The sequence below is a fragment of the Orcinus orca genome, chromosome X, assembly GCF_937001465.1.
Source record: "Orcinus orca chromosome X, mOrcOrc1.1, whole genome shotgun sequence".
In the NCBI taxonomy this organism is placed as follows: domain Eukaryota; kingdom Metazoa; phylum Chordata; class Mammalia; order Artiodactyla; family Delphinidae; genus Orcinus; species Orcinus orca.
In genome coordinates this window covers 104,240,742-104,384,920 of record NC_064580.1, presented here as the reverse complement: position 1 = coordinate 104,384,920, position 144,179 = coordinate 104,240,742, and the positions used below count along the sequence as shown (strand labels likewise).

Sequence of the window (144,179 nt, the reverse complement as noted above, 5' to 3'; positions counted from 1 at the left end):
TGCCACATCTTCTTTATCCATTCATCTGTCGATGGACACTTAGGTTGCTTCTATGTCCTGGCTATTGTAAATAGAGCTGCAATGAACATTGTGGTACATGACTCTTTTTGAATTATGGTTTTCTCAGGGTATATGCCCAGTAGAGGGATTGCTGGGTCATATGGTAGTTCTATTTGTAGTTTTTTAAGGAACCTCCATACTGTTCTCCATAGTGGCTGTATCAATTTACATTCCAACCAACAGTGCAAGAGGGGTCCCTTTTCCCCACACCCTCTCCAGCAATTACTGTTTGTAGATTTTTTGATGATGGCCATTCTGACTGGTGTGAGATGATATTTCATTGTACTTTTGACTTGCATTTCTCTAATGATTAATGATGTTGAGCATTCTTTCTTGTGTTTGTTGGCAATCTGTATATCTTCTTTGGAGAAATGTCTACTTAGGTCTTCTGCCCATTTTTGGATTGGGTTATTTGTTCTTTTGATATTGAGCTGCATGAGCTGCTTGTAAATTTTGGAGATTAATCCTTTGTCAGTTGCTTCATTTGCAAATATTTTCTCCCATTCTGAGGGTTGTCTTTTGGTCTTGTTTATGGTTTCCTTTGCTGTGCAAAAGCTTTTAAGTTTCATTAGGTCCCATTTGTTTATTTTTGTTTTTATTTCTATTTCTCTAGGAGGTTAGGATTTTCTATATACAAGATGATATCATCAGCCAGAGGATTGGAGAGGAGGGAAAGGATGTGACCCTCCTCCTGCATCTCATTTGTGAACATGTTTGTTCTGATTCAAGTCAGATACTTTTATGATTCAAGTTAACTGTTTTATGAAGGTTATATCATTCTATTCCGGGAAGAAAATGTTTTATGGAAGCCAGACTCTGAATGCAGATTTAAATTTTGGAATTCTCTTTGGTAAAGACAAAGTAGAACAAATCAAGATGGTTTCTTTCTTTCTCTTTCCACCTTCCTTTTCTTCCAAGCAAAAGGTGTTGACAAAATGCCAGAGTAGAGTGAAAGGACTGTTCTTTGCAGATCTTAATGTTAAAAATTTGAAAAGATTTTAGTCTAAAAGTTCAGATACAACCATAAGTAGGTATAGGATTTGACAGGACACTGACAAAATGTAGTGAACATCTATTCTATCTTCCACTTCCCATCCGTACACCCTTCTTTGGTAACAACACTTCAGTTTTCCTCCGGAGGATCACCTCTCCCTGACTTCCATTCCAGGCAGGTTGAGTGGTATTGATATCACCCCAAGATCCAGGGCTGGGCATGTGACTCAAGCCTGGCCAACTAGAGAAGTTTCCCCCTGTGGCCACAGAGGTTGGTTCAGGGATGGACACAGAGTCCAATTCAAGCCAGTGAGAGACTCAGAATTTTTATTTGAACTATCAGGGAAGAGAAGCTATCTTTTCAAAGGGGAATTAGCCTTTAAGGATGTCGGCCTGGCAATGCTGGCGGCCATCATGCATATCTTGATTTGTGGAGCCTGAGAATGAAGCCAATGCGATGGAAAGCAGAATAGATAGATGGAGAGAGACTGGTTCCTAATGACATCTTAGAGTTCCTGGACTTTTCAGTTATGTGATTCAGTAAATTCCTTTTAGATAGTTCCAGCACTGTATCAGGCTCTGAGGAGTCTGTCCTCAGAATCTCAAAATCTTGGTGGCTGTGCTAGGTATTTCGTTTGCCCCTCCAAATGCACTTTCTACCCTTTTCCACCCTGCTTTCTTCCTTGGGAGGTTGACCTGTATGGACCACATCGGTGGGCTTCCTTGCCCTCTGACTTTTGGTTGATTTTGGGCAATGGGAATGAAACAACTTTTAGTTTCATTCTCCTGTGGCCAAATCCCAGGAATTGGGAAAAAAAAAAGTGGGAGGGAGAAGAAGAAAAAAAGTCTTAAACTAATAGGCTGTCAGTTGTCGAGTTTTCCACCCACATGTCTGCCCAGTATTCCTATGGGGAAATCAGTGGTACAGTTTAGAAAGAGGAAATCATACACTCCTTTTTAATTTTAATTTATTGCTGTCAACAACTCCCCAAGACAGTATTAATGTCTTCTATATGAAGATTCCCAGCAAACAGATGCCTAAGAAAGGTAACTTCAGGATAATAATTTCAGAGGGATAAGAAGTAAAAAATCCTAAGTCTAGCATGGACAAAATCATGAAGGCATTTGAAAGTAGTATTTCTCATTGACAATCAAGTAAAACCAAGTGCACTGCAACAGATGGTATACAAATCAAATCCTGTACAGCACAGTTTGGGGGACTATTTAAATTAATCCATTTGAAGTTTATTGAATTGTTAGAATTCAATTTTAGTGAATATATTATAATATCCAGTTCTGTATAATAAAGCTATTTTTAAATGTCCCAGCTGACATCCCCAACTGCCCTAGTACTATTCATTACTGCTTTGAAACTGTGGACACGATGGATTCCACTGAATGAGAAATACTGTATGACAAAAGATTCATAATTCCTTGTCTGTCTAATAGTCAACGTATTTAACAGGATAATGTATTATGTATAATATATAGCACCAGTTGAATTCCTGTGAAATGTTAACTATTCTAACTCAAATTTGACATATGTTTTAAAATGTTTGGGATATCATTCATTGATTTTTAAAAAGATGGTACTTCCTGGTAAGCAGCAGCTCAGAGTAGAAAGAGCACTGGACCTGGAGTCAGATGCAACGCAGGTTGTTTTCACTAAACGCTCTAATATCCTTTCCAGATCTAATGTTCTATTACCTTTTACTACTAAATCTCGAGAGTTTGGTTATTTGAGGTAATTTTTAGGTGGCTTTAAAGTTGTTATCTTCAAGTTTGTTTCTTTTTAAAGGTTAGCTTTGAAAATGGAATTTGGTAAGGAAAGGCGTTGGGAGGAGACAGTTTCATTGTTTTTTGTATTTTCCACAAATCTGCTGTCGCATGTCTTTTAATCACTTGTTAATAGCAGTCAACCCCCCTTTACTCTGTCACTAAAAGTTGGAAAGGTGTCTGGGAAGGAGATTCCAACGAGCAGCAGCAGTCCTTTCTGCCATAAGCCAAGAGAGAAGCACTACCCGAGAGACTAGATTGCTGTGGTGTCTTTACATAAGTGGCTCAAATTCCCATGATTAAATAGCTTAGACTTTATTAAGAGAGTTCACTTCAGCGAATGCTGCTTTTGTTCTCAGATTTCCTTCTTCCCAACCCCACTTATATTTACATCTCCACATCAATGTCTGACCAATAGAAATCAAAAGCCTAAAATGTCCAGAAGTGATCTCAACATCTTCCTCTCCAATCCTGCTTCACTCGTGTATTTCCAGTCTTAACAATATCATTATCCCACTGGGTGTAGCCAAGCTCAAAACCTTGGCGTCATTCTTGACTCCCTCTTCTCCCTCGTTGCCCATTCCCCAGTCTTGCCCTTCTCCAATCCACCCTTCACACTGTGGCTGCCAAAGTGCTCTTTCTAAAAAGTAAATATGATCACAGAGCTTCCCTGCATAAAATGCTTTCATGACTCCTTTTCACCTACTCGATAAAACTCAAAGTCTTCTTTCAGTACCTGTATACATTTCTAGCCCAATCCACTGCCGCTCCCTGCCATTGCTCTGAGCCCTTTACACTCCAGCTACATGAACTGCTCAGTTACCCAAACACACCATGGTCTTTCGTGATTGTGACTTTGCATGTGAAATTTCCTCTGCTACTTTCTCAGCTTACTTTTCTTCATGTTCCCATAGCATTTCCACATACTAGTATTATAACTCTTGTCACGCTATATTGTAGTTACTTCTTTACTTGTTTTTCTTCACTACCATACTGTCAGTTCCCTGTTTTGGGAGAAGGTAAACATTATAGAGGAGATTCAGATTCTGGATACTTCTAGGTGGCATTTAACCCTGCTTTGGACCCTGAGACACTATACTCTTCTCTGATGCTTTCTTTTTCTCCTTGTCCCAGCCCTCCCCCTGGTGGAGGTGTTAAGGAACAGTGGAATGGTCACATGGCCAAAGATAAGACAAAGCAGCCTGGCTGATCCACAACCTGGATAAACATCTACCTCTTATCATTTTTTAAACAACTGCAAAGCTGGCTAATGGGCCTTGAATTTAGGGTGGCCTGGCAGGAGCTTTCTGTCTTACCACGTATCAGTTGGGAGACCCTGATTTCAATCCCCAGCGCTGTAACGAGGTGTGGGCGGGAACGGTCAACACACCTATCCCTGATGGTCTCAAAGAACATCACACTACTGTCAAACAAAGAGCTCAAGAATTAGTTGGTGGAGATATTCCTTGTTTTCTTCCTGTGTCTGAAGCTGAGACAAACCTTTCTGCAGGAACATTTGCCTTTGGATTACACCATAAAGCAAGGAATCTAATACCAGTCACGTCCACATGGTAGGTGTTCTCCCCAGTTGCAGTGGGCCTCACCTCCCAAAAAAAGTTATAGGGAAGGTCTATGTTCTGGTCTATCCCAGGACAATATCCAGTTATCACTGACTTCTGTCCCAGTTGAAGATAACCTAGTCTGTGAATCAGTATTTAGTTGCCCATGTGAGGCAGCCAGTTTCACAAGCACCCCTGGATGTAGAGTTCCCTAGGTATGGTGGCCCTAGGTGTATTCTGGATTGGTCTGGTTGGTGATTCTCAGGGAAGGACCGTGCCAGGCAGGTTAACAAAAATGGTTAGTTATCAGCCTGGTTGGGAGGAATCTTACCTCTAAAAACAACAAATTTTTAGAAAACATGATGAATTTATAATCATTACGGAAATTCTCCTTCATGGCTATTGTGAATTTTATCAGATACTATGTTACACTACAATGAGACTTCTAGCAGCAAGAATGGGTTTTAGTTTTAAGTGGGAGAAAAGGAAATTAATATAAGCTATTTGTCATCAGGAGAGACTACCTTTAAAAATCAAATAGCTCCCACAATGCCATTTCGAACATATGTTAAAGGCAAGGAAAGATGATCTGCTGTCTCAGGTGTCCACTTGGCTGTGTCCCAATTGAAGAAAAAGAATTCAGGTGCTACCAGGGTAACATGAAATAAAACAGAAACAGAACTAGTGGGAGTGGCCCCCTGAAGTTCTTAGGTTTCTATGTTCAGAGTAAAGATTACCCTACCCACAAAACGATCATTGATGACATCATTTATGATGCCTTTGCCCTTCAGTTGGCACTGCACAGGCACCGCTTGGTTCTTCACTACATCTGTAAAGTGCATTGCCACCAGCGGGGAGGTGTAGTTAACCTGTAAGTGGAAGAACAATGAATTCTAAGTGTGAGGAGGGGAGGGTATGTAGGGGAGGGCAATAGGATGGAAGTGATCAGATAATCAGTGCAGGAGGATGGAACAACCTCCACAAAAGGAACTGAGTAAATCCCATGATGCCAAGTCACAAATGGCTAAAGCAACTGACATGCTCTCTCTGCCCTGGGACAGTGGAGAAATGACATATTTCTCTCATAAGTCAGTGTCAGTTGTCTGATTGTCCTCTGGGGAAAACCAATTCTAGCTCAGCGTGATATGATTTTCTAGATATCAGACCATGAATCAAACCAGAACTAGTATTTATCAAGTCTCCATGCTGGAGATGAAGTTTTCACTGCCCCAAGGCTCTAAGTGGGAGAAACAGGAAAGTGATTATTTGGGCATAATTTAGTGCAATGGCAAGTGATTTGTCTGCTCCTGGCTCTGCCACTAATTAGCTATGTGACCTTGGGCAAGTCACTTCCTCTCTCTGAACCCTAATCTCTCCATCTGTAAACTGAAGGAGTTAGGCCAGACCGTGTCTGAGATTCCTCCAGATTTGGAAAGGAGCGGTTGGGATAGGAATTGGTAGAGGGAACTCCTAGTCTGGGCCAGCAGCTATTCACCCCTTTGCTACTACCTGCTGCTCCCTAATTCTCATAGATCCCAGCCAGCCCTTCCTTTGTCTCTGAGCCCTTTCTGACAGCAAAGACTGAAGGGAATACAGACTTACGTGAGTCAGTTTGCCATAGTAAGGGTAGTAACGGAGGTCAAAAGAAGCCGACTCTGGGTAGTAATTGATGGATCGGATGTCGTTTTCATCACCTCTCTGTAAGTAAAAGCAAGTACATATCAGGTGCTGGGTCACTCAGTGAGTTGGAGCCTGAGCTAAAGGGGCTTGTGTCCCAGGTGAAATCACTGTGTGACCCACAACTGTCGCAGGAAGACCGAAAGCAGAATGGGGCATAGCTCAGCCCAGACTTATCCCCAGAGGAGTGTTTCCAGGGAGAGACTGTGCTTTGGCTTTTCAGTGCAAAGAACACTGAATAGAAGGCCCAGACCACGGAGGCTGAAGGTTCTCAGTATGGCTCTATGCTGGCTCCTAGGGGACCCAGGCAGAAGGGCTCCAAAGGGCTTGCAGTACCCAGTGTTGCTCTGGCAAGAGGGCCTACCATGCCAGCACCTCTCCAAAGAATCACACTGGTCCTGGTACCCAGTCTTGGACTTTGGAGCTGAGGCAGGTGTAAGTTGGAACATGCCTAGTAAATCCCACTCCACAACAACGTGCACACGGTGTGCTCATTTCTGGTTGAGGTCAGACCCAGTGCACAGGGACCTGATACATAGGGACACAGCCTGTAGTTGGCTCACCTAAATGCACGTCTCTGACCACATTCTCTGAGGTGCTTAATTACAGGAGGTGGGGTCAGGAGGATAAGCAAGGGGGGAAATGATTAAATAAACAAGTCTACCCTAATCATATCATGTCGGGTAGGGGACTGCCCATTCTGCCCATGCGTTAGGCTTGCCCTAAATAGCAGAGGTCTAGAGGTTACTGGGGGCAAATAGTGCATCACTACTAGCAAATCACTCACTCGGGTCATGTGATTACTTCTATCGATATAGTATAATGGCTCTTAGTATAAACTGAGCTCTCCTTAATTTATTCTAATAATTACCTCATCATGCTTGATTTCCACAAGTGGGTGTGGATTTGACCAGTGTTGATTATTATACAATGTATAATGACTCAGTGTTTTTTTTTTTTTTTAAAGGACAGTTCTTAGCAAGGTTCGCCGTAAGCTGAAAAATGAATGGCTTTCACTAGGGAACTATAAGCAGGACTCAATCCAATTAATATGCTGGTTTAAGACTGAGTTTGTCTTTATGGTTTATTTATATATTCTTGTAAAAAGTAATGAAATTCATTTTTTTGTGAATGGTGTGTGGAATCAGTTCCACCAGTTTGCAGTCACACCTCACGTGTGTATGTTTATACATGCTCACATATATGTGACCAGAATGAATGTCCTTCCTACCTTGTTCACCTAGCAAGCACTGCCTGACCTTTCAAAGCTCAACTTCAGTGTCACCACCTCTCATGTGGAACTAACCTTTCCCTCTTTAATGTCCTGACTGCACCTTTTTTTTTTTTTTTTTTTTTGCGGTACGCGGGCCTCTCACTGCTGCGGCCTCTCCCGTTGCGGAGCACAGACTCCGGACACGCAGGCTCAGCGGCCATGGCTCACGGGCCCAGCCGCTTTGCGGCACGTGGGATCTTCCCGGACCGGGGCACGAACCTGTGTCCCCTGCATCGGCAGGCGGACTCTCAACCACTGCGCCACTAGGGAAGCCCCACACTGCACCTTTCATAGCACCTGTATTACTTGATGGCCCTGATTTCAGAGACGGAATCATATTTATCTTGGCACCCCCAACACCTAGCAAAGTACCTGGTACTTAATAAGTGATCCATAAATTCTTGCTGAATGTGAATTATTGACTGAATAAATGCTGCCTTTTGCTGCTTTCTGATCTGCCACGATCAAGACTGGAGTTTTGAGCAGCATTTCTGGTACTGAGAATGGGGTTACCCGGCTTCACACATTTGCAAGACAACCGTCCAGGACTGGGGGTGTAGTAGGTGTTACCAAACAGGAGGGAGCTACTGCCAACTTTAAGAAGCAAACCCCAGCAAACCCAAGATCTTTGTAGGCTTTTTCCTACAAAGGAGCTAATTGGCACAGATGAGATAGGAGTTAATGGTCCCTTGAAGGACAGTTAATTAGCATATTAATGGAGTTCTGTTTATACTTCTCTTGTAGTCATTTGTTATTGCAACACCCAGTGCCACTGGTCATTGCTGCAAAAAGTGAAATCAGTTTTATTTATTTATTTATTTTTGTATTGCTATATATGTTATATTGTAAAATATGTCAAAGAGTATGGAGGCTACACACACACACACACACACACACACACACACACACACACACACACACGATTTAAAGAAGAAGAAGAAAATTGACCCCTGAAGACCTCCACCCAAGTTAAGAAACAGATCAGAGCCTGTCTTTCCACAAACAGTACCTCACTTTTGTGATATCATTCCCTTGCTTTTCTTTTGTGAAATCAGTTTTAAAAGCAGGGACTAATGACTCTAATGAAAGCTGCTTGTTTAGTTCAAAGAAACAAGTAATTAGAGCAAAAGTGTAAACAGAATTTCCGTTAATGACTTGGCACATTGTTGTTTCCTGCTGTGGCTCTCAGCTGAGGTTCAGTCTTTGGCTTTCACAGGTATAAATCAGCACACACACACACAAACACTACACACACGAATACACATGAATGGAATGCTTTCTGGAAACAGGGAGGCCTGAAGGTATAAATGGAGGTGTAGTTATGAAAAGATTAACCCTTTCCCTAACCCTTAGGCAACCATCCATGGTAAAGCCCTTGGAAGGGATGACCCACCCTTTTGCATGAAACAGATGTGCTAACAGTACTTACTCAAAAGGGCACTTTACCTGAACTTTGCAGGAAACCTTCACAGGGTCTCCAGGCTCAGGACGAAAGCCAACAATCTAGTAAAAGAAAACCAGCGTTTTTTTAAAAAACAAAAACCAAAACAGATTTGACAGTAAAAATATGGCTTTTCTAAATCCCCCTTGAGTTGTCCTTTCTTTAGGCATAAACATGATCTATTTTGCCCTCTCAGAAATGTTACAGAAAGCAGAAAATGCAAAGTATCTTCTGAGCTGCTCAGCTCAGCTTACTTCTTATTTTATTTGTGCCTGATATTCATACAATGGTAACTGCAGCAGGATTACCCTGAAAATGTAAAGAACGTACTGGGTCAAGAGGAGTGTGCCTGGTAAGGCTCTGCCACACCTGAGGCATGGCAGGAGAGAAGAAAAATGCATTTCTTGTGATATAAGAATTGTCCCAGGCTTCCCTGGTGGCGCAGTGGTTGAGAGTCCGCCTGCCGATGCAGGGGACACGGGTTCGTGCCCTGGTCCGGGAAGATCCCACATGCCGTGGAGCGGCTGGGCCCGTTGGCCATGGCCGCTGAGCCTGCGCGTCCGGAGCCTGTGCTCCGCAACGGGAGAGGCCACAACAGTGAGAGGCCCGCGTACCGCAAAAAAAAAAAATTTTTTAAATAATAAAATAAATAAAAAAATAAGAATTGTCCCCCATGCCACCCCCATGTCAGTCCCCTGTTCCAAACAGCTCAAGATCTCATTCCTGACAGAGCATCAGAGGTTTAGGGGTGCTGGAGAAGAATCAAAATAGAAAGTGTTCAGGGAGAAAAGGAATTATTGCTTGGTAGTTTTGTCTGGTTGTTTGTATTAGTGACGCTCTTGGTAAAAATGGCCAAACTTACAGTGTATGAAGACAGAGCCCAAAGAGAAATGTAGCGGCCAGAGCCTTCCTACCCAACTCATCCACTTATCATAGACAGAGTGACAAGGGCCAATATACCCGGTTCATCTTTAGAAGGATGCAGGGCTGTCCAGTAGAGTAGCCAAAAGTAGGGTCCTCCAGGCCAGAGCAGTTCTTCAGGAAGGAGCGCTTAAATTGGCAGGCCTTCTTGTCCTCATCCTCATCACCATCTTGGATGAAGTATTGGCCCGGGGGGCAATCTACGTTCATTTCCTCTTGAAGACTGTCGTTATAACCTAAAGTGTGGGCGGCAAAGGGTCATGTTAGATAGGTACTACAGAGGAAGGCCATGTTTTCAGTAGTTCTCTTCCCTAGCTTCCTTTCTCCAGGAACTTGCTTGTGCTCCTCTGAAAGCCCACTCAGTTTGTCCTAGGGCCTGTGACCTGGCATCAGGTGCCCAAGGCCCTTCATCAGCAACATCCCTCCAAGAAGCCTTCTGGGCTGGTCCCCTCAGCCCACTTTGATTGCTTGTCCCCTTGCTTTTCATTCCCTTGAACTTCTTCGATATCTGTCTCTGGATTGTATGTTTATCGCTTTATAACTTTTCTCTATTTTTCATTATTTCTTTTCTGATACGGTAAATTGTAAAGTTGGAGGGCTGCCTTTCCTACTTCTGGGAGAGGAATAGGCAAAATAGTAGATGGATTTTGGAAGAAGGATTGAATCATATCGAGGCATGGCATATATAAGGAGGCAAAGCCCCTGGGTTAAATATCTTTAAGTTCAGCCTAGGGAAACATCTCTCTTTGAGGTCAATGAGAGGCACCCGATGCAAGACAGTGAAGAGTGTGTGTTGTGGGACAGGAGGAAGGGGGAGGACAAAGAGGAGGAGATAAACCAGCTCCTCATTCTTTACAGAGGGAAGTTAGCACTGCAAAATAGAAGCTTAGGTTGAAAGACAGAAAACAATGACAACCATAGGGTCTCCACTGAGAGGGTGAGGGGGTGAGATCTTGTCTACTGAGACCTGAGGCACTCAGAGTTAGTGTCCCTTTACACTGGATGGAATTTAACATGTGCCCAAGGTACATATATCAGGGAGAGAGCTGAAAAGGGCTATCTGTGAGCTGACTCTTTGGGCTACTAGGTGCCAGAGAACTGGGCTTTAGAAATTACTGCATTATTTCCAGTTTGGTTCTAAATGATGGAATCCAGTTAGTCCTGTTAGATCCAGCCCCCATGCATTCATGTTCCAAGTAGCTCAGTTTTTTAGAGGAGATTGTGCACCTACAATCCACCAGCGTTGAAACTCCAAACGTAACTGGGAATTTTAAATCTATTCTAATTATGGCTAAGCCTTTATTTGTCCTTTGACAAAGCTACATTCAATTCAAGGTTTTGTTTTAATCTCTCTCTCTCTCTCTTTTTTTAGAGTAAACTATGTTCAAATAACAACTTTCTAAATAGAAGCTCTAATCATGTGCTCCTTGTTTCTCTTGAGGTAGTTCCATTAAAAATACTGTGACATGGACATGACCCTTATTGCAAAATCCCTGTCCTCATGGGAATGAAATTGATACTCTGGGATGTCTATTTCAGAGATGTGTTCCTTTTTAACAGGGCATATTATCTACACTTAGGAAGTAAAAAACCCAATGCTTTTCCTAATGTTCCCCACCTGTGTCATCAGGTCAGCACTGATATTTCTGCATCTACTACCTTCTCAGAGGAATTTCCTCAGCAGAGATTCTGGCAGTACATTTGCAATAGCTCACAAACATTTTGAAAGAAAAGAAGATATTGTGCTGCCTATGATGCCCAAAACATTTTGGGGAGCCAAAAGTGGAACTACATGGATTCAAAAAGAACCCAGCCCCTCTAATTTTACAGGTGAGGAATCTGAAGCTCAGACTTAAGCAAGATGACACTGAGCATTACCAATACAAAGCTGAGTTTCTAACTCCTGGTCATGTGGCAGCAACAAAGAATTATGAAAAGCAGAACTTCTCGAGCTTTAATGGACATACAGATCACCTGCGGATCCCCATTCAGCAGGTCTGGGTGGAGCCTGAGATTCTGCCTTTCCAACAAACTCCCAAGTGATGCTGATGCTGCTGGTACCTGGGTCACACTTTAAGTAGCAAGGGTGTCGAGAACAGAAACAAGGGTTTAAATTTAAACACTACTGCTACTGGGAGACTTTGATCACATTTCTTCTCCTTTCTGAGCCTTAGTTCCCCCAATGGGGACGATAGACTCTGCTATGCAGGGTTAAAGTTCAGTGACAACATTTACACATTTAAATAACACTTCCTATCACATAAGAGAATCCTCTTAATTCAGTGCACATTCTGTTGGCCACCCCCATCACCCCACTTCAGCCAGGCCAGGGAAACCAAACCTGGCTTTTTTTCCACAAATAATAGGTGCAGTAAACCCATGGGGGCTCCTCTTTGATAGCTGGATAAATACAGAGACTGTGTGCTCTGTGTTTAACCTTAACCAAGCTGCTACCTCAGTTTTCACCCTGTGTAAGGGCTTCTCAGAAAGCCATTCATTCACCCCTGAAAATGTATCTGATGACGCTATAGAAAACACTTGCTTTCAAAATGTTGGAGTGAGTGCCACCCAGAAATTCTTCCTCTAACTCCCTTTTGGACTGCTATTTAAACGAAGACATTTTTTCTCCTCCTTTAAGATGGATCCTCTCCAAGAAATGAATTCTCTTACCTTGAGAAAACATAGGAGGCAAGAATCTTCCTGTTCTGGAGAACACTCTTCTTTTCTCACCACTACCTCCCCCGAATTATCTTTTTTTTTTTTTTTTTTGCGGTATGCGGGCTTCTCACTGCTGTGGCCTCTCCCACCGTGGAGCACAGGCTCCAGACGCGCAGGCCCAGTGGCCATGGCCCACGGGCCCAGCAGCTCCGCAGCATGTGGGATCCTCCCGGACCGGGGCATGAACCCCCGTCCCCTGCATCAGCAGGTGGACTCCCAACCACTGCGCCACCAGGGAAGCCCCCGAATTATCTTTTATAATTGATCATTATTGAGCCATCTGGATGTGCCCAGGACATAACTAGGTGCTATAGGGTGTTCAGGAAGAGAAAACAAGTTCTCTGCCCCAATGAACTTATCATCTTACTGGCTTATATGCTTGCAAGGCAACATACAATCACAAACCACAGCAGTTTTGATTGTATCTGCAGGTGCTGAGGGGGATGCATGGTAAGGAAAAACCAGAATGGGTAGTGCTAGTAAGACTGGGATTTCTGAGCCAAGTGAATTTTGAATTTTGAGTTCCCACCCATCACCTTTCCAAAGAGATTCTCACCATTCAGAGGAACTTACCCTGGAGAAAGCCATTTAGACTAATCACATAATGCTGCCAAGTGTCAGGTTCAGAAACGTTGAAGTTGAAGTTAAGGCTATGGGCGAAGGGTCTGATCATAACTCCTGGCAATGAAAACAGGTCTTGGATATATTAACCCATTCTTGGGATAATTTTTTTGTATCGATTCCCATGAAACCATTTCCCCCCAGGCAATCAAAATGAAAAGGACCATAATTTGCTAAGTACCATTTTACTTTTACTCTTAATAATTGAATCCCTAAGTCATTACCGGGAAGAGCCAAAGTTAATTGAAGCTGAACATGCTGTGCAAGCAGATTTCTGTCCAGCAAGTTCTGACAGCACAGGGTATTTGGGCACTCACCAGGAGGCTTCACCCTCTCAGTGAAGGTCGGCATATAAGGACTGATGGTCAGAAATAGCGTGTACATGCAGAGGGTGATCACAGCGGCCAGGGAAGCATAGAAGAAGAAGTAAATGACTAAGATCAGGCCTGCAGAACAATCACAGATGAGGGTGGTCAGTGCTGGCCAACAAGCCCTGCCTCTGCATTTGAACTCATGAACCAGAACCAACCCAAACACGTGACATGGCTTTTTGTTTAATTCCCCAGATTCAGTATGTCCTTGCTTATTCAGGTTTCACCAATTTGAAATTGGTGAGAATTGCGTCAGAGGTCTGATTGCAGTTTACCTTTACAGCATCTCCGATGGAAGGGCTTGCTGAGCAAATGATGACCATGAACGAGATTACAGGGGCGTGGAGTTTAAAGTACTGCAGAGGGCAAATTGCCTGGGCAATGGTTGATGTCCTAAGTACAAATCATTCTTCGCTATTCATTAAAGTAGGTGCCCTAAAGAGTCCTAGCAGCTTGGTTCCAGTGATTATATGTATTTGCAAGTGATGAAAACAGCATTTCTTTTCACATAGCCTATAATTCAAACCTTTGATTCGTTTCGACTGGGTGTGCCTCTAATGAAGGCAAAGTGAGGTTTCACTTTACGTATTTCAAATCTTCTTTATCTTTGGCAAAACTCTAAGTGACTCTGCTTTTCAAAAAGAACACTGACGCAGGATGGGGAAGGGAAGAGGGGCAAACTGTACTTAATTACTGACACCTGCTACCTGTGAACTCAGCCTGTGAGCTATAAGTTATAGAACCTCCTGGCACCCCCGATTCCTCACAGGTAAAATGGGGATAAGTTCAGCACTTACCTCATATTCTGATCAATATCCCTAACACTATTTGAAATTCAGCCTTTCCTTACATCCTGTCCTGACTCTACCACTTCCTAACTGTTTAATCTTAGACATGCTATTTACCTCTCTGGGCCTCAATTTCCTCATCTGTAAGATGAGGATAATAATAGTACTTACTTCTTAACATTGAATAATGCATATAAATAGCACAGCACAGAGCCTGGCATATACTAAGTGCTCTGTAAGGGGCAGTCTTCATCATTGTTATTATTAATATTATTATTGCCATAGGACCAGAAGCACAGTTGTGTGAATTCTTCCTCTGTGGGCTGGATTAGCACTAGGTTTGCCCCAGGATTAGGCAGCACAGAATGAGTGAATGAGCATGAGATTGCTGCTGAGAAGCTCTTTCAAGTCCTCCGGGCTCTCTCAGTAAATAATATCTAGCTCCACTCACAGCAGTGACATGATGTCAGAGCTACAGATTTGAACTGAATTATGAACCAGAAACTGGAACAAACCACATAGCTTTGCTGTACCCCAAACCAAATCCAAATATTAATTTTTTATAAGCAGATATTCATTTTAATTATTATTTATTTATTAAATACTAAATTTTAAGTTGAACCATGAACCAAATAAAATGAACCAAAAAAAAAAAAATAGAAAAAAAGGAGTAGGGAAAAGGAGAAAAAAATTCTTACTAATCTAACTAGAAGTGAACCTTTATGTTTTATAAGATGAACTAAAGCAGAACTGGAATATGAACACATTGATTCAGTTGGAGTCCCTGGAGAAGAAACAGCAGCACCTCGTGTGCTTGTGATACTTGGCTGCTGCCCGCCTGCTGTCCTGATGGGATGTGCCCTGTGACTCCTCCTCCAACCCTCTACCCCCATCCCCATCCTGGGAACCGATCAACAGCTGGAGCCATCCTGGGGGACCAGAAGGCTCAGTTTCATGGATGAGAGGAAAGCAATAGAATACAGGTACATTCCCCTGGAGATATCTTCCTTCTTGCCCAGGATGTGTGGCCAGGAAGCTGTAGATGGGAGAAGGGCACTAGCAAGGAGTCCCCTCAGCTTTGCCCAGGAGTCTGTGCCCTGGAGTCTGTGATAGGCTAACTGTCTCAGCTACACCACCCCCTGCCCCCGGCAAAACCAAGCACTGTACCCACCTGAACCCATTGATCCCTCCAACCCTTTCTGCTCCAAATGTCCAAGTTTTACTTGGGCTGCTCCTCTAGGTAATCCAGGGTTTTCTCCTGAATGTCCCACCCAAGCTTGGATAGACCATTATATCTTGAATAGACTAGGTACCCACGATCCCAACTCTTCAGTCCTTCCACTAAAACACCCCATCAGGTCCTGAGGCCCTATCCATCAGGGCCTTGCTCATTGCTAGAGTTCATGAAGACAGCATGATGTTCTGGCAAGAGAATGAACTCCAGTGTTCATCCAAGCTGGGTTTGAATCCCAGTACTGCCACTTTATTAACTGTGTGACTTTAGATAAGTTACTTACCCTCTCTAAGCCTCAGTTTCTGCATCTGTAAAATGGGGATAATAATATTACTACCTCATACAGTTCTTGTCAGTACCCAATAAAATAACATAAAGCTCCTAAGAATAGAAGTTGCCCAGCTATCAGAGGAAAAGCCCAGAATATAATAATAGGCTGGGTGAATATGTTGGTCATTTTGATGTCCAGGCTGGGACAGTGTTAGTAAGTGCTAAGTGGCACCTAGTTCTCAAGCAGGAGGGCAGCAAGGCATGTGGCGGCCTAGGCATTAGCATCACTATTTGCCCTTTGCCCAGGGGTAGCCCGGGCTCTCCTTAGGCCCACTACCCCGAGGCTTGGATACGGCCTACCGTGCACTGCCATATATTCCCTGGGCACTTGAACCTTCCTCCCTCATCCCCACTTGTTGGCCTATGGATTGTTCTCCGCAGGCGCAGTTGGGATCAGCTCATCTAGTTAAGTTCCAATGGCTGGCTGTTTAAGGGTTAACGTAGGGCTCCCTCTCCCAGAATCACACTTGCATTTCACAAGGCCTGTTTTTCCAGTCCTCTTTAGGCAAGGGAGAAACAGCTGTGCCCCCTTTTGGAGCCCCAGTGAGTGTCCAGCATTTGTCTGCAGCTTCCAGAACGTCGGAATGTTCGTTGAATGGTACATTTGTTCCAGTTGAGAGTTCGAGGGATGGGCAGGGGTGGGGCTGGGAACTGAAGAGGGGTGAAGGGAGGTGGGTGTTGTTCAGAGCCCCACACCTGCTATTGCTAATTCCAGGCAGCAGGGCTGGCTGTTTCACCCTGACTGAGCTGAATTAGAAACATAAACTACAAAGGAGGGAATTCTCAGCCAAAGGGGCCTTTAGAAGGCATGACCATCGACTTTAGCAACCTAGACCCTTGGCACTGGGGGACTCTTATTTTATCCATAGAGTTATCTATTGTTTTCTTCTGTGGGTTAACTGAATTCAAACCAGCGGCTGCTCTTTTCCTGGGATGTTCAGAGACTATGGCAAGTGTGAATTTTACCACAAGCTGAATCTCCTGATAAGGATCAGCATTAATAGTTCAAGAGGTGAGTAGGACCCTGGGAGAGGCGTGCTGGGGAAGCTGTGAAGTAAAGGTGGTGGCAGCATGTGGTACAAAGAGGAAATGCTGGGGACCGCAATTCTGCCATTGATCAAGCAGTATGGGGACTCAGCCTTAAATTGCTAGAAATGATCCCTTTAACCCATTTCTCTCTATACACCATGGGATCGATCGCAAAGCACATGCAAGCTGGGGCCAGGGGCAGCCGTGGCTCTCCTTCACTGATATTACGAGGTGAAATGATGAGGCTGTACAAACCCTTGGTCAGGTTAGCAGGGTCTTGGGTCTCGTATCTTAGGAATAGTCTTCTGCATAGTACTTTGTACTTTACAATTTTAACATCTTATTGGAGCCTCAGGCTGATCCTGTGAGAGAGGTAAGGCAGATACTGTTTCCTTCATTAAGCAGGTGAGGAAACTGAGGCTCAGAGAAGATAAACGATGAGCCCAAAGTTACAGATAGAAAGTGACAGGGCTGGGGCTTCAAAGAAATCTGCACTTTTTCAACTCATTCTTACTGTCTCTCTGCACTGCAAATGCTATTGAGCCCAGTGTATTTCAGCTATACAATCAAGTTTGTTCACCCACTTGGGAGTTTGTTCTGATGAGATCTGCCCATTAATTTCCCTAGGCAGTGATCCTGTTACATGAAGTGCTAGAGAACTTTGCAGACAAGCCCATCCAACGTATGGTAAAGGAGTCCTGGACACCAAGCCAAAAGCAAAGGACACCCGACTGGGGCATTGGGACAACTGGGACTTACTCCAACTCTGACCTGTTCGGGCCAGAGACATCCTTTTCTCCGGATCCCACAGGTACTCGTTCACGATCTGCCATTTCCGCCACCAGGCACTGCCTGTTTCCTGAGCCTGACTCTCTTCCTCTTCCTTTTCCTCTTCTTCTTTCCCCTCCTCTTCTTCCTCCTCCTCCTCCTCCAAATCAGGTACCACCATCACCCGAGCCTCTTCTTCTGCTTCTTCCTCTTCATCTGCTAAGTAGTTCTGATTCACTTCATCCTGATCATCCTGAAACAGTGACAAAACACAATCCCCTTTTTGGAGAAGAAGATTTCCAATGGCACATCCCACCAGCCAAAATAAATGGAAAACGACTCAATATTTGGAGATGCTTCAGATGTCCACTTACCCATAAACATACCTGTTGTTACAAGAGGCAGATTTCTTTCTCTCTGTTCTTTTGCAGGAAATATCCTTTCTATGACCCATTTTGACCCAATATTCTTTCCATAGAGGTGCAAGTTTTATTATCGGCTTCAGGCATTTGGGCTGTTCCCCTAGGACTGCTCATGTCATTACTCTGTCCTGGGGCCTTGGCTTCCCGCTTAACTTTGTCTGGCCTGTCAGGGCAGAGCTGAGCTCAACACTGGAGGATGGAGCAGTTTTAGACACTCGTGTCCGTGATGGCAAATTCTCAGTCCAAGCCAGCTTTGTCCTAACACCCTGTACACTTTCAGCTGCTCAACCTCACCATCCTAACTTGTGGCTAAAAATAGCCTGGGACAGACATCAGGAGGAGAGGCCAGCTGCTGTACCCCTCCTCAAAGCTTAGACTGCCTTCCCAACAGAAAACAAGAGATGGGGGCGTTACTTGCTGCTTCTCTGACTGTTGCCCACACTGGAACCTCCTCCTGCCTTAAGCAGGTTGGACAGACCACCTGAGGGCTGGCACGGCAACTGATACGTCATCTTCCCCCCACCAACCCCATACCCTAGGCAGAAGTCTGGGCACGCAGTAAATGCTCAGCACATATTTGTTGATTGACTGATTGCAGCCATTACTTGAGATCTGAAACTGTAATCTTCTCCGAGTGGTTCTAAGAAAATTAAACAAACAAACAAAAAACAACAACAACAAAAAGAAAGACCCAGACTTCACCAAATGGTATTTCCAATGCCTCCCAGCCACGGGCTGGAGGGTTGGATCTTTGCTTTGTGTGGGTCTGAGGCCACCGTCCCTTCTCTCTGCTGTCCAAATCTGAAGAGTGGCGGGGCCTGTGCACCTGTTGGGGTTGGATGTGTCAAATGATAGAGGCCAGGGGCTCTGTGCTGCACCCTCCCTGCCTGATTCCTCAAAGGCCGTTTAGAGGACACTCAGCTAAAAGGGCTGCCATGGCCGGGGGGGAGGGTCAGAAAACTGGATTGTTCAGAATCAGTAAAAGTGATACAGCGTGACAAGGCTATACTCTCAGCATTCAGTCTGCCCGGCGCTATCTAGCTCTTGATTATAAGCACTCTTGAATCGCTCTCTAGTTTGTTCAAATGTACAGCTTTATGTCACGTGCCATATCAGCACTGACAGGGACCTTGAAGATTCACTTCTCCATGTGAGGCCCAGAGAGGGGACAGGATCTAGCCAAAATCACTCAGCAAGGTAATGATAGAGCTGACAGTCTCAGAACCATGCTTCCTGATACCCTGGACAATGTGATGCTTCTCACACTGAGCACAAGTGCCTAGAGGTGGTTTAGCAGAGGTGGTTTATGGAGCACGACGATGTGTTAGATTCTGTGTTCCCAAGAGACTGGAGGTGCTTATAGTCAAAGATTTCTAACTCTGACAAGGACTCACAGAGTAAGGCTTAGGAAAATAAACCTCATCACTCAATGTTGAATGGATTAATAAATGTTCTTAAATCTCTTTCCCTTGTGTTTGAACATATGTACCCATTTGACCTCCAGAATGACATTCTGAGCACCCGGGGGCAGGGTCCATATTTTCTAACTCCTTGATGGCTCTCCACAGTGTGGAGCCCGCAGCTAGGTAACCAGCAGGTACTGAACAAACGTCAGTGATAACTGCCTGACTGAAAACTCCTGAACCAGAGCTCTGGGGGAATGCTCTCACAGAGCTTGTTGCTCTGGCCTCAGCACTCATTTGGACTGTAGTGGGTAGTCATCATGGCCCCCAGAGAATCTAATGCAGCTGAGAATCTCAGAGAATTTGAAGTATAACATTTCAACGTGGAGACATTTATATTCCCTTTATATTTTCTGGAAAACTTCCTTTTCTCTCCTTGTTGCCTGTTTGCCTGCCCTCCACCAAGGAGGCAGCTGGCTTTGGCCTCAGCCTGATCTTATTTGTAGATATGAGCTCTCACGATAATCCCATTAAAGATGGCTTGTCATTAAAGCTTTACCCTCCCGGGAAGAATTAACCTTCTCAGAGCTAATTTCCCCACGGCTCTCACACTGCCTGAGCTTCAGGAACCGCAAATATCTTTTCCCCTCTCCCCTGCTTCCAGGTATGGGAGAACCTCACGTTGTACAAGAGAGGCACTTTTGTGCAACTAACTATTTAACGGAATCCAGCAGGGAATCCTTTGGTAATGAGAGGGTCTGTTTTTGTCAGTTTCCTAAAGTGGCACTGCCCTCATGTGATAGTGTATGTGAGTGTGCTGGGGCCATCGTGTTGCCCTAAAAGGAAAGAGTCTGAAGGGCAGAAGGTGGCTCCATTTTGAGCACTCTAAATATATAAACATATAAACAAATATATAAACAAACAGTATGACCCGAAAGGTAAATTTGTGCCCTGCATTGAGTAACACCCTGTAAACATTCGAACAGTTGGTTAATTGTCAAAGAGACATTAGCACCCGATTATTCACTGCATCAAATAATTTCTTTTTAAATTTGATCAAGTAGCCCCTATAAAGAGCAAGTTCCCCTGATGCATTTAAAATCCAAACCAGTTGACAAATAATTGAAATTATACACAACGCTTTAGCAGCATTATAGAGAAAAGATGCGAAGTAAGGAATAGTTATGTATGCCCTACAGACTGTGACTGCTCTGAGACCTGGTAGGGACTTTGGGGATGTCAAAAGAGAGATTCTACAAACTGTGGCTGGAAAGTTACGAGAAGCCCTCCGCAGGTTGATACGGGGTTGGAGGAATTCGTGTCTGCCTCTGCTGGCTGTTGACAGTCTCCACTTAGCTCCCTGGTTATATAAGTGGACATTCCCCCCCAAAAATGGATTAAGCTTTGTTTCTTCCTGGGGCCCAGATCACAACCCTCTCTGGGGGAGATTTCAGAATATACCTCCCCGCAAAGAAAACTACTGCATGCGGCATATATTCATGATTTCTAGCAAAGTAAACGCAAAGAAACTTTGGGTTCAAAAAAATTTCTAATGCACCCTGGAGATAAATGGTGACATTGAAGTCGGGGTGCGTGAGTGTTGGGCAGGGCAGGGTGGCAGGCAGGGAGGCAATGGGTGGTGGAGAATCAGAGGGCTAGGGAGTGGCATGCTGCAAATATGATGGAAAGAGCACAGGATCAGAAGTCAGGAAACTTACATTCTCACTTTGGCTCTTCCAGTAACTTGCAAGTCACTCCTGTGCTCTGAGCCCCAGCAGCCTCCTTTACATAATGAGGGGTTCTGGAGAGATGATGTCTAGGACTGCTCCCAACTTCTATCTAGGATTCCATGCTTTTAGCCATCGTTTGGAATTTCTGCTTTAGAAAAGAGCAGCTGGGTTCCTAAGAAGCTACCACCCAAAGCGACTGAGACAGCTGGGTAGGCAGCGCCTTTCATTTCCTCTTCCCCTTCCCTTCTCTCTTGGCTAAATTTCTTGCTCTCGGAATGAAACCTCTATTCCCAGACTCCAAAAGGTCTGTTCAAATTCTAGACTCCCACGAAAAAATTTTAGAAGTCCCCCTTATTCTCTGGCATCTTCCCCTTCCCTTATGTTTGTTGCACAGGAAGAGGGGCTTCCTCTTTCAATCCAGCAATTTAGGGTGCAGTGGGGTACTGGGAGTCACTGCTCGAGCTTGAAACAATGGGCTTCCTTAAACTTCATTGTTCCTGCCCATCTTAAGGAGAAGCAGCCCTAAGCCACCACCTACACATCCCCCAACCCACCCCACTAAAAAGGGACAGCAAAATATTCTGCTCCCTGGGACTCACAAGTCTGTAGCGATAACCGTATGGAAAGGCCGGAGCCCTTCTCGACCGGAGCTGCCTTCTCATGGCTGTTCAGTGGGCAGAGATGCGGCAGAGGCAGGCAAGTGGCTGAGAGCTCTGGAGCTTCTGCTGGTACAGGAGACACTGGTTGCTGGGGATACTTGGCGCCTAGTAAAAGTGAACCCTCCTGGCATGAGCCCTTCCCCAAAATAATCTAACATGCCCCTCTCTCATTGGTTGGCCCCTTCCCTGAATCAAAGGAAAGCCCTTATGGAAAAGCAAGCTCATCATTACAGGGAGGGGGAGATATTCTGGGTCACGAGGATGAGCGACTCACCCCCCCGCCCCGAACTTCATGTCTCTTCTCACTCCCTGCTCTTCTCTAGCGCCTGAGCTACTATGGGCCCAATGGAAATCTTAAGTTGTGTTCTTCTCAACTGAGAGTTGGATATCAGTGTGTGCAGGGGGTGGGGCGTGGGTGGGAGTTGGGCGTGAGGGGAGTTGGCCAAGAATAACTTTCTTTTTTCATAAGGCTGATCTCATGCAAAAGGATCTAGGGTGTCAGGAAAGATTCCCTTTGCTCTCCCCACCTCCCCCTCCACACACACCAAGCCACCTACGATATTCCTTATTTGTGTCAATCCACCAGCCCCTTAAAGGTGGATTATGCGTTCTGATTTTAGAGGCCAGGCTCCTGCTTTGCCCCTCCCTGCCCAAAGAGGATCTTGGACATAAGAAGCCTTTTTCTAGCCTACATGTCAGAATGACCCCATCAGCACTACCCCTCACACACACACACCCCTTGGAATCCTGGCCAAATTTCTGTAGTGGTTGAGCTCTATATTTATCCCTTAGCATCAGGGCAGGGAACAAGCCAGAACTTTGCAGTGTCAGTTTCCCAGACATATATAACTCCTGAAGCCAATGTGGGATCCAACAAAAGAAAAATTAGTAAAAACAGCCAAGAACATTGTATAGCATTTTTGGTTTGTTTGGTTCACCCCACTGGAGCCTGGGTGGCCAAAAGGCCTAGGAGGAATGTGAGATCCTTCACAAATCCCCTCCCCCCCATTACACCCAGGTGACTGAGAATGTTGCAGGTACTGAGATTCTGGGCACATTCATAACCAAGAAAGCCAACCCAACCTCTTAGATAGACAGATTTATTCATAATGCCAAGCCTAGGCTATTCTGATGAAGACAGCTTCAATAGTGGTTAATTTTAAATATAGACTCCATTTATTAGAACGTTATTACTCAGGATTCTTTCTTACGGAGTCTCCCCCGATACCCTCATTTGAAGAGAAAGAGAACACTGACAAAGAAAAGAGAAACTCATTCCTCTTTTTGGATTTTAATAAAAGCAAAATGTATTCCAGGGGATAACCTGGTCTCAGTAGACATTGAGCTTTATCTTTACACTTTCTCCACTTGAGATTTTTGTGTGATTCCTGATGTTAAGTATATGAGAAACCTGAAGCCCTTGGGAGCCTCAAAAACCAAACAGAGGATAGATAAATTGGTCTTGTCTTACTAAGGCAGAAAAGACAGTACAGTCGTGTTAGCAAGATCTAAAAAACTAGGAGTAGGGGGTAACATTATTCACAATAGCCAAGATACGGATACGTGTCCTGTCAACAGATGAGTGGACGAGGAAGGTGTGGTATATATGCATACAACGGAATATTATTCAGCCATGAGAAAGAAGGAAATCCTGCCATTAATGACAACATGGATGGACCTTGAGGGCATTGTGCTAAGTGAAATAAGTCAGACAGAGAAAGACAAATACCATATGATCTCATTTATATGTGGAATCTAAAAAAGCCAAACTCATAGAAATAGAGAGTAGAATGGCGGTTACCAGAGGCTGGGGGGTGGTGGGGGAATTGGGGAGATGTTGGTCAAAGAGTACAAACTTCTAGTTTTGAAATGAATAAGCTCTAGGGAACTAATGTATGGCATGGTAATTGTGGTTAATAATACTGTACTGCATACTTGAAAGTTGCTAAGAGAGTAGATCTTAAGTGTTTTCACCATAAAAAATAAATGGTAATTATGTGACATGCTAGAGGTGTTAGCTAGCACTATGGTGGTAATCATTTTGCAATATATATGTGTATCATATATAGTGCACATATATACACATATATATGTGTATAAAATCACATTGTATACCTTAAACTTATGTAATGTTGTATGTCAATTATATCTCAATAAAACTGGGAGAAAAAACTAAGAGTGGGAGATAAAAGAGGATTTGGAGCAATGTGAACTCAGGTAACAAAATGTTCCATTCTCCAGAATCTCTCATTCCCTAGCATTCTGGGTAATTTGGGGTTTGCCATATCCTTAATATATTTGCAGTGTATTTTGACTATAGCCCAGGCTGGCTTCTGGAATGCCAGCTGTTGGGTGGGGTAAAATAACAAAATCCCATAGGATCTCAAAGACAGAAATCTGTATGAGCTCACACTCAAAAGACTAGAGGAGAAACCATTCCTGCCAATTTTGGAAAAAAGCAATCTGCTTAACAGTGTAGCAGACTGGAGCCAGAAGTGGCCAATGGGGCTGCAAATGAAGCAGTGGCTACAGAGGCAAGAGAGGAGGGAGAAAGGAGAGGCTTTGAACTTGATAGCAAGTTCAAAGGCAAATGATTCAAGTCCCTAAAACTATATGGCCAGTCCTTGTGCACAGATGTTAGCAGCTGCTTCTATAAGCCCCTTTTCCTGGTTGCCTGCCTCAGGAAAACCACATGGTGGCTGACGGGGAACAGAAACAGTCTTATGGACTGGGTTCTCCTGTTCCCAAAGGAAGGAAGAGAAGGTAGCACTTTTGAGAGATTCTTTGCTTCTGAGAGGGGCTAGTTTAAGGTATCTATTCCTGTGGGCTATTTACACAATCGTGTGTGTGTGTGTGTGTGTGTGTGTGTGTGTGTGTGTGTAAGGGGGAGTGTCCTAGAGCCATCAAAGAGCGGTTATGTACTTTCCCTGCCTAGGGATTGGCTAAGTCTTCAGGGAGTCTCTAGGAGGTCATGTGCAGTGGAGCTTAAGAGTTGTTTGCCGTTGGAGTCACCCAAGCATTGCTGAGTGCTCTCTAGAACCCCAGTCCCTTCCAGAAGTAGTGACCTTGAGGACTCTGAAGTCACTGGTGAGGAAACTCCAGGCTGGCCTAGGACCTGAGGCTTCCCATGAATGCTGCCCAGCATAGGGTGTCATCTTCAAAATTTGTGGAGGAGGGGAAACTCATTTGGGACTGCAAAGATCAGGGAAGGCTTCCCAGAATAGGCGGGGTTTGGGCTGGACCTTGAAGGGCAGTCCTTCAAGCTGGAACAGCTACTGCTCGACTTTGATGATGCCAGTATGGTCCCCAGTGCCCAAAGTTCCCCTCCTGAACAGCTAGCCTCTGAGTAGTGGCCAGCAAGCGTGGCCAGCAGGCTCACTGGCTAAGGCCAGAGGGTTTCTTTGACCTGAATGATCCAGATAATGGCCCCAGATCCTTATTTCGCTGAGTTCCAGGAAGAACCCTTAGCACATCACATTCCTGAGCAGAGTTTCCATCTGTCGAGTACAGTTGTACAGTGAGTGATGCTTTCATTTCGAGGGACTGAGGGCTCTAAGTTGGTGACTATATAAGCTTAGACCCCTAGGGAAACAATGAAGGCTTGGGAAATAGTGAGGTCCTTGTGGAGTTTCAAGCCTACTTCCAGTGGCTAAAAGGCACTAATGAGTATAATGCAGGCAAGCGACGTTGGTTCAAACAAACAACTAATTGGAATTAAGAGAAGAAGTGTGCAGAGGCCCCTAATGAATGGATATGCTAATTGGTCTTCTTTGCTAGCCCCTTGGGCTTTGGCTGTGACATAGACTAGCCTATTAGATGTCTGCTCTGTAATAGCTGCTGAATGCTGGGGCCCTTTATTGCCATGGTAACATTGATGTCGAGAGTCTAGCTGAGCCCCGGATCTCTTAATTTACTACTCAGGCGGCTACAATTCTTTGGGTTTTATTATTCTTCATGCCCCGGGTGCCAGAGTGGCAGTGAATCATGCTTATTCATCCTCTGCACCACCCACGGTGTCTTTGAATAAGTCAGGGTGTCTCTTACTGTGTGTGATGAGCAGATTATTAAGTTCGAGCCTGTTTCTGCCTTAGCTAGACTAGTGCCTCTCAGAAACCCAATGTACCTCTCTAACCACTTGCTTACCTGATGCATCAGATGGCTTTTGGCAAGCGGAGCGATGGCACTGCAGTGGGCTGGCAGAGGCCCAGCCTCCCAGGAGCTTTGAGCTTGCTTGGTGGGCAGGGAGAAGCAGAGCAATATAGGTGGGACAGCACCCACCAGGAGCATGAACCTTGGAGACACATGCCATCCAAAGGGAGCAGTCAGAAGGGGAGAAGAGTCACTGCAGAGAAGGTCCTGGCTGGGAACTGTGGTGCTGGAAGTTTCAGTCTCTCTAGGGTCAGGGGGAAGGGCCTGGGTAGAAAAGGTGATCCCTCGTTCTTCGTGACTCCAGAGGAAGGGAGCAGCCACCAAAAGCTAGAAGTTACTGGGAGGATGGATTTCACTTTATTTTCTCAAAGACCCTTGTTTTAAAAAAAAAAAAAAAGCTGGAAGCTGGTCACAGAGACCAGCTGCCTCTGAAACTTAGTAAGTAACTTGTCACATGAGCTGCCCAAGCTTTGGTCTCTCAGTATAGAGATGTTCTAAGATGTTCTAAGCGTGCACAGCCAGGGGGTGAAGAGTAGGACTCTTCCAATTTTGAAATCTTTTGTGTCTATATATGATGTTGTTTAATTTATCAGGACATATGCTAAACTTGGGTGATACTTTATATGCACATGTGCTTGCTTTAACAGCGCAAATGCTAAAATTGATACTCTATATGTGTTTGTCTGTGTCTATCTCCAGCCATAGATGAAACCTTGCAACAGGTGCAGAGGTATTTTCCTGACACTCCTGTTGCTAAGAAATGGGCAACCTGAAGCTTAAAGATAAATCGGTCAATAACCCCGCAAATTACAAATGACTCTTGCTAGCAGGAGAGAGTCTTGGTTTTTGTGGGGTTTTTTTTTCCATTTCGCTGCAGCATTTGACTGGGCATCCTCATGGGAGAACTGGCAGACTAGAGAAAACTGTGGGCTACACAGATTCAGAGCACCTTTACAAGGTTTTTCTTTCTGTTTATTGGGAATGGAGGGTGTAGGTTGAGGGGAAGAGGTTTTCTTGAGCTAACTAGAATCTAAGAGGTAGCATTTTCCCCTGTGACAGGCTGGACAGAGAGGTGTAAACATAAAGACAGTCAATCAAGTGTGCAAAGCACAGAAAGGGGCTGTTAGGCAACGCCGGTCTTTTCCACCAAAGCCTGCAAGCCTGTTTATTATCAAGCAGCAGCATTTCCCCACACAAAGGACAATGATATTAATCCAACCTGAACCCACTCTGGATTCAGCAAGCACCAGTCAGAAATCACAGTGGCTCTCAGCGGCCTCTTAAATCAAAATCAAATTCATAAGCAAGAGCTTAAGGTCTCTCCATCAACATCCCTGCTTGGTTACTCACTTGCTGTAAGACCACAGGAATGCCAATTGATTTCTCTATTAAACCATCTCTCCACCTTTAAAGATAATAAGTCCAGTGTCCCTGCTTCCTCACTCTCAGGAATGCTGTGGGCCTAGAACTCTTCGGAAGAAAATGACAAGAGAATTCTGAAGTTGGGTGGAATTATTGCTCATTAGGGAGTATATAGCTTAGTGTTTAAAAGCATGAGCTTTATAAGTGGTACTGGATTTGAATCCAGTTCCCACTCTTAATAGCTGTGTAACCTTAGAGAAGTTACTTCACTTCTCTGAGCCTCAGTTTTCCCATCTGTAAAATCATCAGATTGGCATAGGATCAAATGATGTAATTTGTGTACAGTGCTTGGCTTAGTTCACTCAATTATTATTATTATTATTATTGATAATAATACAAACCAACCAAACAAAAATACCTTGTCCGTTTCAAGGGCACTTCCTCACAAGGCCAATGACCAGAGTAGGGGAGAAAGCTCCCTCGGGTTGTAGGCAATGACCCCATCTGGCCTACTAATGTCTCTCATGCTAGGGATTTGGGGCCAGGCAAGAGGGAGAGGGTATTTGGAGGTGGAGTGAGAGGTGAAATGTGAAGGCAGACATGCTAAGCCTGAGGTATTTTGGAGGCAGATAAGGCCTTTGAGGACCCTCATTCACACCACACCGTGTAAAACAGCAGGTCAAACTTCAGTGCACTAAAAAGTCACCATAAGAGCTTGTTAAATGTGCTCATTCCCGATTACTCCGCAGATTACTTATTAATTTCAAAGGGAAAATGTACCTTTGCAATGAAGAGTTCTAGAAGACACCACCTTACATAAGTGATCAAATTTAGCATCACCAATAACAGGGCAATTGCATGTGAACCTCCTGATGTGACACAATGGGAAGTAAACAACGTTACTTCTGTAGTATTCTTGCCAAAGATGTTTAATATGAACCTAATCGTAAGGAAACAATCAGACGACTCCAGACTGTAAACAAGACAAAGAACCTGGACTCTTAAAAAATATCAGCATCATTAAGAAAAAAAGCCAAAGGTACTGTTCTAGAATCTAGATTAGAAGAGACTAAAAAGAAAAGACAATCAAATGGAATCCATGATTCTTGACTGAATCCTGTATCAACACAAACAGCTAGGATGTTTTGGAGATAATTTGAGAAATTTTGATATGGACTCAATATTGAATAATATTACTCTATCAATGTTACATGTCTTGGATGTGATATGGTGTTATTATTATGCAAGAGAATGCTTTTGTTTGTAGGAAATACATGCTGAAGTATTTAGGTGCAAAGTGGCATGATACCTGCAAGTTAATTTCAAATGTTGTAGCCAAACACATACATGTTTTTATTACATGTATGTATGGAGAGAGAGCATATGTGCAAATCTAAAATGTTAATTTCCAGGTGAAGGATATGCTGTTATTTATCATAGTTTATTTTCAGATTTTTCCAAATAAAAAGTTGGGAGCAAAACATAAATTCTTTCCTACAGCTCCATCCCACATGTGCCTTCTCATAGCCTCAACAGTCCCTTGCACCCCAGTTCTTAGATGCCTAATATCCCCTGCTGCATAGCATCAGGAAGTAGTTGGAGTTAAGGAGACATGAAATCAGGGAGAGCTCCATGAAGGCAGCTACACCTGAGCTTGGCCTCCAGGGTTGGGGCAGGATTTTGCTAAACAGAGATAGCAGGAGAAGAACTGGAAGAAAGAGGCAACAACTCAAATGAAGCTCGAAGAATATAGAACAGAGGTCCTCAACTTTAGTGGACACAGAGTCATGTGAGGAGCTTGTTAGCTATGCAGATTCTCTGATCCCGGCTCCAAAATTCTGATTCTGTAAGCCTGAAGTTGGGCCCAGAAATCTGAAGGTTTAAAGCACGAAGATGACTCTTCTGCAGGGGTTTGAGGACCATGATTTGGGAAACACTGGCGTGGGCAGCTGCGTATTCCACATACACACAGAACTGGTCCTGTCTCTCTCGTGTTCACCTATGAATCTCTCATAGGTGAATTGTCACCAAGGCTGATGTAAACCTTCAGGGGAAGTCCTCTGTACTAGACCTGTTAGTCACGGTGTCTGCCGTGTCCAATACTCTCCTCACTGCCTCCTGGTCAGGAAAGCAAATCCAGCTAGTTGTGGCATAGGGGTGACCTTGACTGTACCAGGAATGGGCCGCAAGATTTGGTGACAGATAAGGTAGCCAGGCATACAGAGTTCTGTCCAACAGAATTGATGGCATCAAGCTAGGGCAGTCAGACCAGCAACCTGTGGAACTGTTCATATAGACTACGGAGAGAATTTTCTAGTCCCTGGCAAGAGGAGAATAGAGCAGACTTACAGAGGGAAGCAGGGACGTTATACAAGAGGAAGGGAACGTGACGCTGAGGACTAGAGCTGCTTTGGAATCTAGTAGGTCTTCCAGGCTATGTGTATTGTCATCATAATCTTTCTTTACTTGAGGTATCCTAAATGGACCTCTGTTATCTATGATAAAAGGATTAAATTAATGTGCCTTCTATGAGGTTCCCAGTTCTTAGAGAACTGCTAATGCCCACACTGAAAAAGAAAGTGTCTCTGGGGCATGTTGCTGCTCACCTGAGGAGCTGGCAGGACAGAAATAAGCTAATTGTCTCCCTGTCTTTTGCCTCTTCAAACAGACATACAGTTCAAGAAAAGAGACCCCGAGTCTACTTTCTCGAGACCCTCCTTATTTCACACATGCCTGCATCCCAAATGCCTCCCTTTCCTATCCCCAGTCCTCCTTGCTTGGTTCACCATGGTGGAAACTCCAAGTTATGTAGCCCTTTTCTGAACTGTTTGCTTCCCATCAACTCTGGCTCCAACCCAAGTGGAGCCCAGCTTGGTAAATCCATGCCTAGAAGTCAAGAAGTGAAACAATCACCCTCTGTTCAGACAAGAGCAACAGCTGCTAGAGGGGGTCAGGAAGGGGAGAGCCAAAGGCTGTGGGGAGGTTAATTCTGCTGCTCGAAACTGCCAGTGGGCCATTCGGCCAGGAGAACTGGTTATCTGGCTGGACTCCCAGACCCAAAGACACCAGCACATTGTAGATTTTGGATGCAGGGTGGTGAAAGAAAAATTCATGGTCCAGTCAGACTTTAGGACTCCCAGCCCTCAGCTCTTTGCAGTACATCAGTCCTTCCACCACCCTTCCACCCTGCCTTTGTGGAAGGAAGCATGATGTGGCTAGGCGTTGACGTTGTCCTGCCCTTTGCCTCCGGGGATTCTGTCTTATGGCAGGATGACCAGAAGCTGTCAAAAGGAAGATTCCTCATCCTACTCCTCTACCACCTGAAGACTAGGACACTAGCCTCTGAACTCACTAAATATACAAGGTATAGAGAGGAATTCTAGCCTCAGATCTGCTAGGAATGTACAGTATAATGTTGGACTAGTTAGTCACTTAAACTCTTTGGACCTGTTTCCTCAAAGGGCTGTTGTGAGGACAGCATGTGATCACTCTGGTGCAAATGCTAGACAAATCATCAGGCCTTCTGGTAGAGCAGTCCTCTGGGGACATGATAAGGGGGAGTGGCCTCACTCCACCACAACCTCCTGTTTCCCCTCTCCCCAACGCTGTAGCGGCAGCTGTAGCTCCAGCTTTAGTGAACAGAGAGAATGATTGCCTGACATCCCAACATTGTTGAAGCTAAAAAGAGTTTGTAGATAACAAGAGCAAAAGACCTATATGAACAAAAGGGGTATTTGGGACTCCTGAGATTAGAAATGTCTACCGAAACCACTTTATACAATTAATTTGCAGGTTAAAAATATATGGAAAATGTGATCTTGGGATCCCACCATTGTATACCCCCTAGGTGGCCCAACAAGGATATAGAAGGCCCAGTGCTTTTTGATGTAGAGCTTGGCAAGTAACCCCCAAAGAGCTAAAACTAGCCGGTTATTTATGAAGTATCTAAGGTGCTCCAGTTGTTGTGTCCTCTGGGAACTTTTGTTCATCAGCATGAATATGCCTGACAAAAGCCTGACTGTTACAAGAACCATAACCCTGGGCAAATAGCGTGATTAAGCAGATAGGATGATAGATTAAAGACTTCCATTAATCTAGGAGACAGAGGGAAAGACAATTATAATCAGATACTTTAAACCTCTTCTCTGCTTAATGGAACACCCAAATCATCCAACTTGAAAAGTAAAGTCAGGTCTAGTGACACATAGGTACCGGAGAAGGGCAGGGAGGAATGACATCATACGATGCAGCAGCTACTCCTGTGTACGGCTCAGGAAGCAACAGCATCCTGGGAAGAGAGTGTGGGTTCTGGAGCCAAACAGATATGGGTACAGTTCCCATTTCTGACACTTCACCTGTGTAACCATCAAGACTTGTGATGGTTCTGAGATTTTATCTTACTTGCAAGCTAACAAGTTAGACTGCCACATTTTTTTCATGGATGCTGGCAGAAGACATGAGACTCCTGGGTCAGCAATAGTAGTAGCCAGAGTATAAGCTTTTTCTTGTGTCAGTTCCCCTTGCCCCCAAGTCTCATAGGAGCTACTCAGAAAGGGCCAGGTGACACCTGCACATGCAGTGGGTTGTGTTACAGGAGAGCAACACTGAGCTTAATGAGTCTGAATCTTTTATGATGGGCAGTAAGTTTGCCTTTCCATTGCTCCACAGGGAGACACTGTGTCTTCCAAAGCTGTTCACTATACAAGTATCCTTGAAAAAATAGTCCAGAACCATGTCAGTCAGTGTCTCTGTTCACAAGATGTGGAAAAACATGAGAGATCCATGGGAAATTATCTCACAATAATGATCATTAGCAAGTTATTGAACCTCTTTGAACCTCTTTTTTTTTTCACCTGTAAAACATGTATTATAATATTGCCTATCTCATGGAACTGTGAAGATTAAATGAATTTATACATGTTAAAGCACTAGACACCTAGAAGATGCTCAACAAGTGTTAATTTCATTCCTCTCACTCTCACTTTCTCACCACTGTTACTAGAAAGCCCTACTATTCCACACTTCCTGGTTTGTTCCTGCAGTCACTTCATGGCTCCCAACGAAGACTTCAGTTTATTTCTCACCACCTTTTCTCACTCATTTTCTAGTTTCCATCTACATCCCGTCAGGATTTAAGTCCTGCTTAACTAATTAATTAATTATTTATTTAAAAGCTATTTATAGGACACTGACTATGTGTCAGATACTGTGCTGGGTGCTGGTGATACAACCAAGAATGAAAAAGACACGGTCAACAGCCTCATGGAGCATGCCCTTTCATTGGGGAGATCGACATTAAACAGATAAGTCAGAAATTATTGGTCACCAAGAAAGCATGACATATGGAAGAGAGCATTATCCCCATTTCCCTCGTTTGATCCGCACTGCCTCACTGAGAGACACTGTCCACGTAGGATCATATCTCTTACCACTTTTCCTTGATGGAGTCAACGTCACTCCTGGGCCCTAACTAGGTGAAAGGTCAATCTAAACTTGTGGACCAGCTAGGATGTAGAACACTGTCCAAGGAGTGGAGTCCTATTACTTTCCAAGACAGGCAGCAGTACTGGTGATAGAAAGTAGGGTCAGAGAAATAAGACTTCTATAATCGGCAGAGGACTTGAAAGAACAGATCCCAGTTGACATTAAGAGACATTCTTTAAGAGAAAATACAGCTGCCAAAGGTGGTTTTTGTTTCTTTGTTTGTTTGTTTTGGCTGCACTGCGTGGTGTGTGGGATCTTAGTTCCCTGACCAGGGATCCAACCTGGGCCCGGGTTGAAAGCGCTGAGTCCTAACCACTGGACCACCAGGGAATTCCCCAAAGGTGTTTTTGAAAGCAAATCTGTTGGCCTTCACTTTTAAGGAACCTACACAGTGCCCTCATTTTTCACAATTAATTAGCTACACAAACCTTCCTCCCCTTCTTCAAAGGTCAACTTCACCTCTGGCATATAAAGAAATGATCATGCACTCCAAACCAGCGAGATATTTTCTCTTCCTTCTCCTAGCTGAATTTTTTTTTTCTCCAATAGGATCGTAAGAACCTTGAAGGCAAGGCCTGTACCTTACACTTCTCTTGTAACCCACTTCTACTCTTTCCCTTCCCAGCAAAGCCTGCATCTGTTCAGTGACAAAAATCTGTTCTCAAAAAACAAAAACAAAAACAAAAACCTAACTAAAAAAAGGAATGATGCTGTGGAACGGCATGGTGTTTACAAGCACATTCATGGTTATTTTATTTATAAAAATTCCCAGACTTCTCTGGTCAGTCACTCTTATGGTATCAGCAAAAACATTTTTTTTTCCCAAGTATATTTTGTTAGCCCAAACAGATCCGTCTCCCTAGTTTCACAGATAGAAAGTCAGGTGTTAATTTGAACCAATCCCGTGCTAGTACAGTACTGCTAGGAATAGAAGCAAGGAAACATTATCCCTAACTCTCTTTAATCATTAGCTCGGTCTCTTTCTTAGTCTAATCCCCTTGATCATGAGTCAGGGACCTTTCCAAGCGGTATGCCAAGACTTCTGTCACTGTTTCTCCCCAGGGCAGGGGGCAAGCCATGATTAACTTCAGGGGAGGGCATGAGAGAGAAGATTGTTCCCTCTCAGCTATTGTAATTTGGAGGTCAAGGGGAGAATCCAACTCTTTGGAGAGAATGAGATTGGAGGGAACTTTGAAATGCTTGTAAGGAGACCCTCACAAGACGGGAAGAAGAAGCTATGACAACTGCAAAAATTAGCCCAGGCACTAAATCTGGCAGTTCACTTATCAAGATTGAACGTAGGAGACTTTGGAAAGTCAATAATTCCTACTTGGTTCTAGAGAGGAAGACGGTGTAATGGGGAAAGCATAGAATTTTGACTTTGATAGCCCACTGTACTTAATTAAGTCTAAAGTTAATATATTGACATACCTCTTAAAACATGTGAGCAACTTAGAGCACTATAACTGTAATCACTTCTCTCCAGACATTTCCTCCTTTAACAAAAGACTGTGGAATATAATATACATACAGATTTTAAAATAGACTTTGTTTTTTAGAGCAGTTTTAGATTGCTAGCAAAATGGAACAAAGTACAGAGAGTTCCCATATACCCCCTACCCTCCCCCACACACAACCTCCCCCACTATCAGCATCCGCCACAGAGGGGTACATTTGTTACAATCGATGAACTTACACTGACACATCAGAATCAACCAAAGTCCTTAGTTTACAATGGGGTGCCCTCTTGGTGTTGTACATACTATGCATTTTGACAAGTGTATAATGGCATGTATCCACCATTGCAGTATCATACAGAATGGTTTTACTGCCTTAAAAATCCTCTGTCCTCCCATCTATTCATCCCTCCCTCTCCACTAACCCTTAGCAACCACTGACCTTTTCACTGTCGCCTTAGTTTTACCTTTTCCAGAACGCTGTATAATTGGAATCATACAGTAGGTAGCCTTTTCAGATTGGCTTCGCTCACTAAAGTATATACGTTTAAGTTCCTCCATGTCTTTTAATGGCTTGATAGCTCATTTCTTTTTAGTACTGATTACATACAAATGTGACGCATAAAATATTATCGTGTAGCCTAATGAAAAAATTTTAAAAGCTAATGCCATAGGGAAACCACTACCCAGGTCAAGAAATAGAAGATTGACAGCACTCAAGAAGTAACCATCCTCCTGTGTGGACTTCTAAAAGACAACTAGTCTGGACTCTTCAAAATATAAATAAGATGAAAAGAAAAAGTGGAAGGTTTGTTTTAAGTTAAAGAAATCTAGAGAGACAAAGCAACAAAATGCAATATGTGAACCTTGTTTGGTTATTGGTTCCCCACCACACACCACCCAAAAAAAGACCCATAAAAGACATTCTTGGAGAAATTTGAATATGGACTGTTTATTAGATGATGTATAAAATTATGTTAATTTATTCAAGAATGATAATAGTATTATGGTTATATAGGAAAACGTCCTTATTTGGGGGAGATGCATGCTGAAGTATTTAGGGATGTTTCCTGATGTCTGCAACTTATTTTGATATGGCTCAGCAAAAAATATATATGGATATATATGGAAGTTCCACTTCTGGCAGGACAACGTGAGGAGCTCTGTGGACCAGCTCTCCAGTGAAACTGGTGAAAATTATGAAAAAATACGTACAACCATTAAAAAATCTCTGGAAATTATCCTAAGGACATACAGAAAATGAAGAAACATCTACTCAATAAAAAGTCTACTAAAATTTGATAAGAACATGGGGAGTATGTGGTATTGGAACCAAGACCCTTTCCCTTCCTCCCCCTTTTCTAGCTCTGCAAGAAGGAAACTCCTCTCCGGATTGCAAGCAAGAACACAGGGCTCCACCTTTCCCTAGCTCCCAGTTGGAAGGCTATCTTCTTAGAAGGCGCAGGATGTGAGCTTTTCTCATCTTGCCCTTAGCTACCTGTCGCTGAGGCTAAGATCCAGTGACCATGTCCAAGAGGCGCAGGCTTCCTTCTTTTACCCAGCCACCACTTGTGGGATGGAGACTCTACCCTGGGCATGGCACCGCTGAAAATACTGGGGCCCCATTACCCTTGTTCTGGCTTGTAAGGTGGTGGTTCTGTGCTGGGAGAAGCAAGCGTAGAAAACTTGAGGCTACTGCCCTCCATTCCACCGAATACTAACCTCCTAGAAGCAGAAGAGAGGAAGGAGCAGAAAAATTATTTGAAGAAATAATGGCTAAAAACTTCACAGATTTATTGAAAAACATTTGTCTACACATCCAGGAAGCTCCATAAACTGTAAGTAAATACAAAACAAGACAAAAACAGGAAATGCAAGGAAACACGAAACAAGGAATTCATAAAGAACTCTTACAACTTGATAATACCAAGAGAAATAACCCAATTAAAAATTGGGCAAAGGATTTGAATAAACATTTCTGCAAAGAAGAAATGCAAATAGCCCATAAGCACATTAAAAGGATGCTTGACATCATGATTGATCAGAGAAATGCAAAATTAAAAGCACAATGAGATGCCATTCACACCCACTAAGATAACTATAATAAAAGGTCAGATAATAACAAGTGTTGTCAAAGACTTGATAAAATTATAACCCTCATACACTGCTGGTGGGAATGTAAAATGATGCAGCCACTTCAGAAAACAGTCTGGCAGTTCTTCTGATGGTTAAACATAGAGTTACCACATGACCCAGCAATTCAACTCCTAGGTACATACCCAAGAGAAATGAACACACATGTCCACACAAAAACTTATATACAACTGTTTATAATATAGCAGCATTATTCATTATAGGTAAAAGGTAGAAACGACCCAAATGCCCATCAACTGGTGGTGAATGGATAAACAAGATGTAACATATCTATACAATGGAATATTATATGGCCATAAATAAGAGTGAAGTGCTGTTATAGACTGAATTATGCCCCACCCCACCCCCACAAAATTATGTGTTGAAGCCCTAACCCCCAATGTGACTGAATTTGGAACCTTTAAGGAGATAATTAAGGTTAAATGAGGTGCTAAGGGTGGGGTCTTAATCCCATAGGAATGGCATCCTTGTAAGAAGAGGAAGAGATACCAGAGATCTGTCTCTTTGCAGGCACACAGAAGAAAGGCCACGTGAGGACACAGTGAGAATGTGGCCATCTGCAACCCAAGAAGAGGTCTCACCAGAAACCAACCCTGGTGGCACCTTGATCTTGGACTTCCAGTCTCCAGAACTACGAGAAAATAAGTTTGTTGTTTAAACCTCCCAGGTTGTAGTATTCTGTTATAGCAGACCAAACAGACTAATACAATTACTGACACATGCTACAACATGTATGAACCTTTAAGATACTAAATGAAAGAAGCCAATCACAAGAAACCACATATGATTCCATTTATATGAAATGTCCATAATAGGCAAATCTATAGAGCCAGAAATTATATTAGTGCTTGCTGGGAGGATGGGAGGATAGGGAATTGATAGCCAAAAGTATGAAGTTTACATCTGAGGTGATGAAAATGTTCTAAAATTGAATATGCTGATGGTTGCATATATCCATGATTATACTAGAAACCATTGAGTTGTACATTTAAAATGGGTGAATTGTATGAGATATGAATTACATTTCAATAAAGCTGCTAAAAATATATGTAAGTATACATGGAGAGATATAAAGCAAAATGCCAAAATGTTAGCAACTGTTATATCTAACTGGAGGGTACATGAATGTTACTTGTATTATTCTTTCAACTTTTCCTGTATCTGTGAAATTTTCCATAATAGAAAATTGGAAAAAAAATAGAAGTCCTCCAGTGTGTCCCTTCCTGATCACTCCCATTTTTCCTTTTCCAAGAAATAACCAATATCCTGACTTTTGTTAATCATGTCCTTGGTATTCTTTATAGTTCTACCACCTATGTATGAGTTCCTAAACAATGTAGATTAGTTTTCCCTGTTTTTCTGCTTTATATACATGGAGCCATACAGTATGTAATATTTGTTCTTGGCTTGTTTCCATCAGTGTCATGTTTGTAAGGTACATTCATGTTGTTGCATATAGCTGTAGCTCATTAATTTTCACTGCTGAATAGTTTTCCATTGTTTGGAAATATCACAATGTTTTACCCTTTCAACTGTTGGTCAAAATTCAACTGCTTGAATTTTGGCTTATTCAAGTATAAGGGCTATTAAGACAGTGCTGCTAAGAACATTCTTGTACATGTCGTTTGATGAACATATACACAAATTTCTGTTGGGTATATATATAGAAGTGGAATTGCTGGGTCACAGAAAATGCATTCGTTTCAAATCTGCTAGATAATGCCAAACTTTTTCAAAATGGTTAAATCAAATTACATTGCCACTAGCAGTGTGTCAGACTTTCTGTTGTTCCATATCCTTGCCAGCAGTTGGTATTGTAAGGATTAAAAAAAAAAAACACACAAAGCCAGCCGCCATTCTGGTAGATGTGTGGTGGTATCTCATAATGGTTTTAATTTGCATTTCTCTGATAAAGTTAAGGACGTTTTCATATGTTTATTGGCCATTTGGATTTCTACTTTTGTGAAGTAACTGTTTATGACTTTTTGCCCATTAAAAAATTTTTCTTATCATTTTCCAGCAGTTCTGTATATGTCCCAAGTCCTAGAACTTTATTTGCTACATATATATTGCAAATATCTTCTGCTACTGTATGGATCAATTTTAATTTTCTTCATGGTATCTTTTTTTTTTTTTTTTTTGTAGTACGCGGGCCTCTCACTGTTGTGGCCTCTTCCGTTGTGGAGCACAGGTTCCGGACGCGCAGGCTCAGCGGCCATGGCTCACGGGCCCAGCCGCTCCGCGGCACGTGGGATCTTCTCGGACCGGGGCACGAACCCGCGTCCCCTGCATCAGCAGGCGGACTCTCAACCACTGCGCCACCAGGGAAGCCCCTTCATGGTATATTTTAATGAACTGTTTAATTTTAATATAATCAAAGTATCAGTTTTTTCTTTTATGGTTAATAGTTTTGTGTACTGTTTAAGAAGTTCTTAAACTTCCAAAGCTGTGAACATAATCATTTACATTGTAAAAGCATAATTTTGCCCTTCAGATTTAGATGTATAATCTACTTGTACTGATCTTGGGGTATTAATTGAAGTAAGGGTCCAATCTCTTTCCTTTTTTCCATATTGGTACCCAATTGTCCCAGCACCATTTTTGAAAAGAAGCATCTGTGTCTCTTGGCTATTCTTTCAAAAAGAATTTGCCATCCAGCTGCAAGGAGTGCAGTTAGATGTCAGCTTCAAGGTGCAGCACCTTTGAGATCGCTAAAGCATTTAAGCAGAAGCCAAGCTCTTCCCACGCAGCCCCTAGCCAATGAATGAGCATGGGAGGCGTACTAAGGCCTGATCCTTTCTGCCCATTGAGGGATTCCTCTAATGAACTCTTCATCCAGGATGCCAAAACTTTCACGATCTGAGGTCCTCCACGCCCAATTCTGCTTTCCCTTCCTTTCAAACATTACCCTCCAATAAACCTCTTGTACTTTGTGCTCCAATTCAGTGTCTCCTTACCAGAGGACCTAAACTAACACATCTGCTACCAGGAGTGATCCAAGAAACCAGGCAGTAAAATGGTATTTGGGGGATGGGATTACTCACTAGCAGGCTGTCACCATAGACCCCATCCCCAGTGGTATGTGGGGTATGGATTGTCCCAGGCACCAGATGGTGGCGCACTTGCTAAAACTTTCACAAGCAGTGTCTTGGGGAAATGTTCTGTGGAAGGGAATGCCTTGTCAGTGCAGTGATTCAGGCTTTTGGGAAATGGGTTGGTGCGGGGTGGCGGGTGGGAGGGGAGAAGAGGGAATCCTACAAAGACAATGAGATTTGCCAGCTATCATTTAGTTGCATGGATACCTACAGAAGGCTAATGAAAAGGTGAGGGCCGTTAACAAACAAATACTGTGAAATCCAGAGTGTCTCTTTGGTAGCTTACACCGAAGCTCTTATCTTCTGTGGTGGAAGAACAGAAAAAAAATCTCAAGACCAAACTCAGGATTTTAAAGAATCCAGGTTCTTTAATCCAGGTTTAAAACTTCGAATCCAGCTTCAAAGATGACTGTTTGGCGGAGGCAAGTCTATTTTGTTAAAATCAGAGTCTTGGTTGGGAAAACTTGGGACACGTGTTGATGAGTGACCCTGAACATTTTGACGTCTCCCTTAGTCCGTTTGGGCTACTATAACAAAATACCACAGACTGGGTGACTTATAAACAACAGAAATTTATTGTTCACAGTTCTGGAGGCTGGAAGTCTGAGATCGGGGTGCCAGCATGGTTGGATGAGGGCCCTCTTCCCAGGTCTCAGACCTTTCTCTGTGTCCTCACATGGTGGAAGGGGCTAGCGAGCTCTTTGGGGTCTCTTTTATAAGAGCACTAATCCCATTCATGAAGGCTCCACCCTCATGACCTAATCGCCTCCCAAAGGCCCCACCTTCTAATACCATCACATTGGGCATTAGGATTTCAACATACGAATTTAGGGGGGACACAATCATTCAGATCATAGCAGCTCCCCAGACTAGCATTGCCAGATTTAACAAATAAAAATATAACAAAAATTAGAATATTGCATGGGACATACTTATACTAAAATTTTATTTATTTATCTGAAATTCTAATTTAACTGAGCATCCTGTCAATTATCTGACACCACTACCCCAGGCCCCTCTGCACCCTCAGAACCTGCACAGATGGCCCATTCCTTCTTCTTCTTTTTTTTAATACAAATTTTATCCACATTGTTTTTTGTAAATTAATTAATTAATTTATTTTTGGCTGCGTTGGGTCTTCGTTGCTGTGCGTGGGCTTTCTCTAGTTGCGGTGAGCAGGGGCTACTCTTCTTTGAGGTGCACGGGCTTCTCATTGTGGTGGCTTCTCTTGCTGTGGGGCACTGGATCTAGGTGCATGGGCTTCAGTAGTTGTGGCATGCGGGCTCAGTAGTTGTGGCGCATGGGTTTAGTTGCTCCGCGGCATGTGGGATCTTCCTGGACCAGGGCTCAAACCCGTGTCCCATGCATTGGCAGGCGGATTCTTAACCACTGCACCACCAAGGAAGTCCCCCATTCCTTTTTATTAAGAAATAGCACTCCAGCCCACCCCCATGTGGGAAGACACTGCAGAGGCCTCTTTCCCTCAAGGCAACAGGAGACCCTCCTCAGGATCTGCCCCCACCTCTTCTCCTGTTGGGCAGGCATAGCTGCATAGCCCATCTAAGAACGACATGGGCCTGATAGGAGAGGACAGGGCCTATAGCCCAAGGGATCCACACAAATTAGCTAGAATGTGTCAGCAGCAGTCAGAAGGGTATTCATGGGACTTGATTTTGAGGGTGCTCAATCAAGGGGGCCATGTCATAAGACTGGATAAGGGAGAGTTTATTGATATGGGGGTACTCTCTTGGGTTACAAGATCTAATCGTTGTAATAGTTCTTTTTTTTAAACATCTTTATTGGGGTATAATTGCTTTACAATGGTTTGTTAGTTTCTGCTTTATAACAAAGTGCATCAGTTATACATATACATATGTTCCCATATCTCTTCCCTCTTGCGTCTCCCTCCCTCCCACCCTCCCTATCCCACCCCTCCAGGCAGTCACAAAGCACCAAGCCGATATCCCTGTGCCTGTAATAGTTCATTTTATGTGTCAACTTGACTGGGCTAAGGGATGCTCAGATAGCTGATAAAACATGGTTTCTGCGTGTGTCCGTGCGAGTGTTTTTGAAAGAGATTAACATTTAATTCCGTAGACTGACAAAGAGATCCACCCTCACCAATGTGGACAAGCATCATTTTAAAAGGCGAAGGAAGGGCGAATTTCCTTTTTCTCTTCTTGAGCTAGAATGTCCATTTTTCCTGCCCTCAGACATTGGAGCTCCTGGTTCTCAGGCCTTTGGACTCAGAAGAAATTATAGCACCAACTTACCTGGTCTCCGGCTCATAGACAGCAGATCATGGGACTTCTGGCCTCCATAACCATGTAAGTCAATCCCTATAAATTTCCTCTTATATATATCTATATATATATCCTATTGATTATATTTCTCTGGAGAGCCCTTATTAATACAGATTTTGGTACTTGGGGTGGGGTACTGCTGTAACAAATACCTAAAAATGTGAAAGCGGCTTTGGAACTGGGTCATGGGTAGAGGCTGGAAGAGTTTGGAGGTGCGTGCTAGAAAAAGTCGACATTGCCATGAATGGACCATTAAAGGCAATTTGCATAAGGGCGCAGAAGAAGGTAAGAGTGTAGAGAGAGCTTCAATCTTAGAGAATACCTAAGTGGTCATAAACAGCCTGGTCACAGTATGTCACGGCATGGACACTAAAGGTCATTCTGATGAAGTCTTGATGGAAATGAGGAACATCTTACTGGAAACTGGGGGAAAGGCCATTCTTGTTATAAAGTGGCAGAGAGCTTCACTGAAGTGTGTTCATGTCTTAGAGTTTTGTGGAAGACAGAATTTGTGAACGATAAAATTGGATATTTGGCTGAAGCTATTTCAAGCCAAGTGTTGAAGGAGCAGCTTGGCTTCTCTTGAATTCTCATAGTAAAATGAGAGAAGAGAGAAATGGCTTAAAATTGTTAATCAAAAGAAAAACAGAAATTAATATGTATAACTGATTCACTTTGTTATAAAGCAGAAACTAACACACCATTGTAAAGCAATTATACCCCAATAAAGATGTTAAAAAAAAAAGAAAAACAGAAATTAAAAGTTTGGAAAATTCTCAGCCTATCCATATGGCAAAAAATGAGAAAGCATATTCAGATGAGAACACTAATAAGCATGACCAAGGGATGCTTTGATAAGGGGATTAGTAGGGGTGTCAGCCATGGACTTAATCAGCCACCTCAGCAGGAAAACAGCCAATTTGAACTGAAGGAGGAGACAAGAAAGAATGAAAGGAAAGTTGTTATTAGACTTCTTAGATTTTGCAGGACGGGACCATAGAGCTATTCACCTACAAAAGTACAATATTCTTCAAGAAGAAGGACCCAAAGGCAATTCAGAGATTATCAGGGCTGCCTCCTTGGTTTCAAGAGCGGGGGGCCATCTCCAGAGTTTCAACAAGCCAGATGAGTCCCACTCAGAGCTGTGGGTGCTAGACCCCTGCTCAGTGGAGTCATGGGGGGTAGGGTCACCCCCAAGACCCAGACTGATAGAGCCACTAGCATGTGATTTCAGCCCGAGAGAGCTGCCACATGGTTCATCAAAGCCATGAAGGTCGAGTGCCCCAGTGTGTCCTGAAGGCAGGACGCCTACCCCAATGTGTCCAGAAAGCAGGACCTCTGCCCCAGAGGGCAAAGAGTTACGTTAAAGAAGATTATTCTCAAGCCTTAGATTTAATATTGTTTGCCTTGGAGTTTCGACTTGCTTGGAACCTGCCACCCCTTTCTTCTCTCCTGTTTCTCCCTTTTGGAATGGGAACGTCTGCCCTATGCTGGTCCCACCATTGCATTTTGGAAGCACATAACTTGTTTGATTCCACAGGTTCACAGCTGGAAGGGAATTTGCCTCAGAATGAATCATACCTTGAGTCTCATCCATATCTGGTTTTAGATGCTATTTATTTTATTTTAATTTGAATAATGTATTTTATTTAGCCTATGTGGTATTATCATTGTAATCAATATCAAAATATTTATGAGATAGTTTATATTCCTTTTTTTTTTTCTTGGACTAAGTCTTGAAAATCTGGTCTGTTTCACACTCACAGAGCATCTCGATTCGGGATAGCTTCATTTCCAGTCCCCAGTAACCACATGTAGCTTCTGTATTGGGCAGCCTAGGTATAACCCAATCCTGTCATTTAAAAGAGAGAGAAACCAAGGATCTGAGAGATCTCTTAGAGATTCTCCAATAACAAAAGTGTTTACATTTGGAGAAACGGTTGTATACCAGATTTTCGCTCCATCATGCACCTTTGGGAAACAATTAGATGCTATTTAAATGAGACTTTGGACTTTAGACTTAAGTTGATGCTGAAACGAGTTGTCTTTTGGAGCTGTTGGGATGGAATGGATGTATTTGCATGCAAGAAGGACATTAATTTTGGAGGGCTGGGGTGGAATGCTGTAGTCTGAATGTTTGTGTTCCCCTCAAATTCATATGTTGACATCTTAACCCCCAAAGGTGATGGTATTAGTAGGTGGAGCCTTAGGGAGGTACTTGGGTCATGAGGGTGCAGCCCTCATGAATGGGATTAGACCTCACAGAGCTCCCTAGCCCCTTCTGCAAAGTGAGTACGCAGTGGGAAGGTGCTGGCTGTGTGCTAGGAAGAGGGCGCTCACCAGGACACGACCATGTTGGCACCTTGATCTTGGACTTCCCAGCCTCCAGAACTGTGAGTAATAAATTTCTATTGTTTATAAGATACCCAGTCTGTAGTATTTTGTTATAGCAGCCTGAACGGATTGAGGCAATACTCCAGCCAGGACCCTAGGAGAAAGATGCACATTTGCTGCTAGGGTGACTCCTAGGAGCCTGGGCAACGTGGTGACCCACACTGAGTGCGGTAAAAATGCCTGAGTTGCTACGGGAGACAGTGGAGGAAGGGATTAAAAGGCGCAAGGAAGTAGGCATGCTGCAGTGTATATGTTATGTGAGACCAAAAGACCCACTGGAGACTATGTTCCATGCAAGGGCTCAGGGAACACACTGTTCAGCAAGGCCATGAGGAAAGTGCTAGTGAGACAGGCAGTAGCATTACTAGGAAGCTGAGTACTCATTCACATATATATATATCTGCAATGAATGAGCAGCAGTCTGAGAAAACCATGATCCCTTGCCAAGTTCCTGCACCTGACTCAGTTTTCAGACCTAGAACCCACTGGCTGAAAAGGTGGCCAGGTCCCCAGGAGGAAGGACCCTAAATCACTATGGCAATTACAGACCATAATACTAACCCCAGGTCTTTCCCAAAGGGACCTATTGCCGTTTATTTGGGTGACTGTACATTGGGGAAAGGGGAGACATTTAGAGGAATACTGGACATTGATACCCAGAGACTGAAAGTGTCATCATGGCTCCCTTTAGAGAGTGGATTATAGGGAGACCGGATAATAAATAGAGTCCTGGCAAAAAGACACCTTACAGAAGGTCCACTAGGTCTTTACACGTACTAGGTGCTCATTTCCCTGGTCACTGTGTCTTCACTGGGATTGGCATACTCGACAGCTGGAGTAACTTTCACATTGGGTCTTTGTCTTGTGGTGTAAGAGCTACAGTAGTGGAAAGGCCAGGTTGAAGTTTCTAAAGCTGCAGCTGACAGTCAAGATAATAAATAAAAATCAGTATTCCATCCCCTGCCCCAGGATGGGGTATGGCAGAGATTGGTGCTACCTTAAGGATCTCAAGCATGAAGGGATGGTGTTCCCCATTTCACACATACACCAGTATAGACCATGCAGAAATGAGTAGAACTTGAAAGATGACTGGAAATGACCGAAAGTTTAAGCAAGTAGTAGCCAATCTCAGCTTCTATGCCGGTCATGGTATCTTTACTAGAGCATATTAATTTGGCTTGTAGGTACATGATATATGGCCACTGATTTGGCAAATATGTTCTTTGCTATTCCAAACAAGAGAGAGGATCAGAACGAGTTCACATCTGTGTGGAATGTATAACAATATTCATTTAAAGTTTTGTCCAGGGATATGTTACTTCTTCTCCCTTCTGTTATAATATAGTTCAAAGAGATCTGGCCTCTCTGAACAGCCACAAAAACATCACATTTATCCATTACATCGATGACCGCATCATGCTGATTGAGCAGGACAGCAGCAGATGGCTAGTGCTCTGGAGGCCTTGGTAAGACACATGTGCTCCACATTGTAGGAGATAAAACCTATAAAGATTTAATGAAGTTTTTTTAAGGATCCAGTGGTTAGGAGCATGCAGGAAAATCCCTGCCAAAGTAAAAGACAAATTGTGGCATCTTATAATGCCTACTACAAAGAAGAAAAGCACAGTACCAGGAAGAACTGTTTGGGTTTTAGAGCAAACCATTCCATACCTAAGAACACCGATCCACTCATATACCTGGAGACATGGAAATCTACCGCCTTTGAATAAGTCACAGAGCAGGAAAGGGCTCTTTTCAACAGATCCAGGAAGTAAAAGCAGCGCTGCTGCTCAAACCATATGATCCAGCAGACCCTATGGAGTGGGAAGAATAAGGAGTGAGAAAATATGCATTGTAGAGTTTATGCCAAGTCCCAGTGGGCTGCTGTTACAAAATGGGGACAAGATGAAATATGAATGGAGCTTACATAATCCATTTGGACGACTCCTGGTACTCCTTTGCCTTGCTGCATTTTAACTGTGAATGGACAAGTGCAGCAACCCCAAACCGAGGTGTGTATGGTTGCCAAGGGCTCAGATTTCGCAGTAATGAGGGTTTTACTGACAACACCAAGTAAGCCACCAGGACTAGCAGAGGTGGTATCTGAGGGTGAGAGGAATTTAGGATGGATAGTGAAGGAAGGAGACAGCACACATAAAGCAGCTCCAGAATTTTTAACCCATACCACTGCAAAAAACATACCCACTACCTAGAGTACACTATATGTTTACAATTATTTTGCTTTTAAGTCTAGGTTATATAGTCAATATATTGTGTTCAAAAGTTTCTTGGGTTAGTTCTCCCTCCACTCCCAGCCCCTAAAATGGCTGTATTATTTAGCAAAAGTAGAGTAAAGCAAATAACTTTCGTATATTGATTTTGTATCCAGCAACCTTGCTAAACCTCTAATTATTTTCATGCAATTATTGCTTAGTATTTTCATTGTATTATTTTTTAAAATATTACCAATTGTACACTACTGTTTTGCCTTGTTTGTTGTGGATTTACCAACATGATCACCAATTCTTTCTCACTATTTCTTTTTGTGATTTAGACCTTCTTTTTGATATCATTATTTTCTTGATGTACATCCTTTACTAAACTCTCTAAGTTTTTATCTGAAAATGCCTTTATTTCACCATCGCACACAAAAGATCATTTTTCCTGGGTATTAATTCAGAACTGACAGACTTTTGCCAGCCCTGTGGGGATATCATTGCATTATCTTCTTTTTATTATTTATTTATTTATTTATTTATTTACTTTTGGCGGCATTGTGTCTTCGTTGCTGCACATGGGCATTCTCTAGTTGCAGCGAGTGGGGGCTATTCTTTGTTGTGGTGCGTGGGCTTCTCATTGTGGTGGCTTCTCTTGTTGCAGAGCTCAGGCTCTAGGTGCGTGGGCTTCAGTAGTTGTGGCGCACAGGCTTAGTTGCTCCGCAGCATGTGGGATCTTCCCAGACCAGGGATCGAACTGTGTCCCCTGCATTAGCAGGTGGATTCTTAACTACTGTACCACCAGGGAAGTCCCTCATTGCACTATCTTCTGATTTTCATTGCTGCTATTGAGAAGTCTGCTGGCAGTCTGTCTTTCCTTTGTGGGAGATCTGTATTTTCTCTCTGGCTACTTTTTTAAAATTAAAAATTGTATTGATAGAATTTTAGATTTACATACAGTTGTAAATAATAATACAAAGATATACCTTGTATACTTTGCCAAGTTTTCCAGTGGTAACATTTTGCAAAAACAATAGTATGATATCACAACCAGGATATTAATATCCACTGATCTTATTCAGATTTCCCCATTTTTACTCACATTCATTTTTGTGTATATGTCTGTGTGAATGTATATTAAGTTCTATGCAATTTTATCACCCATACAGGTTTGTGTATCCACCACCACGGTCAAGACAATAAACAGTTCCAACACCACAAGAATCCTTCATCTTGCCCCTTTATAACACACCCATCTCCCTCCTACCCCCTTCTCCTGTCTCTAATCTTTGGAAAACACCAATCTGTTCCTCATTTTTATAATGCTGTCATTTCAAGAATGTTATATAAATGTACTCATACAGTATGTAACTTTGGGGGATTGGCTTTTGTCACTCAGCATAATTCCCTGGAAATTCATCCAAGTTGTTGTGGGTACCAATAGTTTGTTCCTCTTTATTGCTGAGTAGTATTCCATGGTATGTACATACAGCACTTTCACCATTATCCCATTGAAAGACATCTAATCAATACCATATTTTGCCCAAAAGTTGCCATGAACATCCAGGAACTGGTTTTTGTGTGAACATAAATTTTCTTTTTTTGTGTGATAAGTGCCTCTGGCTACTTTTCAGATCTATTAATCTCTGGTAGCCTGGTTGAGTAATAGAATAGAGTTTTGATGTAACTCAGAATGTAGCACAGAGAAACAAGGAGATGATAAATATGAAAGAAGTTAAAAGAGAAGATGGTATGAAAGTCCAATATACATCTTATTGGAATTTCAGAAAGAGCAAATTGAAAGAGCTGAGGAGAGATAATACTTAAAGAGACGATGGCTGCAAATTCTCCAAAACTGGTGAAAATATCTGAATCCATAGATATAGGAAACACAATGTATACCAAGCAGAATAACTAAAATGAACCTAGAGTGAAATTAAAAAAAAATGCACCCCAATGTTCATTGCAGCACTATTTACAGTAGCCAGGTCATGGAAGCAACCTAAATGCCCACTGACAGATGAATAGATAAAGAAGATGTGGCACATATATACAATGGAGTATTACTCAGCCATAAAAAGAAATGAAATTGAGTTATTTGTAGTGAGGTGGATGGACCTAGAGACTGTCATACAGAGTGAAGTCAGAAAGAAAAACAAATACCGTATGCTAACACATATATATGGAATCTAAAAAAAAAATGGTTCTGAAGAACCTAGGGGCAGGACAGGAATAAAGACGCAGATGTAGAGAATGGACTTGAGGACATGGGGAGAGGGAAGGGTAAGCTGGGACGAAGTGAGAGAGTGGCATGGAAATATATACACTACCAAATGTAAAATAGATAGCTAGTGGGAAGCAGCTGCATAGCACAGGGAGATCAGCTTCGTCCTTTGTGTCCACCTAGAGGGGTGGGATAGGGAGGGTGGGAGGGAGAAGCAAGAGGGAGGAGATATGGGGATATATGTATACATATAGCTGATTCACTTTGTTATACAGCAGCGACTAACACAGCATTGTAAAACAATTATACTCCAATAAAGATGTTAAAAAAACCAACAAAACAAAACAAAACACCAAAACTCTATTCCAGCATTACCCTGATACCATAATCATAGAAAGACATAAAAAAGCGAAGTGCAGACCATCTTCAGGACCCTAGACCCTTCAGGAACATAGACACAAAAACGTCAAATAAAATTTTAGCAAACGGAGTCCAGCAATATATAAAAAGGATAATAAACCATCACTGAATTATTATTTCTCCCAAGAAGCAAAAGTTGGTTTAACATTTGAAAATCAATCACTTTAATTCCCCACATTAACAGACTAATGCAGAAAAAAAGCTTTGACAAAATCCATCATCCATTCCTGATAAAATCTCTCAGACACTAAGAAGAGAAGAGAACTATGGAGGGCCTATAGTTAACATCATAATTAATCATGAAAAAATGAATTATTTCCTTTTAAGATAACAAAGCAAGTATGTCTGCTCTCACCACTTCTATTCAACATTGTATCAAAGATTCTAAGTCATGTAATAAGGCAAGAAAAAGGGAAAAAAAGGCATACAGGTTGGAGGAAGAGGTACAACTTTTTATTCACAGGCAACATGATGATCTGTGTAGAAAATCTTAAGGAATCTACAAAAAATTGTTATTACAGCTAATAAGTGAGTAACAAGGTTGCAGAATATGAAGTCAATATACGAAAATCAATGGTATTCATAATTCGAAAAGATACATGAACCCCAATGCTCATTGCACCACTATTTACAATACCCAGGACATGGAAGCAACCTAAATGTCCATCAACAGAGGAATGGATAAAGAAGATGTGATACATACATACAATAGAATATTATCAGCTATAAAAAAGAACAAAATGATGCCATTTGCAGCAACATGGATGGACCTAGAGATTATCACACTAAGTAAAGTCAGACAGAGAAAGACAAATATCATATGATATTATGTGGAATATCATATGATATTATATGTGGAACCTTAAAAAATGGTGTAAATGAACCTATTTACAAAACAGAAACAGTCACAGATGTAGAAAACAAATTTATGGTTACCCAGGGGGAAAGTGGGGGAAGGATAAATTGGGAGATTGGGATTGACATATACACACTACTACATATAAAATAGATAACTAATAAGGACCTACTGTATAGCACAGGGAACTCTACTTAATACTCTGTAATAACCTGTATGGGAAAAGAATCTAAAAAAGAGTGGATATATGTATATGTATAACTGAATCACTTTGCTGTACAGCAGAAACTGACAAAACATTGTAAATCAACTATACTCCAATAAAAAATTTAAAAAAATATCAATGGTATTGGGTTTCCCTGGTGGCACAGTGGTTAAGAATCCACCCGCCAATGCAGCGGACACGGGTTCGAGCCCTGGTCCGGGAAGATCCCACATGCCACAGAGCAATTAATCCAGTGTGCCACAACTACTGAGCCTGCGCTCTACAGCCCTCGAGCCACAACCACTGAGCCCATGTGCCACAACTACTGAAGGCCATGCACCTACAGCCTGTGCTCCACAACAAGAGAAGCCACCGCAGTAAGTCCGTGCACTGCAATAAAGAGTAGCCCCTGCTCACTGCAACTAGAGAAAGCCCGTGCACAGCAAAGAAGACCCAACACAGCCAAAAATAAATAAATAAATAAAATAAACTTATTTTTTAAAAAATCAATGGTATTTCTATATACTAGCCTTGAAGATCCTAAAATTGAAATTAAAAACAATGCTACTTACAATAATATCAAATATATGATTTTGATATAATGAGCAGACAAAAGATGTGGAAGATCTGTGCACTTAGAAGTGTAAAACATTACTGAGAGAAATAAAAGAAAACCTAAGTAAATCGTGAGATATAAAGTATTACTGGATTAGAAGACTCAATATTCTTAAAATGTCATTTCTTTCCAACTTGATCTGTAGATTCAGCACAATCCCAATCGAAATCACAGCAGCTTTTTTTTTTCAGAAAGTGATAAGCTGATTCTAAAATTTATATGAAAATGCAAAAGGGACCTAAATGTCCAAAACAACTCTGAAAAAGAACGAATTGGTATAGATATAGACATAGACATAGATATAGATAGTGGTGAAAAAAATTTTTTAAACTTCAGGGAGTCAGCATCAAGGATACACATTGCTTCTTCTTTAATTCATATTGGGCTTCATGGAGGAGACAGAATTTGAGCAGCAGTTCAAAAGACCAGTGAAGGAGACAAACTGAGGGCTGGTAGACCTGATAAATGACCTGAGGTCTATGTCCCTGAGTGGAGGATGGAGCAGTTCTAAGCATCCTGCTGGTCCAAGGCTAGGTGGACACACAGGATAGTCTATGTTGGCAAAAAACAAGATGGGAACTACACTGGATTTCAAACCACAGAGGGCATGGCCAAGGAAAAATGCATTCATAAATCCAAGTTTTTCTGGTTTCTGTTACCTCTCTTGTTGTGCCTTCTCAATCTTCTGGGTCTCAAAATGACCCTTAAATATTGCTGTTCTTTACAGTTCTTTCCTAAAACTTCTATTCTTTATATCATACAAATTCTTCCTGAGTGATTTCACCCCCTCCAGTGTTTTAAACTATTCTGACGATTTCCACATTTTTATCTCTATACCAGACTGACCCTCCCAGTCTTCAGATTTATATACTCAGCTTCCTACTGGTTATCTGTACCTAGATATCCTACAGATATCTCAAACTCATAATGTTCAAAATTGAATTAATTAGAATGATGTCAGCAATAATGATGTGGTAAGGACCACAGAAAATACTCTCTTCCACAGAAGCAATGAGAACACTGGTGATGATGGTCACAATCAACTTTTTTAGGCCTCTGGGAATTAACAAAATGCTTGCAGGAATCAGAGAGCATTTACTGAAGAAAAGCAGCTAAGTTGTGATAAGAACAGCAAGCTTAGTGGCATTGCTCTATGCCCATCCCCTTCTCTCCAGCTCTGCAGTAACCTTTAAAACTGACAACCCACAATCATGTAGAAAACCAAAAGCCTGGCAGCCACTGGGGGAGGCAAAATGAGGTTAGAGCGCCTTCAAAGTGCTATACCCATATACTTATCATCTGACCTGTCTGATATTTCCCTGGAAGATCCCACTCACAAGACTTGTCTTTATTTGACCTGACTCAGAGTTCACCCAGTGTGAACAGCCTTGTCCCGGAGGGTGTTGACTGAAAATAATAAGTGCCAATTATTTAATGTCATTGCTGCTAGATGCAATGGATAATAGTTGGGACACAATAGGCTAACCAAAAAGCTTAAAAGGAAAAGCGGGGAAATGAAAGATCCGTAGGGGTTTTGACAAGCTCGGACAAATTCCTGGGAATCTAGAAGGCCACACACATGTGTTGGGCTATGTGCATGCTTAGGAAAAACCTGAGGAGGCCCAAAGCTCTCACCTCTGGCTGATTTTGAGGTTCTACATAATCAGGAAATGCAGCTAAGACAGAGTTTCAAATTATCTGGCTCAGTGTTGAAAGCCCCAAAGTGAACACAGAGCCCCTCAATAAATACTGGGAGACATTGATTCCAGGCATTTAAGGAAATCTCTGTCTAATCATTAGCTGATCAGTAAGCCAACCAAGTGAAAACTTCAGTGGTCACACATGACAAAGAATACAAACTTTACAGAATTACTTCAGAAAAGTCATTAACCAAACAAACAGCAACAATAACAAAGACAAACAGAAAAACAAAACAAAACATAAAACACCCTGGGCATAAGAGAGCATCTAATTTCAAGAGTTGCCACGTTATATTTTTCAAACAAAACAAAACAAAACAAAACAGTATAAGACATGCAAAGAAACAAGAAAGATAGGCTCATACACAGGGGGAAAAAGAAGTCAATAAGAACTGTTCCTGAGAAAGTCCAGATACTGGAATTACCAGATAAAAACTTTAAATGAGTTGTTTTAAATATGCTGAAATAAAGGAACTCGAGTCTACTGAAACTAAAGCAAAGTATGAAAATGATGTCTCATCAAATAGCAATTATCAACAAAGAGATAGAAATTATAAAATGAATGGAATAGAAATTATGGAGTTGAAAAGTACAATAACTGAAATGAAAAATTCACTAGAGGGACTTGACAACAGAATTAGCAGGCAGAAGAAAGAATTAATGAACTTGAAGATAGGTCAATTGAGATTATTTTTTAATCTGAGGAGCAGAAAGAAGAAAAGAAAAATGAACAGAGCCTCTGAAACCTCTTGGACACAGTGAAGCATACAATGGGTGACCCAGAACGAAAAGAGAGAAAGAATGGGAAAAAAAGTATATTTGAAGAAATAATGTCAGAAAGCTTCCCAAATTTCATTTAAAAAAAAGAAAACATGAATCTACACATCTGAGGAACTAAATGAATCCAAGTAGGATAAATGTAAAAAGATCCACACCTAGACACATCATAATCAAACTGTCAAAAGACAACGCAAAAAGAGATCATCTGGGCTTCCCTGGTGGTGCAGTGGTTGAGAGTCCTCCTACCAGTGCGGGGGACATGGGGTTCAAGCCCTGGTTCAGGAAGATCCCACATGCTGCAGAGCAATTAAGCCAGTGCACCACAACTACTGAAGCCTGCACGCCTGGAGCCCGCGCTCTGCAACAAGAGAAGCCACCACAATGAGAAGCCCATGCACCACAACGAAGAGTAGCCCCCGCTCAGCACAACTAGAGGAAACCCGCGCACAGCAATGAAGACCCAACACAACCAAAAATAAATAAATTTATTAAAAAAAAAGATCATCTTGAAAGCAGCAAGAGAGAAGTGACTCATTAGATACAAGAGTTACTCAATAGATTAACAGCTAATTTCTCATCAGAAACAATGGAGGCCAGAATGCAATAAGATGACACGTTAAAAGTGCTGAAGGAAGAAGACTGTCAACCTAAGAATTCTATATCCAGCAAAACTTTTCTTCAGAAATGAAGGCGAAATTAAGACATCCCCAGATAAACAAAAACTAAGAGGAGTTATTGCTGGCAGATCTGCCCCACAAGAAATACTGAAGTGATATTTTCGGGCTTAAATGAAAGGACACTAGATAGCAACTTGAATTCACATGAAAAAATAAACTGTTAAATTTAATTACATAGGTAAGTATGAGACACTATGAATGTATTTTTTCTTTATAATTCCTTGTTTTGATCACCTCCTCTTCACTCCATTGGTGAAGGATGGATTCCCCATTCTAGGGTTATGGGGATGGCTAGGACAGGTGAGATGGATAGCAGTTTATTAGCCACATATACTCACAGTCCAGGGGAGGAAGACACCACATGCCATGCAGGGCCACAAGGGGGTTGCACTTGGGAACAGGGTGAACAAACAGGGTCTGAAGGAGTCATACTTTATAGTATCAAGAATATAGGTCTTCCCTGGTGGCGCAGTGGTTGAGAGTCCGCCTGCTGATGCAGGGGACACGGATTCGTGCCCTGGTCTGGGAAGATCCCACGTGCCGCGGAGTGGCTGGGCCCGTGAGCCATGGCCGCTGAGCCTGTGCGTCCGGAGCCTGTGCTCCGCAACGGGAGAGGCCACAACAGTGAGAGGCCCGCATACCACAAAAAAAAAAAAAAAAAAAAAAAAAAAAAAAAGAATATGAGGTGACCCTTGGTTTCCACAGAAGGATGTGATTGGCCTGTTTGAATAATTCCATGGGCTGACATGCTACTCAGGGTTAAGTAAGAACTTGCCTGATCCCCATGATAAGGAGAATTTTTGGCTGGGGGACTTTATCATCCATACGAGCAGAGTGAGGAGAGGAACTTGGAGTTAGGCTATTTGAGGCCCTCCTGATTTTACCAGCTGTCAAGGCAGCACTTAATTTTAAGATTTACATTGCAGCTGACCTCTTGAAGGTCTTGATATCACTTTAAATCTTGGTTGTGATTGAGACTTTTAGGGAGTAGAAGTGCCTCCCTAGGAAGTGAAGGAGGAACTTGACCAGGAGAAAGAGGGCCACATGGTGAGGTGATCATCAAAAAATAGTAACTTTAGAGGTGACCCCTTTGTGGCCAATAAACGCTTTGGACGGACCTGTGTGGCATTGGTGCAGGGAGTACCTGTCCCCAGGGGGCATGAATTTAGACTAATCAATGCCTGTGGCAATAGTGACACCCAGTGGGGGGTCCATTTGCCACTCTGTAACTTAAATAAGAATTCTCTGAGGAGTTCAGTTTGCCTTTCAATTAAACCAACTTCCTGGGGCCTATTGGAGAGGTGGAAGTTCTGCTGAATGCCTTCTTTAAGAGCCAGGATTGTGTATTTTGAAAAGTGAAATGAGCACCTTTGTCATGATCAGTTATATCTACAACTCCAAAGGAGATAAGAAGTATCCTGGTAAGAACTTGTATTGTGGCCTTAGTATATGTCAACACATGTGTGACCTTGATTTATATTTTGGGTATCTATGAGGCAAGAGATTCCCAGAGTTTTTACCCCAAAGGGGGCAACTCTTAGGCAATGGCCCGAGTGTTTGTAAAAATGTGCAGATGAGACTAATTTTTGGCTAGGGCATCCACTGTTAAAATGACTACCTGAAGTGTGGCCAATTGTGCTGACTCTTGTGTGCCATCCTTTTCAGAGACATTCTGGTTAAGGGATGAAAAACAGCAACATTCTACTGAACTCCATCAGGTATGACGGTGTGATGCCACCCATAAAGTGTATGAACTCCCATTATTAGTCACTCGGTTGATCCTAAGGGAGTCCCCAGGTAGCCAAGGGAGAGGCTTGACCTCCTCCAGCCTCATGACCTCTGGCAAAGGACTGAGGATAGAGGAGGCCACGCCTCCTGTAGCTGGGATCCACTAGAGGGCCCAGGTTCAGTTCCATCCTGTGTCAAGGAGGCCTCATTAGCTGTGATATGCTTGTGGGGTGCTGCTTCCAAGACCCAAGGCATAATGAGCCGCTAGGTATAAAAGGTCACAGGCTCAGGGACTGTGAGAACCTCAGTTTTCAGGGGATCTCAATATGTGGCCATCAATTGCTGCCCTGATGGTATATAGTGCAGTCCTATGAAGGGCAATTTCTTACATCAGAAGCCTAGGGACAACTAGGTCATTGTAGGTGGCCTAGAGATTCCAGGAGGTATGAAAGGAGGTTGCTGAAGCTACAATGAAGGAGTCTCTGAGGGCAGTAACAGAAGTGCTTGTTGATTTCAATTTGACAGATTCTAGAGCTTTCTGTTGGAGAAGGCCCCATTCAAGATGGGTCAGTTTGCAAGTAGCAGCATCAGTGAGGTAAAATAAAATTTGTAAATGAAGAATATGGTGCCTCCAGAACCCCAAAGGGAGATCAGCTCGGTGCTTTGTGACCGCCTGGAGGGGTGGGATAGGGAGGGTGGGAGGGAGGGAGACGCAAGAGGGAAGAGATATGGGAACATATGTATATGTATAGCTGATTCACTTTGTTATAAAGCAGAAACTAACACACCATTGTAAAGCAAGTATACCCCAATAAAGATGCTAAAAAAAAAGAAATACTCAAAGATATTGGACTTGTATTAACATTGTGGGCACTTAAAGGGTCAATAGCTGTTTCCTGACAGTGTCAGAGATAGAGCAGCTCTCAGTTTACTAAAGAATTTTCAGGATTGTACAGAGGTAGTGGGGCCTTGCACTGTGTGTGGAGCAATAGTCTATCCCCTTTTATGAGCTCCTTTGTGAGTATTTGTATGACCTTAGTAAATGTGTTAAATGAATCTCCTTGGAGGAGGACGTCATCAAGGTAATGTCATATCTGTATTCCTAGAGAAACGTGGTTGCAGTTAGGATCTTTCGTGTGATGGCAAGGCCACTGAGGTACCCCATGAGTAGCCTAGTAAAGGTGTATGTATTCTTTCGGAGGTGAAGCCAAACAACAGTTGAAAAGGTATTGAAGTAGATACTGAACAGAATATATTATCCAAATCTATAATAGCAAAATAGTTGCCAAGTGGATGGAGTCAGTAATTCCAATAATATTGGGTATTGGATATGGGGGCCATAGTGGATGGGGCTGCTGAATTGAGGTTGCACTTACGTACTGTGAGGCACCATTCATTCTTTCCAGGTTGAAGAACAGGCCAAATTGGGATGTCAGATGAAGGAGCAGTGGAGATAATCACCCCTTCACTAGTTCAGTCTTACATATAGTAAGTTCTAATCCTTGAAGGCCCTATTTTAGGTTACATTAGGTCATATTAACTATTTTAACTGGGGAATCCATGGCACCTCACTTAGTCACAGAAATTTGTAAGTGCCAAAACTTTATTTAATTTTAATTTATTACTCATGGGTCAGAATGTCCATGCCCACTACAGGATATTTTAGGATAATGGGTGCAATGACCATGGAGAATTTAGGCAAAATAGTAATTCTGATGGTTAAGGTGAGGCATACCTATTTGTCCTATATTTTACAGTCAGTAATTTCCTTAAGATTATAGAGGGTACCTTGTTTAAATTTAACGGGTCCTCAGGTATAACTGTGATTTGAGTCCCAGTATTAGTCCACGAACGTTTGCCAATTGGTGCATTTCAACTGCAAGTGTTGAAGTGAATTCAGAACCTATGTTGTAAAGGTGTAAAAGTGCCCTTTGTCTTTTTTGCTGTATAAATTATTTTAGTAAATTTTGTATTTCCAGTTGTGTTAAATTGTGGACCTTTGTTTCAATTTAATTTTTTTCCTGCAACCCTGAGAATTGAGCTCTTTGTTGCAGTGGAGGCGTAAGCAGCAGAGTGGTATAACAGAAGATCATTGGGTCCACAATTCTGCTACAGCCCCACTCTTTCCCCTACAGGGACTTCCCTTTCCCCCTCTCTTTTCTTTTTCTAAAAATTCCCTCATAACAATTTAGATTTCTAGCCATGTAAAGCTGCTGCTTTCAGTTTTTGTCTCTACCCAATCACCTGTGATGTGGACCTTCTTGGTGGTTACAGGGAAAGGTTCAGGGCCCTGGGGCCCACTTCATAGGCAGCTGCCTTCTCCTCCAGGGAATTCCAGTCAATCTTCCCTGAGCTGAGTCCACATCCAGTAAGATCATTTTGTCTATGGCCTGGATGGGATTCATCAAGCCCCGTGATTGCAAGATTAGGACTTTTGGCGTGCTTGTAAGCAGCAATGTTAGGTAAAGCCCAGGCACATTGGCTAGGGGTTATGGATTGGGACAGCAATTAAGTATGAAATACTCCTTTCCATTTTCTTTTTATCATCGGTGCCTGGACCATGGGCCACCATGGATATGCACCTCAATACCTTTGGGGGTCAGGAGAGCATACACAACAGTAGCAAGGGAAGCAGCAGTATAGAGAGAAGTGAAAATGCTACCCTTGCCTGAATAACAATGACGATTAGGCAACTAATAGTCAACTTAATTCTCCCCAGGGTGATGGTCTCCTTCCTTTCCACGAACCTCACAAAGAAGTGTCCCTGGGCCCATCCTGGCAGTGCACAATCATGAACAAGGTATGTTATGGCTGCCCAAGCAGCTAGTGACAGTAACCAGGCTAGATACCGTGACCACAGAGCTATAGCCTCACTGCTGGTGACTGTGACTCAAGTGCCAACTGGTCAAGATGCTGTGTGTGCTGCCTTCACAGGCAGGAGTCTCAGAGACCACCTGCCAAACACGGGCCCAAACCAACAGCATACCATGTTGGGATATAGTCAATTAGCAACCATTCTTATCTTGAGGATTAGAGCATTCAGAGTAGGAATAGATGATAATACCCAGCAAAGACAACACATTGCCTTGCAAGCCAAAGTACAAGTCCACTGGCAATTGTCAGTTCTGTCCCAGACAGTATTTGCCATATCACGGAACCAGTTAATTAGCCGTGAACAGTTAATTAAAGCTGACCCAGTGTCCTTGGTCATGGTTGGTCCATCCTGTTCATGACGCCAGTTGTGTTGATCACCGCCTCTTCACCACATTGTTGAGGGAGGGATACTGCCCTAGGGTTATGGGGATGACCAAACACACAACACCCAACACTGGACAGTTGAAATAGACAGCAGTTTATTTGTCACATGTATTTACAGCCTGAAGGAGGAGGACACTGCATGTCACACAGAGCCACAAGCGGTTTGCGCTTGGGAACAGAGTGAACAACCAGGGGTGTGGGAGGCAGGCTTTGTAGTTTCAAGAGGATGGGATATTCCCTGGCGGTCCAGTGGTTAAGACTCGGTGCTTTCACTGCAGAGGGCACAGGTTCAATCCCTGGTCAGGGAACTAAGATCCTGAGTGGCATGGCCAAAAAAAAAGAGGATGGAGTAACCCCTGGTTCCTGTGGGAGGATGTGACTGGTTTGTTTAAATAATTCTCTGGGCTGGCAGGGAACTGGAGCCCACTACTCAGGGATAAGCAGAAACTATGCCTGGTCTCCATAATGAAGATGGTTGTTTGGCTAGAGGACCTTATCTGTGGAAGGAGAATGAGAAGGGGAATTTGCAGTTAGGTCATTTGAGGCATTCTCAATTTTACCATATGTCAAGGCAACGCAGAATATTAATTTTAGGCCATATACCACATTCCTTTTCCTCCCTTTCTGATTTAATATTTATTTATTTATTTGGCTTCGTCAGATCTTAGTCGAGGCACGCGGGGTCTTTACTTGTGGCATGTGGGATCTAGTTCCCTGACCAGGGATTGAACCCGGACACCCTGCATTTGGAGCACGGAGTCTTAGCCACTGGACCACCAGGGAAGTACCCCCCTCCCCGTCCCCCACCTTTCTGATTTAAAAGACAACTGTGTAAAGTAATCAGGACTAATCTGTGTTGATGACATACAATGTATAAAGATGTAATTTGTAAGACAATAACAGCATAAAGGAGTGGGGAGAGAATGGAGCATTCTTGGAGCAAAGTTCTTAAATAATATTGAAATTAATTTGGTATTAATTTAAGTTGGTTTTTATAAACTAATATACTAATTGCAATCCCCAAAAGCCACTAAGAAAATAACTGAAAATATAAGAGAAACAAGGGGGACTTTCCTGGTGGCAGTGGTTAAGAATCCGCCTGCCAATGCAGGGGACACAGGTTCGAGCGTTGGTCTGGGAAGATCCCACATGCCATGGAGCAACTAAGCCAGCATGCCACAACTACTGAGCCTGTGCTCTAGAGCCCGCGAGCCACAACTACTGAAGCCCACGTGCCACAACTACTGAAGCCCACGCGCCTGGAGCCTGTGCTCTGCAACAAGAGAAGCCACCACAATGAGAAGCCTGCGCACCGCAACGAAGAGTAGCCCCTGCTCTCTGCAACTAGAGAAAGCCTGCGTGCAACAACAAAGACCCAAAGCAGCCAAAAATAAATAAATAAACAATAAATTAATTTTTTAAAAAAAGGTAATCAAAATGGTAGGCTAGAAAATAATCCACTTAACCCAAAAGAAAGCAGTAATGGAGGAACTGATGAACAAAAAAGATGTGAAGTATAGAAAACAAATAGCAAAATAGCAGACATAAATCCTACCTTTTTGCTAATTACATTAAATTCAAATAGATTAAACGCTACAATCAAAAGGCAGAGGAGATGGGAAGAATGGATAAAAAAGCATGATCCAATTATATGCTGTCTACCAGAGACATGCTTTGAATTCAAAGACACAATTAAATTGAAATTAAAAGGATGAAAAAAGACATCATGAAAACAGTAACCAAAAGAGAGTTGATATACTAATATCAAAATAAACTTTAAGACAAAAATTATTACTAGAGACAAGGGAGAGCATTTTATAATGATAATAGGGTCACTAATTCACGAAGATATAACAATTGTAAATATATACATACCAAAAAACACCCCCTCCCCCAGATATATGAAGGAAAACCTGACAGAATTACAGGGAGAAATAGACAATTCAGCAGTTATAGTTGGGGACATTACTACTGACCTTAGAGAAATTTCTTTAAAGGCATACTATGAACAATTGTATGCCAAGAAATTAGATAACATAGATGAAATGGACAAATTTCTAGAAAGACACAAGTTATCAAAACGATTCAAGGAGAAATAGAAAGTCTGAATAGACAATACAGGTAAAATGATCGAATCAGCCATCAAAAATTCCCACATATACACACATACACAAAAAGCCCGGACCAGATAGCTTCACTGCCAAATTCTACCACGGAAGAATTAACACCAATCCTTCTGCTCAAGCCAAAAACCTAGAAATCTTCCTTGACTCTTCCCTTTTCAGCACCCCTCCCCCATGTATCCCAAGTGCTTAACACAGCACTTAGCACAGAATAGGCATGTATTCATTTATTCAATGAATATTGTGTTCTTACCATATTCCAGGTACTGTTCTAGGCATTAGACCTACAACAGTGAACAAAACAAGCCCCTGACCTCATGGGACTTACATCTTAGAAAATGAATGAGTGAATGAGTAAATCTTTTAATACTTAAATCAGGCACCACTTCTCCCCTCCCTTCTCAGTCCTCTGTCAGAATCCGGGATAAATCTCCTTTACCATTGCATTTAGTTTTTTGTGTTGAAATTATTATTTTTATTTGTTTATTTTCTTTACAGATCTCTCTCTCCCCCACTTAGCTGTGAACTCCTTGAGGGAATTCCCTGACTGTCCAGTGGTTAGGACTCCATGTTTTCACTGCCAAGAGCCCGGGTTCAGGGTTCAATCCCTGGCGGGGGAACTGAGATCCCACAAGCTGCACCATGTGGCCAAAAAACCCCAAAAACCAAACAAAAAAAATACTGTGAACTCCTTGAGAGTTCCTCCTTGAGGATTTTATCTATTTATTGAATCTTGTTTATTTCTAGGGCCTGGTACATAGCAAGTGCTCAATAATGGTTTGTCCTATACTATTCAAGGTGTTTTCTAACTTTAAAGACAGTCTCTACTCTCTCTGGTTCAATTCCGCCTCTAGCCCCTCCCACACGGCTGCACAACTTGCTGTGGCCAGGAACACTGGTCAGTTCTTTGTTTTTCCTGGCTTTCAGGTTCATTTCATACATAGGACCCTGGGGCGGTGCCTCAGACCAAGCCTGGGAGTCCTGAAGTACTCCCAACTGCCCAGGAAAAGAGCCTGCTCAGCCCTCTGCATTTAGAAAGGGTTCTTACAGCCCAATCCACTTTGATCCTTTTAGTCCTGAAAGGCTACCCTTTCCACTGTAAACTGGGGCCTCAATAATTCCAAACACTTCCCTCATCCTGGGTCAGGTCCCTGTGGTGATTCTGGGGTACACCCTGGAGGAGTTAAGTGGAAGTTTTTCAAACTGGGGAAACAAAGAGCAACAAGAAAGTGTGACTAGCTCATTCAACCTGGCTCTACTACTGGGAAAACATCTCAAACCACAGATCCTGGTGAAGAAGGCCCAGCACAGTCAGCTTGGGTGTAAGGCACATCATGGCATTTGAGTGGCAGGACATGGCAGTCACCTAGGTATCTGCTACATTTCCTACCTGTTAAGGAGTATAGTACTGACTACAGAATTTCTGTGAGTCAGTATAACAACCTCTGTGCTTCTGATGGGAAAATAGGCCAAGAAGGGTTAATTAGACCAAGGGACTCCAGTCATTTTGTGAGGAGAGACCATTTTTCATTTCACTTAAGCCTTGAGAACACCTGTGTGGGGAGGGAAGGGACGTATGCTTGTGTGTCTGCGTGAGTGTGCTGGAGGAAGCTGGAGGGGGGAAGCACTAAGAATGATGGACCTGAGGGGACTCAGGGAATGGATAATAATGATAGGAGGGGGTTAACGGAGCTGACAGGGAAGACCCTGGGGGCAGGAAGGTGGTGGACAGTAAAGGTCCTTGGAGTGGGGAGGAGCTGACAATCCGACAGTGATGACCCTACACAGAGCCATAGAAGGGCTGCTGCTGTTTGCAGCATTTCCTTACTAGTTGATCCAGTGTCCTAGTTGGGCCCCCCTGGGCTGGACTTATAATGTACGTGCCCCACTACAATGCCAACACATCAAACAAGCCACCATTAGAACAGGATCATTTTCCTCCAGGCAGCTGCTTGCTGCAATCATTCTGCTGATTAAATTTCATTCTGGAAAGTACTGCACAGACATTAATCAGGTGTCACAGCCACTCCATCCTATAGAGCCAAAGCCTCTCTGACCTTTAAAAATATACCAAACAGTTGCTAGAACACATCTCCCCGGGGAGAGTAGGTCCTCAGGCCACCCCACAGAAATCTCTGCTGTCCTTGCCCCCTTCCAACCGATCTTCCTCTCCCCCGGAGATAGAAAAGGGAAACAAAGACCTTTCTGACATTTTTGCCTGGGGGACTCTGGTCAGCCTTCCATCTTGGCGGTGCCAGCAGCCCCCTACACACGTGGCTTTGAAGGTCTGGAAGGGTTTCCCCATCTCAAAACAGCTTCCCCACTGGCCTGCTCCACTGCCTGACATTTTCACTGTAATAAGCACTCCTCCCAGTTAAAACACTGTAGTCTCCAGAAATCCCCTGTTTAAACAAAATAAAATCAAACTGGTTTATCTGGAAGAGAGAATCCATAAATAATAACGGCACCTTACAATCACAGAACACTATTCCTTGCTTTCAGTGGACCTTCCCCTATGCTACCTCATTTCCTCTCTACATCAACCCAGGGTTGATGGGGATAGAAGATATTATTACTATCCCCATCTTGCAGATGTCAAAATGGAGGCTCAGAGAGATTAACTGATTTGATCAAAGTCCAAGGGGTAGAAAATGGTCTCCTGATGCCAAACCTTAAGCGCTGTCTGTCATGCTAACACAAATGAATACTGGCAACTGAGAGTTCTAAAAAGAGATGTGTTTTGATGGCGGTGCAGGCAATGGCTGAGGTCACCTCCAAGTAGGGTGACCCTTTCCAGAGAAAGGGCCTGCAAACAGCCAGAAGGTTAGTGGAGACAGTGAGCACCTGGGTGTAGGGGAGGGCGGTGGGGAGGCGAGAGGGGTGGAAAGCAGCCTGGTCTCTTTCATTTCAGATGTTACAATTAGTGCTCCCCTATTTCTTTCCCCCAAGCCAGTAGGTGGCAAATGAAGTACCTTATCTCTAGTTGGATCTTCCTGCCAGAAGTGGTGGAGAGATGCTGGGTGGAAGTGGAGGAGGGAAGATCACGTATTTGTGTCTCCCTGGGTTGGTTGGGCTGCCCCTGCTGATGTGTACCAGCAGTCTCTGGCTGCCCACCCTCTACAGGCAGTACCCATTCAAGTCCAGGGCATTAATATGAAGATAGAGCATTATAACACTGTGTCAGTAATGTAAGACAGTGCCCTGTCCTTAAAGCATAATGTCGTTTAAAATGCAGTATGTAGTAGGCTGCGACTTAATTGGAAAGGATGCCTTGGACCATTCGGGATGCTACAGAACATTTGGCATGGCCATTAAAAACTGTTCTCCAGAGCCCAGGAAACTAATTGCAAATGCTTAGGTAATGCACAGCTGATGGAAAGAAGATTTCCCCTTAAGATGATTCCATGGTATATGTACAGGGATGTTTATTGCACTATTGCTTGTAGCTATGAAAAACTGAAACTAAATTAAATGTCCAACCATGGGGATTTGGCTAAATAAGTCTGAAACATTCCCACGACAGAATGTTATGCAGTTGCTAAAAAAATGAGGTAAACCTATATATACTGATATGGAAACATGCCCATGAAATAATATTGGGTTTTCTAAAAGTAAGTTGAAAAATAATGTTTATAGTTTGGTTCCATTTTTGTTCACTACCTATGTGTGTAGGTCCCTGTGTGTGTATGCATATACTTGTTATATATGCATAGAAAAAGTGGAAAAGTCTAGGAAAATACACACCAGACTTTTAATAGAGTTTACCTCTGAAGAGTGAGATTGGGGAGGGAAAGAATTTCACTTTTTAATTTATACACTTCTGTATTGTTCGAAATTTAGGTGCATATCTCACGCTGGCTGTTTGTTAAAGGAAGGCAGACTTTATTGAGCAGCTGCTTCCTCGTTATAGCAGGATCTGGGTTCCTAGCAGAGCTGAGAGGAAGGCATGGAGTTAGGGGCATTTCACCTTCAACAGAACTTCCTACAGGACCATCTGAGCTGCAGTGCTGTATTTCTTTTAAACAGCAAAACACTAAAATACCACCTTACTAATGGTACCCTAATAAACAAAGCTGCTCATTTGATCCCTCTCTATATTCTATCTTTCCCTCAAGTTACAGCCACCTCACCCTACCCCAGGCAGAGTTCCTTTTATCTTCCCAGGCAGGTCAGTTTCCCAGAAAGCTGTTCCTTTCAGGCAATCCACAGAGTAGACAGCCCCCTACCGGTGTAATTTCAGGGGCATAGAAAGAGCTGGGCCAGAAGAAGTACTTACCACCTGCCAGCATCAACAAGCTTTAATCACACAATGAAAGAGAAGTACAGATTCCCTTTAGAGAGGTGACACCTTGCCTGAAACTTGTACTCAGGCAAGGAAGACTGAAAGCAGAGCCGTGCGTGTGTGTGTGTGTGTGTGTGTGTGTGTGTGTGTGTGTGTGTGTGTGTGTGTGTGAGAGAGAGAGAGAGAGAGAGAGAAGAACCAGAGTAAGTGAGCCCTGAGTGGCCCCAAGCACACACCACAGGGAGAACAGAGTACAATTATGAAACATTCACCTGTTTGTTTAATTTGTTTATAAAATAGAATTTGGAGGGTTTGGGGGGCTAATGTGAATAATAATACATTCTCACTGGATATATTTGAAAGGTACAGAAAAGTATAAAGAAGAAGGTAGTCGCCTATATTTCCACCTCCCAGAGGTAACTACAGTGAATGTTTATGACTTTCCTTCTAGGCATTTTTCTGTGCATGTGTATGCAATTTTAAACAAAATTAGGATCACACTATACATGCAGTTCTTAACCTACATATTTGCTCATTATTATGGATATTTCTATGTCCTTAATATTTGAAAACCCAATTTTAATAGCTATATAATATGTGCATCATATGGCTGTGGTATCATCTGGTTAATCATTCCCCTAAATTTGGGCATTTCAGGGTTTTTTTCCCCAATTTTTCTCTTTATTATAAATAACATTGCCATGGTCATCCTTGCACATAAATCTTAGTCCAGATTTCTCTTTCCTTAGTACAGGTTCCCAGAAGTGGAAATACTGGGTCACAGAGTGTAAACATTTTTAAAGGCTCTGTGGAGCAGTTTGAACTGGGAGCAAATCTATTGCTTCCCAGAAACTACTGAACACAGAAATCCTCTCCAGTCAAACCTGCAAAAAGCAGTTGGACATACACGCCCCTGCCCGCGACAATGCCACATCTAATTAGGTGTTTAATGAATGTTTTTTGATGGGGATAAAGGAAAAGGATGTACTGAGCTCTGTAATTAATTAGAGGAAAGAAACAAGGCAGTTACAGCTTCACTGAATCCTATTCGACGATCCCCACCAACCACCATCTCTGGCAGGTAAACCCGGGCATCCAAACGGTGAAACCCACCAAATGATCTCCCAACCCATTCCTGTGGGTTTGAGGCCACTCAACATCATCTCCTGCCCTTTTTTCCTGATTGTAAAGCAGTACATATGGTGAATTTTTCTGTATGGATTTTTTTCCTTCAATAAATAGTTTACAGTATAAAATATGGTAATTTTGTTTATCACTGATCTCACTCTAACCTTAACATTTTGTGATTATTAACCTGTCACATTTATTCTAAAATTCAAAAAAGCATGATCTAGCCTTTTTGAATATCAAGATTTCACTAGTGTATTATTTCTGCATGCATTATTGTTCTCTGTTTTATGCCTTCAAATTAGGAAAATGTGAAATTCTGTGGGAAAAAAAACACTGATTTTAAAAAGAAACTACCTTCTTTCTGTAGGAAGAAACAGGTTGTTTGTTCTTCAGAACTTTCCTATCAAGAACTTACTAGAAGTATGTATACCTGTATCATTTTTTATGCTTTTGGTAATGTTTCCAAACCACGTACTTTGAAATCACAATCATTTCTTTATATTCATTTTCATATAATTCTCTTGATATTCTTCATCACACATTAGTGAACAGAAGCGAGATGTAATTTCCATTTCCTGCCCATAAGAGCTAAGTAGGTATTGTAATACAAGTTGAAGGGGGTTTTATTGTGCAAGGATGAACTACTGTTGGGTTTGACTGATTGAAGATGAACTTTGATGTGGCATATTGGAACGCTACTAAATGCAACTTACAATGCCTAACAAAAAATATATTATTTTATTATTGAGAAAATTTACTTTTTAAAAGGAGTATTTAACTCTCAAAACAAACAAAAGGAAAAGTATACATGGAGAACAAAACCAGGAAAGATGCACTCCAATCCGTAAATTGTTGTTATCTCTGGGGAGTAGAATTGTGGGGAGAGGGTAATTTGCTGCATCATGCATCTCTGCAGTTTGGAGAATATTTACAGTGTCATGTTTTATTTCAGTAAGCAGAAAAAAGCAATGGATAAAAATTGCCATATATTTAACAAGTATTTAAGTCCCTACTGTGTACCAGGCATAATTAAGTGATCACTATAGAAAGTTTGAAAGCTGCATAAAAAAGAAGACTTTGGGTATGTGCAACAGAGAGAAAGCAACTGAGCAGTTGACAGTTTCTAAGGTACTTGTGGACTGCCCTCCACCTCTGGCTCCTAGATCTGTGGTTCCCACTGGATGCCTAGCGCCCAGCTGAACTCCAAGCTGGCTTCTTGACTGGCCCTTCCGGTCGCTGACTGTAACCAGGTGTGTCTTAAGTGCTAAAACATCTCTTTTGCAAGGTAAAGCCTAGAGGGTGCGAGGCCCCAGGTACTTTCACATGCTGATGGTGGGAATATACTTTGCTACAAATATTTTGGAGGACAATTTGGCAATATCTATTAAAAACCTTAAATATGTTCGGATGATAAAAATCAGAATACTGGTTACGTCTAGGAGGGTTATTGGCTGGGAAGGGGCTCAAGGGAGCCATCTGGGATGTTGGGAAGGTTCAACATCTTGATCTGGGTGATGGTTACCGGAATATAGTTATGTAGAAGCTCATCGATATGTACACGTAAGGCCTGTGCACTTTACTGTATGTTGATTAAAATGTTTTAATTGGGAAATATATTTGAAACGTTTGAACCAACAAGTCCATGGTAACATCGTATCCTATGGAAATAAGGATGCAAATATTTAGTTCATTGTGTTATTTATAATGGTGAAAAATTAGAAACCTCTAAAATATCCCATACCAGGGAATGATAAATAAATGATGTTCCATCTGTTTAAAATCATGTTATCAAAAATTTTGTATTGGTATTGGAAAACACTTATTTATGATATAGTGTTTGGTAACTGAAGCAGGTCACAGAATAGGAAGAAAACAATAACAAGTAAAGACAAGTACCAGCTTTATTCCCTGATGCTGTGGCGATTTTCCTGGTACTCAAAAAAAATGCCCAGCTGACGATGGGAACTAGTCAAGCTTCATGGGCAAAATAACACCACCAACCATGATTCTCCTCTGATTCAGCTGTTTGTGGTGCAGGCACTGGGTACTAGGCATTGACCTAAGGTAACCTGGTGGGCACAACTCCAGTCTCAATTAGGGATGTTTGGACTCTTTCAGGTTCTCCATTATTCTGAAGCTCCTTTCTATACTTGATCAACTCAAGTCTGCAGCTGAGAGGTAGGTGGTGGTAACCACCGTGGAGAGGGAATGGTTAGGATGTAAATAGGTATGTGTGTGTACACGTGTCTGTGCATTTGTGAATACTTGTGCAGCCACTATTTCAAATATGCATGAATGCATGTATGTTTGTGTACACATGTAGACATGATCCCTCTAGTTTGCATCCCCATATTTGGAATCAGGAAGGTACTATGGTATTTTAAGCAGTCAAACTGATCATCAAAATAAGGGCGTGATGAAGTGCTATGACTATTCCCAGGGCGAACGTATTAGAGGCAGAGCGCCATCTGGCATTTTTCTAGTGGTCTGAAGGCTTCTGGGGAGCGCGCTCATCATTGGTTTGAAGAAGACGGAGAGAAGCAGGCTGCAGCCCCATTGGCAAACGTTTCCTCATGCTATAAAACAGTTTGCAACCTAGGGCAACACTGTATGCTTGATTAAGCTTGCAATGAAAAGGATTTATTTTAAGCCATTTTAATAATTTCTTTTTTATCAGAAGCTAACCAAGCAGTTTTATAGTAGCCTTCATTAGCATGAAAGACCCGTTTCTTCATCTAGGTGGCTTGACTATTGGTAAATTTTACTATGAGCTAATTTATGTATAAAACCCACAAGTGTTCTGACATGAAGGAAATCAGAATAGAGCCCATGAAAATTCGCCTCTTGCGTTTTAATTGTCCATCTCATTCAGAGTTAAAATAAACTTTCTTTTGGAGGAAGGGGGGTCTCTGTGCCAGGCTCAGTTGAAATGTGCTGTGGTTTTTTATCCCCAAGTTCCCCTTCTAGTTCCTCCCCTTATCCCAGATCCTCTGACCAAACAAGCACAGCATCTCTTGGGAGAAGACTGCTACTACTCTCTGAGCTGCCGCAGCTGCTGCTATTGCCACTGCTACTGGTCTCAAAGTCATTTTTAACTTGACTGAGAGCCTGCTGTGTTCCAAGTCCCATACGGTACCCCGAGAGACAGTAAGAAGGAAATATACAGTATGCAGTTCTTTGAAATAGCTAGCTCCTCTAGTATTTTTTAAAATAGTGTTTCATTTTCACGCCAGATTCAGGAATATGGATGTTGCAAAAAGCAAGGCTCACCTCCATTAAGGGCACCTCCCCAGTTTACGGCTTTGATTATAAAGGTCAGATTACATACGCTTTCTGTGTCAATTATCCCGTAACGTGCTTCTCTCTAAAGTGAAAAGTCCTCATTCTACGCATCGAAACCAGCATAGTAACAAGTTTCTATTTGGCTTCTTTAGGGATCTCTAGCTGTCTCGTTGCTATTGGGGGGCCCAAATCCCCGAAGAAGGTGTGAAGGTGTCTTTTCCAGCCTGTATAAAAACCTCTTCAAGGCTACTTTCACAGAAACAAAATCAGTTAATTATGAAGTACTCCTGAGAAATCAGTGCTGGTTGCAGGAGTTCTTCGCATTAAATATATGAGATATTTAGACTGGGGGAAGGAAGAGACTAGTAAACAGAACTGGAGACACACATGGCAAGAGTGTACATATGGGGTTTCTCTCTGCCTTTGTGGAGTTTATGGAGACTCTGATACATAAGCCAAACATGCTTAAGACACACACCCCTACAATAGTGGGCATCTTGTCTCTATCTAGGGCATGTATCACAGATTTCTAAACTGCATCTATAGTGTACAGCTGCTAATAATACCTGACATGGCCTTCAGCGTGGCCCCTGGGGTGCCCTGAGTTCTTTACAAAGGGCTTCCTTTTCAACCTTCAGGAAGCTTCTTTTCTTCCTTTGGAAGATGGGAAAGGGCAAGGGCCCTCGGTTCCATTTCCTGGATAAGGAAATGAAGCTTCGCAGTAGATTAGCAAGCCAGAGCTGGAAAGAACCAAGTACTCTCCTTCATCCCATCGACTCTCAGGAGTGTTTTATACTTGATTTGGGGATGTTTTGAGGGTGCACATGGAGAGAGGGTTGCAGCAGTCATCAGGGGGAGGTGGTTGGAAGGAGACCTGGCAAGCAGAACTTGGGACCTCTCACTGGGGCAGAATGAGTGCCTTCAAACAGGTGAATTCCCTGCGATGCCAGGCCCACAGGGTTGAGTTTCCAGAAGGAGCTGGAGCCCACTGCTCTCCCCTTCCTCACCTTCCTCCTCCCTTGGCCACCAGCCAGATATCTTGGGGCACTCCAAGGAGGCCTCATCCTGTTCAGCCCTTTTGGGGACATCAGAACCACCCTCTAGGCCAACAACGTAGTGATTCCAGCCCAATAGCCTAATGGGGTCTGGGAGGATGGGTTGGGGAAGGACTTGGTTGTTCTCCAAGATCAGGAACATTCCTACCACATCCCCAGTTTCCCTTAGCGATGCACAGTGGGTCTGTCAGCCATGACTTTCTCACTCTTTCCAAGGCTACTTGTGTTTTCATCCTATTTCACCTCTTGGGGCTAATGACTTCCTCAGGTTTTCAATATACTAGATAGAGTAGCGTTTCTCTACTAGCTGCCGTAGCAGGAAGAGCGCTGAGCTGGGAGTCCAACAGATCTAGGTTCAAATCCCACCCCTGTCACGTACTAGCTGAGTGAGTACAGGAAATTTTCATCCCTTCTCTGAGACTCAGTTTCTTCAACTGTAAAATGGGGTTATCGATACCTCTTCTTCCTGCCTTGCATGGCTGCTGTGAGGAGAAAATGAGATCCTTAACATAAAAGCACCTGGAACAAAAGCACAAACTCGGGTGCTGACGCAGAGTCATATTTGCTTTAGCTGAATCTCCTTCTAGCTCTTAGGGGGCTATTGGTTCTAGAATTCTCAGATCTGGTGAATAAGGCTGTGTTCCCTTGCTCCATCTCTGCATAATTTTATACACTCTAGTCACATCCCTTCCCAGCCTTCATCTTTCTAGACTAAAGAGTCTGCATTTGTTTAATCTATCTTCATATGGCAGCCCCCTCCACCCTCCCCCATCCTCTTGATTATAGAGTGGCCCTTCTCTGGATCATCTCCAGCTCCATTATGTCATTCTGGAAGCACTAAGACCAAACCTGCACAAATGTGTGTGTGTCTGTGTCTGTGTCTGTGTGTGTGTTCTCAGCTCTGAACCTCTTACTCTGCCCCCTCCCCAATTATAAATCCTAGAACAGGGTGCTTGCCCAAGACCCTCTCTCCAAACTACAGAGAAGACCGGTCGGCCCCAGGTTGTAGCCTCCCCCTCTTTCTCTACGCAGTCCTGGCCCCAAGGGGCTAAAACGGCTCCCTGTCTGGCTTGGGAGGCTGGGAGGTGGATAACTAGGATGGGGGGGCCGAGGGGGAGGGAGGAGGGGGGTCTTGCGCAAGCGCACGTCGCTGCTCGGACCGCCAATGCTGCTGCCTCCCGGAGCAGAGGGAGGCAGGAGAGGAGGGAGGGAGAAGAGGGGAAGGGAGGGGGAGGCGGCACTTGGGCTGCAGCTCGCAACCAGAGGCAGTCTCTCTCAGCTCTCGGGAGGGACGGGGAGCGCAGCCGCGGAGTAGGATGCTCTGCGGGGCGCCCTGAGCCTGGGGCGCGTGAAGCAGCTTCGGGGGCCGGGGCCACAGGGCAGCTTTCACCATGCATCAGTCCCTGACTCAGCAGCGGTCCAGCGACATGTCCCTGCCGGATTCCATGGGTAAGTCTAGCCGCCCTGCCTAGGGGCGGCGGCGGCAAGGGGTGAGTGCGCTGCCCCCTGGACTGCGAGCGCCCCGGCTGCCCCGAGAGCCAGGGAGCGGGAAGCGGGGCGAGGGAGGGGGGTCCGCGCGCCCCAGCGTCAGGGTCCCGGACCCGAGCCCCAGGGGAGCGGCCCGGCGGGGGCGGGGACGACGCGCGGAGATGCGAGCGCCCAGCTTGCGTCGGAGTATCCCTGCCCCGGAGTGCGGGTGTGTGCGTGTTTGTGTGCGTGTGCCGACAGTCTTGCAGCCGGTGGTAAATCCCAGCTGTCTGGGGATCAAAACACTTCCCTGCAACCTGCGCCTTCGCTTTCCGTTAGACGCTCCCTCTTTGCAAAGTCCCCGTCACTTCTAAGAGCTCACGACTAACGAGAATTAGAAGAAGCAGGGTCCTCGCCCCCTCCCAACTCTGTCGAAGCTGCCCTGAAATTCAGAGCTGCGGTGGGGGAGGCCTGACTTGCACCTCGCTGATGGGGGGGTTTGCGCAACCCTGGGGGATGGGCGGCGGGGGGTGGGGAGAAGAAAAGGGGGGCTGGCAGGAGGGGAATTCCTGAGGAATCACTCAAGACCGCCCAGCCCTGCCGTCTGCAGCGGCAGGATCAACATTCCTTGAATTCGATTCCTATTTTGCTCCAAACGCCCGGAATTGTGCGTGAGTGTGAAAAAAGAGGGGGGACGACGAGTGAGAGCGCGAGAAAGAAAGCGAGCGCGAGCCCGCGCGTCTTCTGAAGTCGCGCTTTTCCTCTCAGGGTGGAAGGGAGAGGGAGGGGGGGAACCCACTAGCCTGATTTGGTTCAACACCTTTCCTCATGAAAAGTGGGGGACAGCTGCCTCCAGGCACCAACCTGGCTGCCCCTAGAAGCTGCTTTTTGGTAGTTACAAACAAACAAAAACCCCAGTCCCACTCAGCGGTTAGGCACCTTCCCAAGTACTATGATTTCACTGGGCGGAGAAATTAATTTGGAGCCCAGGAGAGCGGGAGGGGATTGTCAAACCATGATCCCACCTAACCTTAAAATTCGCCTCGGATACACTTTAACCAAATCGAACTCTCTCTTTCCAACATACTTTACATTCTGCAAAATCCCTCCGTCCCGATTTCTTGCCATACAGTCGGCTCAGGTCTTCTCCGAAGAATTTGCGGGAACATCGAGGGGAGGGGGCGGGGAGGGGGCTGAAACCCCTACGTGAGCTCCCTACTGCCTGCAAAAGACCTCGTCTCAACAGAATTCGTTCACCGGAGGGGCCCCAGAAAGTGTTGTCTCCTGGATGGTGGAAAGATCCGTATTTCCAGTGGTTTTGCATATTCAGTATAAGAATTTGCTCTTTTTTTATTTTTAAGGGCGTAGTTATTTGCAACGTGGTACAAATGAGGCCAAGGACTCGGGTCCGAATCCAGAACCCAGCAGTACCAGCCCCCCCAGCTCTCTCTCCCCAACACACGCGCACACACACACACACACACGCACACACGCGCACAAGCACACGCACACAGAATGCACTCCTCACCTTGGCCAGCTGTGGCGCCAACGCAGCCCTGGCTCCCCGACGCCAGGCCAGTGCGCGAGGGAGGGCTGGGTGGAAGAATGCGAGGTTTCGGCCGCGCGCATCCCCGCAGTGGGCCACAACCGCCTGCAAACCCGGCCGCCCGCGCCCGCCCGTCTACCCGTGCGGGAGTGGGCAGGTTAGGGACCCCGGGCGTAGAGCGTTGCTCCTTGGCACCCTGCTCTGTGGGTTGGGGAACGAGATGAAGAGAGCTCTTTCTTGGGCTCCCAGGGGCCCTCAGCCAATCATGCGTTTCCCGAAAGATCTGCGCAACAAGAAGATGAGTGGGTTTCGCCCAGCCCAGACTCGACACTGAGGGGAAAGAATCAGAGATCCCGTATGGACGCGCGAGCCCTCTCCACGCAGCCCGCTTCGTAAAGTGCGCAGACCGAGGGCACTAGCAAATTCCCCAGTCGAGTGGTAACCCTGGGTTTCCAGAGTTTGGACAGGGGAGTCTCCCCGGAGTTCCCTGGCGCTGGTCCCGCACAGCTCGGGCCTGAAACAGCTTCTAGGCTACTTAGGAGCTACGCCCACTTAACTCAGCCCTGGCAACGCCTCCTTCCCTTGCATGGGGGGGAAGGGAAGTGGAGGTGGGTGGGTTTAGTGTTTCAGCCTCCAAGGGCAGCATTTCTGAGGGGATTCCCTCTACTGGCAGGACACAACCGCAGCCAAAACAATAAAATATAAAACACACGGACACACACTGCACCAAGGTGCCTGCACTCTACTCTTGCTGGCTGGCTGGGGCGGAGCAGGCGCGTGGCTGGTAATTTGACTCCGGCGCCCCTTCATCCCCTCCCAGCTACCCCCATCTCCCTTTTGGCAACACCGCCCCCAGGCGCTAAGGCACCTCTACTACAGCGGGGCTCTCCTTCCCTTGCAAATAACATATTTGTGATTCACCGGTGGCCTTGGATGTCTCCGGTCAAAGAATTGCCCAAAGGGGGGATTTCAGCACCTTTAAGGAAATGTTTGGGAGACTGGCAGAGCCTTGAGGCTCTTGTGTGGGCAGCCACCTGTTTCCACCGATGCTCAAGGCTGGGACTTCTGGGAGCCTCCCTGTATGGCAAAGCTGACTCAGGTAAGCAAATCCGAATCGGTTCAAAGATCAGCCTGAAGAATTAGCCAGTCAGCAGCAACATAGTGCACAGGACAGGATACTGGGCCTCCATCCTTGCTGCACTCTGACGGAGATTACACACCCTATAATCAAGGGGTGGAATCAAGAACAGGTACTAGGTGAAAAAACAAGTGAGCAGAGACAATCATCCTACCTTCTGGCAACCCACACCTTGGTTCCTGTCAGATACGTAATCCTGGAACTGGTGGACATCATATGGGTGGTGGACCAGACCCACAATTACAACTGTACTTGTAGCAGTTATAATTAATATACTTACTGAGTGACGTATCTAGGAACTCAGGGACATGAAATAATGAGTGATTAGAGTGAGCTTGATCAAGAAAAACTTCTCGGAGGAGGTGAATTTTGAGAAGGTTTCAGAAGAAGGGAGGGACTCAGATTCAAAGACCGCAGTGCAGATGGGGCTCTGACCAGGGAGGGGACTCGGAGGAGGGAGAAGCTGGCTGTACTGGGAAGGGTGGAGACAGCAAATAATTGGGCCCTTCTAGAGCAGAGCATCCTGGTCGTCACGAATCTGGGGTGGAGGAGGGGCACTGCAGAGAGGGAGGGCTGCAGTAGTTCTGCAGGGAGGCTGCTGGGGGCGGAGGGGGGCAGGCAGTGCCAGTAATGGGATTCAGACTCTCCCACTGCTGTTGGTTGCAGGGCTGGTTGTTTTTGTCTAAACAGAGAGATACTGGGCGCCAAGTAGACAGGCTAGTGAGAGCCACTGGGGTTGCGACACTAGTTGGCCAGAAAGCTTTTAGATCTGGGGAGCCCTTGGGTGTACCCTATTTTAAAAAACCAATTCTATGAGCGTAGCCCATATTTATTCTCACAGTTCCCCCCTACAGCCTTTTTGATTAGAAAGGAAGCTATTCTGAGATGTTGACTTTTGTTTATTCAACAAGTATTGACTGCTCACTAGGTATCAGACACTGTGATGGGCACTGTTTTCACATACCTGCTGCTTTATTGAAGTACCTTATGGTGTCTGAGGGTTTTTTTATATGTTGATTTACTAAACAAAATCGGAATAAGATGTTCCTGTGTTTATGGGAACATCTAAGGCAGGCCCCAAATTGTACCCTAATAAGAACAGAACTCTACTTCTCCCTTCTTAAATAGAACAACAGCCAGGAAAGTGTCCTAAGTAGACACAAAAAGCTGCTTTTTGGGAGCCTGGGCCACACCTTTAGAGGACAGGTGCGTCTTGCTCTAAGTAGATGTGACTTTTCAGTCAAATTGACACTAAAGATAAATGGAAGGGATGATTCTTCACTTTTCAAAGGGTTTTACCCTGGGGTTCCTTAAAATGGTCAACTCCCCAAGTGTAGCTAGAAGTAATTTCATTTTACACAATTTTAGTCCTTATAGTGTAAAATAAGGGGTGACTTGGGGGAGGATGTGAGGGGACAGAGAATAGATATTCAACCTAGTGATGGGAGAGTTTTCTTAGGAATTTTATCCCAAACTAATCCTGCCTGGAGGCAAGGCCCCTGTGGAGCTGCAGGATCTCTGCCTGGGTTTCTCAACTGACTGGATTTTCAATTCAGGTTCCAAAGCAGGAAAAAAAATAGATTTTTCAAATGACACCATGTGGTTTGCTGAGTCACTTTTCTGACCTGGCTCCTGTTCTTTTAAGAGTTAGAGTGATATTTGCAAAGGAGACCCAAGAGCTGTGAATAAGATCAAAAGCCAGTTGGCCGGGAAGGAGCAGGCGAGTGATACTCCGAATTTAGAAAGACTGTATACACACACACACCCACATCTAGTCTCTAAGGTGACATGTTTCCCCTGTGAGGTGTTGAGACACTTTGGTGTGCCACAAAGATACCCTTGTTTCCAGATGTTCCCTCACTCTCTTTGGCCAGTTTGGGGTCGGGGGGGGGGAGGGCTAAGATGGTGTAGAAATGCAGACAGGGGTGGGGGGTGATGTTGGTAAGTTTATGTTATTTAGAGCCCCTCTGTGGAGCCAACTGGCAGATTCACTGAGAACTGGCTATCATCAAATGGACTTAGGGATCCTGGTTTGGAGGCTCATTTAAGGTCCCTCGAAATCTAGAGGAGGGGTAACTAACCTTCAGATAAACAGAAGAAATAAATCCCCGCTCTTCTCCCCCCGCACCCTTCGCAGTCTGTGTCTCCCCGCTCTGCTCCTCTGTTTACCAGCAGTCAGCTCTCCATCTGCATCCCAAATAGCCCTCTCACACAAAGGGCCCTGATGTCACAGGTGTCTCCAGCGGTCCCGTTGTTTTTCCCCCTGGAGGCTGGACTCAGGCCCCCCAGGAGAGGAGCCTCGTTTCCCAACTCACTTTACCTCTCCTCCCAGGGTGCGATATGGCGCTTTAGTCTGTGGGTGCCTCCAAACGCTCAAGCCACTTCTACATTTCGATGTAAAATGGTCTTGGAATAGTACCGTATTAGAAATGACCCTGATGAATCACGGCCCTCACTTTCGAGGCTGACGTCAGGGGAGAGACCGCCAGCCCCTCCCACCTCCCTTGGAGCCTTGGGCAGGGACCGCACTGGGGGAGACGAGACGGATGGTGGGGCTCACCCAGGGTGGCACTTCTGATGCTCTTCTTCCCTCGAGGAGGGGGCATCTGCTGGGGGCTGCAGAGCCAGCCACAATGCCTCCCTCTCAGCACCATCAGGCCTCCTGGGTCTCCCTGGTTTTCTCGCCTCCCTCCCCCTTCCTTCATCCCCTCTCCCCTCCCTCCCAGTGGTGCAGTCTGGGCGGCTTCAAAGGCAGCTGCTTCCTGAGGCTGCAGCGAGGCCTCCCAGAATGGCGGGGTCCTGCGATCAGTCCCAAGTGGCCTCTTTAGGCCCATAAATGACAGCCAAGCCACCTGAGTGGGCAACCCTGTCATAAGGCTCCCCACTAGAGAACTGGACTCTCACAGCAAGTCCCCCAGTTGCTTATTTTTATGAGAACTCCTAGGTGTAACTCATCCCTGGTATTTCCTGTTGAGAACCCCCTCCAGAAAAAACGCACGCAGAGTGTTGAGCAGTGCTTCATTCCTTAGAAAAAAAAATTAAATTCAAAAGCGAGTCTAGATACCATTTTTCTATCTGACTTAATAAGCCTGTTTTCGAAAAAAAATATTGGTTTGCACTATCATGTCCGATAAGCACTGAGTAGAAGAACGGGTTTCTCATCATTTGTATTTATGTCACCCTCACATAAGCCTAAACGGTGTAAGTTATAATCCTCCCCATCTACCTCCCCCGATACATATCTTTGTGGACTAATGGCCTCCAAACACTTACTTTATTACACACATTTGTTATGTGGCAAATCTTGCCAACACACCATTTTTAAAGTTTATACATGAGGTGGCAAATGTCAGAAATAAATGAAAAAAAAATCCCAGTACCTGGCTTGGTTCTGATATTTACACTGAAAATGAAATTTCATATCTCCATCTTATGAAAAAACCCTCCTTAGTTGCATATTGGCCTTAAAATATTTTCATTTAATATCTCCACAGTACACTTTCCATCTATCATGTACCTTATAATTTGGCTTAAAAAAGAAACACTTCACTAAGTGGGTATGATACATCTTTTATCGAATGCGTTTACTTTTTATGTAACTGGTACAATTTCTTCTGTTGTTTATTTTCAAACTGGAAACATATATATATTATTGTAAACGTAACACCTGATGACTGCAAAAAACTAAAGCTCCATCTCTTCCCCATAATCCCACTCCCCAGAGATAACCCCAGTTACCAGTTGAAGTAGGAAAGGAAAACCTTCCTAGTGATTTGTTTCTGGAAGTCCATCCCTTCTCCAGCCGAAATGAGCAATTTCAGTTTCTCTGTGTGCTTTCAGGAGCCTTTAATCGGAGGAAACGAAACTCCATCTATGTCACCGTGACTTTGCTTATCGTGTCCGTATTAATTCTCACGGTGGGCCTCGCCGCAACCACCAGGACCCAGAATGTGACTGTTGGAGGTTACTACCCGGGAGTTATTGTGAGTATCAAAGGCATAGGTAGGTCTCAGTAGCTTGCTGGCTACAGACATTTGGTTCTACTCTGATGGTTTTCAATTCTGTTTGAGTTTCTGTTTGCTCAGATTTCCTCTGGGCTGGTTTAGGAGGGCACTGAACTAAGACTCAGAAGAATCCCAGCGCCATCCCTAATTAGCAGTGTGATCCTGAGCAGGTCATCTCACTCTTTAGGACTTCGGTTTTCTGGTCTAGGACATGTTACTAATGAGCAGTGTTAACCTTAGGCTGAGGTCCTTTCCTCTCTGGGCATCTGCTTTCCTAGATATATAATAGGGGTCACCTGACCTTACCTGAAATCTGAGGACCCTTGCAGCTTGACAGTCTGTGACGCACAGCACTGATCTCCAAAGTCATCCTGCCCTCCTCTCAGGAAAAATATGTGGGATGCTTACTCCTCAAATATGTGTAATTATTCATTTACAAATTATATGCATATTCATAACACATACAAAAATGGAAGTTCAAAAATTAGATGAAAATGAAATACACTTTAATTTTTAATATCTTCATACTAACACTAGCTAAAATTTCAAGGAATGGTATGCACTTCGCATGAAATCTCATTAAAGATAGTGGCTGTAAGTCGTTATTTCAAATAGCTTACTAGATAATTTTGAATATTTTGTGCTTTCTTCTCAGATATGAACAGATTGTCATGAGCATCATTGTTTTTTTCATGTGATCTCACAGTGTGGCTGACAAAGAGCTCACCCTGAGAGTTCCAAGGGTCAGCTCTGTCATTTTCTCGCTGTGTTACATTATTAGGGTCATCTTCAACTCATGGTTTATCAACAGGAGTCTTTCCAAACTCCTTGTCCATTTTCTTGGGACTAGTTTAGTGAAGACTAGATAAGACTATCCGGGCACACGTGGTGGCTGCCCCACCACCAACCCTTTGCTGCTTGGAACCTGCCCTCCTCCAGAACGATAGCTCTCGCCTTGTCACCTGACATTCACACCGAGGGAGGGCGCCAGTGACAGTCTGTTCACTGAATATTTGTAACGCGTAATTTCTTTCTTATTCTTTTAGATAAACAAAAAATAGGAAACAAGAGTTCAAATCGTTTCTTTCCATACTTCAGTGGATTGTTTTACCGATCCCCGGGCTGCATGCAATCCACTCTGGAAAGCGCTGAACTCTTTGCATACAAAACCTCATTTTATATCAAATCATCATGTTGTATATGAAATGAAATGAAATATATACCATTTTATTTGCCAATTATACCTCAATATAATTGAGGAAAAAAGAAAAGAAAAAGAAAACCAAACCAAAACCTCATTTGGATCTACACACACTGCTATTGAACCCTAAAACCTAACTCTAGAGGTTGGATCGTATTTTGAATATCAACTAAATGACTTCCCAATTGTAACTGCTAGAGAGCGGGAAGGAAGGTTAGGGTGGGTTTTTGTTGTTGTTGTTTACATTTTAGGTTATCAGGGAGGGCAGAAGGCTTTGTTGCTGTTGTTTTGTTTCTTTTCTTTTTTACTCTTTTTTTGGAGTGGGGGGTGTTGGAAAGAGAAGCAAAGAAAGGGGAAGGGATTAAAGATGGATGCCTTTGACAAACCAGCGCCGGGAGTGACCAAGCCTGACGCCTGTTGCCTAGGTCACCGATTCCGCAGTCAGCCGTCTCAATAGCCCTAGCGGAGCCGGGGCCTGACACTGGGGCCCAGCTGCTGAAGGCCGCCCGCCCTTCCCGGGAAGTTCCTTCGCAGCTCTTGAGCCGAGCCGAGGGCAGGTGTCCCACAGACACCGTCTGGTGCCCTCTGCTAAGCATGTGATGTGAGAACTCACCCGGTCCACTTCCTGTGGTGAGGCAAGAAAACCAGTCATCAGCAGAATTGGGTTTTATTTTTAAACACAAGAGGGGCGGGGGACAGAGGAAGGGGGGGCTAAGATTGCATTTTGGTGGCTTGGGAAAGCAATTTATAGGGTCTACGTGACTTCGTGGGCTTCAGGTAGCTGCATTTAGTAAAAGGTTTCCGACTGATGAGCAAATGCTCAAGCCAAGATTCAGACTCTCCCTGGGTGAGAGGAAGGTATTTTCCATGTCATTTAAGAGTAGCAACTACTATTCATGAACGGTGCTTCTGAACCTTCTCTGTAGAATATCTGCCTGTGGGTGGCTGGGTTGGAATACATTAACAAAGGAAGGAGGGCGCGTGATTGTTGTTATTGGAGTACCTGACGTTCAGCTAGCACTGGAAGTTGAAGCAGTGGGGGCGTGTGTCTGTGCGTCTGCGTCTGGCTAAGAGCTAATATGGAAATCTTAATAGGAGAGCCAGCCCTAGCAGTGTGCCCTATGGTTTAATCTTAATTTTTTTTGCTTTTATAGTTCCTGTAGATTGTTTCTTTAAAATGGGTTTTAGTTATAGGAAGTGAAGGGGGGAAGACTGCAGATCGAAGAGCAGAAAAATCCATTTGAGTTGATAGGTCAGATCATGTTATAACAAATACAATAAACAACTCATACCTCTGAAACAATAAATGCCTGAGAATCCAGATTTATCCGGGACTGGGGTGCTTTCACTAATTGAATAGTTTGGTTATTAGAGAGGTATTATATAAACTCTAAGCCAGTGGTTTCCCCACCTTGGTGTGTATTTTAATAAACACCCCAGGGGAGTCTAATTCAGGTGGATTGGCAACCACCTGGAGAACTAAAACACAATAAATAGAATGGATAAAGAAGATGTGGCACATATATACAATGGAATATTACTCAGCCATAAAAAGAAACGAAATTGAGTTATTTGTAATGAGGTGGATAGACCTAGAGTCTGTCATACAGAGTGAAGTAAGTCAGAAAGAGAAAGACAAATACCGTATGCAAACACATCTGTATGGAATCTTAAAAAAAAATGTTTCTGAAGAACCTAGGGGCAGGAGAGGAATAAAGACACAGACGTTGAGAATGGACTTGAGGACATGGGGAAGGGGAAGGGTAAGCTGGGACGAAGTGAGAGAGTGGCATGGACATATATACACTACCAAACGTAAAATAGATAGCTAGCGGGAAGCAGCAGCATAGCACAGGGAGATCAGCTCAGTGCTTTGTGACCACCTAGAGGGGTGGGATAGGGAGGGTGGGAGGGAGGGAGATGCGAGAGGGAAGAGAGATGGGAACATATGTATATGTATAACTGATTCACTTTGTTATAAAGCAGAAACTAGCACACCATTGTAAAGCAATTATACTCCAATAAAGATGTAAAAGAAAATACCCACAATAAACAAAGTATGCTTGCAATAAAACCAGAATGAGCAAAATGTGTCATTTTCAGATTCCACACTATCAAATTGGTCAGTTTGAATATAAAGATCATGGTATAGATTTGTGGGAAAATGTCAGGTTATTTGGAACTCTGCTGTTTTAGGACTCTGGTTAAATGTGCACATGAGAATTTAAAATTTTAAAACAAACAAATTAGGGAGCAGTTACTAGATTTAAAGACGACTTAAAGACTACTTACCATACAATTCATTTAAATATTGAGATCTCAGGCATTGAAAAATATAATCGCGTTTGCATAACTCTAAGTCATGCAAAACTTTTCTGAGCCATCTTTATTTTGCCAAACGAGATGCCCTTGTACAGTGAGGTGCATTATGATAGGGTGTTAGCTACTCTACCTGAGCTAGAATGTGGTATCATCATCCTAAGACATGTATGCAACAGGCATCTTTACAGATGTGCTCATCTGTACAGGCTAAAATGTAAAATTAAAAAAAAATTAAAACCAACACAGAAAGACAAACTGGCTTAGGATTTTTACTGTCCTCGAATGTTCAAGACATAGTCCGTTCCAGAAGCGTTCCAGTGAGCTTTCTACTCTGGAGGCCTAAAGAAAACCAAGAGCCTTGGTTGTATGAAGATGGAAAATGCAGGGGAGAGAGCCAGGTCCTTCTCTATAGCTCTCTAACCTTACATCCAGGAGAACAAGGCCTCTACATGTGTTTCCCATGCAACCCGCAAGATGGAGTTGGCCACCTGATCAGTGCTGAAAGCCTTTCACTCTAGAACCTTCTCCACCAGCTGTTATACTGCTAGGGCCCACACCAGCCTGGGTTTTCTTTTAGGAAAGAAACCAGGAGCTTCTGTCCCCTCTCCCAGGCGGGGGAAGGGGGGGGTGTCCAGTTAATTGAAAATTATATCAGAGTTGCCATGGGGTAGTAGGATACAGAGACAACAGGGATCATTCAAAACAGTCAATAGGTCAGAAACCTCTAGGCCAGCGTGGCTTCAGCTTCACATGTGAAGACTCTTGATAAATCCAAGAAAGTTTTGACTAACTTGAATGTTCAGGAAGTAGAAGGAGGTCTGGATAGTGGGATTTTGTGGTTTATTGTGAATTAGGCAGAATTTTTTTCTACCTCTTGTTGAAAATGTTTCTAAAATATAAGATCATTCTAAGATAAAGTTCCTAGCTAGTAAGTACATTTCAGAGATGACACTTGAGCCTTGATTTACTAGATAAGACTAACCTTCATTGGCTTCCTGTTGCCTCCTTAGCATTGTCATTCAAAGCTCTCTGAAGATGCCCTTGGCCTGGTCTCCCATACCTTTCTTTTACCAAAATTTTCAATTCACAGTCCCCTGAACATGACTTGGGCTGGAACGTCCTCCCTGTGCTCTCTCTCTCTGTTTATCCAAATGCTCTGTCCTATTCCAACTTAAAGACACAGCTGGGACATTTCTCAGCTACTGGGATCCACAGTGGTGTCTACCATCTTTGAACTCCCTACTGTAGATTCCTTCCACTCATAGTTCTTGGGAAATAGTCACATTCTGCTTTGTGGGATGTTGGGCTATATTCTCATTTAGCTTTGTTTATACAGGTCCACAATCCCTTATCTGAACCCTTGGGTGAGATGTGTTTGCAACTTTAGACTGTTTTGTTTTGTTTTTAATTTCAGAAAGATAATAGACTGCATATATCATATATTATCTAACATCCCAGTGGGGTCTTGAGATATACCCCATAATCAAGCACCTTCATCTTTCTACAATAAACTGTGAATTTTTACACTAAGTAGATAAACATTATAAAATAACCTCACGTCAGTTCAAGGTCAGGTTTTGCCACCAAATTAGTTACCAAAAACCCTTTTGGTTTTAAGAGCTTTGTTGATTTCAGTATTACAGAAATGGATTGTGGACCCATTATCTAATTACAGCTCCTCCAGGCCGAGTCTTGTTGGTCTTGGTATCATACCCCACCCCGCTTCCTGGCCTCCATATCACAGGTGTAGCACAGTGCCTGCCACAGAGTAGATGTCCAATTAATACTTGTTGAATGATTAATCCATTTGCACCTCAGTCCCAGTGGATGGGAATAGGCATAGATTATAGGGTGCAGCCTAAAAAGAGCTCTTGAAACTGAGTTCTCATGATTTGCCTTTTTTTCTTCTACAAGTGGAGGGCAGCCAAAACAAAGCAAACTGGTTATTTGTTCAGGTAATGGGGAGTCAAGATGGAGTTCCAAAGGTCTGAACATTCCATGATTCCGGGCAGTTCTCGAGCAAGGACCACAGAGCGTACCTTTCGGAGGCCTCAGGAGAGCAAACAGTTGATTAGAAGCAGCTGCCCATTTTCAGGAAATTCTGTTGATTTTTCCTTCTTTACTTTCACCCCCTCAGCTCTTCCTCAAATAGGACTTCTCACTCCATCCTTACAGGGAACTTCTTCCCTGGGGGGCAGAGGTGAAGGTCACTATTCTGCTAACACTGGCCACAAATACAGCAAAGTGTGGCTGGAAGAACACCAGCTGTTAGGGTGTTCTTGAGGGCTCGTCCTGGCCCTGCCGTGAACTTGCTGTAAGAGGGGATGAGCCCATACAATTCTCTAGGCCTCCGTTTTGCTATCTATCAAATGGGAATGATATGAGCTCCACCGAACTCCCTAACATGACTGTGACCAAGGCAAGCGCTTCTTTAAATTCAAATGCTCTTCAAATGTAAGGTAGTTTTAGTGATACTGGTGAGTTAGTTCATAAACCTGTCATCCAGATGAATGAATTCTTCCAGCCAGGACTCAATTGATATTAGTTCCCCACCTGGTGAACTCTACCTGTCTTTGACCCCATTTATCCCCTCTGTGAGATCTGAGAACGACCATGTATATGTATTTAGCAGCCTACCTTATGCAGGTCACGCTACGTACATACCTTATCTCATTTAATCCTCACAGCAGTCCTGTGTGGTCATGACCATTATGATTCCCATTTAATAGATGAGGAAAACGAAGCACAGAGTGGCTAAAGAACTAGCCCAAGGTCACACAGTTTATAAGTAGCAGAGCCAAGGATATAATACAAAATGAATTATTCTCTGCTCCTTCAGCACTTTGTTTCTACCTCGCCTGTGGTCCTTAAGCCACAGTCTGCCTCTCCCTCACTAGACTATGCACTCCTGCAGGGTAGGGGCCATGTCATCTTATTTATCTCCCAAAAGTACTCAGTGAGTGTTAGAAAATGGAATGAGTTGGAGTGGAATAGAAATAGAATGGAAGGAAAGGAGAGGGAACTGGATGAATTAACTGGTTGGCCTGGGATTTCCAGTCCCAGAGCACCTTGTCTTTCCGGCCAATTCCATGAGGCTTCAGGCCACCTCTTCCGGTCACTGCCATCAGAGAGTTATTTGAGAGTGTCAGGAAGAGCGAGTGTCTTTGCTTCCCGTCTTAAGGCAAAGACTGCTGTTGAGGCTCAGAACATTCAGTGAATATCTGTGGAAACTGATGAACTGCTCAGTGAAAGGACTTATTTTCCATGTAAGGAACTGCCCTCTGACTTTCTTTCAGTCTCCACAAATGGCCCAGAGTGTCATAAGCACAGGCTATTCATGGAATTCTTCCTGAAAAATAAAAGCTGTGCAACATATTGGGAGGGGAGATAAGACAGAATACAAAACTCTTATGAAATAGAGCAGATAATGATAGGATTTGCCAGCTCAAATCAGGTTAGAGCTGCCCCAAAGTTAGGTGTCTTTAAAAATAGTAATAATAATCCCTAGAACAATAACTCGTATTTACTGAGAACTTACTGTGTGCCAGGCCCTGTGCAAAGTTCTTTGACTGTATTGTCCTGGATAATCCTTATAAAAATCCTATAAGACAGCTACTACTATGGTCCCCATTTTCCAGATAAGGAAACTGAGGTTTAGAGAGGTCAGTCAGTTTGTTCAAGTCGCACAGCCACAAGTGGAAGAGCTGGGGTTAGAAGCCAGGCTAGTCTGATGACCAGGTTTTAATCACTATACCTCATCACAACACATTTTAATTACATTTCAAATAAGACCAGGCGGGAGACAGGTATAGTTTAACCGTTGAGTGAGGATGTTCTCAGTAGAGTCTTGGACGGCATGGGTTACACCTTTATTCTCTTCAGCTTCTATTTCTCAAGAGGGGTTGCTGGCTGAGTGGCCCTGCAGAATGAGTCCTTGGAAATTTGTATTCATTCCTTCCATTCATTCTCTTCTTTCATGCTTAGGTTTCTGAGGCAAGCACCCAGTCCCCCTACACTGCCCCACCAGGCTCCTGCCCAGCCCTTGGGTCCATTAGATTTCCAAGACTTGGTGTAAGGCTTGGGGGCCTCAGACTGAAAGAGATGTCCCTGTGAGCCAAGGTAAGGCGGCAGATGGAAGGCCAGATCCTTAGTGAGGCTCAAGAGAAGTGTAACTACATTGCTGGACTTGTGTTAAGATTTATTGGTCCATTCCCACCACTTTTTACTTCTTCCACTTTCACCCCTGACAGCAGCCATCGGTTAGTGATCATTTTCAGCTGAGAATGGCAGACTCAATCCACTAATGGCAGAACTGAGAGCAAAGTGGAATCTGCTACCCCGAGCCATCATCCCAGCCGCTTAGGCAGGGAAATTGTTTTTCAGGGTTTTACACCGCCATTTCTATTCACCCTTTAATGAATGCTTTCTGTCCATAAATGAAGCAGAGATGGAAGAAGAGGTGAATAAGTGCTAACATAAATGGCAGTGGGTCAACCACAAATACAGGCTTTCAAAAAATAGTTCTTTTTTTTTTTAAGTCTAGGTTAAGGTGCTTGCTGATTTCTAAAGTACTTCCTGCGTTTGATTAGCGTGTCTGATGCATCAGAAATCGCTATTTCAAACCTTTATTTTGTAATTCGTGCATCAGGATAGAAGGTCTCTTTTCAAAGAAAAGATAAAGATCAGAATATAATGCGTGCTTTTCACCATTATCCATCTCTTACTGACTCACCAGTCACATGCTAGGTAATGGATATTGAAATTGAAATAAGCAGCCTCTGAAAAGCTATGGTTGACTTTTACTTTTAGCTCCTGGGCACACGAGTTTCTTTTTAGGTGTGATTCATATCTACGAGGAAAAATTGGCAAATGGTGGGAGAAATACTTTTCTTACTCATACTGTATTTGTGTAACAGCTGCACGGGTTTAGCATCTGTACCCCGGGTATTTTCTGTTATCCTGAATTGTATCCCAGGGGTGGAACGACCGTGCGGTCAGGCTAACCATCTTCCCACGTGCTATCTGTGCCATGTTGCTTTGCAGCTCGGCTTTGGATCATTCCTTGGAATCATCGGATCAAACCTCGTGGAGAACAAACGGCAGATGGTAAGTTTTCATCGTTATAGAATCAAATTCTTCACCTGAAAAAGCTCAACATTTCTGTGGATAAGTGACACATTTCTTAAGGTTGCCCAAATTGGGCCACAAAAGAAACAGCTACTTTACTTTTCTCCTAAGCCTCCGGGGAACTTGTTTTAAAGTGACCCTGTGGTATGGGACTTGTTCTCACCCTGCCTGATGTTCCCTCAGTGGCCCAGCTAGTCTCCTTAAGTCACAGGGATGGAATAATCTGGATCTTGCCTTTTGCTTTTCTCCTCCTTCGCAAAGGAGTGTGCCAGCCTATCCAGTCAGGCCAGTTGTCCTCGCATCGGATGCCTTTGCGTCTTCGATTCCTGCTGCTGCAGCCCTGGCTCACTGGCGACCCTCACACCTTCCTCTCTGATGCATAATCTTGGAGAGGAGTTTTCGCAGAGGGTTCCTGCCTTTTAGGAGATTCCAATCTAGGGGACTTTAATTAACAGAACAAATATATTTAGGGCGCAAGAAGACGAAATGAAATTACGAAGCCAACCTCAAGTATTCCCATTACCCATACATAGTTCAAAGCTAAGTATGTGTAACGTTGAGAGGAAGGGTACGCATATAACAGGAGGTAAAACTCACAAAGTTCTATGTCCGAATGGGGGCCCGCAAGGGCAGACTGTTGTATTTTCTTGCTTCAGCCTGAGAAGGCTTCCTAGAGGGCAAGAGAAGCCGGTACAGACCGAATTGCAAGCATATTGCAGTTTTATGGGCTTGTAAGTCAAGATGCCTGGTGAGTTGTCAGATGGTGGGCTGATTAGGCTTCCCCACACAAGTCACTGTGGCATCTAGACTGATGCTGGGGTCTATTCAACAGCAAGTTTAAGCAGATAACGTAATAGCTCCAGGGACAGGGAACTCTAACCGTGTGTTCTCCCCCCAGCAATGTAGGGAATCACCCTCAGAGGGGTTCTAATAGTTCTCTTCTTCCATTTCACCTGGGCTCTCCGCTGCCAGTTGTGTTTGCACTTTGGGTTTAAATTATTCAAAATGACAGGGGAGTTCTAATTGTAGAGCTGATCATAGCATAGCTGATAATGCCAATTTCATGACATCTTTCATCCATTATTTACCAACTCTCGGTAGTGCTGTGAAGCGAGATTTATGGGGCGACGTTTCTGAACAACTCCCAAAGGAGATCAGTATTACCTTCTAGCCTGTGAGATGGGAGGACCTTAGGGTGGCCTTGACTGTGATTTCCTCCTTCTCCCTGGGGAGCAGCTTAATGCCATGCTATTTCTCTACTTTAGCCCCCAAACACCTCAAAGAGGGTGTTTTGAGGGTCAACACGGGCAGATGGTGGGCTTAGGCAGTACCTATCCCTGCCCCTGGTTACGCCTTGAAACACCTACCCCCATGTTGGGTTGTGGTATCGCCCTTGTAATGGAAGACAAATTACTAGGAAAATTTCTGTTATCTAACACGATCAGAGAATAGGGCAGTCTGCTTCCAGCAAACATTTCTCTTACTTGAACTTTTTTGTATGTACCACACAGAGTTGATCAATTTCAGAGACTTCAACCCTTGTAAAATGTCTTTGACAACTAAGCCATAATAAGTTGAGTGTTCTCTTTCTTCAGTGATGCAGGGCCATGTAGGGTTGCGCAGGGCCTCAGAATCATCCCTTCTTCATCATTGCCCACCATGAGGGGTTGGGAAGAACACTAGACTAGGAGTTGGTGGGCACAGGCTCTTCCATAGACTGGATAGTGACCTTGGACACACCACTTCCCCTCTCTGAGCCTCCAATTCCACAATAAATAAAATAGGGGGTGGGACTTCATGATGTCAAAGGTCCAACATTTTTCTGAGTCTGAGAATGGAAGAGCCATGCAGTCTAGTTCCTCAGCCTTCTCTTCCTTGGGCACTCACAGACTCCTGGAGTGAATTTCTTAGCTTGCCCTGAAAGTGTAAGAAGTGCTTCAATGGCCCCTTCTCCGCGTCGCCCTCCCCCGCTCCCACTCGTGCTGCGTGACTGAAAAGGGCATTCACTCTTCACACGGGCTGGCAGGCCAGAGTTCTGCTTTGGCTGGCGGTGTCTTGGGGATCGCCTTGTCTCCAGAAGCAGCAATAGTGGAGGGCTAACAGACACTTTTGCTTTGTCCCCCACCCCTACTCCCACAGCTGGTGGCTTCCATCGTCTTTATCAGCTTTGGTGTGATTGCAGCCTTTTGTTGTGCCATAGTCGACGGGGTCTTCGCTGCCAGACACATTGTGAGTATTTTTAGTCCTGGGTTAAAGTAAATGGGCAATACAACAAGGCTTCATCGAGTGTGTGTGTGCTGGGTGTGTGCTAAGGGCTGTGAGAGGTACAGGAGAGGGAGGTGACATCACCGGCCTCAAGGAGGTGACGTCAAAATGAGGACATCCCTGGACACACACGGGCATCTAGAGAAATTGGTCTAAGCTGGGCATATAAACTCTAAGTGCCCAAGTGGTTTACCTTGGATCAGAGCAGGCTTCCCCATGGTGGAGGGGTTGGAGCTAAGCCTTTGTTGACACGTGGGTGACATTTGGAAAAGTCAGAGACAGGGGCCAGGGGACTGGCTTGGAATTGGTGTTGGGAGTGAGCAGGTAGGGAGAGAGCCGCAGGAAGCCACATGACTTCCTGAGAGCCTTGGAGGTGGCAATAGCTGACCTCCCCCACCTCCAACAGTGACAAGAGCAGCCCATGAGGACAGACACCTTTTCTAGGATACCTGAACTTCGCTGTCTTCATGGTTGGAGAGGAGTGATGTGATTGGGATCCGGAGGAAGCCCCAGAGCTGGGAGTCTCCAAAACGAGCCCAGTTCTGGAGTAGAGGCGCCAAATGCTTCCTGTTCTGGAGAAGCTGTGCCTCGAGTAAGGCTACTTTACTCCTGAAACCCAAACCTGTGCTCCTTCTTGGAGAAGCCTGGGATTCGGGTCCTTCCCACAGGGCTCCCTGCAGGAGCCCTCACCCCTCGGTCGGCGCTTTCCATCTCTTACGATTCCAGATATCTGGCCTAGGGCCGCCTTCTCTGTTGGGCTCAGCAGACAACAGTGCCTGTGACCCACGGACTTTCAGGGTCCCAGAAAAATATGATCATTTCTTTTCAAATCAGAAGAAAAATGATGAACTTTTAGGCCAAAAAAAATGTTTTCACACATAATAGAAATTTGTCTTTATACCAATGCAGTCATAAGATATAATCAAAATAAATGAAATATCATTTTCAACAATTTTTAATGGAGGAAGCTGTCCACAAAAGGCAGAAGTCCCAGGGAGGTCATAGTATAGCCCTGATCTGGCCCACAAACCCAAATCGAGAGCAAACCAAGCAGCTTCCTGAGCTCCCACAAAAACCTCAGATACTCATTTTTTCCCCCAAGTGAACCAACATTGAAAATGAAAACATCCTATGAACTAGTTGGAATTATATGTTTTCTAAAACAATTGAATTAGAGAAAAATTGTATTATCAGAATATTGTGTGGATCCATCATATTTTATTCCGTTTCAATCGTTGGCTAATAGTGCAGGTCATCCTGAGGGAGTGTCCTGGGTATGGATGGATCTGGGAAAGGATGATTTGCATTATTAACATAATATTAACATTTGCATATGATTAACATTATTATTTCAATCCCAACTTGCTCTTGGACTCTCCTCCTAGACATAAGAGTCAGTCCCTCATTTGCCAAGATTAGTGGAATTCCTATGGTCAGTGCTGGCATGTCAGGAGATAATTACTGGGCAGGGGGAAAAGTATGGGATGGAAGAGAGAAGCTTTTAGCCCAGTTTTCTTTTGGGGTCAGGAATATGTCAGCCCCTATATCAGACTCATCCCTTTTGAGTTTAGCTGAGAGAGCCATCTTTTTCTTCATCTTTTTCTTTTTGAAAAGGCAAGTGACACAACAGGAACTTGTAACATCCACTATCCTACCACCCTAACATAGCAATTCTATTGCATATGCAATTTTTGCATATTACCCTCTGAGTATATACCTATTTTTGTAGCATGCTTGTAGACAATCATAGTACGTGTGCTATTTTGTTTCAACAGGCGCCATCTTAATAACAATAATTCCTTGTTTTTGTATAGTGAATTTAGTGTTTCAATGTGCCTTAACATCTATTATCTCATTTGAGACCCACAGCAATCCCGTGAGATATGTAGGGCAGGTGTTATTATCCCCATTTGACAAGCGCTCTTCACTCCGAGGCAGTCTCCATGGCAACATAGGCCTAGTGGCCAAGAAGCCTGCAGTAGATTTTCATGGCATCATGAGCTAAAATGGCTTCCTCCTTTTCCCTCCTCCTCCCACTCCTAATGTTTCTTTTTTTAAACATCTTTATTGAGATATAGTTCACGTCCCATATAATTTACCCATCTGAAGTATATAATTCAGTGGCTTTTAGTACATTCACGTGTATGTGCAAACTATCACGTCAATTCTAGAAGATTTTTATCATCCCCCAAACAACCCCATACCCTTTAGCTATCACTTCCCTATTCCCCCTGCTCCCCCAAGTCCTAGGCAACCACTACTCTACTTTCTCTATAGATTTCCCTATATTAATTAACATTTCCTGTTAATGGCATCATATAATATGTAGTCTTTTGTAACCTGACTTTTTTTACTTAGTATAATGTTTTCCAGATTTATCCATATTGTAGCATGTATCATTGCTTCCTTTCTTTTTATGGTCTAATAATATTCCATTGTATTGATATACCACATTTTGGTTATCCATTCACAAGTTGATGGACATTTGGGTTGTTTCCACCTCTTGGCTGTTATCAATAATGCTGCTATAAACATTTGTGTTCAAATTTCTACGTGGACATATGTTTTCATTTCCTTTGAGTATATACCTATGATTGGAAGTACCGGGTCATATGGTAACTACGTTTAACCTTTCGATGAACTGCCAATTTTCCAAAGTGGCTGCACCGTTTTACATTTGCACTGGAAGTATCTGAGTGTGCCAGTCTCTGCACATCCTTGCCAACTCCCGTAATTATCCGACTTTTAAATTCTAGCCATCCTAGTAGGTATGAAGTGGTTTCTCATTGCGGTTTTGATTTGCATTTTCCCGACTCCTAAACTCCTAAAGGTTTTGATCACTGGCCTCAGCCAAAGGCAATGCGAGAAAAATCCAAATTATATTTATTGGAAGTTTCTTCCAGCTTCTGAGTCTAGGCCCTCTGTACCTCCTGCCGTTAGTGGCTTGCAGTAGAGCATTTGATTCGGGAGGTTGGAGTAAGGCTGGAGGAGTCTTTGAGAACAACTTTTTGCCTACATTGTACCTGTCCTAAGACATCTGCCAGTCCTCACTGGTACCCAGACAGTTTTGAGGGAGAAGGCTTTATTAATCTATGGTGATGTCTGTTGGCCAGTTTAAATGAAAGGCACGTTTGGACCCCAGCACCGCTCGGGTGGGTTAGAGCCAGCCTTTCCTGTTGTTGGAGCCCTTTAACCTCCTGGTGCCCTGTCCTTTGGCTTGGGGACATGTGCACTTCCCCTTAAGACCTACTTCCTGACCCCCCTCTAAATGTGTCTCACTCCTTCTCTCTCGTCTGCAGTTTCCTTCCTTTCCCCTCCCCGAATATAGCAATTAACTAGCTGGGAAAATCCCTTTCCCTCCTCATGCCCAGTCTCTCCTCTTCCACGTGGATGTGATAGTAACCTGGTTGCCTCTCAGGGTTAACATGAGGACGGTATGAAATAATGGGTGTGAACGCGCCCTGAGAGGGCCTCGCCCAGAGCACACTGACACTCAGCAAGAAGCAGTCTCGTGGCCAGCCCTCCACTCCGGAGTCGCTAGCCCTTCGGATGGAAAAGGCTGCGCGGCTAAGTGGCCTTTTCTTACTGGCCAGTCACATGGGCTTGTTCCTCCCCTGGGGCCTCAGTGCACAAGAGCACCCAGAGGCAGCATATGGGCGACCATCACACACACACGTCTGTCTTCATTTAGGCAGTTGGTGGCTGAATGCTCTTTGGAGACCCAGGAGGTCAGGAGGGCTCCGACCAGCACATCAAGCCTCCCCTTCGGCAGGATGATGATGACTTCTGCCATTGCCCAAAGTCGGAAAATAAACCCTGCTGTCAGTGACCATGAGAACCCTCATTCCTTTCCAGCCTGACTCCAGGCTGAGCCCACAGGGCAGTGTACTTTCAGAACACGGAGCGGTCAGGACATTCATGTGGAAGCAGCTGATGGAAGGTCCTAGGTCCTTGACGGGGCAGCAGGCAGGGAGGCAAGGAGGCACTTGGGTGTCTGGTGCAGGAGATGCTCAATCACATGTGTGGGGAAAAGCAGCCACCAGGATTATTGAAAACGGTGAGAGAAGTGGGTTTAGGGGGAAGGAGGGGCAATAGATAAACTCCCTCTGCCAAGGTGCTTTTGGCCGAGTTCCAAAGGTCAGTTTGCATAAACTGCTTGTCCTGTGCTAACCTGCTTTTGGTCGAAGCCCCCTACCAGTCAGGGGATGTTTACTGTCCCCCGGAAAGTGGGCAGCATCCCCTGACTGACAGTTTCCAGGTAGCACTGGATTGCATCTATCTGTTCCACCCCAGTCCCTGTGTCTGAGAGCTCCCTCACCAGGAAGCTGCCCAAGCCAGCAGGGTTAGTCAACTGTCCTTGAGCCCCATGTTAGTTTTCTGGGCTTCAGTGGTATTTTTGGAGTTCACTGTCTTTAATCTGTGTAATTGAGTGAAAATGGCTCATCATTCAGTTGAGTTAAAATCTACAGCAGGCTCCATGGCTACCCATCCCCCTGGGGCTTGCTTCCTGAGCTCTTCCTTCTGAAAAAGCTGTGGCAATGACAGCAGAGGGTACGTGTCAGCCAGCCCTGGTCCTGTCCCCAGGTGATAATGAATCCTCATTGTTGGAGCTGGCCTCCCTCCGATTGGGCGTGTGATGTTGCAATAACTTGGAGTTTTGACTTTTGTTCCCTGGGGACTCTTTGCAAAGAGACAAAGACTAGAAATAAAAGAAAACCAGAGTGGAAATTTCAAGAAACCCACTTCTCAGTCAATTTCCTAATTTCTCATTAACCAAGTGGCCCAATAGAAAGCAGTTATTAGAACATTTTTATCTGATCCTCACATTCTCAGGCTCCCTAGATGGGCAGCTTTCAGAAATCAACCCAACCCACTACCTGCTCTGGGGTGTGTGTGTGTGTGTGTGTGTGTGTGTGTGTGTGTGTGTGTATTCAAATCTTTTATTACCAATCAGAGCACTTGCTGCTCTATTTTCCAAAGCCAAAACCCATTTGGTTTGGTGTTTCCGTTTCCAGGATCTGAAACCACTCTATGCTAACCGGTGCCACTATGTGCCCAAGACATCCCAGAAGGAAGCTGAGGAGGTAAGAGCCAGAAGGAGGCTGCACGTCTTACCTTTGGGGAAAGTCTCCTGTTCTGCCTGGAACCCCTTTTCTTTTACTCTTTTTCCCAGGCCTACAGCTTGCTACAAGGTATGTTTAGTTGATTTGTTCAGTGGGTCAGAGCACAGTGCTAATGGGGCCATGGTCATAGGTTAGAGCCTCATGAGGCCTAATCAGATTTACTTTGTTCTGTGGCCACAGGCTGCCCCTCTGACCCCAGCAGGCAGCCTCTCAGTGTGTGGCTTTGATCCCGAGAGGGACAGACGAAGAGTACAGAGGCCACAGGGTAGGTCCCTCCCCCATGTCCGTGGATGATGGTTCAGCTGCCTGGACTTGATGTCCAGCTGGAAGAAAAGTGGGAGCCCCACCAAGGCAGCAGGCCTGGACCGGGGAGGCAGAGTCTGAGTCCCACATATGGGAGGGGTCAGGAAGCCAAATGAGGGTCACTGAGAAGCCTTGTCCACTTTGAGGCTCTGGGGAGGCCTGTCACGACACGCCCGGAGGCCAGTCTGTTGCTGCTTGAGTGGACACGTGAGGGTGTGTCTCTCCTGCCCCGCATGGCTCTCCTTGGGTTCCTTGTTGCCTCACACAAAAGCAGAGGCAGTGGGCGGTGAGGTGAAGCTCGGCTCCAGGTCATTTTTGGAGAGCTTTCACTTCAGCTCACATTCACCTCTCTCCAATCCAGAGAGCCCTTTAATATAAAACTCTACCATGTGCTTCTAGCAACCTCGACCATTTGGTTCTCTATTAACTTCAAATTGAAAGTCAATGCCCCCCCCCGCCCCTGAGAATAGTTAGAAAAATGGTAAACTTGTGACTGTTAGAAAAAGGTGGCAAGTGGATATAAAATGGTGACTGCATTGCATAACTTCAGGGGAAGCTGTTTTCCTTGACATACAGTGTGAACAGTGCCACCCACTTGCCCCATTTTCCTTCCCCAATCACCAGTTTACCATTTTTCTAACTATTCTAGGGTTAGAAAGGAGTAGAAAGATGTATGTGCCAACAGCTTATCAGAAAGGCATGAGCTTTTGGATGAAGGACCCAATATAGAAAAAAGTGCGCGTTTACCACCAACATTCTCTATAACACAGTGAAACAAATTTACAAGCACTTCATTGCATCCATATGGGGCGGGGGAGAGCCTGGAAGATTTCTCACAAATAAGAGATGATAAATGGAAGTTAATTTTTACATTTTTTTTGCAAACACGAGATGTGTAAAATATCATTGCTATTCTCTGGATTTCATCGTGTTCTCATTCTTGTGTTAACTTGGTGACTGTAAAAATGTTAATAATGACTTCCATAGGTTCACTTGTAACCCTGGTCCCCCTAACCCTATTTTTCCTATATAAGGTCATAAGTTCCTCAACCAAAAATTCTCCTTCTGCGAGGGTTATGAGGAACCTTACCCAGGCAGCTCGAGAGGTACTACTGTACTTCAAAGTGCATGTGATGGCCCCTCTGTCTTCCTTCCCATCTGGTCCCCTTTCCCCCATACCCTGATTTCCCGCCCCTTGTATCCTCATTTCCTACCATCCATTTGTTCTTCTGTCCGTCCTTCCATCCGTCCTTCCTCCTCTCCATCTCCACCCTTCAGGGATGGGGCCCTGAGGGCTGTGGACGAGGCTGCACGTGAGCCCAGCTCCACAGTGACTTGCCTCACACACGAGTTCAGCCAGCCACCTGCCCAGCCCCATCCTGCCCGTGCATTGGTGTATTCATTTCACAGCCATCCTTACCGTCTCCATCAGTCACTAACTCACAGTGCCAATCCCAGAGGGTCCCGCCTCCCATCCAGTGCCAGCTCACCTACTCACTGTGGTGTGTCCCCAGGTGAACTGCCCTCACCTCAGCCGTGGATTCTGCACACCTCGCATCCGGGGCAACACCTGCTTCTGCTGTGACCTCTACAACTGCGGCAAGTGAGTGCCGAGCCCCTGATGGTTTGACCACAGTGGGCACGAGCAGGGCTAGGGTGGGGGAAGGGCGCACGGTAGGGATCAGAGAAGTAGAAGACATTGGTCTTCAAAGGATTTCAGCTGACATGCATTACCTGCCTTCTCTGTGCCAGGCATTATGCTAGGTGCTGTCAAGTATCTGATCTCATTTAATTCTTACCTATGATGTATGTAGAATTATTATCCCCATTTTACAGATGATAAGACTGAGGCTCAGAGGAAACAGACAGCTAGTTCAAGGTGACACAGAGTTTGAAAATGGTAGAGGTCGGGTTCACACTCAGTTCTGTCTAAGTCCAAGTTCAACAACATTCAACAAATAGCCTGACTGTGTTCCAGACGCTAGAGATTCAGCAGCAAACAAAACAAAATTCCTTGCCCTCACAGAACTTAGATTTTGGTGCTAGTTCTGTTACAACCACTCTGGCGCTCTGCCCTTCAATTGTTAAAACATCATTTATTCTCTTTCAAGACATATTTAGGTGCCAGGAATACAGAGAGTCCTGTGGAGAAACTCGCAGACTAGCAGGGATGACCGACCTGTGAGCCATTGATTGCAGTCTAGTGTGAGAAGTGCAGTGCGGATCTGGGGGCTGTACTGGAGACCCTCTCTATGCAAATGACTGGAAGTCAGAGTCACTGGGGGCAAAGGGGGGCGTGTCAAGGAGGAGGGTATGTGGGAGCTGAGATTTAAAGGATAAGGAGGGAGTTAGGAAACAAACCCAAGTGGGGTGGAGGTGAGGAGGGTCTTCCCAGAAGTTGTGGGGGAGGTGAGGGCAGAGCGCTGGTCACAGATCAGATCATGGAGGGCTCACTGGCCATAGGAATGCCTCTGGACTTGACCCTGTGAGCAACTGGGAGCCATTGAAGGGTATAGCGTGCAAGATGGATTTGAGTGGTTAGAGACTGGAGGCTACTAGGGGGCCACTGCAAGAGTCCAGGCCAAAGGGAACGGAGTCTAGATTAAGTTGGTTTGGGGATGGTGGAAAGCAAGGAGTACTTTTAAGAGCAATTTAGAAGGTGGAATAGACAGGAATGCGTGAGCAGGTGATGCAGAACATAAGTAAACGGCCCTGTACGTGGGGTGTGTCAGCCAGTGCCTGCCATGCACGTATTTTCTTTCAGCTATCAGTGCAGGGGTGCTGAGGAGGGGGAGGGTGGAAGAGAGGGAGGAGTTGGCAGAAGGGGCCCGGATGGAGCTAGGTCCAAAGAGGTCAGCAGGATGCACCCCTCCTCACTCACACTCCCTACTCATGGTTTTGGGGGGCCAGTGTCTCCGGTTTGAGGATTAAAGACCTGACAGACCAGAGGCAGTGGAGCGATGGGAGGAGAAGGGGGACTCTCGCCAGCCCTTTTACTTTCTTTGCTAGCACCGGTCTCATTTCGGTCTCATTTCATTAAAAGGTTTGGCGGTGGAGGAAGAGAAACTTAAAGACTCAAATGAGGTTTGGGGATTATCTGGGAGATTCAATTATTCATGTTGTAATAATAACTAACACTTGTAAAGGACTTCCCTCCTTAGCGGTGATGGAGAGCTGGCTATAATTGTACTTCCTGAGCCCATCCTTCCAAAAATGATCAAAGGAATGTAAAATAGGTCCTGGGGGAATTGGGGTTAGTTCGCTATCTTTCCTCTTGCCTCCCCTTGTCCATCCCCCTCCCCCTGCTCAGTCCTCCCCTCTGTTTTTACCCCCTCCCTCCTTTTGACACCCCTTCCTCTGGCCAGCTCTCCTCTCCTCTCCTTTCCCTTTCCGTTCTGAGATCCCAGGAGGAGAGAGGAGGCCCGCTGAGAGGGCTGAGAAGTGATTCCTTATGGGCACACCTTTCTCTCCACAATTAGGTGTGTTTCTGAAAAAGGTCTGAATAAACTAAATCCTACCTTAAATTCCATTTAGCTGAGCCCTTAGGTGAATTTTTTTTAAGTGGAGACTCAAGCCCAATTTATCTTCCTGTCAATCTGAACTTCATAATAACTGACTTTCTTATAGCAAGTCGTGCCAGGATCGTCTTCAAGGCCCTAAAGGAATTTTATGAGGAGCTCTGCTAAACTCTGGGCTCCCTAAAGGCAGGGAACACAACTTCATCTTATCTTTATCCTCAGGCCCCGGCACAGGACCAGGCTTGAATGAAAGACCTGATGACAAGGGAGTGACATGTGTTAAAAAGGATCAAAAAGGAACACCCTTTTCCCCAGGAAAATAAACTATTGGACCAGACAACTAAGAGGGTTCATGGGGACACTGCCCCTAACGACCTTTGAGCTGGAAACGCTGTTCACCTACCTGATGCCTGGGGACCAGCCTCAGGCGGCGATCGAGGCCTTGCCCAGGTCTGTAGCGTTGAGATTCCAAGGGCAAAGCCACTAGAAAAGCACTTACTGAGCTTTTCATCAGGACACAGTCCCATGCGGTCAGAAAGCAAGGCGCGAGACTTAAGAGGTGATGATCCTACAATAGAAGGAAAAGATTTTCTTTGACCCGAGACTTTTTCCAGCCAGCTCGAAGGAGACCTAATCTCCAGGCCTAAATATAGCTAGCTGCAAGCATTCTGAGGCTCGGAGACTTTAATTTTGCCGAATGCGTATATTTTTTTCCTCACACGAAGCCTATTTTTAATCAATTACCAGCTCCTCTAGTCCATTTCCTGGAAAGGAGGCCAAGAAAAAAACAAGTGGGAACAAAAACATCAGGCAGTCATTTGTCCAGCGCTACGGAAACAGAGTTTCTGCTGTCCCCTCGAAGCCACAGACCTTCTTTGACGTCAGGGGCAGCGAGGTTTTAATACCAAACATAGACGATTCCATTTCACCCTGTGCAGGAAGGTGGTTTCTCTAGGACGCAGCTCTGCAGCAGCTGCCTTTCAGCCTTCAGTCAGCTTTGGAGAGGTCAAGTCAATATCACTGGTTTTCGGTGTGTAACCTAAAGGACGCGAAAGGAAATGGGCGTGGTTTGTGAACTGCCGCAGCTGACGATGAATAAAATGAAAGATGATAGCTCACTTTCATCCATTCCTCCCTTTGCCAAACTTTTACTGAGCTCCTACTGTGTGCCAGGGACTGTTCTAGAAGGATAGATATCCTTAAAATAACATTTTGCCCTTAAGGAACTCAATTTACCAGGGGGATTATGGGGAGGGGGGTTTAGACTGATACACAGAATACACGCAGTGAGAGAAAGGTGCACAGAGGCTGCCCATAGCTGCTGCCTGTCCACCAACAGTTGGTGAATAGTTCCAGGCCCTTGTGGAAGAGCAGAAGGATGCCCTTTGGCTTTCTCCAAGATCTGTTGCCTCCTACTCTGTTGAATGGGGACTGAAACACAGAGAGGTTATCTGTTTCTCCAGTCACACCCGGCAAGTTGGGAGCAAGGGGGTAAAAGCCCGCACTGGGTAATCAATCTTATGGTCAATGCAATGATCCGTCTTTGAACTCAGTTACTCATTCACCAAGTATCTGTTGATGACCCATAACATTTCTACCACCCAGCTAGGAGGCAGTGAGGGAGACACAAAAGAAGTGTAAGAGATGACCTTGCCCTCCCAGAGGTTAGAATTTAGACGGAGCCGTCGTGTCCACCTTGGCCTTGGTTGTGGTTTTAGCACCCAGCACGGTACTCAGCACTGGGTAGGCTCTCGGTAAATATCAGATGAAATGAATAGCTGAATTATTGACATATGCAACGTGCCAAACTGAGAAGAACAGACTGAGGCTGTGGGAGTCCAGGTACAAAGCTAATGAATAGGTGCTGGAGTCCTTGAAGAATGAGAAGTGTGTGTTGAAGCTTTGCGCAGCGGGAGAGATCAGGACAGGCAGAGAACAGAGGGCAGTACCTCCCACGCAGGGGGAGAAATCTGAGCAAAGGTCTGGAATAAGTACCCAGCATGGCCAGTTTGGTGCTTCTGAGGATTCCAGCCTGGCTGGAATGTGGATTCCATTTTGGAGTTGGATTATGGCAGACTAAGGAATTGGGATACTTTTTCCTGAAGGTAATGGGGAGCCAGGGAAGGCTTTTGATTAAATGAATGACTTAGTTTTACAAATGTGTTAGGAAGCTGAACCAGGCAGTGATGGGGTCCGGCAGGAGGGCGCTGCAGTCACGGAGGCTTGAGGGTGGGAGCAGTGAGAATCCAAATGATGGAATATCAGGCAAAGCTCTGCCCAGAGACTGAACCAAATGGAATCATGAATCTCAAACAGAAACAAACCACATTAATTAGCTAAACCCTGAACCAGATCTAGTATTAATGTTCTTTTGCTTCACGGTTCAGTTAAAAAATCATTTTAGTAGCTGTTGAACCCACTCAAACTGAAACCAAACATATATTCTCTACAATTAGTGAATACTTTTAAATGAACTACTAATCTAGCCCCATGTTGTGGTCTGTGCTTTTAAAGCGTCACTGCCTTTAAGAACACGATTCAAAGGTTTGAATCATTTTGCCAGAGGCTGGCTCTTAAAAGGGAAAAAACACAGCTACATGTTTTGGGGGGGGGGCCCTTACAATGTGCTAGAGTACTGCTTCCGTGCATTCGCTCATGAAATCCCCTGGGCTCAGAGAAGTTAAGAAAGTTGCTCAAGATCAGACAGCAAATAAGTGACAGAGCCAGGGTTCAAATGCAGTCTGATTCCAGAGTCTGCTCTGCTGTACCACCCATCTGTATGTGCTACCAGCCCACCCTCGGTGTTTTAGGACATAAGCAAAGATACCTGGGGAGAAGTCAGAAGCTGATTCTCAAGCCTCCCCTGCACCCCTACAACCCCACACTCGCCCTTATACACAGGCCTGCCTTTTTCAGGGGAGAGTCCTTGTACAGCGGTGCCTTTTTGAGCGGTAAGTAATCTGTGTATCCTCCCTGCCGCATCCCCAGGCTCAAGTACCATGCCGGCTAATAGGAGACACTCAGTGTATGCTTCCAGGTGGTGTCCAGCTATGTTCCCGAAAAACCTGAAATCTAGCTCAAATTCTGATGAATTGAAACACCATTAAAATTTCACTATGGAAGCTTACTATTTAAAACAGCGGGTCTCAAATATCAATGAGCTCATTAACACAGATTCCAGAGCCTCACCCCAAGAGATTCTGCCAGATTTAGTAGGACTGTGGCTGGGCCTCAGAATCTGCATGTTTAACCATCTCTTTCTCAAAGATGCATGCACACACACACACACAGACACACAGAGACTCCCACAGGCACACACAAATAACACGGTGACATAGGCAGGCACATAGACACACAAACACAGATTTTGACGCAGGCTGTCCTGTAACCACACTGATTTCAATTCCTTAAAGAAGCACTGGTTTTAAAGAATTCTAAGATAATTTATCTGTAAAGTTTAAAAGTCTTCTGTGAATAATCTCTCCCTGATTCATTTTGGAGGTTAACGTTTAATTTTTTTTCTTTTTCATTTTCTATATTCTTATAGCAGGGGAGTCACACATAACTATCCTGATGCCAGGGGGTTTGGTTCTAAGTTTAATTGTAAGAATCACAGTGTTTAAGATTCATTATTGATTCCAGTGGCCAAGTTGTAAACTAGTTTGCAACATCCAGGAAGACAGGAGCTTCCATTTAATTAATTTAACCAGTATTTATGTAGCACCAACCATGTGTCCAACACAGCAATGAACAAAACAAACCAAGTCCCTACCCTCATGGAGCTCACATTCAAGTTAGGGAGACAGACAGTAATGAAGCACACACATTAGTAAGGAGTAAGTGCTGCAGAGGATTTAGGGAAGGGAAATTAGCTTGGGCTGCCATAACAAAATACCATGGACTGGTTGGCTTAAACAACAAATCTTTATTTTCTCATAATTCTGGAGGCTGGAAGTCCGAGATCAGGCACCAGCATTGTCAGGTTCTGGTGAGGGCTCTCTTCCTGGCTTGCTGATGGCCACCTTCTTGTTGTGTCCTCACGTGGTCTTTCCTCAGTGTGTGCATGCGTGTGGAGAGTTCTCTCTTCCTCTTTTTGTAAAGCCACCAATCCTATCAGATTAGGGCCCCACCCTTATGATCTCATCTAACCTTAATTACCTCCTAAGAGCCCTTCTCCAAATACAGTCACCTTGGGAGTTAGGGCTTCAATATATGAATTTTGGAAGGGAACACAATTCAGTTCATGGCAAGTAGTGGGCTAGAGAGTGACCAGGCTGGGTGGGGGTGGGGATGTCTTTGGACAGAGTGGTCAGGGAAGGCCTCTCTGAGGAGGTGATATTCAGATTTTGTGCAGGAACTCAGCTTTAGTACTTTATTGGGATGTTGTTTTTTGTTTGTTGGTGTTTTGTTTTGGGAGAGGAAACACTGAAATCTTTGAAGCCTGAATTCAGATCCCAGCTCTACCGCTTACGACTTGAGGAAATTCCTAACCTCTCTGTGCTTCAGTTTCTTCATCTGTGAAACGGGAATGGTGGTAGTACTTACCTCACACAATATTGTAAGGATTTGCAGCGCAGCCTAATAGAACTTTCTGTGATGATGGAAATGCTGTAATCTGCTCTGTCCAGTACAGTAACCAGCCACTAGTGTGGCCCTTAAAATTGTGGCTGCTGAGCACTTAACATGTGCCTGGTGAGACTGAAGAACTGAATTTTTTACTTAATTTTAATAGTCACCTGTTGACTAGAAGCCGCCATATTAGCACAGATGTAATGAATTCATGTCTGTAAAATGCTTAGCCCCTTGCCGGGCACATAGCAGGTGTCGATAATTGCCACCTAGGATTAGCCTTAGCTGATGGTAACAAGTGTTTCTCTGGCAGGTAGGAGGGTTTCGGGGATAAACGGTAGTCACACTTTGATTGATTATCGTATCTTGCTCCCCGAGTGCATTGTTGGCTACGATGTCCCTTACGATAGCTCCCCACCTGCCCATCTGTCTTTTCACTGAGCCGCATGGTAGCCAAAGCCCTAGAGGGACAGCCTGCTCCCTGGAGACTGACTGGATGTGCTTCTCCCCGTCCAGCCGGGTGGAGATCACCGGTGGCTACTATGAGTACATTGACGTCAGCAGCTGCCAGGATATCATCCACCTCTACCACCTGCTCTGGTCCGCCACCATCCTCAACATCGTCGGCCTCTTCCTGGGCATCATCACTGCCGCTGTCCTGGGGGGCTTTAAGGACATGGTAAGGAAGGAAGTGACTTCCCATCCCACAGAGACCCCTCCTCCTGTCAGGGCTGGGGCGAGGCAAGACGGTTGGGGGCAATGGGGACCCACGCTTTGAAGGGAGGAACAGAAACCGTTGGTTCAAGAATGTAGCTGCCTTTGGGACTTCCCTGGCGGTCCAGTGGTTAGGACTCCGTGTTTCCACTGCAGGGCGCCTGGGTTCGATCCCAGGTCGGGGAGCTAAGGTCCTACATGCCATGCAGTGGGGCCAAAAAAAAAAAAATGTAGCTGGTTTCAAACAGCTCAAGTCGAAGGAGCCAGGTGATGCCATCAGCCTGCAGACATTTCTTGTTAACATGAGTTGCCTGTGTTTTTTTTTTTTTTTTGCGGTACGCGGGCCTCTCTCTGTTGTGGCCTCTCCGATTGCGGAGCACAGGCTCCAGACGCGCAGGCTCAGCGGCCATGGCTCACGGGCCCAGCCGCTCCGCGGCATGTGGGATCTTCCCAGACCGGGGCACGAACCCGTGTCCCCTGCATCGGCAGGCGGACTCTCAACCACTGCGCCACCAGGGAAGCCCGCCTGTGTTTTTTTTGTGTTTTTTTTTTTTTTTTTGCGGTTCGCGGCCGTCTCACTGCTGTGGCCTCTCCCGTTGTGGAGCACAGGCTCCGGACGCGCAGGCTCAGCAGCCATGGCTCACGGGCCCAGCCACTCCGCGGCATGTGGGATCCTCCCGGACCGGGGCACGAACCCGTGTTGCCTGCATGGGCAGGCGGACTCTGAACCACTGCACCACCAGGGAAGCCCTGCCTGTGTTTTTGAGGCACATTCTGGGGGCGGGTGGGGCTCATGCTAGTTATGTAAACATAGCCTTTAATTACCGCCCCCCACTCCCTCCACACACACACACACACACACACTTTTAGTAGAAACCTTTTTGGGTGGTATTTCCATTAACAGACTTTGGGAGAGCTGGAAGCAAAGACGTTTTTAGCTACAGGTAAGAGTACTGCTCGTCTCCCCCTCCCCAGGAATTTCCTCCTGGAGTTTCTCCAGAAAGAGCCTCCGGACTCTTTCTGCATGTGAAGGCCCAGCCCTAGGCTAAACTGCTGGTCAGGTCTTGTCCTCAACCTTAACCTCACTCTCAGTCTCCCTGCGTCCCCTGTGCTCCCTTTCAACTCTATTCCATGTTTGTGTGTATGTCTGAAAAGGCACCCCAGGACTCAGCGCTCAGTAGGTGCTCCATAATAGTGGGGTCCTTCCTTCTTTTGCTTTTAAAGCATTTCAAAGTATTTATTTGCTTATTTAATAAACCTTGATCTCTAATAATGGAGATAATAGCTTTAGAGCTATGGTTCTCAACCTGGCTTCAGATTAGAATGGAATCACCTGAGGTGCTCTAAAAATTCAGACTGCCCAGACTGCTCCTCCAGAGATGCCAACTTGATTGGTCTAAATTGAAGCCCAGGCATCAATACTTTTTAAAAAGCCCCCCAGGTGACTCCAACTGTGGCCATGGTTGCGTATGGCTGCTTTAAAGAAATGTCCCACCCATGTCTAGGGAATCATTTTGTGCCTAAAAAGGGTTTTCCTTTGACCCCAGAAATGAGGCAGATAACCCCTAGGCCTTTGGCTGTTTCTGTCCCATTTGGGGGGTCACTGAGGAACAGGAAGCTGAAAGACAGTTTGTAGTTTGGCCCTGGACTGTCAAAAGGATGAGTAATGGAAAGTGAAAGGTGCGGTAGGACCAGGGAAGAGAAAAAACTGCAGTTTTGGGCACCAAGTCCCCAGTAGAACCGGGCTAACTGGAAGTATTGAGTGTTCCCGCTGGTGACCCTGCTCCTGCCCAGCCCGACTATCCTTCTCTTTTTTCCCCTCCCTCTCTCATACGCGCATTTCTCATTCCCGGGGCCCTCCTCCCACTCGGGAAAGCCCAAGCTCGGGGGAAGCCTCAAGGTAGGGGGGCCCCTTGGAGGGAGAAGGCTGTCCTGTAAGTTCGGGCCTGATGGAGCATTGGGGTGAGAAAGCTTCAGAAAAGCTGTTTCTGGGTTGGAGCTTCTTTGGAGAAAAGAATGCCCTTTGTTCTTGGAGACTTTCCCCAGGGGGCAGGTGAAAGCAGAGGCCTTGTGTAGAATCTGAGCCGCTCTGGCTGGAAACGAAGCTTCTGGTTGGGGCTGGCGAGTTGAGATGGGACATCAGGGTGAGTGTTAAGGCTTCTCTGAATTATCCCTCGAGCTCTCGGACATGGACAGCCAAGTGCCCTGATGTACAAATGGAGTGGCTGGCGGCCACTTGGTAGGCTCTGTGGGGCTCCTGCAAGGACTCTTGTCAAAACTCAGGTGACCATTGATGTTTAGGTTTATTTCTGAACTCTTTTTAATTGTTGAAGTATAGTTGACTTACAATAGCGTATTAGTTTCAGGTGTACAGTCTGCACTGTTAATTTCACTGTGACCTTGATCTCTAGGGGAATAGGGGTTTGTTGACAGGCTGTCCTGAGAGGTGCCAGTAATGGCCCCTTTACTCTCCTCTTTCTCCGCTTCTCACCACCACTAGTACCTCGTGAAGTAAATATTACCCCCCCATTAACAGATGAGGAAACAGGCCAACAGAGGTCAAGTTACCTGCCCAGGGCTAAATAGCAGAGCTGGGAGTGGAACCCTTTCTGGTTTTACAAGTGTTTTAACAGATATTACCTCCTTTGTTTAGTTGCTTTCATTAAAAAAATTAAAAGCAAGTTGTTTCCACCTGTTGGGAGCTTCTCGGAGAGGAAAGGAGGAGAGCGAGGGAAGACCTGAGCGTCATCAAATGCCAGGCCTGGGAACCCAATCAAGGGCCAGTGGGGAAAACGAAAGATAAGGCAAAGAGCAGGGGCAGGAGATTTGATTCATGACGGGAGAGAACAAGCGGGAGTTATAAGATGGGAGCACCAAGGAGGAACCATTGTTTGGATCACTTTATTAAAATGAGGCATGGTGTGGAAAATCCTGGAACATCAAGCAGGTAGGCCTACACAAAATCCTCGGCCTGGGTCCAAATGTGCTTGGTGACTCTTGGCTTGCCTCCACCTTGAGTAGAATGCCTTGGGGGCTGCAGGGAGGCCCAAGGGTGCTGGCTGATGAAGGGCATTCCTGAGGAGGGAGGCCAGGAGCCCGAAGCTGTGAGCTGGCAGCCTTCAAAGAGATCAGCTCAGAGCATCGTTTCCAGAGTTGTGGGAACCTGAAAGGAAAAAAGACGTCTTCTTTCCCTGACCAGAGGGGCTTGGTGAAAAGGGTCTTGAACAAATGTTTGATGACCAAAGTGCTTGCTGCCCAAAGATATAAGAATTTGAGGTGAATCTTTAAAAGGTGATGATATCTTGCCATTTTCTCCTACTTGATGTCTCTGGTTTAGAGTAAAGTGAGGAGAAGTCAAAGCGGCCTTCTCTCCAAAAGTCCGCAATTGTCTCAGAAGAGACTCAGTGTTGTCCAGGAGAGACGGCTTTGACCATTTCCTGTGCTACCTAGTAACTGTTTGTTTCACTGGAGCTCAGAATGCTACTGGTCAAAAAAGGGGCTCTCATAACTTAAGCCCCAGAATTATTGGTACAGAAATACACACACTCCTATATGCACACACAAGTAGAGATGGAGCCCAGATTTATTGGAAAATCAGAATTACTGATTTAAAACATAACCAGACCATGGGACTTCCCTGGTGGTCTAGTGGGTAAGACTCCATGCTCCCAATACAGGGGGCCCGGGTTCGATCCCTGGTCAGGGAACTAGATCCCACATGCATGCTGCAACTAAGAAGCCCACTTGCCGCAAGTAAAGATCCCGCATGCCGCGACAAAGGATCCTGCATGCCGCAACTAAGACCAGGAGTAGCCAAAATAAGTAAATATTAAAAAGAACAACAACCATAACCAGACCATTATTTGGGGCCATCCCTTTTGCTTCTCCCCTGCCTGACTCCTGACTTCACCCCCCTTCACTCCCTCAACCTCTCTTGGTGCCCGTCCATTTTCTCTACGTCCTCTACACTTCTCTTCTGTGGCTTTCTTGTGCTTATTTAATCTTCCGCCTGTGTTTCTTTCTCTATAATAGTCAACTTCCTTTCAAAGATTATCCTGGACCCCCAGCCTCGCTGCACGCTCAAAACCTTTTCTAGATAGAGTTTACATTGCATGATTGCTTCTCTATGGTTAGGCTTAGTTTATTTGCATAGAAGAACTGGTTTCGTTTTGCAAGAGCTGGAGGGTGTGTTTTTAACTGACACAAGGCCAACGGAACATGGTTTCTCGGACTTCCTCAGGGATGACATTTCTTTTTGGAATCCTTGTGGAGAGGTAAGGGCATTTCTGAGCACTCTTCTGTAACGCGAGCCAGCCTTTGGAATGGTCAAGATCTAAGTTCTCTCCCACACAAGAGAGAGGCTGAGAAACATTTCTCTGGTTGTCTGTGAGCAGCATCATAATGACTGAGGCTTGTAACTCTTCAAACCTCCTAGAGATGTAAACAGTAACCCACTCCAAGGAAGAGAGCAACAGACTGTGTTGAAACTTGCTATAAGGGAGTTTCCTCTGCCAGCATCCCACCATGGTTGCCTGTGACATTGCCAAAGCCTGCCCACACATTTTCATCACTTGAGAGGAAGCTTCTGCTCTCCGTTAGTGCAAAGTCGATACATACCAGAAACAAGACATGTTGATTTTACAGACAGCTGTCGATTATCCACATGAATGGAGGGGGTGTCAATGACATGGATGATGGAAAGAACATTTACCCACACCTTGACCCATGTGGCACTCATAAGGTATAGCGCACAGTCCTGCTTGGGAACTAATGAGCGGTGGTGGCTTCCCTGAGCAGTGTTTTGGCCTTGTTGAAATCTGCAGCCCCATCCTGGATAAGATTAGCTTTAACCCTTGAAGGGCTACACATGTCACCATGTTATAAAAATGGTATTAAATTCTTTCTGCATTGCTTTGTTTTCCCAAAAAGTGGGGGTGGAATCTGCAAGAATCCTTACAACTTTTATAAACCCTTTGTGATCGAACACATTTCTGTCACAGGAATAGCAATAGCCTTGTCCGTTTGGCATTTTGTATTTGGGGTCTCAATTTCTTCTTTTTCTTTTTTGTTTTTGAAAATCATACAAATGATTTCAACTTTTCTATAAGTTTGAATTTTTCAAAATAATAAGTTGTGGGGGAATGACACAAGTAATACATATTAATTGTGAAAACCTTGGCTATATAATTGAAAGTGAAGAGTCCCCATTTACTTCCTAGTACTGCTGCCCTCCCCAGAGATAACCATAGTTAACAGTCTGTTGTGAATCTTTCCAGATTAATTTCATTGACAAACACACATATGTGTATAATTGAGTCTTTATTTTTTACATAAACTGGGATTATGCTACATTAATGTAACATGGTGCCTTTTTTAATAGATTTTATTTTTTAGAGCAGTTTTAGGTTCACAGCAAAATTGAGAGGAAGATAGAGAGATTTCCCATGTACCCCTTCCCCACACGTGCATGGCCTCCCCCATTACCCACAGCCCCCACCAGAAGGGTGCATTTTTTACCAAGGATGAAGCTATATCGCCACATCAGAATCACCCAAAGTTCATAGTTTACCTTAGGGTTCACTCTTTTTTAAAAAAATAAATTTATTTATTTATTTATTTATGGCTGCCCTGGGTCTTCGTTGCTGCACACAGGCTTTCTCTAGTTGCGGCGAGTGGGGGCTACTCTTCATTGCGGTGCGTGGGCTTCTCATTGCGGTGGCTTCTCTTGTTGTGGAACACGGGCTCTAGGCGCGTGGGCTTCAGTAGTTGTGGCTCGCGGGCTCTAGAGCGCAGGCTCAGTAGTTGTGGCGCACGGGCTTAGTTGCTCCGTGGCATGTGGCATCTTCCCGGACCAGGGCTCGAACCTGTGTCCCCTGCATTGACAGGCGGATTCTTAACCACTGCGCCACCAGGGAAGCCCCAGGGTTCACTCTTGCTGTTGTAATTCTATGGGTTTGGACAAATGTATAATGACATGTATCCATCATTGTGGTGGCAAACAGTATTTTCACTGTCCTAAAAATACTCTGGGCTCTGCCTATTCATTCCTCTCCCCAACCCCAACCCCTGGCAACCACTAATCTTTTTATTGTCTCCCTAGTTTTGCCAGTGGCTTGTTTTTGTTGTTTTAATTTAACAATATATCCTGGACAACTTCCCTGTCACTAAATATAGGTGCACATCATTGTTTATCAGTAGCTCCATAGTATTCTGTAGTACGAATGTACCATGGTTTATTTAACCATTCTCCTAGTGATGAACGTTTATGTTGTTTCTAATTTATGTTTTTCTGCAGAACCCAGCTCTCCCAGCACTGAACTGTTCTGTTGAAAATGCCCATCCGACTGTTTCTTACTACGCTCGTCCTCAAGTGGCATCCTATAATACCTACTACCATAGCCCTCCTCATCTGCCACCTTATTCTGCTTATGACTTTCAGGTATGTTTTGAGAGAAAAAGAACTCTCCATTGCCCTTGCTCTCACTCATGCTGTCTCGTTCTCTCCCTAATTATGGACCCTTCCTAATATATATGACGTAGCCAGGCTCTCTATCCCTGAGGGCCTTTAGCAGCCTGTGGGTACCACTGACTAGCTTAAGGACTGCATAGGCAGGCAATGATGGGAGAGATGGGGAGCGTGGGAAAGACACAAGAGGAGAAGAAACAGAATGAGGGAAGAAAAGGGGAGAGGAGATAGGATCCAGGTGTCCCAAGTTGCCTTGACCTACACTGAGGTACTCATGAGTATGTCACCACGGACCCCTGTCCAACAGTGGCCTTTTCCATTTCTCTGCCACTGGGAGAGGCCTGCCTCCTTAGCACAAGGGCATTCTGAGCCACACACGGGTTTGAATCAAATCTGTAATGAGGAAGAAGTCCCTTCTTTTTCTCCAGACTTCCTAACTGGGACTCTACAGAGAAAATATTTTTTATAACACCCTCCTCCCCTTCTTTTGCCTTGTTATCACGTGGGTCAGAAATAAGTGTTACCAAATTTGCCCTTTACCGTTTTCCTTTTGAGCTAAGACTAAGCACAGAAGAACAGAACCCAAAAGGCACTTAATTAAAAGGAATTCATTGTATGCAGAGCACTGAACTAGACACTTGAGGAAAACAAACGAAACAGTCTTTTAGGCATTTACAGTGACCCTAAACCCTGGACCACAGAAGGATGGGATTACACTCGAATCTGGTTAATTCAAAATTTGGGGACTAAGGAAATGCTTTTGAAAGGAGGGAAGCTCATAATGAATTTACTTCTATTGACCAAGAGCCCTGAATGCTCCAAGGGGACATAAAAGCATGACTGTTTGGGGGTGGTCCCAATTAACCAGCCAGTTGAGAAAAACAGAGCCCTTGGGCAACCTAATTTCCACTTCAGATTAACAAAATAATTGAAACTGAAAAACCCCCTATTTAGTAGAATAAAGTGTACTTTGGTTTGGTTTACATACTGTACAGGGAGGTCTGGGACTCTATATGGCAATAGGAATACGTATCTATAGTGTGAAGATGGATTTGTTTGCTGTCATAAAATACAGCACCAGCACAAGGAGGCATCCATTAAAGCTTGGGAAAAGATGTTAGAACTTGTTTTAAAGCCTACTGTATTCACAGGTAGACAACTCAGGGAACTTGTTCCCCAAATAGGCAGTATAGACCGGAAAACACAAATAAGTTCTAAAAGGGCATAGATAATTGCAGTAGTGACAGAGGCAAAGGAATCCTTTAAAAGAATGCAGGGATGTTGAACCTAGCACAGGAGGGTCACCATTCTTTGGGGACGCCCATAATAAAAACTCATCCTGGGACAGAGGGGCCATGCATGGCTCCCAAGAGGCTGCTTCCATATTTTTACATCGAAGTAAATTATATTGACTATATTGATTTTAGGACTTTTCACTTTATAACGAACCCCTGAAGTAGTAACAATAACCTCCTTGGTGATGGCTGCTGCAAGCTCTGAGACAGGAAGCCCCTGTTTAGGGGATGGAGCCATCTCTCTGTCCATCATTCCTCATTCAAACACTACCCCAGGCATGAAAACAAGATTGCCAATGCTAGTGGTGGCCCAGGCTGTTGGTTTCAGTTCAGTCAATGTTGACTCTGTGTTCCCATGTGCCAGGAACTGTGCCAGGAGCTATGGATGTAGAGATTGAATGAGACATAGGCCCTGCATTAAGAGACCAGTCTAGGGACCTGAAGGGGACTGGTTAGGGGACAGCAGTGGGGACAAAACAGTAAGTAGACTATTACCCAGAGTGCTATGGAAACCCAGACACAGGGTACCTAACTCAGAGAAGGGATCCAAATCTAGCCACCTAACCCAACCCTACACCGTGGGCTCAAAGCAGGCACTTCAGGGATTTGTGGAAGCCTCTGCTTTTTAATGAAAGCTCCTATTCAATGAGCACCTACTATGTACCAAGCATTGTGCTAAGTGCTTTACAGATATCATCTCATTTTTGTCGTTTGAGGGAAATAACTCTTGTCATTGCCATTTTTAAGTTGAGATGACTGAGTCATGGAGGAAGTAAGTAACCTCTCCACAGTCACAGGGATGGTAAAGTGGAGGACAAGAATATGTATCCAGGTCTGTCTGATGCCAGAGATTGGCTTGAGGGATTCTTTGGAGAAGCTATAAGTCTGAGTATAGCACTGATCTTTTCCCCAGTTAATTTTAGGATATTTACGCATTCTACTGGTTTAAATTATGGGCTTCCTAATCATTGACTCAGAAAGGGTCTCTTTACTCTCTCTCTCTCTCTTTTTTCCATTTGGCTGTGCCATGCGGCTTGTGGAATCTTAGTTCCCTGACCAGGGATTGAACCCGTACCCTTGGCAGTGAAAGCGCGGAGTCCTAACCACTGGACCGCCAGGGAATTCCCTTTACTTTCTCTTATTATGTTATTAAATTGCTCCCCACTCCAAGGACTTCTGGGACACTTCTTATACCTCTCCTGGTTCTTTCTGTAGGTTCAAGCCGTCTTTTGTATTTCGTTTTTGGAGATTTTATAAATTTATGGGTTTTAAGGTGTATGTTTTTAAGTGATTTGTTTCCTTCTAGAACTTACAAAGTATTTCACTTTAGTATTTGAGTGGAGCTTTCTTTTGTTGACCAAGTTCCATTCCCTTATTGTTTCATAGGAGGAAATACCAGTCTTTCCCCAAGAAAGCCAAGAGGATGAAGGAACATCTGTTATGTTCCCAGATAAATAGAAAGTAGTCAGCAAAACGCACACCATCTCTGACAATAAAACCACCAGAAGCACAGACCTACCCAAAAAATAAAAAGCCAGAGCTCCCTTAGTCTCATCTCAGATTGTAAAAGGGCCCAAATCATAGCAGGAAAACTGACCTTTCTAGACTTTCTCCTGAATGACTTCCCCATTCTGGTCATTTCCAAATAGGACTATTTATGTCACTTTGCTTTTGAAGACTTCTCTTTCCTTTTTATCCCAAGGCTGATAGAAGGAAGAGGAGATTTATAGGGTTTTGTTTTCACCCCTCAAAGTCATGCTCTTATTGGGTAGCTGTCCAGTCAGGAAGCTTGGGAAACGTTTCTTGTGGTCAGACGGGAGCGAGGACGTGGGTCTGGTCAGCGGCCCTGAGGATGTTGTGACTCTTGCAAATGTTGGACTCCAAGGCGTCCAAGCTTAGAAGTCAAGACTGCTGGTGCCTCCTTGCTCACCTCCCCAGCGCTCACTTCTCTTGCCCCTTGCACTCATTTCCCCATGGCCAAGCAGTCCATATCCTGTAGGGTATAAAGCATCCGTTTCTACTTCTGGGAAATTCAACCCAGTGTAGCTTTGGGGTAAATCCCTTAAGGCTTCCAGCCATACTCCCCAGTCTGGCCTACTGGGCCAGACCCGCTATTTCACTCTAGCCATTTGGTGAATCGCCAAGTTTAGCTTAAAACAAAAGCCTCTGCAAAATGCGAGCACCTCTGTTTATGCTCTTTATTAAATCACATGAAGGTACTCTAGGTTTCGTCGTAGCCACTGAACAGGACCCATTATAAATCGGGCCCCTTGAATGAGAGAGTCGCGCTAGTCCGGGGGGAGGCGGTAGATGGCGTAGGTTGCTGAGAGCCTTAGGAGGCCGCCACTGCTGCCGCCACTCAACTTTTTATTTCCCCTCTCCTGCTGAGGTTCTCCTTGCCTCTCCTCCTTTCTCTTGTTTCTGATCCCTCCCTTTTTCTTCCTCTTCCTTTTCTCTACTCTTCTCTCCGTCTCCCCTGGCTTTGCTTTCTGGGTCAGAAGCAGAGGGGGAATGCAAAGAACCAAGAGACCCTGGATTTCACCCTTGGGACACAGCATCTTTTGCTGGTACCCTTTATCACCCGGCCAGTTCCGGGGCTCTTTTTGGAGTCACTGCCTCCCAGTGCTTCCGAAGAGAGAAGCACACGTGACAGAAACGCACAAGGGTCTTGCGGACTGTGGGTCTGCATGGGGCAGGGAGGGGCAGGCTAAGGCGGGAGAGAGAGCCCGCTCCCTCCTCTGTAGCTCCACCGCCCTAGGCCACCCCAGCCTCTAAGCAGCAGCTCGGGAAGCTCTAGCTGACCAGGCCCAGCAGTAGGCTATTTAGATGCTTTTCATGCTTTTCATGCTTTGTGGTGCGAAAGGATTCAAAGCTCTGTTCTTCTGAGCTGCCTGTCCCTAGTCAAGTCGACTCTTAGGCAGGAACCAAAATGCGCCGGGCCAGCTCTCCAGCTGCAACAAAGCCAGATCTTTCCCAAGGTGCCTGCCTGTTGCTAGGAAACTATGCACTGGTACGGTGGGCGACCCCCCCCCAGCCCGCAACAAATCCCAAGGGTGTGTGTGGACTGCAGCCAGTTAGCTCCCTAGCTCAGCCAGGAGCCCTTTGAGTTTATCCCTAAGACTCCCAGCATCCTCAAAGGGAAGTGAGAAGCATCCCACCCCCTTCCCCCTTAATACTTTCCCAAACATGAAACTGAGAAGTGAAAACCCAAGGCCGTTGTACCACCCCCTCTTATTATCAAAGTGTACAACTGCCACCCACGGCAGCTGCTACCCACGGCAGCCTTTTACTGCCTCTCAGGACGGAACGGCCTTTAGCTCCACCTTCAGAAACTTGCCCCTCCCTTCTGTGGCTGGGCCACAGAGAACTGGCCTCCTGGCTCTCACTATCCTGGAACGGGATTTAGAAGGGCAGAGTGGCACATCCCCAGCCACAGAGATCTTGTCCCTGGTGGGTTTTTGCTCTCCTCTCTGGTTTAAGAGGACAGCGTTCTTAGTTGAGGAAAGCAACAGAAGAGGAGGGAGAGAGAGGAGAAAGTTGTGCAGGGCGGAGTGGAAAACTAGGAAATCACGATTCCAGTGTCTTAGAAAGCATATCTCCTCCTGGAGGGAGGAGAAATTTTGAGATTTTTGGAAGGAATCTGGCTTGTCTCGAGTCCACTGCCTCAAGTTCTTTTGTCTTTAAAGGCTTTCTATGACCCTGTCATTCCTTCTCTCAGATCGAAAGGATGGATGTGATGGGGAAGGAGGGGATGTTGGCCGCTACGGCCTCTTCTCAGTCCTGACATTATGTGGTGGGAGATGGAGATTTCAGTGTCTCAAGCAAGACCTAGAAAGCAGGACAACGCTTTCTAAGGAGTGCAGAGGCCAGGACTGGTGCTAAGGAGAATCAGCCAACTGGTCTCGGGCTCCAGATACCTCATGGCAAGGCTGACTCTAGATTGCTCTAGGCCTGAAAATGACGTGATCTACTTAGACTCCGGCCAGCTGAACAAAGAAAAGGCATTGACCTCCCCAGACAGCACTTGAACTCTTGAGAAATTTTTTGATTTAAGTGGGTCTTTTTTTTTTTTTAATATAGCAGTTCCTCCTAGAGCTAAGGCACAACAGAAAATTGCAGTTCTGCAGCCCTGTTCGTTGGCTTACGTTTCCTCTTCCTGAGAGCCTAAAACTGGCCTCCTGCCCCTTGCCATCCCTATAGACCCCTCCAGCCTTCAGGCCTCAGCCATGCTCCACCACTGGAGCAAGGCAACAGTACCCACAAGATGTGACCGTAGTCTTTGAAAATAGATTTTATTTAAAAAAAAATCATACCAAGTTCATCTTCTATGCTCCTGAAGTTAGAGTACCTCCTACTTGCCAAGCACTGTTCTGAGTTCTGGGGGAGAGAGCAGTGAACAAAACAGGCCAACTCTCCTTGAGCAGGAAAATCATTAGGGTCAAGGGTATATACATGGGCCAGGGAAAGAGAAGTGGCAGATGACTCCTAACACTCCAGTTCACTGGGTATTTTTTTTTAACCCATATCTCGCTCCCTTCCCAAAGACTAAAAAAGTTAGACAGCACAAAGTAAGAGTCCTCAGTGTCCTTGCAACCTGGTAGATCGCTCCTCACTCTTACCTTTGTGATTCTTACCTCCACGCCTTTGTTCCTCTTTGCCCTCCGACATACCCTGCACTTTGGGGTGGTGGGCCACAGTGAAGATGAAATAGAAATTGTTGGACTTCAAGTTAGAAGACCCCAGATCCAAGAAAGCCATTTAACCTCTCTGACCTTAGTTTTTTGGTTTTGTTTTGTTTTGGTCTGTGAGATGGGCTCTGTGATGATATATTTTTGTAGCAAAGACTTTCCCAGGTATTAATGGCTTAACCTCAAATATTCTTAAGGCCCAAACTACCTTTTTGAAGACTAGTTGGGATGCTGTTGCCATGGCTCAGGGGGTAGTTGTTGGAGGCTTGAGTTATAAACGTGGTAAAGGGAGTGATGGATTCCAGAGACGACACAGAAGTAGGAGCAACAGGGTTCGGTAACTGACTGAATGAGGGGTCCAAAGGGAGGGGTGGGGGAGGATTCCAAGGCCTCTCTGCGTGAGCTCTGCAGCCTGAGTGACTGAGAGAAGGTGGGACCAGCTCAGTTTCATGCCCCTCATTAACCCTGCGAGGTTTAGGAACTCTTGGTTGTTCCAAACAGAAACACACTGGGTCCGTATTCATTTTAAAATAATGACTGACATTGGAGAAATGCAACCTCACTGCCTAAACTGATGTTGTTCTATTTTGATTACACAGCATTCCAGTGTCTTTCCATCCTCCCCACCCTCTGGACTTTCTGATGAGCCCCAGTCTGCCTCTCCTTCGCCCAGCTACATGTGGTCCTCGAGTGCTCCACCCCGATACTCTCCACCCTACTATCCGCCTTTTGAAAAGCCACCCCCTTACAGCCCCTAAAGAGGAATGTCTGCTGGCTATTGAGATTATTGTGGCTTTTATATTTCTGCTTTAGTGGAAGTGTGTAGGGTACAAACTTTAAAGTGTGATTCTTATGCATAAAGTTTTGCAATGGCCTGCCAGGCTAAGGAAAGATAGGGAAGAAGCTTATTTGTTATCAGTGCAGAGCAGGGGTGGCTAGACTGAGCCCAGCACTTCCAAGAAGGGCAGCGCAAGGCTGGAGAGCCATCCCAGCAACCAGCTTGTCTTGTTTGGACCTGCATTACCCTATGGCCCCGCCTCTGTGTGCAGCAGAAGTGTGGTTGCCATCTGCTTCACTTTGTGTAAATGGAGTGTTGTCCTCCGGCCGTTGGCAGATCGCCACCCTAGCACCTTGGTTGAAGCGCCTGGCTTATAGGCCCTGTCTTTCCCTACCACTAAAGTCAGTCCCTAAGGAAAATTTCCCAGATGATGGGGCTACACGGTAGTTCCAATGCAGAGAGTTCTAAGATTTTGTTTGCTTGTGTCTGGATGCTGAAAAAAGCTGCCCATGTCTCTTACTCCTTTCTTCTCTGTATTGTAAAAATGGCTATTGTGATCATTCAGCTCAGCTTTTGTGATTGGTACCTCCCAAAGGGAAAAGTGCAATAGTCCTTTGAGTAGTGGGGAACAGGATTGATTGTTCAAGAAGCACTGAAAGACACAGAACATGTGAGATGTTTTAAGTGGATCTCAGTTATACATCGGGTAACTTAGGAGACAGCGGTTCTACTACATGTTGCATTTGCTGCAGGAGATACAATCTTACGGTTAAAATTGAGTTAAAAAATGCTAGATTAGGTTCTTGGGTCGTGTTATGATTGTTACTAATCTTTGTGACTGTTTATCTTCAAATATTGTGCTTCAATCCCAGCAAACCGCACGTATCCTGCACCCCACCCCAAAAGAATCATCTGTATTTTAATGCCACTGCTCTTATTGGTCCTTTTTTCTGTTGAGACCAATCATGACAGTGTTCAAGGTTATGAAAGTGTTACAATGCCGCTTTGTCTGCAATACCTCAAATGTAGCCAACTTGACAAATTCTTAAGTGTTATCGTAGATTTAAAATCCATCTGGCACATTGTGGTAGGTATTTGTACAGTTCTTTTAATTATACATAGCTTTAAACCTCAATCTGATGAATTTAACACTTCGGCACCATGCCTTCATTTCAGAATGAACACTTTCATTGTGATCTTATGTTAACCTGAGAATCGATTGATTTAAAGGAAGATTGATAATCCTATACTTGTACAACATAAAAATACAGGGCTACAGGAGGGTACCTAATTAGACAGTTCTGCAAACACAGAACACATACAGGAAAAATTTCCAGCCAATTTCGCTACCTCCCAACTTCATGGATTAGAGGTAGCAGGCAAATGCTGGTGCTCCCATCTACCTTGTAGACACCCAGCCATCAAGAGTTACCAAGGTACAACCAGTGTGCTCATTGTTCACAGTAAATGTTTGCAAAACATTCAGTTTAACTTTCGGCATCACGACTGATGTCTCATCTGGATTTCAAATCTGAACAACTATAATCCTTTTGTGTTATATAAAGTTACTATTATTTTCTACAGTTCTGAGCATATTAAAATTCTATTGGATTTCAAAAAGGGACTAATAACCAATTGACTTACTATACAAATATCAACTTGTAATACTCAATGAAATTTCTTGCTGTTTACACTTTACATTTTGCTTTAGTGAACGTGTATGGGTATTTAATTTTTTTAAAGGCACCATTACATAGTATATCCTACATTTATCACATTTCTTAAAGTGTCAAGATTCTATGACTCATTTCTATGTATTTTTCTTACTTTACAAAGTAACTTGAAACAGTATAGATTTTGTAACACTTAATTTGAGCAGCTTCTTTTTTTATCACATTGAACTATAAAAAGTGCATGTTACCTTAGAAAAGTTAATATTTGCTGCTTTACTCTTTTGCAAAAACATTTGCTGTAATGAAGGAATTTGTATTTCCAAAATGTACCTTGACTGCATTTTGTAATATTTACTGCTTTATTCCTAATTCTGCTTTAAAGTATTGAACTGGGCATGAAACATTAAAATATTAATCCAGAACCTGTATAACTGGATGTTGCTTAAAATCTGTATCACTGCCATGTTGGAAACCCAGACTGCTTTTGTGATGTTTCAAATTAATAAAACTATCCTCCTCCTTATCAACTTACATGTGTCTTCATGGAATCAACAGAAGTATCACAAACACTCTAAAGCAACTGACAGCAGCTGACTCACTTTTGACTATTATGGTTCAAGATACAATGGGCATGTGATTAACCAACATATAAAACCTAATGGGAAATTCTGTCATGCCGTCATCAGAAATACAGTTCCAGTCTCCTGCTACAAAAACTGAAAAACAATAGAACATAAGCTATGTAATTTCTGAAAGAACATCTTGTAAAAAATGCACTCAAAAATCAGAATTAAAACATTTTATTTTTGCCATAAGAAGCTCTACGAACTAATATCAGGTAACGGTTAATGAAAAGTAGAACTTAAAGTCATGACAGAGAAGAGTGAACAAGTATGAACATTACAGTATTGGATGGAAATGAACAAGGTTTCATATGATTGACAGAGATGAGAAAGCCAGTGCTGCTTAATTAGTATTTAATTCTTTAGAATATGCACGCCTTGACAATACAAAATACCTTCATCATTTTTACCATTTGTTTTATCTTTTTGGTACAATGGGAAAAACCCAGCATCAATTCCTCATAGCGGTTGTGTGTGTGTGGGATCATTACCACCAAAATGATAATCATTTAAGATTTATTCTAAAGTGAATCTTGCAAGATTGCTACAACATTTAAAAATCTTTGCTTAGGGGCTTCCCTGGTGGCGCAGTGGTTGAGAGTCCGCCTGCCGATGCAGGGGACACCGGTTCGTGCCCCGGTCCGGGAAGATCCCACATGCCGCGGAGCAGCTGGGCCCGTGAGCCATGGCCGCTGAGCCTGCGCGTCCGGAGCCTGTTGCTCCGCAACGGGAGAGGCCACAACAGTGAGAGGCCCGCGTACCGCAAAAAAAAAAAAAAAAAAAATCTTTGCTTTGTTTGAGCACTTTCATTTTGTCATCTTTTAACAAATTGCTATTTCAAAGTTCCTATCCAGAATATTTATAGGTAATTTAGCATAGGAGCAAATCTGAAGCCAACTTGAAAGGAAAAAAAGGAAGTTCAATTGCCAGAAAACTAAGTATAAAATAGGAACACCCCATGACAAGCTTTGAACAGCCTCTTGCCACAGATTTCCAACCCCATAAATATTGGGGGTGAATGGTTTTAATCCCAAAGGAGTATTCTGCATGAATTCTGAACTTTGTATATAGAGACTTGTAGAAAAACAGAAGACCCTGACATACATGCAAGTAAAAGTCTTCTGGCAAAAATACAATTTAAAGTGATTTTTCCAGTTTTCCTCCTCCCAAAAAACTCTAGAAGATACCTTCAGTAGGCCAAGTTGAAATTTCACCCTCAGAATTTACATAGAGCACAGCAGCAGCAAATAATTATATCCAGATAATTAAGAATGGATAGTTTTCCATTATAGAATTAACTCCTGGTTTGTCATAATGGCCTTGTAGAAACCACCAAGTTTTATTATGACAAACTAATTTACCTAGCAGTTTAGTCTGAAAGGACTGGAAGCTCTGCTGATATCAGTATCATTCACACTTGTAGAAGAATTATGTCTAACTGGTAAAACAGCATTAATGAAACAAACAAATTTCCACTGAAAAGATTTCAGAGTGTACCCTATAGTCAAAGAGTAATGTTATCAGTACCTACAAAGAAAGGAAACAGATATTGCAATTCCAGAGATCAGACTCTTAAGTTGTAAGGTAATTTAAAAATTTCCAAGGATTAGTTTACAAAATGGTCTTAAGGTCTCAACTCACAGAACAGAAAACGGAAAGATGCACATCATTCTAATCCTTGGTAAAGCAAAGGAGTATATTATTTTTCTTTCTTCTCATATTACTGCAAATACTGATGCCTGATACCCTCAGCTACCATCTTAAGAAACACTGAAACCATTATCTTCAAGTCTAGATTACTGTAAGAATGACGTATACATGAGAAATTATGATTAAAGCTTTAAGTTCAAAGTCAAGAAATAGACTATTTTCAAAAATACGTGGTTAAGGAGAAAGAAAATATCTATGTTGAATTAAGAAATACTTAAGCAAGGTTACAAATGACTAATAACTATGCACAACAATCTTTTTCAATATCTATTAATTTTTTTCCTTTGCAAAAATTCATTTACAGAAGTTCGACAAGTCAATCCTGTTATAAATGCTAGGCTATATATTTGTTCCAACCTGCTTCCCTTTTAGTACTAGCACTTCAATAAGTTTTTACTTTATTTTCTAAGTGTTTAAATATGTGTCATTTTAAAAGGGAGAAAGGTGGTATTTATTGTTCTCAAGATAAATGGGAATCAACAAGCCTATTTAACTTCCACGTATAGCTTCTGAATGCTATAATACTGCAGCAATTTGCAGATGGAATGGAACTTATTTTAGAAGGAGTAAAAACCTAAAAGGTCTTGCTGAAAGGAAAATACTAGATCACTGACTCAACTATGTCAAATAAAAACTTCCTATTAGAGATTCTAAGTAATATGAACATTTAAAAATATATGCCAGTAGCCTCCCGCCCAAAATATACAGGCGTCTCATTTGTGAAATTTGTCATTTATAAAGATTTATACATAAAGATTAATTTGGTGGCTTTCAGATTCAAAATTTGAAAAATGTCATGGGAATATTTTTAACCATAACAAGCAAAAAGGAAATCTCCATTTACTTCCATTCTCTGTCGCTATCATATAAGAGTGCAGAATTCAAAACAAATGCGACAGATCATTTCACCTCTTCCTGTCTGCACTACAGAGATTTGTTTTCCTTTAGTATTTTTGCCCATGGAAACCACACTGCAAAGGTATATATACAGTAGTCCAGCCACAGGTCTTTTCCAGACTATGGCAATAAAAGCAAGGTTTAATTCTAATTAGCTAAAACTACTTCATTGTTCAAATGAGAGATTTGTCTGCACGGCCATTTTCATGAGGGGCAGGAGGTTGCTATCCATTTGGGTTAGCAGAATACACAACCAAGCAGAGATTTATTCTGAAAATTTCCAGGACAACTTTAGAAGTTCTTGTTTACTTTTTATGCCATATATAAGACACGACACATTTATAGTCTCAATAATAAGAAAATTGAGAATCATCAGTAAAGTGCTAACACGGAAGGGGAAAGTTGCAAGATATACTAGGGTATGCTAATAACTCCAGTTATTTTCAAAGAACATTCAGACTGCTTCAAATTCTATTCAGGAAACTATCTCTCCAAGCTTTTTTTTTCTTTTTGCCTCTTTTAAATGTGCTGAAAGCTAACTATAAAAATGGATACTTGGGGGGGGAAAACTTCTCAATCTCTATTCAAACTTTCAGAATAATTTGCTTCTAAAAAATTATCAACAAATAATCCAACTAGACTACCTTCAGATGACATGGCAGATCAAATCAACTTGTTTTCACCTTTGTTTTACAGGTCTTCTGAAAGCCCTGACCCTTAATCCAAACCAAAACTTTCTGATATTTCAAAGGAGTTCAATAAGATTCTGGTATTATAAATTCAAACTCAGTACTGCCATCTGTTACATTCTGTTTAAAAATTGAATCATTTTCCTGCTGAATAAAAATATCTTCCCAGGTCATTGGCTTGTTCTGAGGAGTAGATGTGGTCCCTACTGGAGGTTCTTTCCCAGCATCAACCTTATACCCAATACCATCATCCTTCATGACAGGCATGGTGCCTGACTTATCAGAAAGGTATGCATATTGTCTGATCTGTAAAGACCTGCATGGATGTAAACGATAAAGCTTTGAGTCTCCAGAAGGATCTTGACTATGAACTGACTTTATGTGTGAAGACATAAACTGATAGTTGATGAAAGACTTGCCACAGGCCAAACACTGATACCTTCTCTCCCCTGTGTGATGAATTTCATGCTTTGTGCGATATTCTGCAAGAGGAAATACCTTCTCACAGTAACGGCAAGGATACTTCTTCTCCCAAGAATGAATGTTAAAATGTCTCCGCAAGCTTGTCAGACAGACATATGACCTTTTGCATACAATACAGATATAATAGACCCTTCCATCTACTATTAACTCATAGTGATCATCATGTTTTACCTTCATACGTTTATTTGCCGTCTCACTGCTAGATGTTTTTGGTATCTCATTCTCAAGTCTGGCCTCCCCTTCGTCAGGGTCATCTTTGACAGGGATCACTATATCATAAGTATCTTCACCAATATTTGCATAAACCTTGCAACCCGTCGACAAGCCTTCAATTTCAGTAGCTGTATCTAAAGTAATAATCTTCTGACCCTCCATTAGATGTTTTGATCCTAAACCTGGATCATTAGTGTTTCTAGTAATTATATCTGAAATTTTTAAAGAATTAGAAAGTGGCTCTTGCAGAAGTGTAGGAATCTGCATCTTCTGTATCAACGATCCATCAAAAGCGGTATTTGGGGGGATCTCAGCCTGTGGGACCAAAGATGTATTACTGACCGCCGAGTCTGGACTGGAGCTAATAGTGTCATCATCATCATCTATAATTTCCTCCTCCTCCTCTTCATTGGCCTTGTTTCCTGTTAAAACAGCATTGTTTGGTGGCTGCTGATTCTGCACAAGTACATTGATTGAAGGAGACATATGATTTGGAAGTGAAGAACTGACATTTGGTGGTGTAGTAAGTGATGTCTGATTTAATAAAATGATGTTGGGAGTCAGATGTGTTGGGGCCGAGGATACCAATAATTTTTCACTTCCTTGTGTTTGGTTCAGAGTTGCCTGATTCACAGAAGTAGGAAGTTTCTGAGTAGGTGTGATATTTGTTAAAGGGGGAGAGCTATTGCTCGCACAAGGTGCAACATCTGAAATAGCAACAGAGGCTGGGTTAGGCTGGACCTCTGCCACTGTATTGGTACTTGGCAAAGTCTCCTTTGCAGGCAGAATCTCAGAGCAGAAAATGACGTCATCGTCGTCATCATCTGAATCGGTAACAATGATCTTTTTCATCTCATAATCTTCAGCAGATAAGGAAAAAGACTCTGTTATAATTGGCATTATAGTGGCCCCATTTTCTTGGGCTTCATCTTTTGATTTTTGTATTTCAAGGTTCTTGTCACTAGAACCAGGAGGTAAGGTTTCTGCATTACCATCCTGAGCTGTACCTGAGATGCTTTTAACCTGTGACAATGGGACACCAAGCTCTGCTATAAATTTAACTCCTAATAACTGCCCTGATTTAATTAACTCATCAAGTAAATCTGATCTAACACGAACAATTTTAGAACTATAGATATAATTGAGAATTTCTGCAAAGATCTCTGCTCTTATAAAGCTCAGTTCAACAACTTGCCCAGCAACTGAGAAGAGCTGATGGAAGTAAGTACTAGAAGCTGAAAGGATGTTCCTGTGGGCTCGGAATTTTCGGTCTTCCACAATAACGGTAACATCACAGAAGAGTCCATGGCCGCGTTGCTCATTCAAGGAGTTCAGCAGACTGCCAGAGTATTGAATGTCTGTAGCAGAAATCAGTTTTCTACTCTCCATGCCTGTAAGAGAAAGGGAGGGGGAGGATGGGAGATTAGGAAAGAAGGACAAAAGCACTTCATCATTCAGAATTTCAGCTACAGCATCATTAACTAGTTTACTGGAATTTTACCCGAAGTTTGATATAACTTTTTGGTTTTTATATAAATTATTCTTACAGGCTGGTTTTTGGACCACATGTCAAATCTCATGACTTTCCCCTGAGAAGAGACAAGCCAGTTTTAAATTGATCTACAGATTTGAACATTAATCTCTTCCTTTGAATCTTAGATTCATGCATCACACTAGGCTAGTTTTAAAGATTAAAATTAATTTTCTTAGTTCCAATTTTGGATTTTCTCCTCAAGAAGAGTTAAGAGTTAATTTTTAACTGTCTTAAAACTTTAAGAAAAATCTTCATCATGAACACATAAAAGTTATTTCACCTGTAAATGAATGTTTTGAATGTCAGAAAAGCTTGGTGTGTGCAACACTGAGTCCAAAATATGTAGTCTTCCTAAATTTTAACTTATCTTTAAGAACATATTCAACAGCTATTCCCTGCAGCCAGTGACTAAATCAGAATTTATAAACACTGGCAATTATTACCTCTATTATTTTTCTATTCTTACTTTGATTGGGATGCCTCATCTGGATAAACTATGAAACACCTTTCTTACCCTCTCCTCTTTCTTCTTCCCCTTGCCACTTCCCCTCACCTGCCTAACCTTACAATCTCCAGAGGCGGAATGTTAAACAGAGTGCCAAATGAAGTCAACAGATGCTGTTGTGAAAAAATAAAACAAAGGAAAAGAAAAGTTTACCATTTCTTAAAGCTCATTTGCATGAAAACACAAAACATTGAATTTTGTTGGTAAAGAATTATGAGCATTGATATGAGAACTTTCTTCACACCAAATGAACTAGTGAAAATTAAGATATAAACTTACTGGAACAGAGCAGACATCACTCTAGAAAAAAAGGGGAGGGGGACTGTCAATAAATAGTATTGCTGTGTACCACCCCCAAAACAATTTTTGGCACTTTGCAGAAGATATATCCAATAACAATGACACGGAATTTAAATAAATAAATAGATAAATAAATACATGTATATATAATTAAAAATTAGTTGACCTGAGAAAACCATAATTCAAAAAGAGTCATGTACCACAATGTTCACTGCAGCTCTATTTACAATAGCCAGGACATGGAAGCAACCTAAGTGTCCATCGACAGATGAATGGATTAAGAAGATGTGGCACATATATACAATGGAATATTACTCAGCCATAAAAAGAAACAAATTGAGTTATTTGTAATGAGGTGGATGGACCCAGAGTCTGTCATACAGAGTGAAGTAAGTCAGAAAGAGAAAAACAAATACCGTATGCTAACACATATATATGGAATCTTAAAAAAAAAATGGTTCTGATGAACCTAGGGGCAGGACAGGAATAAAGACGCAGACGTAGAGAATGGACTTGAGGACACGGGGAGAGGGAAGGTTAAGCTGGGATGAAGTGAGAGAGTGGCATGGACATATACACACTACCAAATGTAAAATAGATTGCTAGTGCGAAGCAGCCGCATAGCACAGGGAGATCAGCTCGGTGCTTTGTGACCACCTAGAGGGGTGCGATAGGGAGGGTGGGAGGGAGATGCAAGAGGGAGGGGATATGGGGATATATGTATATGTATAGCTGATTCACTTTGCTGTACAGCAGAAACTAAACATTGTAAAGCAATTATACTCCAATAAAGATGTTGAAAAATAATAAAATAAAATAAAATAGATAAGCGGGGGAAAAATTAGTTGATAAGTACTTTCGGCAAAGAAACACTTTTTATTGCTAATATTCTTTCTCTTTAGAGTTACCAAAGTAGTACCACTGTCACAGTTCTTAAGTTATATACACGTGGAAGACAGGGCGTCTCAAATATCTTCTAAATTTTTCAAAATAATAGCTTAAAAACAAAAAATAGGAAAAAAGTCTAGAAATCAAGGATTTAAAACATCATGTTATAAGGCATTGCTTGTTAACGGTACCAAGGAATTCCAGGTTACCATAAAGGCATTCATCAGAAAGGGTGACCTTTGGACAGCGAGCCAGCAACCTGGGCTACCGAAATATGGGGATTTCGACACAAGTCCCTTTTCAGTGGATAGATAGGTTTTCTGAATACGGTCCCACTATTTCTGTCGTTTGCACATGGGTGTTCCCAATGGGGGAATGATTTAAATGTACGTGTCCAGGTGACACCGGGACTTGGTTTCATTTTGTTGTTTAGGTTACCTCCTCTTCCCTGTTAAGGTGGACCCAGGAACAGCACAAATCGGTCTGAACCCACCCTAACCAAGATTTGCGACCCGACTGTGGAAAAGCCGTTCCTCATTCCTGTGAGACAAATCCTTGACCGAGGGCAGGTGAAGGTGGGAAAGAGAAACACCACCCGCGAGACTGAAACAACCGACACGCGGCTCCCTGCGGCAGCTGAACCCCATCTTCCTCCTTCCACCCCTTCTTCCCATTCGCACCCGGCCGGCTGCAACCGAGGTTTTTAACCCCCATTCACGCGGAAAAGCAGCTTCTCGCAAATACAGATGGAGGTCCAGCCAGCACAGTCAGGGCGGGGGTAGTAAGGCGAGGCGAGCCGGGGAAAGTAGAAGGTGGCGAACCGGAGGGTGGGGTGTTGGGAGGGGATGAGGCCAAGCAGGCGGCATTGTTATGCCCTGGGAAGGGGACGGAAGGGGAGGATGGGCCAGGCCGAAAAGCCCTAAATCAAAGGGCTAGGAGGGGAAAAGAGGCGCAAAAAAGGCAGGCAGAGGAGCGAGGAAAACGCCGAGCGGTTCTCCGCGGTGGGCTCCCCACGCTCCGGGCCTACCCCGGGCGCCGGCAGACCCTCGGCCCCTGACGGCGGAGGGGACCGCGCCGCGGCCCTCCCGGTTCGTCCCCTCCTTCGCTCCCGGGCCCACACAAAGAAAGGGCCGGAGGAGCGGAGCCTCCGTCTCCGCCGCTTCCTGGTTCAAGTGAGGAGAAAGCGAAGGCAGGCGCGGCCCAGGGACGGAGGAAGCAGGCGCGATCCCTCGCCCCCTCCCGGGTCGCGGCCGGCTCCTCACCTGCTTCCCGGCGCTGCAGCTTCTCGTCGTCGGGCCGCGCGGAAGGGTGGGAGTCCTCCAACAACCAGAAGCCGGACTGCGCGGCGACTCGGCTCCTTCTTTAAACGTCGCTCCAGTCTTGGTCGACGTCGACGCGGCTACCGCCTCCCGCCGCCACCACTGCCACAGCTGCCCCAAGCCGCCGACAGAGGGCACCGCGCGGGGGCGAGGCGCCAAAGGCAAAGGCGCCCTCCTCTTCCGAGTGCGGTTCGGCTCTTTCCGGAGGGGCCCGAGCGTTAGGCCGCGCCGCTTCGGCGCCCCACTCCGCCTTCGGCTCCTTCCGCAGGGGGCGGAGGAAGACTGGGAAGTACCGGGAGAGCTCGGCCCCTTCCGGAGGGCGAAAGGGTGGGAAAAAGGAAAGATGGGGTAATGCGGTCACAAACGGTTGGGATGCGAGGGAAGGTAGTCGCTTTCGTCTACGTTCCGTGTAAGCTTCTAGGGAGTAAAAACTGAGAGACTAGACGGGTTTCATTTCTTTTGAAAGTTTGAAACTGCTCTATTTAATAGCCTGTTAGATGATAAACCACCTTGAAATATAATCAGAATAAATATAATCAAACAATGTATCGACTCATTATGATTTATGATAATCCAAGTTCTAGGATAACACGATGACAACTGCATTATAATATATACTTTGAAGAAATAAATTCAGTTTTTGGACAAGTACTATCTTCTTAACTGAATACTAAATGATGCAACACTATGTTAATTCCTTCATTTCAACTATCGTTTTCTGACCACCTGTTTGATCTGTACCAAATCTTATGTTAGGTTCTGTGGAATACAAAAATGAATAAACCAAGGTCTCTACCTTTTCAAAGAGCTCAGTAGATAGGTACTCAAACATCGACAAAATATTTGTAAGGTACAGAACACAGAGAAAGGAGTAGCAAACTGAATTTGAGCTGCATCTTGAAAGATAAATAATATTAACACTTGCATTGTTAATTTATTATTCTTATTTACATAGCATTTCCTCCTCAGAGGGCTTTACTGTCTGACACATGGTAGGTGTTCAATAATTGTTTAGTGAATGAATATATGAATGAGTTGTGCTAATTTTAAAAACTCTTCTGGTAATACACTTCCGACTGAGTACCACGATGAATGGAGCAATGGGATGGGTGTTTGGAGAGCAAAATATTTCCCTTTAGGCTGGTTATTGATCATATTCAACTAAAGAACAAAATAGCAGCATTTTCTTCAACAACTAGAGCCATTCACTACCTTCATTTTCTTTTAAAAAATATGTATAGGATAATATTGCATCAGTTTCCAAAAACTTGAATTGGCACTTATTTACCATTCAGTTGGAATGTCCACCAGGCTACTCACTATCTCTAATTTTCTTCAACATAAAATCAGACAAAGATGTCATCATCTATCGATCTCTCATCTATTCTACATTCTCCTCAATAAAGTAAAGCCACATAGCATAACATCAAAGTAGTGTAATACAGCTGTATTTTCACATGGAGATAAGAAATCCAAATGAAATTCCTTAGGCGTTTCTCCAAGGTTTGGTATTGTGGGAAAACAATCTATGTGGGAATTACTGCATTATTAGTTTTTGATTATGCCTTAAAATTATGAAAGTTTTATTGTTTAATATAAAAACATTTCATGGAAAATAGGAGTGTGCTGTTGTAAAAGAAACGAAGACAGATGGTAGTATTTTCCTGGTAACTGAGCATTTAACAAAACTAGTCAGCAGATTAATGACCATTTTTCTGAGTCATCCTCCCCCAAAATTTAGTAGCAAAAAAAAAAAAATTAGGAAATAAGACAAAGTACATTTTGAAAGTTTAGGATCTATTTATCTTTCAGTAGCTTAGTTGACTAAAACTAAAATGAGACATTTCTTTGAAATACAGATCACAGTGGCAGTAGCTGCCACTCTTGATATCAAATGTGTGTTGGTTACCTCTCAGTAAATTGTAAGATGCAATACATTTTCTTTTGCACCAGCACCAACAACACCAAGGCCCCCAACAGAATTGCCTTCCCTTTGTCCCTTTCCTGAAAGGGCTTTAAAAGTGTGGAGCCACAACTGAGGTATGATGAAGGCCTATTACTTCGAAGTGCAGGAAACTGTCTCTTCCCTTCTGTCCATGTCGCTCAGCCCCTAACTCAGCAAAAACTAAGCTAAAATTTAAAAGCTACCTATAACCCATGCACCTAAGATCAATTAATCTATGACAAAAGAGGCAAGAATATACAATGGAGAAAGGACAGTCTCTTCAACAAGTGGTGTTGGGAAAGCTGGACAGCTACATGTAAATCAGTGAAATTAGAACACTCCCCCACACCATATACAAAAACAAACTCAAAATGGTTTAAAAACCTAAATGTAAGACATGACACCATAAAACTCCTAGAAAGGTACATAGGTGAAACATTCTTTGACATAAATCGTAGCAATATTTTCTTAGCTCAGTCTCCCAAGGCAAAAGAAATAAAAGCAAAAATAAATGGGACCTAATCAAACTTAAAAGCTTATGCACAGCAAAGGAAACCATCAACAAAACTAAAAGAATGGGAGAAAATATTTTCAAACAATGCAACCGACAAGGAGTTAATATCCAAAATATAAAAACAACTCATACAACTCAATATCCAAAAAACAAACAACCCAATCAAAAACATGGGCAGAACACCTAAATAGACATTTTTCCAAAGAAGACATACAGATGGCCAATAGGCACAAAAAAAGATGCTCAACACCACTAATTATTAGAGAAATGCAAATCAAAACCACAATGAGATAACACCTCACACCATTCAGGATGGCTGTCATCAAAAGTCTACAAATAATAAATGCTGGAGAAGGTGTGGAGAAAAGGGAATCCTTGTACACTGTTGGTGAGAACATAAATTGATGCAGCCACTATGGAAAACAGTATGGAGGTTCCTTAAAAAACTAAAAATAGAACTACTATGTGATCCAGCAATTCCACTTCTGGGTATATATCAGTAAAAAAACAAAAACTCTAATTCAAAAAGATACACGCACCCCAATGTTCATAGCAGCACTATTTACAAAAGCCAAGACATGGAAACAATCCAAATGCCCATCAACAGATGATTGGCTTAGAGATGTGGTATATATATATACAATGGAATATTATTATTCAACCATAAAAAAGAAGGAAATATTGCCATTTGCAGCAACATGGATGGACCTAGAGAGTATTATGCTTAGTGAAATAAATCAAAGACAAATACTATATGATATCACTTATATATGGAATCTAAAAATGATACAGATGAATCTATATACAAAACAGAAACAGACTCACAGACATAGAAAACAAACTCATGGTTACCAAAGGGTAGAGGGAGAGGGGGAGGGACAAACTGGGAGTATGGGATTAATAGATGCACACTACCATGTATAAAGTAGATAAGCAACAAGGATTTTCTGTATAACACAGGGAACAATACTCAATATCTCATAATAACCTATAATGGAAAATAATCTGAAAAAATTAATATATATATATAACTGAATCACTTTGTTGTACACTTGAAACTAACACAATATTGTAAATCAACTATACTTCAAATTAAAAAAAATTTAAAAAGAAAAAAGTTACCTATAATTAAAGGGGATCCAATGATCAGGAAAGGAATTTTTTGGTAGGAAAAGCAGAGCAGACCAAGAAATCTGAGTGGCCTTAACAGCTGCTTTTGGGACAAGGTCTTTGGAAAGTTTCATTAATTTTCTGTTTCTCAACAAGTTATTTCACCTTTCACTTTCTTTTTATCTGAAGGCTTAATCCTACTTCAAACAACATAGTAGCTTTTAAAGACAAGAACCTTTATCAAATGGATTTGGAGGTATCAATTGTTTCACATTCTAAAAAGATTTTTGATTGGCTGATAATGGAATCAGGTTTTATAACCATGTGTCAGTTTGCTTGCCTTTGCCTTTTTTGAACTTGATTATGAATTCCATGAGGCCAGCAACTGTCCTCTCCTGTGTTAAAATGTCAAGAATCTTGTGGATGCTTAATATATATTAATTGATGACAATAAAAGATAAAAAACCAGGACTTCCCTGGTGGCGCAGCGGTTAAGAATCTGCCTGCCAATGTAGGTGACACGGGTTCGAGCCCAGGTCCAGGAAGATCCCACGTGCCACGGAGCAACTAAGCCTGTGCACCACAACTACTGAGCCTGCGCTCCAGAGCCCGCAAGCCACAACTGCTGAGCACGCGTGCCACAACTACTGAAGCCCACGCTCCTAGAGCCCATGCTATACAACAAGAGAAGCCACCGCAATGAGAAGTCCGTGCACCGCAATGAAGAGTAGCCCCGGCTCACCGCAACTAGAGAAAGCCCACGTGCAGCAACGAAGACCCAATGCAGCCAAAAATAAATAAATAAATAAATAAATTTTTAAAAAGATAAAAAACAGCATTCATTCAGTCCTAGAGCCCTTCCACTGAGTTATGCTTAGCTACACAGATTTAGTAAGGTCACTACACAAGTATAAAAAGAAACCACAGTAAGGTATAGTGGAAATAACAAAGACTTGGGCAGATGTGAGTGGGTTGGGATTCTGGTACTCCCACTTAGCTGTGTGACCTTGAGCCTGATTCTTCATATGTAAAATAGAGATAATAATACCTTCCCATAGAGTTGTTTTGAGGATTAAATGAGTTAACTACCGATAGTGTCAAACTGTGTACAGTTTCCAAAATATGACATGGTGTTTACTGCTTTCATGTCTGTGCCTGGAACCCTAAGCCTGTAATAACCATTCCTTTTGTATTCACACTGTGCCTCTCCTGTTGTTTGGCAAGTGCCTGGTCTTCAAGAAAGACACAACTCAAACACTAACATGTTTGTGAAGCCTGCCTTGATGGTAGATGATAGACAGATATGGTTACTTAATATTGAAGGAATGAGTGTCTGGAACCCAGTAAGTTCTAAATATATGTTTGCTTTTTCATCACTCTCCCCTTTTCTGCTTTATCCCAACAATTCTCTCTTTAAGTGACTTGTTTGATACAGTTGATTCTCCTTTTCTTCTAAAGTCAATTGGATAGGGATATATAACCCTCCTACTGAGAAAAAGGAAGTGGATATTGCCGACAATAATACAATCTACCCCCCAAAAGCAACAGGTAGCTTATTTCGAATATGAAAAAAATTGAGAGAATATACTACAAATGTGTCCTTTGTGAAAAATTACTTGGCAATATGAAATCAAATCTGATAAGAAATGAGTCAAAATGAAGAATTAAGAATGGACATTTTGCAGTGTGCCAGTCTATGTAAATGGAGGACTAAGACCAAACAACAAGGTTATGAATATGTGATAGAATGAAACTATTATAAACCCTGACACAATAAAAATCCATTCATTCATTTGTTCATTAAATACATATCACTTAGTACCTACTCCGTGCCAGGCAATGCTCTACACACTGTGGATACAATCATCATCAAGATGAAGTCGCAGTCTTCATGAAACTTAGATTCTAATGGGAGAGACATACAGTAAACATATTATCTAAATATATAACATAATATCAGATAGTAATGAGTGCTATGAAGAAAAATAAATAGCATAAAGGGGGAGAGAATAATGAGGGTGCTATTGTAAATAGTGTGGTCAGGGACGACCTCTCTGAAAAGATGATGGATGAGCAAAGAACGGAATGAACTAAGGGAAAGAGCCATGCAAATATCTGGGGAAGAGCACTCTAGGCAGTGGAACATGTCAATGCCCTTCAACCAAAGACCATCAGGAACTTACTCATAGCTGACAAGTTGGGTTTATTATTCTTTGCAGGCAGGGAGAATGAACACCATAGGGAACCATGGGGTGTTTCAGTAAGAGAATGTTAGAAAGAACCTACTATAGTATTTGAGTGATTTACGGGAGGGTCTAAGGAAGTGGCAGTTCGCTCTAAATCAGATGCTGTCAGAAAGCAGGGGCAATTGTATGATTGGGCATCTCAATAACCTCATACATAGGGAGGGCAGACTAGGGCAAAGATAAAGCTGTAATTGATAAAGTAGCAGTCACCCATTTTGGCCAAGAGAGGGGGTGTTTGGTGTTTTCTGGGTGGCACAGTGACTTTTTTTTTGTCTGTGCTTAGACAAAATTATGAAGTGGTCTTATTTCGTCTCACGTTGTCAGTCATCTAGTGACCTTGTCTTAGATTGGTGTTCTGTGAGTTTACGTCCAACAGAAGAACATGGCCTGAGCGCTAGTCAGCTTCCAGATATCAGGGGCTGCTTCCCAATCCATTTTCTCTAACAACAAGTGAAAAGCCTTAGAATATAAGGAATAAATTTTAGGGGTGGTGGGAGAGGAGGGAGGAGGTATAATATTGGCTATCTCCTCATCTTTAGTAGAAAATAGTTAATAGTGCATTATTATTGTATGGGACATACTTATACTAAAACATTATTCATTGTTTAGCTGAAATTCAAATGTAAGCGAACCTACTGTATTTTTTTTCTTTTTGCTAAATCTGACAACACTAAAATAAAAACACTGTCAGCTGCATAGGAAATACTTTGAATACTTGGTGCTTTTTCTTCTCGTCCCACTTAGATTTTTATTTGAAATCAGGATAGACTCAGAAAAAAATATGTAAGTCGATTTGAGCCATTCCTATATATTCTACATGTACATAGACGCCCACATCTGTGCATATATTGATATTATGTATATGTACGTATGTACATACATACACACACACGAGAAACAGTAAAAGCATCCAATAGTATAGAATATGTAACACACACGCACAGAAGGCACCTGGAACACAAGCAGAATTGACTGTGTTGGTGATACGGCCACTCAGTGAAATGCATCTAGTGGTCTTCATCCTTCCTTTCGGTCATTTCAAGTACGAGGCTGAGAAAAACACGGTCTCCGATCCAACTTGGACCTGGCGCGCCTCCTGAGGAACCGGAAGGATGAGAGGAACCGATTGCAGCGGCGGTTTATTTACACGGATGCACACACCCCTTTCACGTCGGCGGGAGGCCACGTAGGCCTGGGGAAGGATTTTGCCGGCGTACCCGGAATGGTTTCCTCAGCGTTGGTTGGGCGGGGGAGGGTAGCGCAGCGGCGCGTTCTGGGAGCCGAAGAGACCGAGATCTTCCCGGGCTCTTGAGAGTGTTACCTCTTTCGCGGCAACAATGGCTCGAGTGTCTCGCTCGCGCGGCCCGGAGTGGGAAGCATCGCAGTTCGTCGAAGAGCCCCGAGCCCGCGGGGCGGCCGCTCTCGTTCGCACTCTTGCTCTCGGCCCGGGGACCGGAATGGCCTCAGCCATCAGCTGGGTGGCCTCAGCCGAGGCTCCCGAAACCAGCTCTGCGGCCCTGGCTTGCGGTGTCGTTCGCGAGAGCTGCCCTCGGCACCTCGGTGCTCCCCTTCCGCTTCTGCGTCCTCGTCCGCTGAGCGCTGCCGCCACTCGCGCCGCTGCGGGAGCGACGAGCCGGGACCCAGCCTCCTGGACCGGGAGGAGGTGAGTGATGCGGCCGCACCTTCGCTCTGAGGAGCCCACTTGCCTTCAGAGTTCGCTTCATCTCTCATCCCGCTTCTGAACGGTTCCAATTAAGCATTTTCTACCTTCTTTGCGCCCATTTCCATCTTTTGCTTCAGTCCACGACAGCTCCTTATTTGCCCTTTTTCTCCCTTAATTCTCACTCATCCTTGGGCTCCTTCATACGGTGCTGTGACCCCTCCACCCCCTTTCACCTCTGGTCTGGCAGAAGACATGGCCAAGGGTCCCAGACCTATTTACGTTGTGTTATCATTTGTGAGCAAGTTTTTATTCCCCACTAGACTGAGTTCGTGGAAAGGAGGAGCCCGATTTTACTCATCACAGAATTCGCAGTGCCTAGCACTTAGTAAGAGCTCAACCATTGTGTGTTGAATGAATGAACAGATTGGTTTGAGATGATAACAGGATGTGTAAGTGGAAATTCTTTGTAGGGAGTTGGGAAGGGTTGAGATTAAGGGTTTAAACTGGAGAAGAGAAAACCTTCCCCCACGACAGGATTGGATGAACGTAGGAAAAGCAATGTGCGTAACTGCAAATGGGGCTACCTTGAGAAAGGTCTTGTTAAATGGTCTCAATCTTGACCTTGAAGAATGAGGGAAGGGTGAGATCAATTTTCCTCTAATGAAAGTGAGTATTGGAGCGGAAAAATAGTTTAAGAAGGAAAAGTTCTAATTATTGCTGTGTAAGTAGTCATACCTCCCAAGTGCCTTGAATGTGTTAAAAATGAGAAATTTACAAACATTACAGGCATTGAGGGGCAGGTTGAAATTACAACAGTTGGGAGATGTCTTGATGATTTTTTTTCTTCCAGCAGTGGAAGGTAATAAAGCATAGTGAGGAGGAAGATAGTGGATGGATTCAGACTGCCTGAGTTTGAAGCCCTGCTTTGCCACTTAATACCTGTATAACTTTGGGTATTGAGAGTTTACCTGAGCTACTCTGTGGTGTTGCTGCCTCAGCGTCCATTTTGTTTGCAGGGTCTAGCCCTCTCCTGTAAGCACATGCCCTAGATAGCAACCCGTAAAATCACAAGCAAATGTAAGTTCCTGATATGACTTCCCGAACAGCCCCTGTGATCTGCAGTCTCCCCTGCCTCCCAGTGCCGGTATGCTGTATGGCCCCCTTAGAGAAGACCCTCGTGGGGCTTACCAAAACCCCCGCTCTTTTGGTTTAAATTGACCAAAATGTCCCTAGCCTGGGAACCCCAAAGCACTCCACCCACAGACTGTAATAAAAGCATGTGCCCCAGGTCCTGTCACTCTCTGCACCCTATCTTGACCTCCCCATGTAACCCCTCGAGGTGTGCTGGATACTTCCTACCGGACCTGTGAGTAATAAACTTCTCTATTTCAATTTCTCTTGTGGTCTGTTGTTGAACTTTGGCTCACCATCTGGCACCCTGTGCTCCACTTAACAAATGTTAATTTAAGGAAGTCAAAACATTGGGCAAATTACTTAACCTCTCCAAGGTACATTTCTTCACCTGTAAAAACAGGGATAAAAATAGTGCTGACATTTTTAGGGTTGTTGTAATGATTTAGTGCCTGGAACATAATACACATTATGTTTTAGCTATTAGGGTTTCACACCTGGGAGGAGGAACAGTAAAAATAGTCCTGAGTTATATTGGAGACCTACCTCTCCAAGTTATATGTTTCAGAAAGGTCACCCACAATCTGTGTCAATCAAAAAGCAAACAGGTTATTTTAGAATCCCAACCAAAAGGTGTAGGAACAGCTTGGATGAAATTTGCATTTGTGCATGTAGAAGATAATTCATCTTGAGTCCAGATGAAACCAGGTAGCAGCAGGGACTGTTTTAATGGTCTCTTATTCACCCTGTTGGTGAGAGAGGTAATCCCTCCCTAGGGTTATGGGGCAGCTGAACATAGGACACCTGACACTGGACACATAAGATCCACTATGCAGGGATAATCTGGAACTGCACCTGTCCCTTTAATAAAGAGGGTTGTTTGGCTAGGGGACCTTTTCTGCAGGAGCAGAGTGGGAAGGGGAATTTGCAGTTAGGCCGTTGGAGGCCCTACTGGTTTCCCCAGATGTCAAAGCAGCACATAATATTGGGCCTTAATTTTAGGCCCTACACCACAAGGACTGTGTGTCTTTACAGTCTGGCAGGCATCATTGGCCCCTATACTTATATATTCCAAGGGCTATTATTTGTATGTTTACTTTTAGATTATCTGCTTCTGGAACTGGGTGACCCTCTGAGTCCAAATCTGCAGTTAATACCTTTTCCTCTGAATAAAGAAGTAAAAAATAATTTATTTAAGCAATGAGACCAAATATATTTATTTTGTAAGGATTAAAAAAAAAACAGAGACACAAGCAGCTAAACAAGAACAGATAGACAATGTACTCCTTTTCCAAAAAGGAACTAAAGGAAAAACAAAGAAAACAAACCCTGGATCTCATTGAATACAACTTCTGTCACATAGAACTTTTCAGAGCTCCCTTTATTTTCTACTTCTTGTAGTGCTTCATTTTTTTTCAAAATTGAAATATTTACTTGACAGAAAAATTTTGAATTTGGTAAAGAAATGGCAATAACTGGTACATACATTAATTCAAAATATTTCTACTAAGCACCAAATAGTTCCCAAATTTTTCACCAAGAACCTCTTCATCACTGAAAGAATGCCTAAAATGTAATCAGTTTAGTTAGGTTTTTAATCAAGAAATCTAAAGATGCCAATCAGTAGTGCTTCATTTTTAAAAGCTGTCTTTACTAGGTCCTGGGTTTCTGAAAACTAAAGTTTTAACCAAATTGGAACAGACTTCTTTTTCCTTTCATAAATATGCATAAACAAATGAAGTTATTTCCAAATGTAAAACTGTTTCTGTCACATATTGCAGAAGATGAAATGAGCAATTAGGAGCTCTGTCATGCATGCGGCAGAAGGGATGCGCTTGACAGCCTCCCAGGCTGCATTTCTAGCCTGGCTGTTCAGGCTGTCTGTAGTCTGTACCATTTGATAGTACTATCAGAACATCAGACCCTAAGTGTTAAGTTTACATTTATACCAAGTTTTTTATTAATTTAAAGTTTAAAACATAAAGGGAGAATAGAATAACTGGACTTGTTGAATTTGAATATATATAAAATTTATATATATATATATATATATATATATATATATATATATATATATATATATAATGGAATTCAGCTTTTTTTTTTTGCGGTACGCGGGCCTCTCACTGCTGTGGCCTCTCCCACTGCGGAGCACAGGCTCCGGACGTGCAGGCTCAGCAGCCATGGCTCATGGGCCCAGCCGCTCCATGGCATGTGGGATCCTCCCGGGCCGGGGCACGAACCCGCGTCCCCTGCATCGGCAGGCGGACTCTCAACCACTGCGCCACCAGGGAAGCCCGAATTCAGCTATTTTTAAATTTTTTTATTTCCATATTTAAATTTATATTTCATAATATTTCTACCTATTGAAATCCATGAGTTCACACCAGTACCTCAAATTCCAATCCATAGCACAGCATTCATTCTAGCTTTCCCCGTTTTTCTAGAATTCACCTATTGAGTTATAATTTACATGCCTATATCTTCTGGAAAATTAAGTGAGATAGGATTAGAGAATTGGGAGCTCCTGAAGTATGAGGACTTTCTGCAAAGAATCCTTGTTTTAGACTGAATTGTGTGCCCCCAAAATTCATATGTTGAAGCCCTAACCCTCGAAGTGACTGTAATTGGCAATAGGGCTTTTAAGGAGGTAATTAAGTTTAAATAAGCTCATAAGGATGAGACCCTAATTCAGTAGGACTGGTGTCCTTATAAGAAGAAGAGACACCAGAGATCTCGGTCAATCAGTATCTCTCTGTCTCTCTCTCTCTCTCCTTCTATCTTCCCCTTATCCTCCTCTCTCCCTCTACTCTTCCTCTCTCCCTCTCTCCCCACTCCCACCTCTCCTGACCTGAGCACAGAGGACACAGAGAAGAGGCCAAGCAAGAAGGTGGCATTCTACAAGCCAGGAACAGAGGTCTCACCAGAAACCAACACTGATGTCACCTTGATCTTGCATTTCTTTTTTTTAAAATTTTATTTAATTTTATTTATTTTTTTAAACAGCAGGTTATTAGTTATCCATTTTATACATATTAGTGTATATATGGCAATCCCAATCTCCCAATTCATCCCACAACCACCACCACCCCCCGCCACTTTCCCCCCTTGGTTTCCATATGTTTGTTCTGTACATCAGTGTCTCAATTTCTGCTCTGCAAACTGGTTCATCTGTACCATTTTTCTAGGTTCCACGTATATGCGTTAGTATACGATATTTGTTTTTCTCTTTCTCACTTACTTCACTCTGTATGACAGTCTCTAGATCCATCCACGTCTCTACAGATGACTCCATTTCTTTCCTTTTTATGGCTGAGTAATATTCCATTGTATATATGTACCACACCTTCTTCATTCATTCGTCTGTCAATGGGCATTTAGGTTGCTTCCACATCCTGGCTATTGTAAATATTGCTGCAATGAACATTGGGTGCATGTGACTTTTTGAATTACAGTTTTCTCTGGGTATATGCCCAGTAGTGGGATTGCTGGGTCATATGGTAATTCTATTTTTAGTTTTTTAAGGAACCTCCATACTGTTCTCCATAGTGGCTGTATCAATTTACATTCCCACCAACAGTACAAGAGGGTTCCCTTTTCTCCACACCCTCTCCAGCATTTATTGTTTCTAGATATTTTTATGATGGCCATTCTGACTGGTGTGAGGTGATATCTCATTGTAGTTTTGGTTTGCATTTCTCTGATAATTAGTGATGTTGAGCATCCTTTCATGTGTTTGTTGGCAATCTGTATATCTTCTTTGGAGAAATGTCTATTTAGGTCTTCTGCCCATTTTTGAATTGGGTTGTTTGTTTTCTTGATATTGAGCTGCTTGTAAATTTTGGAGATTAATCCTTTGTCACTTGCTTCATTTGCAAATATTTTCTCCCATTCTGAGGGTTGTCTTTTGGTCTTGTTTATGGTTTCCTTTGCTGTGCAAAAGCTTTTAAGTTTCATTAGGTTCCATTTGTTTATTTTTGTTTTTATTTTCATTACTCTAGGAGGTGGAACAAAAAAGATCTTGCTGCAATTTATCTCAAAGAGTATTCTTCCTGTGTTTTCCTCTAAGAGTTTTATAGTGTCCAGTCTTACATTTAAACTCTAATCTATTTTGAGTTTATATTTGTGTATGGTGTTAGGGAGTGTTCTAATTACATTCTTTTACATGTAGCTGTCCACTTTGCCCACCACCACTTATTGAAGAGGCTGTCTTTTCTCCATTATATATCCTTGCCTCCTTTGTCATAGATTAGTTGACCATGGCTGTGTGGGTTTATCTCTGGGCTTTCTATCCTGTTCCATTGATCTATGTTCCTATTTTTGTGCCAATACCATATTGTCTTGATTACTGTAGCTTTGTAGTATAGCTAAAGTCAGGGAGTCTGATTCCTCCAGCTCCGTTTTTTTCCCTCAAGACTGCTTTGACTATTCGGGGTCTCTTGTGTCTCCATACAAATTTTAAGATTTTTTGTTCTAGTTCTGTAAAACATGCCATTGGTGATTTGATAGAGATTGCATTGAATCTGTAGATTGCTTTGGGTAGTATAGTCATTTTCACAATATTGATTCTTCCAATCCAAGAACATGTTATATCTCCCATCATGTTTGTATCATCTTTAATTTCTTTCATCAGTGTCTTATAATTTTCTGCATACAGGTCTTTTGTGTCTCTAGGTAGGTTTATTCCTAGGTATTTTATTCTTTTTGTTGCAGTGGTAAATGGGAGTGTTTCCTTAATTTCTCTTTCATATTTTTCATCACTAATGTATAGGAATGCAAGAGATTTCTGTGCATTAATTTTGTATCCTGCAACTTTACCAAGTTCATTGATTAGCTCTAGTAGTTTTCTGGTGGCATCTTTAGGATTCTCTATGTATAGTATCATGTCATCTGCAAACAGTGACAGTTTTACTTCTTCTATTCCAATTTGTATTCCTTTTATTTCTTTTTCTTCTCTGATTGCCATGGCTAGGACTTCCAAAGCTATGTTGAATGATAGTGGTGAGAGTGGACATCCTTGTCTTGTTCCTGATCTTAGAAGAAATGATTTCAGTTTTTCACCATTGAGAATGATGTTTGCTATGGGTTTGTTGTATATGGGCTTTGTTATGTTGAGGTAGGTTCACTCTATGCCCACTTTCTGGAGAGTTTTTATTATAAATGGGTGTTGAATTTTGGCAACAGCTTTTTCTGCATCTATTGAGATGATCATATGGTTTTTCTTCTTCAATTTGTTAATATGGTGTATCACATTGATTGATTTGTGTATATTGAAGAATCCTTGCATCCCTGGGATAAAACCCACTTGATCATGGTGTCTGATCCTTTTAATGTGTTGTTGGATTCTGTTTGCTAGTATTTTGTTGAGGATTTTTGCATCTATATTCATCAGTGATATTGGTCTGTAATTTTCTTTTTTTGTAGTATCTTTGTTTGGCTTTGGTATCCGGGTGATGGTGGCCTCGTAGAATGAGTTTGGGAGTGTTCCTTCCTCTACAATTTTTTGGAAGAGTTTGAGAAGGATGGTTGTTAGCTCTTCTCTAAATGTTTGATAGATTTCACCTGTGAAGCCATCTGGTCCTGGACTTTTGTTTGTTGGAAGATTTTTAATCACAGTTTCAATTTCATTACTTGTGATTGGTCTGTTCATATTTTCTATTTCTTCCTTGTTCAGTCTTGGAAGGTTATACCTTTCTAAGAATTTGTCCATTTCTTCCAGGTTATCCATTTTATTTCCATAGAGTTGCTTGTAGTAATCTCTCATTATCCCTTGTATTTCTATGGTGTCCATTGTAACTTCTCCTTTTTCATCTCTAATTTTATTGATCTGAGTTCTCTCCCTCTTTTTCTTGATGAGTCTGGCTAAAGGTTTATCAATTTTGTTTATCTTCTCAAAGAACCAGCTTTTAGTTTTATTGATCTTTGCTATTGTCTCCTTTGTTTGTATTTCATTTATTTCTGCTCTGACCTTTATGATTTCTTTCCTTCTACTAACTTTGGGTTTTGTTTGTTCTTCTTTCTCTACTTCCTTTAGGTGTAAGGTTAGGTTGTTTATTTGAGCTGTTTGTTGTTTCTTGAGGTAGGATTGTATTGCTGTAAACTTCCCTCTTAGAACTGCTTTTGCTGCATCCCCTAGGTTTTAGATCGTTGTGTTTTCATTGTCATTTGTCTCTAGGTATTTTTTGATTTCCTCTTTAATTTCTTCAGTGATCTCTTGGTTATTTAGTAGTGTATTGTTTAGCCTCCATGTGTTTGTGTTTTTTACGTTTTTTTCCCTGTAATTGATTTCTAATCCCATAGCGTTATGGTCGGAAAAGATGCTTAATATGATTTCAATTTTCTTAAATTTACTGAGGCTTGATTTGTGACCCAAGATGCGATCTATCCTGGAGAATGTTCCGTGCGCAATTGAGAAGAAAGTGTAATCTGCTGTTTTTGGATGGAATGTCCTATAAATATCAGTTAAATCTGTCTGGTCTATTGTGTCATTTAAAGCTTGTGTTTCTCTATTTATTTTCTGTCTGGATGATCTGTCCATTGGTGTAAGTGAGGTGTTAAAAGTCCCCCACTATTATTGTGTTACTGTTGATTTCCTCTTTTATAGCTGTTAGCAGTTGCCTTAGGTATTGAGGTGCTCCTATGTTGGGTGCATATATATTTATAATTCTTATATCTTCTTCCTGGATTGATCATTATGTAATGTCCTTCCTTGTCTCTTGCAACATTCTTTATTTTAAAGTCTATTTTACCTGATATGAGTATTGCTACTCCAGCTTTCTTTTGATTTCCATTTGCATGGAATATCTTTTTCCATCCCCTCACTTTCAGTCTGTATGTGTCCCTGGGTCTGAAGTGGGTCTCTTGTAGACAGCATATATATGGGTCTTGTTTTTGTATCCATTCAGCGAGCCTGTGTCTTTTGGTTGGAGCATTTAATCCATTCATGTTTAAGGTAATTATTGATATGTATGTTCCTATGACCATTTTCTTAATTGTTTTGGGTTTGTTTTTGTAGGTCCTTTTCTTCTCTTGTGTTTCCCACTTAGAGACGTTCCTTTAGCATTTGTTGTAGAGCTGGTTTGGTGGTGCTGAATTCTCTTAGCGTTTGCTTGTCTGTAAAGCTTTTGATTTCTCCTTCAAATCTGAATGAGATCCTTTCCGGGTAGAGTAATCTTGGTTGTAGGTTCTTCCCTTTCATCACTTTAAGTATATCATGCCACTCCCTTCTGGCTTGTAGAGTTTCTGCTGAGAAATCAGCTGTTAACCTTATGGCAGTTCCCTTGTATGTTATTTGTCATTTTTTCCCTTGCTGCTTACAATAATTTGTCTTTAATTTTTGCCAATTTGATTACTGTGTGTCTTGGCGTGTTTCTCCTTGGGTTTATCCTGTATGGGACTCTCTGTGCTTCCTGGACTGGGTGGCTATTTCCTTTCCCATGTTAGGGAAGTTTTGAACTATAATCTCTTCAAGTATTTTCTCAGGTCCTT

At 43.5% G+C, this 144,179-nt stretch overlaps 3 protein-coding genes and 1 long non-coding RNA gene across 6 annotated transcripts; 2 read left to right on the top strand and 2 right to left on the bottom strand.

The window, feature by feature from the left end:
* Nucleotides 1-2,004: 2,004 nt before the first annotated feature.
* ATP1B4 (ATPase Na+/K+ transporting family member beta 4) lies at nucleotides 2,005-21,876 on the bottom strand. 2 transcript variants are annotated; one of them, XM_004285581.3, is made up of 8 exons: nucleotides 21,714-21,876; nucleotides 17,563-17,812; nucleotides 13,357-13,485; nucleotides 12,992-13,096; nucleotides 9,740-9,936; nucleotides 8,785-8,841; nucleotides 5,991-6,086; nucleotides 2,005-5,257 (listed from the first exon to the last, which is right to left on the bottom strand). In XM_004285581.3, exons 1-8 carry the CDS (start codon nucleotides 21,774-21,776, stop codon nucleotides 5,096-5,098), a joined length of 1,059 nt encoding a protein of 352 aa, XP_004285629.1. In that variant the 5' UTR covers nucleotides 21,777-21,876; the 3' UTR covers nucleotides 2,005-5,095. The 2 variants fall into 2 exon arrangements, with proteins under 2 accessions (XP_004285629.1, XP_012394431.1); XM_012538977.3 differs by having other exon boundaries at nucleotides 17,551-17,812; nucleotides 21,714-21,875.
* Nucleotides 16,363-21,703, top strand: LOC125963041 (uncharacterized). The gene is made up of 3 exons (XR_007474794.1): nucleotides 16,363-16,774; nucleotides 17,419-17,602; nucleotides 17,731-21,703. It is a non-coding gene; the product is annotated as an uncharacterized LOC125963041 (long non-coding RNA).
* A 50,044-nt stretch (nucleotides 21,877-71,920) lies between the features above and the next one.
* Nucleotides 71,921-119,448, top strand: TMEM255A (transmembrane protein 255A). Its single transcript, XM_004285578.3, has 10 exons — nucleotides 71,921-72,173; nucleotides 78,716-78,858; nucleotides 87,446-87,508; nucleotides 89,669-89,758; nucleotides 94,810-94,878; nucleotides 96,255-96,326; nucleotides 96,735-96,823; nucleotides 103,824-103,986; nucleotides 110,317-110,460; nucleotides 117,070-119,448. Exons 1-10 carry the CDS (start codon nucleotides 72,116-72,118, stop codon nucleotides 117,226-117,228), a joined length of 1,050 nt encoding a protein of 349 aa, XP_004285626.1. The 5' UTR covers nucleotides 71,921-72,115; the 3' UTR covers nucleotides 117,229-119,448.
* Nucleotides 119,449-119,705: 257 nt separating this feature from the next.
* Nucleotides 119,706-128,554, bottom strand: ZBTB33 (zinc finger and BTB domain containing 33). Of its 2 annotated transcripts, XM_033416228.2 has the most exons (3): nucleotides 128,026-128,387; nucleotides 125,855-125,875; nucleotides 119,706-124,927 (listed from the first exon to the last, which is right to left on the bottom strand). In XM_033416228.2, the coding sequence occupies exon 3, from the start codon at nucleotides 124,923-124,925 to the stop codon at nucleotides 122,907-122,909; it is 2,019 nt and encodes a 672-aa protein (XP_033272119.1). In that variant the 5' UTR covers nucleotides 124,926-124,927; nucleotides 125,855-125,875; nucleotides 128,026-128,387; the 3' UTR covers nucleotides 119,706-122,906. The 2 variants fall into 2 exon arrangements, with proteins under 2 accessions (XP_033272119.1, XP_033272118.1); XM_033416227.2 differs by lacking the exon at nucleotides 125,855-125,875 and having other exon boundaries at nucleotides 128,026-128,554.
* Between the last annotated feature and the right edge of the window lie 15,625 nt (nucleotides 128,555-144,179).

Bases quoted from the DNA above. Each gene is read 5' to 3' on its own strand.
- ATP1B4 (XM_012538977.3), bottom strand. From the start codon at position 21,776: ATGAGAAGGCAGCTCCGGTCGAGAAGGGCTCCGGCCTTTCCATACGGT. The intron at 9,937-12,991 runs GTAAGTTCCTCT...CCCACACTTTAG, and splicing joins TCTAAATGGCTTTCTCCAGG to GTTATAACGACAGTCTTCAA. The intron at 8,842-9,739 runs GTATATTGGCCC...TTCTTTTACTAG, and splicing joins TCCTTCTAAAGATGAACCGG to ATTGTTGGCTTTCGTCCTGA.
- ZBTB33 (XM_033416227.2), bottom strand. From the start codon at position 124,925: ATGGAGAGTAGAAAACTGATTTCTGCTACAGACATTCAATACTCTGGC.
- TMEM255A (XM_004285578.3), top strand. From the start codon at position 72,116: ATGCATCAGTCCCTGACTCAGCAGCGGTCCAGCGACATGTCCCTGCCG. The intron at 96,824-103,823 runs GTGAGTGCCGAG...CTCCCCGTCCAG, and splicing joins GACCTCTACAACTGCGGCAA to CCGGGTGGAGATCACCGGTG. The intron at 110,461-117,069 runs GTATGTTTTGAG...TTGATTACACAG, and splicing joins ATTCTGCTTATGACTTTCAG to CATTCCAGTGTCTTTCCATC.